Here is a 144,179-nt window from a genome sequence, read left to right as displayed (position 1 = left end):
TCCTGGCCACCCATGGGGTCCTGCAGTAGCATCCCTGCTCCCATAAAGGGGAGTTTCCCATGCCCAAGCCCTGGATGGCAAATGCTAAGAAACTCTGAGCTGGAAAGAACAACAGGCCGGGGAATTGTTACAGGTTTTTCTTGATCTCATTAGCAAAGCCAAGGCCTGGGAAGCACAAGGATAGGACCCTCTACAGAAAATATAGTCTGAAGCAACAGTGTAAAACATGAGCCAGAAGATGCTCCCAACACTGGGCATATAACACAGCACAGCTCGGCAGAAATTTGAGTATTTTTATTATTGCTATTTGATTGTCAAGGGGCAACTAAAAAGGGCCTTACAGATTTTTAATTATTACTTTTAACTTTTTCAGAGAAATCTGAAGAAACATCTTTAGGCCATGCTTTACTACTGAGAATATCTTTTTCTCAAATTACTGTTTTTGACAGTTATTTTATATCCCTGTACTCCCAAGTGTCTCTCCTCACCTTCAGGGGAATGGCAATATTGACCTGCAAGAGGAACAAGAAGGGAACACAAAAAATTTGAACAATATTTTGCTTCTTGAATGGATGATTTATTTGCTAAAAAATGAAATAATTTCATGTTGATCAAAATAAACAGGTATCTTTTTAGGTAGGGATTTTAAATTAATTGTTTCATTGTCCCCTTAAAGCAAAATATTTTGATGTTCTCAATTTGAAAACTCTGAAATGAAAGGGAATTTTTATTTCAAGCTACATCAAAGTTGGCCTGACATAAAACCAGGGATGTCAAAGAGAGCTTCTGTTCTACTGGGAAAAAAATGAAAGTATCTCTGTAGTGGTACAGAAACTCAAATTTCTTTCAAATTATGAGCTTCTACTGAATCAAAAAAGAAAAAAAAAAGTAAGAATTTTGAGAGCACCATCTTATTTTATATAGAATAATGAAGGTAGAATGGCAATGGAACATTAGGTTTGTCTGGTTCTTTTGGTACAAATTATAGTTACACAAAATGTTTATTAATAATTTCAGTAGTGTTATAAAAAAACAGGCAAAAAATACAATCTTCTATACTTCCCCAATCTTTCCCCAGACATTTAAAGAACTGCTACACCACAACCTCCAAGTCAAAACCATACTTATTTATGGTCATTTTCCTATGCCATTTCCTATGACTGTAGATGTTGAGGTAGTCTACAACAGAATATTTTCCTTTCAAAAAATGAGAACTAGGAGGCCTCTGCTAAACAAAACTCTCTTCCTAAAATATTGTCTAATGACATGGGAGAAGGGGCTTTTTTTTCAAGTGGCCACTTTATAAAACCTAAAATTCCGAGGGAACAGAAAATAAAACCCAGTTCTAATTAGGGTCTAATGGCCCCTCGCTAGCTGTAGGAGAAATGGTTCAATTACACTGTGAACAGTGTCATTGCATATCAATAGCTGGAGCCTCTAATAATGCCAATACACTATTTCTTTTGTGTCCTTTGTTAAACTATTTGGTTTGAAGCTATAAACTGGGAGCAACAGCATCAAGTGTCATCCCATGTCTGAGAAATCATTATGGGACGCAGATCATTTTGGGGTTATAAACATCCATTTGTAGAAGGGGCCACTCCCCACAGTGGATTGGATCTCCTCACTTGCCTGTTGTTCTTGCTGTTCACACTCCAAGAAAGTGCAGAATTAAAAGATTACCAGCTTCAGATCCAAACAGAATATATTCCTTTTCTCCTGTCAATCTGACCAAATATAGTGCTTGGGTTTTAAACTGACCTTATACTGCAGTTTGTTCTTAAATAATCAGTTAATTAAAAGGTGACGTATCACAAACACCAAAACTTTAAATAACTCTAGCGCCCTAAAAAAAGAACTGATAGCTTTTCCTCTGGGGAAAAGTACTAGTAGCTTACTGAGAAAGCTTAACCTCCAGGGCCAGTCCAGCTAACTATGGCCTTAGGGACTAATCCTTGTAAAGTCCATCTGGAGAATGTCCTAATTCCACTGCCTGCTCTTCACAATCATCCTTCTGCTTTTTTTCCCCACTCTTGCATCCGTTTAGTGTCCTCATTTGCTTCCTAATGACTTTCTAGCATGAACTCAGATCTGATTTTTTTTCCCAGATGACCTTTAGCTGGTTTTCCTTTCCACGCTTCCCTACCTCATGGCAATATGATCTGTGATGCTCATATCCGTATGAGCATCGTATCAATACCATATGTTACAGACACAAGGCAGGCAATTAGCAACCATGCCAAAACACACCTGTAACTTCCCAAAAGAGTAGGTTGAGCTGGGTAGGCATCTGAACCACTTCTGCATTTTGAAACAAGTAAAGGTGATGAAAGACTTTAGTCCTGGTAGCCAGGATCAATGCTTCCAGTGTAGTTTCCTGTGGAGCTTGGTGCTTTTCTGAACTTCCGATAATTCAACTCGGCATTGTTAAAGACGAGGCAGTGACTCTGTTCTGGACAAGGTCACGTCTTGAAGCAACAGAGTTTCAAATATTTCTGCCAGTCTGATTCTCAAGTACTGCAAGTACTACGAAACCCTTGTTCTTCTTGGAATCAGCCATCAGAGCTGTCATGCAATTACCGCAAAACTACTTTCATTTGGAGAGAAATGTAGCAATAATAGCCTGATTTCTGGTATTGTGTTTATTATTTTGCCTTCAGAGTATGAGCTTAGTTTCTTAATTCCAGCCTCTCATTCAGGGGTTTTCATCCTTTTATGTGTCCCTAAATTTTACTCCTAAGAAAAACAATGGAGAAGGGGCAGAGTGGACCCTTGCATAGCACATGTAGAGCCCACTCGTCTTAGGCTATGTGCCTCATACCTCTCAGGAACCCCCACAAAAGAAGTCTGAGGATCTCTAGTGGTATGTGGGCCAACAGCTGAAAAGCAGGAAGCAAGAAGTCCTCACAGAAGGAAGTGAAAATACTGCAGTGTTGTAATCACTGTAACATTACACGTACCAGAACATAAAGGCAAATGAGACAGTTCATCCCTGCTGTAATTTCTTGTTACTTACATTCTAGTTTTCAAGTGCAAACTCTTTAAGCAATTAAGACTTGCAATTAAAAGAGCTTGTTGAAGGAGCCTTGTGGTAGCATTAATTCTCTCATGTCCTGACACACTGACCTGAAATGCTCAATTCCTTTTACAGCATCAGGCTTCTTAGTAACAGGGAAATCTTTGATAGTGAGGACTTGACAACCTGACAATATCACAGAAGTGAAAAACTCCTTGGGTAAAAATAAGTTAGGTTAAACAGATACACCTATGCTAACAGCTAAGTACCTGTTTACACTTATTAGTCACCTCATTAAAAGTATTACTCTAAATAACTTGCCATATATATTTGTTAAACCCACTTCACAGGAAGCTTAACTAAAAAGGAAAGAGGTTAAGGGCCAGATTTTAACCTTTGCATAAGTAGGTGGCTAATCACGGCTTCAGACATGCGTGGTGGAGGGGGAGGCCCTGAATCAGGGCAGATCTAAAAGGTACATGCATGCGTAATCGGTTGTACAACGCTTGAGCTTCAGGCATGTTGCGGAAGAAACAGGCACTAGCAAAACTGGGAATACCTTTTGCTGCTTTGGGAATAATGCTTTTCTCTTTATGGGGAGGCTTTTAAATTATCTCTCCATATAGCATATTAACAACCTTGTTTTTTTCTGAGTGCTGGTCCACATATGTGGTGCGCCTGCAGATGCCGCGTGAGTTGTTCCAGCTCCCCTCAGCCCTGCCAGGTCTCTTCAGTCCTGACTTTCACACTGTCCTGCTCTGCTTCTTTCCACAGCAGAGGTTACCAGCTGTGGGACGTGCTCTTATATTCCAGGAACTATGATGTTATTACCAAATTTATTTTTCCATGTAACTTGAGAGAGGAATAAAGAGCAAATTCTCAGCTAGCACAGATCATCACGACCCATTTGTGATGGGGAAGGTTCACCATACTGTGCAGAACAATGTCGATGGCTATCAGACAGGAATTTGACTCTCAAAACCCAGGCACTGGTGGAGACACCACCAGCCCTCCCCAAGCCCTGGTCCCCAGAAGGGCTAGACAGGAGGATAATTCCAGATTAAATGCCTCAGGTGCTATGTGGGTTGGACCCTCATTCCATTGTCAATGGGTGTTTGTTTTTTTGGGAGGGGGGTCGTTGGAGGGAGAAATTCTTGAACCAAATTCAAAAAGGCTCTTAATGGGCAGCAGGGGAAGGGAATGGGACTGAGGTGGCTTTTCTTGCCATTTCCCCAGCTGCAAGCCAAGCTGTCAGCCAGCATCCTCACATGGGCCAAAGCTCAACACACTCTCATACCTCTCTTCTTTCTCCTCTGGTAGGCTGCCTGCTCCTGACCCATCCAGCTCTTTTTTTGCATTTGCAAGGTCAAATTTCTGTAAGGCTATAAACTGCATTGTTTCAGAAACTCTGACAAATGGCACAAAATAAGATGAAGGAGCATACTGGTGGAGATGGGAAGCAGTGGGCATGAGGAGCGCCAAAGTGAGACTTTCCCTGTTATGTCAACTCTCACCCCTCCAGTAGGCACATTCACATCCATGACACTGAAAGCCCTTGTTCAGCTGCAATCAAAACCTCAGAAGGTCTTTACTGGCCAAAAGTTTATGTGGTGTTTAGCTCCAGGCCTGTATGCAATGACAGGGTTGTCCTGACAAAGAAAGCTGAGTAACCTTGTGCCTACCCCACAGAGAAAGTGAGCCAAGTTGGCTTCCTGAATAGGAAGGAACATGGCGGGGTCAGGAAGGAAGAGCTCCAGGTTCTTGACCCTGGTCTCAGGACTACTTCATGCCCACTAGTGGAGAAGTATATTAGGAAGACATTGAGGTGAGGGCCCTTAAAGTTACCCACAGCATTGAAGTGGGGTAGTTCATTCCTCTGGCAGAGTTTTAAAAGAGCAATTCTTGGCCAGGTGGGTCATCGTAGGATGGTTTACATTTTGCACAGTGACAGATCCAGAGCAAGGGAAGCCAGACACCTCCAAGTTAGATGCTGGAGGACCAGAAACCATGATGTCCCCTTGGCTAACTCCAGGGTAGTTATGGGCAGGGTATCAGCACAAGGTGAAACCTACTCTGAAGTGCCAAATTCTCCTCAAGGACTCAATAGGCATCACAGAGCCCTCACACAGGGTTTGGGGCTCTGTTTGAGAAGTCAGGCATCGGCAGCTGTTGTGCCATTTAACCTAGAGACAATCATGCTCTTTTTTGGATTGGGCCTGTCAAATCAGATCTGGAAAGTTATTTGTGTTTGTGCTTTGCTCAGCAGTGTGTGCAAGAGAGCAGAAATGTGAGCTACGTAGATATCCATCCTCTGTCGGTGCCTAAGCACAGTCAAAATAATTACCAGATGGTGATGAAAGTGACCCATGAGAGAATCACAGAACTCCATCCAAACAAGCAAGATAAAATTATTGCCACAGAGGTAAAGGGATGATAACAACAGACTTCGTAAAATGGAAAGAAGATTTCTAATCTTCTGTACAGGGACTAGTTTCTCTTGCTGCAGATAATACCTGTAGGAATAGAAGAATCCTAATGTTCCCATGTTCCTTTCTGAAGTACTTCAAAATGTGTTATTGGAAACTTACTTTGAATACGTATCAAGACTACTTATAAGGAGTATAAATCACTCTGATTTACCAGAACAAAGAAAAGAGGTTTGTTCCTTTTTTTTTATAGTGCTTTTTTTTAATGTTTCTACAGAATTTAGCTTATCTACCTCAGAGCTGGATTATAGACATACCAAAAACTGACTGAAAGCTTAATTTAAGCTGAAACATTATTATGCAATAAAGAGTCCAAGTTAGCAATGTAAGATCTAAATTATTTCAGGAGGTTTTTTAGAGGGAGAAAGATATTCAAATAACTGTAAATTTACAGGTATACCATACTGCTTTCAATCACCTGTTTAAACTTCTGAAATATCTTAAGTATATGTGAGATGAGATGGCGACTTCCTAATTTTCTGAGATCTTCCTGCGTGATGTTGCCTAGCTGGAGCTTTGTGGATGCCAGAAGACAGGTAGAGCCTGGGCGGCACTGGGGGAAGAGGAGGTGATGCAAGCCACAGCTACAGTGCAGTGTGTGTCCAGAGGACGTCAGATGAGTGAGTCCAGAGATTGCCTCTTCAGGATACACAGCAATACCTCTGTTTTTAAAAATGTCTTCTCACCAGAAAAAAATAACTTGGACCAGATACCTTCCCATATTCTATTAATCCGCCTTTACTCTCCAAAATATGAGAGGAAAAAACAAGAAAATTTACTAGTGAAGTCATGGGAAGATGAAAACCACTTTGCATTTTGACTCCAAAGAGGAAGAATTTAGCAGAGACTTCACTGTTGCTGCTGATTTTATGCAGAGCATACTCAGGTACTAACAAGATTATAAAACCTAGATAGGTGCCTAGATAATCAGACAGACAGACTGAGCTTATTTGTTTGCTTGGTTTTTTTCTTTTTGTTGATTTGAAGACAAAGATCCTCACAAAGGCACATCAGTCTGCAAATGGTATTTTCTCATACGAAATTGTCTGAGAGGCTGAGCAAGACGAAGAGAACTTGAACCAGTACTTTTAATGCTTTTTTATTAAAGGACTATTTGGACTACATTCTCCACTCAATGTACATGCAGATCAGCCTTAATAATAACATATGTTCTATTTATAAATTTCAAAGAAGAAAATACTTCAGAGAAAGGATTAGGTAAGTCTGAGGAGCCTTAAACAAACATTTTTACACCACCTCGCTTTTGTCCAAAAGTTTCTTGGAAAAAACACTGAATTTTATCATTTAAATCACACTTACAGAAGTTGACAGATTTAAATTCCAATGTGGTTCTGTTTCTTAGTCCAGGGGCACATACACCCATGTGTCACACAAGCATCTGTTTAGTTACTGAATCTCAACTGTGCAGATTGGGCTAAGTTTCAGACTTCTGTCTAAATTTCCCTGTAAGAAATAGGTCAGTTCTAATCTTCACATTTTAATAACTTCTTTTTCAACTGAGATTTAAATTGCTGAGAGGTTTTGTAGGGGAGGGGGAAATTCCCATAATTGCCTCATTTAAATAATCTGAGAAAAACAACATGAGTATCACTCAGTGCAGGTAAGCAGGATGCAGATGAGCAGCCACAGCTGAGTGAGTGGTCTCATGTCATCCCACCAGGCTAAATCTGACTTGTCTTGGATCTAAGGTTAGGATTAGTAGGACTGTTGATACTGAGTAATTCAGATCATCCCTGTGCTAGGCATGGGCATGGACAGTGCACTCCAGTGAGGTATCTGTGAGGAACCTCCACTTGACAGAGAGAGATGGGTGGAGAGTTGGCTACCCCTGTGGCTCTGGGTACAAGTGCACTGCCTGTGCAAGAGATAGAAGGACAGAAGAATTCCCAAAAGCAATGTAGTAAGTGCATTCTGATAATTACTGGGACCTATAGCACAGGCTGTGAGTCATTCATTTCCTCAAGGAAAATGCTACATGAAAAGACACTGGCAACACATTATATATGGTTCAGTGTGGGAATTTCACTCTTGCAGGATATCAGACCCCTCAGTCAGCCCAGGGTGGGGGATGGCAAGAGCAAAGACATTCCTCCTTCAAGGGGAGCTGTAGTTCAGTTCCTCCCAAACTGGTTCTCTGAGATCTTTCTGAAGCAACAAACCTGTCAAAGAAACTAAGCCCATCTAACTCTTATCTCACTGTAAGGAACCGTACACCCAGTGCTTGAGGAAGTTGAGAGGTGGACACAGCAGAGGACAGAAGAAGCAGTAGAGAAGGGAGGAAGGTGGACTCACCCCAACTTTCAATCTAACAGTCGCCTGCCATTAGGTTGGCAGCTCATGGTCTGTAACTGTCCATCATTTCACTAGCCTTTCCTCCTGTCAATATAGACCTTCCACTACCTCAACTGTAATGAAAGACATCTTGAGGGGTGCAGGGTCCTCTCCCATATGGAGTTGCAACAGAAAACGAAGCAGCTACAGCAGCTTGCATCTAAGGAAGGTTGCCATCATCCTTGTCCCACCCTTGACTAAGGAGAAGCCCCACTAAAACTGATAATTAAACCTTGGCAGGCAGACAGACAGTGTGGGTGAATCAGCACTTCTTTTCATAAAAAACATGTCTTTGTTTTCAAAAATGCTAAGTAAATTTCACAAATTACTTAGTCAAAGCTATATTAAAGAGACCTCTAATACCGTGAAAGCCACTTTTAGGCTCAAAAGTGATATGTGAGCTTTCTTACTGCAGAGTGTGTTTATTTTTTTCCCAGGAAGTTGATGCTGAGAATAAGTTTCCTGCACAAGATACAGCGTTTCAAAGTCCAAATGGTATGGATCAGAAAGGGCATCCAGTGTCTAACCCACTCTCTGAGTCCATCATTCAGCCACGATGGCCAATGCACCCCCAGATCAGCTCCATTTGGTTTTGCCTTTCCCTAGACCTTCCATGGTTCAAAAACAGAGAATTTTGGATGTTTGGAAACAGAGTGGTCTAATCTGCTCTACTAAGATCTGTAGTGGCAGCATAAAGGCACTGGAAACACAACTAATCACTGCCTCAGAGTGATGTTAAACTGCTTTAGAGACAGGACTGCAGCACATTAGAGCTATGAGTCTTGTACTTCGACAGTCTATGCTGTTGGCAGCCTCAGCCCTTTCAAACTATTCCCATCTACCACTGGCTTGCTCTACCTTATGTGACTCCATTGCGGTTCCTAGAAACTGTCAGATAATCCGTTATGAATTATAAACCTCCCACATACCTTCCTTCCTTCCTTCCTTTCTTTCTTTCTTGCTTGCTTGCTTGCTTTCTTTCCCTTTCTCTTTCCAATCTCATTCATGTGTCAGAAAACTCACAATTCACAGAAATTAATCTCAAGTTGCTCAGCAAATTAAAGTATATTAATAGAAGCAATTTAAAGTATATTAATTCAACAGTACAGGGCCAAAAGTCCATCACCCCCACTATCCCATCTCTGCAAGTGATAAATTGGACATGAAGAGCCTAGACATGCTGGCTGCAACAGCTCATAGGAATGAAGTTCCTTCCCAGCCTTCTCTTCATTTGCCAGGACCAAGAGAAGCAAAGCGGGAGCTGGAGAAAGATGACACCCCCTCCCAAACTGCCACCAGCAGCAAAGGTCCGACATGGCCAGTGCTGCACCCCATAACCATGCAGAGGTTCATCTGTGTGCAGGCTGGTCCCCATGTCATCTGGAGAGCTTACCTGCTCACTGCTCCTTCTCTCCTCTGCACCTTCTACCCAGAGGGAGTGGGGAGGAGGGGGTGGAATGGAAAGGGCAGAGTGGCCCTTTTAGCCTGTCCCAGATGCTCCACTGTCCCTGTTCTGCCATTCACCTCCCCTGTCTCTGCAGCTGAATCTTTACAGGCCTTCTGCCATGCTGGCCCTACGATCCCCTGAGCTGAACGAGCTCAGATCTCATAGCTATCTGGGTGAGTGCTTTGGGAGCAGGGTGCCCTCCTTTCTGTGCATGAGGGCCACAAGAACCTCTGGTAAAAGAAGGACCACTGACACCTGGGAAACCTGCACCCAGAGATGCTGTCCAGCACAGATGACAAACGAAGACCATCTTGCTGCAACCTGAGTCTGTGCTGAGGAACATGATCTATCTAGAAAAGACCAAGACAGAGTGATATCACATGTCCAGATCACAGTGATCCATCTACAACACAAGTTCAGTTTGGAGCAGGATGCTATATGCCCTCTCCCACCACCTTCAATGGCTCCAACAGTTAGCAACTTTTCACTGTCAGCCTGAGATGCTTTATCGTACAGCTCTCTGACCTGTCAGGATTTCCTCACAACCTGGGAGCTCTTCAGAGTCAGCAGATCTCTGTGGTCAGCAATGCCAGGTGGATGCCATGCTGCTTGCCCAGCTCACAGAATGTCCGTTCCATTCTGTCCCTGCCCCATCTGCTCCAGAGCTGCAGGGTATGCTTAAGTCCCCCTCTTAAATCCTGCAGTCTTCTCTTGGTTAAGCTTATGAGCCTTGCCAGGTGCCCCCTGGCATGCTGCTCTACAAGACAACATGATGTCCAGAGAGACTGCCTTTGCATACATCTTTATGACTGTTTTATGAGCCCTTACTCTACTGCTTCACCAACCAATCCCACCCAGAAATAACATGCTAAGAGCTCTCCTCACCAAGAGAAGGCAAGGAGCACCAGTGGGCTATCACACACTCTGAGCTAATTCTGTGTCCCTGGGAAATTTGGCAGTTGTAGACTGTAGGACCTGTTTCCAATGCCTGGTCCTGCCATGTCTCCTTGCAGGGTAGCCCTGGTCAGCATCTGGCAGCTATTTGGGTGCCTCAAGGGATTGGGTGCCTCAAGGGAGGAGTGGGTGCAGCTGGGGCACCCTGCCAAGTGTCGCCTGATCTGTTTCCCTGTTTTCAACCCACTGTCCATATGTCTCTTATCATTTTTGCCACTTGTGATTACTTAACTTTTTTTTCCTCTTCTGTGTCTTCCCTTTTCCTCTCCTCCCTCTATGGACATTTTTGGGATTTTTGGGGGGGTTTTTTTAGCTTTTCTTAGGGATGGACTGCCTCCCATACCTAAAGCAAAAAAAAAAATATCCTGGGGGCAGGGGCCAAAAGCAGATAACTTCAGATGGGTACAAGAGAGGGGAAAATACAACAATGTTTTCCTGGTGCACTTTCCCAACCATCACACTCTCCTAGCCTCCAGTAAATTGCAGGTCAGAGATGTAAGCAAACACTTTCTTCAGAAACATTGTTCATCAGAACTCTCCTTCTTTAGTAACCCACAATGGAGTTTGTTGTATTATCTACCCTAAATAAATTAATATTAAAGGTTATGACTGGCTATGGCAAACATCACTGGGTGAACAAGGCATGCTACACCATGCCCATAAAAGAGAGACTCATGATGTCCTTGGAGAGAGAACAGAACTTTTATAAAGCCATGGAGTTTCTTGTAACAAGCTTCATTACAAATGCAGACCGTCTGCCCATAAACCAAAAGTTAGTGCCTGCCAATTTCCTTGTACACCTCTAGTTCCTGGTACCTTATGAACTGGGGCTGGGTTTCTTTCCAGTAATGAAATGGAAAATGAAAGAGCATGAAGGGGCAGCAGTGGCATGCTCTAACAGAGAGATACAGATGAAGAGTCAAAATCTTAACCTTCTTGAAGTTAGCACAATGCTAACACTGACTTCATGGGGCCAGAGTTTCACTCTGAAGCTGACAGGCAATCTCATCAGTCTTTGGAAAGTGCTGCTACGCTTGTTATTTGTAGTATTTTCAGCAATTTTAATGACGTTAAGCCCTAGGGGGTGAAGCCCCAGGAAACAGAAGGATGCAGATAGCCTGAGTGATAATATCATGAGCCCTGCTAACTCTCCTTGCTTAAATCAATACCCTCAACTGCTCCATGCAGAGCTGCAACAAAAGGAATAACACAAAGCTAGCCTGAAAGTTTTTCAGGGAAAACAAGCAGAGATCAGCCACAAACAGAATGTTCTGACCAGACCACTTTTTTTTCTCTATCTTGAGAAGTGCTGAAAATTCACCACTCATCTTCCACTCACTCTCTCAATCAGTCATATGGTAATTTACGTTTTTACTATTTCCATAATACCTACTCCAATCACAGCTTGTTAAAGAATTGTGGGCACACTATATGCAGGTGCCTAACTCCAGCATAAATATTTACAACAGTGTTGCCACTTAAGAGTTTTCACATGTGGCCTTTTTAGGGAGTAATTTATGTGTGTTTTAACTCTTCTGATGAATTAGACCATGCAGGTGAAATTTCTCTTTAAAAGTGCAAACAGTGACACCAAGTATTGCCTGATAGCTAGAACATGCTTCATGTAATACTCATGCTGTTTTGGGATCAAATCCTTCAAGTATTCTACACCTTGTCCTAATAATGTCTTCTTTAGATTTTCATGGTCTAACACATGGGCTGATTTCTTTTACAGTCTATTTTTTTAAAAAGTCCTCCCACTTGTTCCACTTCATTCATTGGCAAAAGACCCAACTGAACCAAATGGCAAAGGAAGCAAGAGGAAGCCTGCAAGGAAAACTTATAAAAGCACTCTAATCTTTTAAAAAAACAGTATCAAAAAATGCACACAGCATTTTTTGAGTGAATAGAGGTTTGTGAAGGACCTTTATTAACCAAATTCAAGTAAGAATTCAACAAAAGCACTCCTGAAATTTAAAGAAGTGAAGCTGGTGACGACAGAGACTAATGTTCAGATTCTGGGAATCCACCTATTAATTTTGTCAGGCTGAAAACAACGGTTAACAGTTTCCAAAATAGCTGAACAATGTCAGCAAACATTTGCTTTGACTGAACTGAGACCTTCCCTTGCCCTAAAATCAGCTCCGGGACATTTTCAGAAAGGCTTTCTTTATCTCTTGACAGTGTGAAAAAAACTTTACCTGCAAATTGACTTGTGTGTAGAAGGAAGCTATCATTCATGCTAATGGAGCCCATCAGCTTGCTTTCGCTGTACCATGATACCCCCGAGCAAAAAATGTGAAGCCTGTTAAGCCCTAGGCTTAGCAATAGGATTTAACAACTCTAAAATGCCTACCTTCCTCTGTACACATATTGTGGACCACTATCCCACACATTTCTCTGTTTCTGTGACAGCTGGTCAATGTAAAGTAGCTCTTAAAAGATTTTATGTTGATTTTTATGCTCTGAAAGCTGTTTCCTTAAAATAAACGCTACAAATTTTAAAAAGCAAGGAGACAATGAGAAACTGCAGCAGAAAACAGAGCAGAAAATTGTACAGAAAATTGTTTACAAAGCTCCCGTTAATTTGGTAACATGAAGCATCTTCCTTACTCGCTGCACTCCTCAAATAAAAAGTTGGAGGGCACATTTTGAAAGCATTAGAGATCATGACTCCTGCAAAAATATCACTTTTCTAAAATGTGAAGGCATGAGAAGAGTTAATCCCAGACCACGAAGTCAGACAATAAAAGCATGAAGAAGCTGGCCCCAACTGTGGAAAGGCTTTGACTGGGACACTCAAATAGGTTAAGATGCACCAGATGTGCCGAAGTGGTGGGCAGCAACTTTGTTAGACATAGTTTACCAGTTAATAGTATCAAAATGCTAACACGCAAAGTGTTCAGTATGGGGAAGAAATGGCTCTAAGCCATAATCAGCAAATGGGGAACATCAAACTATTCCCAGTCTGGCCTCCTGAGATCTGGAGTCATGCCAGCCCTGGGATCTGACATGCCCCATCTCAGGCAAAATAAGAAGGATTGAGACAAAGGGCTCATTGACAGTCCCTGCATCTCAGGTCTCTTCTCTCACCCATAAAAGTTGATCACAATCCTCCAAAGCTGGTGCCATTGGCCCCTACCCTCCACTGGACCCTGTCCAAAACAATGAAAGCACTACACTCCTTGTAATCCAACCAACACTACGTACTGCTGGGCAAAAGTTTTTTTTAAAAATTAAGTCATTGATGATGGGACAAAAACTCTCAAGGATATGACAGAAGCCAAAAGAGAAGCTGCAAGACTAAAGAGAGCAAGGGTGGGGCAGAAGAGTAGTCCTCACAGATGGCACCAAGCACATACCCTTCAACTTCAGGTGAAACAACCCTACACTGTGGTTAGGTGGCAAAATGAGACTGGTCAAGAGCAGGGAACAAGGAAGCAAACCATCCTGAAAGAAAGGTTTTATGAAAGCCTGTAGTGAAATGTAATGTTCAGTCTTTGAGGCATGAGACCAACCAAGAGTGCTGCCTGCTTAATGGAGGCATTCTTGGAGCCAACCTGACCACTAGTGCCCTACCAGGACACGTGGGAATCTGGAAGAACAGCAGAGAGGGCTAAGAGTTCCCCTTCCCTGCCTGTTTTCAGAGGATAAAAAGGGCTGAGGTAAAGAAAGACTTCTTCTCTGGAAGTATCTTAAAAAGTCCCAAAGATACGGTAAGTTAAAGGGCAATACTTGTAGACGGGTGAAAGAGGATGAACCAAGATTTTCAGTAAACAAACACGGTTTGGTGTCTATATGGGGCATGTATTCAATGTGTTTTCAGCACTCTAGCCCAGGCCCACCTTGGCCAGTCTCACTGTGCTACTCTGTGCACATGTAGCCATGAACCAATTCATTTTGATCTCATAAAGTCTTTTTCCCTAATATTCAGTCCTCCTTCCAAGTACAGCCAGGACTTCCATTCTCCATCTGACAGCCTTAGTCTTGGTCCACTGCCCATCTCTCAGCGGGTATGGCACCAAAGGACTCTGAGGATAGACAGGAGTTTCAAAGGCAGATTCATAGTGCTTGATGAAGACTACAGAAGTCCTACTAGAAGGATAATAACTCTTTCGAAAAATTATTCCTTTGCGTCCTGTCATACCATAAAAAAACATTACAGACCATAGATTGTCTGGACTCACAAATGAATTCCCAATGTTTAATCTATCTGAATGTCTTTCTTGTGGTTTTTTACTTCAGTGTAATCCTTCACTAAACATTTTTCAGCCATTAGCTCAGGACAATACATTTTTCATTGTTAAACTGCCTCATGTTTTCATTATATCTGCATGTCAGATTTTACTTAGTGATATATCAGTGGGATCACCTCTCTTATTACTGCACTTTAATTTCTCTTCTGAGAAAAATACAGTTATTTCAGATGAAAAGGGGCTTCTCAAATCTGAATGGCCATGAAGCATACTGTCAAAGAAGCTACTCAGAGAAGAGAAGGCTTTGGGGTGATCTAATTGCTACCTTCCAATACCTGAAGAGAGCCTACCAAAAAGATGGGGAGAGACTTTTTACAAGAGCATAAAGGGATGGGACAAGGGGGAATGGCTTTAAACTGGAAGAGAGTAGGCTTAGATTAGATATCAGAAAGAAATTCTTTACTGTAAGGGTGATGAGGCACTGGAACAGGTTGCCCAGAGAAGTTGTGGATGCCCCAACCCTGGATCAATCCTGATGGGGCTCTGAGCAACCTGGTCTAGTGGAAGATGTCTCTGACTATGGCAGAGGAGTTGGAACTAGATGATCTTTAAGGTCCCTTGCAACCCAAACCGTTTTATAATTCTATGATTATTCTTGCCAGATTCATGACAATTTGTATGAACTGAAGTAGTAGCGAAGTAATATCATTTATGAGAAGGGAACCAAACTAAAAATTATCTCTTTGGAGAAAGGTGCTATGTGTAGCTGGAGGAAATACCTGCCCCATGGAAGAGCTGCCCAAACAGACAAGACAGACAAAAGGTGTGAGAAAAGAAGTGTTGTCGCCCCATATTACAAACTGGGACTTGAGTCATAGGATGAGTAAGTGATCCGGAGAAGGTCACACAGGAAATCTATGTCATGGTTGGTTATTAAACCCAGATTTCCTGATTTGCCACTGAATCCCATAATTACAAGACCATCCTTCCTGTCCTTTCCAACTCTATTCATAAAGTACCTCATTAATTGGGCAATGCTTTACAAGAAGAAAAAGCCTTCCGTGCATTCTGCAGCATGATCTCGGGTGACTCCCACCATTGGATTAGAACCCATGTCCCAAGAGCCTGGCTGAGAAATTGCACTTCCTCATCCACACCAGGCTGCCGCCCACTCCTGTGCACGTGTCCTCCCACTCAGCTTGACTTGACACCCACCTTGCTCCACTCCCTCACACCATCCTCCTCTGCTCCTTGGCCGCTGCTCTTCTCACAGCCCTCCATCTGAACCAACCCTGCTGCTCCCTTCTAGTTTGGTGGGATTTCCTCATTTCGTTGATTGGGGTCTGGCTAGTGGGGTCTGACTAGAGAGGAGGCCTTGGAGATCTTCAGGGCTGATGCTGTGGTACATTTAGTGACCCTACCTAAAAAAAATAAAATGAGGTCACAGCATGTACCCACTAGATAAATCTTATCCATCGCACTTTAAACAACAGGAGGAAAAAAGATGGCTGTATCAAGTGGAGAATGACCTACACAGAAGATTTCTACCAGCAGAGGGAGGAGCCCTGGGGCTCCAGGAATATCAGATATTCTGGGAATTTATGGAACTTCTGGAAATCAGAAGACAAAGGAAATTGGGCTGGGACTCCTATGAATAAGAGGTGTGAGGATATGAAGTGGACACAACTCAGTCTACCTAAGAAAGCAAAAAACTGAAAGCAAACAGCAAATGTCTGAAATACCAAGTTAAACAAGAAGATAATGATACAATCTCATAGATTTTTATAATTTGCTGAAGAAGACTCATTAGATTTACAGATGAGAAAAAGAATTTGGGTCCCTTCTTATTGGTCTTCTGAGAGGTTTACAATCTGGTTTTGGAAGTGTTAAAGAAGTCGGTAGCAGAAATAACAAGATAGAGACAGGCGGCCCTCCCTAAGGAAGAGGCAGCAAACTCATTTTCAAGTTTAAAAAAACAGAGCCATATGGCTGGATGGTAATGCAGGGCTGAACCCTATTTAATATCAGCATTAACACTATAGAAGCTGTTGCTATAGTAGTGACATCTGGAAGAAACCTTCAAATAGATTATTCTCTAACCTGGATGAAGGATTCTGCCAGTCTGTCTGTCAAAGAAAGCCTTCAGAGCAAATCAATAACAAAGATCTTGTTACCTGAATGCAATGTAATTTAGCAGCTAATCAGTTTGACAACATTAGAAACACAAGGAGAGAAGAAAAGAAGAATGGAAACCAGGGGATGTAATTAACAGCCAAGGCAGAGGTGTCTCCAGGAACACACGGAGAAACATCAAACTTTTATATGCCACTATCCAATGAACTTGATCAGTAAAATCACACCTTCAGTCTAAACTGTTCCCAGTCTAAGCTAATACTTGCTGTTCATAGGCTCCACTTAAAAACCATAACATTACCAATGAATAGTATTATTAGTGAAGATGAGAGATGCATGCACAAAATACTGCTAATTGTCACACCAGTGACAGATACAATGGCCCATCTTTTTTTAATGTTGGTCTGAATACCTGTTTTGCTTTGGCCAAGTGAAAAGATTCCTCTTGACTAATTAAAATGACTCTGCTGAGCACAGACATTTGGCAGCCTCTGGAAATTCAATTGCTCCTCGTAGCTGGCCTCTCTTGCTGAAACAATATGTGAAATTGTTGCTAGAGAGAGGGGTTTGTTGATCTGTTTGTTGATTTGTATTAGATTTACACAAAAGCATTTTGGACCTGATTTACTTCTCCTGACACTGAAGAGATCAGCTGTACTTGACAGGAGCAATTCTCAGCACCCACCCCTTGCATATTATGCGGTCATTGAAATCGTAAAGTGTAAGAAAGTTAACAGTGTCATTTCCATTCACTTGCACAATGTATAAAACAACTCCATGTCAAACGCTCTGATGTGAAATCATGATCATGACCATATGTTTTTTGGAAGGTAACAGACTGTATGTGGGGATGCAGAATTAAAGTCTACAGTTATTTTTGAAAAAATCTTGGAAATAGTAATTGACATTTTTCACACTTGTTTTCAAAAAATACTGTCCTATGCATTCCTTAATGTAATAAACCTATTTGTTTCCTGGAGGGATTAAACTATTTATTCCTTGAATAAACATTGATATTCATTAGGGGTCTTACCCCAATCCCTTCGAATTCAGGTCCAACTCTATATGTCTTCACCACACAGTAGAGCAGACCTTAAAGAGAGCAAAGGCATGACACGATTCTTGACTCGCAGCCTATGGGCTTCCCAGGTGAACACACAAGTGAATCCTTGCTTCTCAAGAACAGGTGTGGGCCTACACTTCATAGGCTGTGTGTATTTACCCCATGAAGGCAACAGAAATTTTGTCATAGAGTCTGGTGGGAGCAGAGTCTTGCAGAATTCTCTTAAACATCATCTAACATGCCATATGCAGATGTCTCAGAAAATGAGTGTTTTTAGAGTTCTCACTCTCCTGGTTGTTCATGGACATATGTGAGTGAGAACTAGATACATGATTCATATAATTCATAGCATTTAATACCAATATTACCTAGATGTTAATACAAAATGTGCTATTTCAGAATGCCGTATTTTTCACACCAACAGCAATTCTGGACTTTCTTTTTCACGAAGCAGAGGCAGAATGTACAAGGGTCAGCACTATTCAAAGGTGAAAATAGATACAACCTCTAGGACAAAAAGCCCATGTTCATTACAAATTTTGTTTTATTAAATATATAAAGGTGATTTAAATTATTTAATAACAGAATTCATACAGTCTAAGCAGGAGTAATTGTAAGAGAGGAAGAAAAGTAGATGGAGCACGAGAAAAAAAGTAGAGATTTTGTTCCAGTTCTGAGAAAGTGGTTAAGAAGTCCCTGGATGGCTATTCATGCAGTTCTTACTCTGGCAAAACTGCCACTGACTTTAATTGCTGTTCACTCAGTTGGATCAGCCTGCTAATCAACTAAGCACTTTTCATTTCATTGCAATGAGAAGGTGTGCTGAAAATGCCATCATATCTCTAACCATCTTCAAAGCCTAGAACGTCTTCACACCATTTCATGAGTTTCCCCTTTCCAGTACTAAAAAAGGATGCTATAAAAGTCATGACTTAAATGATATATTGCAATTTTATGGACTTGGAAGCTAATTTTGCTTAGAAGCATTTTTATGGACTTTGGAAGCTGAGAGTGGGGGGAAACAGAGCTCCTAAGATCAAAAACTTTCCTTCTGTAGGAAAGGTTTCAGCAGGGAGCAATTTCTACCTCCTCTGGATAGGACTCAATTGCTTCTTGAGTCTCCAATATTAAAAGGTTTTCGCTGGAAAGTACGCGTAAAGAGGGAATTCATTTTATCTACCCTACAAACAACAGAGATTATTTTCGGTTTCTGGTATGAGAGTGAGAAGGGGAGGAGTTCTTTCCAGGGAAAAGCTAGAAGATGTTTTCCTTAATTAGTTTAATTACAAAATGTACTAAGACTATTAGATAAACATTAGGCTGTTTTCGGGTTGAAAACAGGCAGATGTTAGCAGGATTAAATCAAAATACTTTATATGCCTTTGAAGATTTTTTTTTACTCAAAGACCTCAGCTCTTTTTTGTTTTCTTTTTAGGCTCTGTAACAGCTGATATTATTAGAATTCTTTTTCCTTTTGGTTAAAATTATGTTCATCTAACTCATGCAAGTCAGCTTTCATTAGCAAAGCAAGTGGGATTTGGCCTATGGTATCACATTTCTGGAATCTGATGATTTCTTTTGTATTCATCCATTCTCCCTGCACTGATCAGATTCTAATTATAGCCAAATTACAGCTATTGTCTCAAAGACTGAGTAACATATTTGTGGTATTGGGGGGAGGAGGGGGCAGAAGATGGTTGATTTAAAAATAGGAATTATACAAAGTAATAAGAATTGTTTATAATAATTTTTAAAGGGAAAATGGAAATGGTGGAGAAGGGGAAGAGGAAGGCATCTTTACATCCAAGTAGGAGAAAATTACACTTTGCTGAATTGAAAGTGTCTTTCTACAGCTTCCCTCAATATTAGCCCTTTATCAGCTGCTATGAGGCACTGAAGAGCTACGTAACTGAAGAGCAGGGTAAGAGGTATGAAACATGCTGCTTTGGAGCCTAATGGAGAGTTCATTGAATATATGAATAGTTAAAGTATCACCGGAGAAATAAATGTAAAACATATAAAGAAAGTTTCATAGTCATGAGCAAATCTTCTATAAACTTAAAATAATGTCACCATTACATACATACTAGGAGAAGAAATAATACTATATTAAGCAAATGTATAAAGAACTGAACTCAATGTTTGTGCATCCTTAAGAGCAGTAATGATGCTTCTCTGAAAACACCAAAATTATTTCTGAATTGAATTTCAGGCACAGGTATCCTTAACTATTCTCACTGAGTGACAACCTGACAACTATTTTTAAAGGCGTGAATGTCATCAAACATAAATGAGAACTCAAAGTAAAAAGAGTAATAAACTATTTTGGTCAGAAATGCAGTTTTCAGTGCTAATATATTTACAAAGTATTTTTACTTTATCACCTTTAAAATCTATTGCTAAAGACTACCTCTAAAATTGCTTATTATCCACCTGCAAATTACCCCAAGATACATGCAAAGTCAAACGAAAGGCTTCTCAAACATTCTTGCACATCAATAGAAGTGGTTTTACAAGAACAATGCAGTATATTTTATTACATTACCCTGCTGGTAACCTCAACAAGATGAAAATGTACAAAGCTTTTTTAAGCTTTTGGTTTTCAAAAGGCACTTTGTATACTTGGCAGCCTTCAGTCTCCACAACTAAAAGTTTAAATGTTTTATCAGTTTCTCAGAGACTATCTTCACCAGCATCTACCAGGTAGACAATAACAACAAAACCCACCAGGGCAGGCTGATGATGAACAGACAGTTTTCCAAAAAAGTCCATAAAACAGAGAAAACCAGTATATGGACAACGCCATGAAGACAGTGATATATTCAGTAAAAAAGTGTGCATTGTGAATATTGCTCTTGCATGTGCATGCATAGCTCAGTGGCCTACCTTTCAAACTCAGTAATCCCATTTAAGGCCTTCAGTGAAAAAATAGAGGCTAAAATCCCTGAAATGTTCTTCCTGCACACAAACTGAGATGTGCAGTTCCTCCTCAGAAAGAACTGTATAAATGTCATCAGGTGTTAGTGTAACGCAATGACCATCAGATTTTATTCAATTACTAAATCTATTAAATGATTAAATTCTTGATTACACCAATTCATGTCAAGTGTAAACATACGGTGAAACACTTTTAAATCAATTACCTGATGATAAAGGAATAATCTTCTTACTTAAATGAAAGCAATTAATGTATGTCAGGGCTATGCATTTAAGAGGTTTCCAGGATCAGAACCATTCATTTGATAGTACCTAAACTCACACTTTCAGAAGTTAAATTAAATATTGCTAGCAGATGTCGAGTAGTACTAAAGCACATGGAAAACTAAATAGTGTTTCTTTTTTTCTTTTTCCAGTGCATTTCATTCCACGGGATCTCATAACGTTGTACTTCACACAACACTGAAATGCAGCCACTGATATTCCTCCTGCCGTTTGTTTCAGTATCTGTAAGCATGACATCAGGAGAAGAGCAGAAGTCTCATACTGCTAAAAGGTGGCATTGCGGAGTTCTTAATAGCAAGGGTGACATGAATAGCATGTGAAAGAGAAGAGGAGGTGCAATAGGGCCAGATGATGTGCCCTGCAGCAGTGTCTCAGATGCTCAAGGTGATTATGGCTGTAAGGCCAGGCACAGTATCTCTTTATTGTAGCAGGTACATAATCTGCTTGTTCTGGGACCCCTGGACCACAAAAACTGAGACTTTTGAGAGGCCACAACATACACCAGGCCAACTGACAAAGAGGAAATATAACAACTAGTTTAACTAAGAGCCTTTACAGAAATTGCGTACAGAACCTACCACATTTTCATAGAATCATAGAATCATTGAAGTTGAAAAAGACCTCTAAGACCATCAAGTCCAGCTGTTAACACAACACTGCCAAATTTTTACTGTCTTGCTAGCTAAGCCTGTCTCCTGTTCTTGGTAGAACTATGGCCATTGGTCTTGCTTTTGGCAATGTCAACCTAAGGATAAATGAAAAATTGTAACTGCCTCCCTTTTCACACTCTCTCTCAGTCTCCTTTACTACTTTCAGACAACTTTTTTTAAACATTATATTCACAGTATTATGGCATTGATGGGGAGGTGGGTGTTACCCCTCAGATCCACATATCCTACCTCAACTCTTGGTCCATTCACCTCAACATGGGACTCACCAACACCAGAGATACTATGCACCACCATGGAGGCAGAACTAGGAGTCACTGTGTACGTCACCACTGCGAGGTTTGTGTTCTAAGCAGAACAATGACGGTGAACACCAAGCATGAGCCTGGGAGTCTGACCACAGGCCCTAGCTGAAGAGGAGTCTTCAGTGTGCATTATGTTGGATACTTCGAACACGCTGTAAAGGTCTCATAGTGTTGTGCTGTGGATATGCCGAGTGATGTGCAGTGTTAAGTGATACCCATGTGTAGCGTGACCATGGCCATATAATGCACAGTGAAACTGCATTACACATGGCTTGTGTAAGAAGTCCAGTCTTGTTGAATATGCAATATACAGTCATTCTGTGGCAGGGCCTTAAGGCAGCCCAGTTAAGTGGCAGCGACAACTGTGGGCGTTGGTGGAGCATGCTGACACCCACCCTGCTAAGAAATAGTAGCATGTTCCTGAAGCTGACATAGCAGTTCCTCCAGCACAAGTTCAGCATTCTCCAACACTGCAGGGTATTGTGTGGGCTAGATATGCCCCAGGTTGCAGAAGGGTGGCTAACCTCTCCCTTCTCAGTGCCCCTTTCCAGCTTTCACCTTAATTTTGTGAGGGAGGGAGGGAGCAGTTGCACTTCCCAGTACACGTGGAAGGGAGAAATTCCAGCCTGCTGCCAGCCTAGGGCTCAGAAACTTAAGTTGTTGGATGCAGACTGAGTTACCCAGATAAGCAGACTGTTGTGCATAGAGTACAGATAGAGATGGAGACGTCATGAGACTTTGAACTCTCTTTTCCTTTAGCTGACTGGCCTTTGGCAGCAGACCTTTCCTAAAGTTTCACTAGTTGTATCCTTAATTCACCCAGTCAATCTACTGTGTAGGGTCCTGGCAATTTTCTCCTCCCTGCCCTTTCCTTTGTTCCCTTCTCCCACATCTGTATTTTTGGGTTTTTTAGCTAGGGTTTCACTGTATCCTGCCGTGCAATGTGTTTAATACCTATGTCTATGTGGCAAACAAAAAATCAGAGGTAGAAAAAACAGTCACATTCAGAAACATTTCCAGGATCCCTATGTCCAGCTGTAAAATGTTTGGACCTGTGTGTCTTTACTCTGATCCCATTTTGAGAAGTGATGCACAAGACCCTTAGACGTAGAGAGGTCCTGGGATTATGGAGTCCCATCTTTGGCTGACCACATCATGAATGATGGCAAAATTAATTTCCCTCCACAACTTATTACATTGTTTGGCTGGGTTTGCCACCACATCCTGCATCCCAGGTTTCACTGAGAAATTTAACAGACTTCCCATCTATACAGGATGATACAGGACTAGATCCTTGGGAACATCATATGCAGTATAGATGCATCACACTGAAGTTTTTATCTCATCATAACTTTTCACTCGCACTGCCCTTATATCCCCAAATTGATTTCTGGAACTTCAGCTATGTTTTATCTACAGCGTATGGTTCATATACCACATATAACTGTCAGGAAAGACTCTGAGCTCTCTCCCATTTCTGCTGAACTTGATCACAAATTCCCCTTAACCTTTAATGTGTCGATTCAAGCACTTTCTCAAATAACTGAAGATCACTCTTAAAAGACAGACCACTTCTAAGTATTAAAACCTGGGAAATAAATTTAAAATACCCTCTTCTACTGTTTCCAAACCCAAAAAAATTGACCAAATTGCTTAATTTCAAAATCTTACAGAGTGGAAAAAAATGTCCTGTCTGAGACTCTCCATACCAAACTTAACCCACAAATACGTTCTTTACTGTGACCATTTACAACTGGGAAATCTGTGATTTATAGTGGAATGATTGTAGACATTTAGCTTGGGATGTCACAGGCCTTCTGGTAAGGTAAGTGAGAATGGAGCCAGTTCTGAACCTTCATGTTAGACACAACTATTGTAATAAAGCTGCTCCCTGGCCCTTTGCACACAGTTTTACCAGTTCTGAGTTTTGTGGAGTTTTCTTTTTAATAAAGTATATGGTGTAAGGCCCAGCTTGAAACAAAAATGCTCGTTCCTTGCTGAGTTGTATGAACTTTGGAAATATGGCAACAAAATGGACACATATGTTCTATTGTTGTTGTTATTATTATTATTATTATTATTATTATTATTATTATTATTATTATTATGCTTAAGGGCTACAAAAATAAATCATTTGCAAAGCTCACATGGACAAAATGAGCACTGCCTTCTGCAAGAGTCTGTACTTACATGTATCTGTTTACTTAGAGGCATCTGTTCTTGATATCTCATGGAAAAATCAAATATTGTATCTTATGAAAAACCATTGCTGAAGCATTGTTCAGAAAATCAATCCTAAACCAGAAGTCCATTAAAAAAACCTGAATACTTGGGTCTCTTTGCATGGATCTGTCTTTTATTGTTATTAATAGATCATTTATCTTCAATATGGTTGGAGATAAAAATTCCTTTTTGAAGTGATGAAATGAAGAGATTTGCAAGTGCTGAAACCCCCTGATCTCCCCCTCTCTCTCATCACCTGATACAGGCTTAAGGTTTCACAGTTTGTAAAAATCAATGGGAAGTTCTCCCCTTGCTAGCAGACTGGGCCAATTTAATAAGTACCTGAACAGAGAGGTGGCCTGTCGAAGGGGCAGTCACCTTTCGCCTGGCAGCAGGAGCTGAGAGGGCCAGGACACTGGAGTGCATTGTGTCCCCACACGAAGGCCTTAATCAGCAGTGATGAGATTCTTCTCTCTAGCTTTCCCTCACCAGCCTGACTGTAACCCAGAGGGGAACATGCAAGGGGACAGCCAGCTTCTGCCACAGGATGCAGTTCCCGGTGGTGATGGGACTTCACGTTTCTCGTAAAGGGCTTTCTCCTGTCTAGGGCAAGCACATAGTAGGGAAACTCCAAGCAGCTGTCAAGCAATTTCCTTTCAACTCTGTCCCAAAATCACTGCCTAAAAAAACAGTTTTATGAAGGCAGCTCTGGCTGCCTCTTCTCCTCCTCTCCCTCCCACTTGTTCAAGTTTGTCGATACCCGATCCATGAACATTTGTTTCCTCCTTCCCTGGAGGAGTTTTGCACTCCACTGACCTCAAGTTCAGCCCCAATGAGGCTGGCAGGAGGGCTCAGCTGGCTCTTGTTTTCCCACTTGCTGCAGTCCCTTTTGTTGGACTAGCAAAATCAGTGTAATTCAAGCAGGGGCAACCCTTCCCTTGCTAGCTCCTCACGCTGCCCAGGGCTCTGCTGTAGGGAGAAAGTTCACCCACCCTGGTCCCAGCCTACGGAGGTGAACCCCCTACACTCAATCCATGGAGGCTATTGGTGCTGGGGACATACAGGCAGGTCAAGACCCTCGTCTCTGCTCTGGCTGCCCTTAGCTCTTCTCCCTGGTCTGCACTGCTCCTCGCTGTTCCGTACTGCACACCATACACCTGTGGCTAAGCTGCACCGTCCCCAGGTGGGTCCCCACTTCACAACACTGCTGTGAGTGCACAGGGGTGAAGCACCAGGGGATGGCAATGGAATGGTTGGAGGGATGGATAGATGGACAGATGGGCGTTTAACTCCCCTCGCAGCTTGATCTCCAGGTGATTCTCCTCCCACCCTGTATCAACACTCCTCTGACCTCTCTTTCCTTCCCCCCTCCCCTCCCCACTTCTTCTCCCTCTTTTCAGCAGTGACAAAGCCTTTTTCTTTAACCCGTTGGGGCTGTCCGCTGCCTTCCCACAAAGATGGATTGAGGAGAGATAGGGAGATCGAGGCTTTCCGTCTCTCAACAGCTGCGCGGGCCGTGCCTAGTCCTCGTCGCCCGGCTCCCCGGAGCGGGGAGCCGCTGGGGTGCACAGAGCTGCAGGGGGGCCACTCGCGGCGGGGACGGACGGGAGCCTCGCGGGGGAGAGAAAGGGTGCGCGGACGGGTGGGCAGCGGCGAAACCCAGAGTATGGGTGGGGAGGGTTCCCCCGCAGATAAATCAGCGCGGCTGTCCCACCAGCTCCCGCGGCGCTGCGCGGAGAGTGCGCGCAGGCAGCGAGCGGGCGGCGGGCAGGGCTCGCTGCCCGCGTCGCGACTCCGCAGCCCGGCGGGGAGAACCGCGCTAATTCCCGTCCCGCGGAGCCGTTTCGGCGCTGGTCCCACGGCACTCGGAAACCGCCGCCCCTCTGGTGGCTCCTTCTGCGCCATCGGCCACCCAAATAATTATTAAATGCCGGCATTCGTTGCTTTCTAATTAGCGGCGCCCGAAATAAATCTGTTTTGTCTTATTCAAGGCGTTGCTGTTACGCGAGCAACATACATCAAATAAATAAAGAAAAAACCCTATATTTTAATTAAATTTTCCCCTCGAGCAGGGCTAGGTAAAAGAAACCAAAATGCAACACACATCCTGGGAGATAATCTCTACTTTTTACTCTCATCTGTCCTCTTTGCCCAGGGTTATTCATTCCGATTGCCGCGCTGTTATTTATTTCCGTGTATTTATGTTTCCCGAAAGTTACACAGTGAAGCTGTTTACGCAAATTTCAGCGAGGGAAACATGGCAAAAAATTTGGAAAGGATGTGAAAATGAACGTGGTTTGATAGTGCCAGGATTGCGACGGAGTTCACGTTTAAATCACGCTCTTCGTCCGAGCGCTTTGGGTGCGCGTGAACAAAAAAATCAAAAAAAAAAAACGGAGGAAAAAAAAAAAGGAAGGAAAAGGGCACACGCTAGGAATAACGTACTTTTCTCGGTGCTGCCGAGAGGCGGGTGGTGGAAAGCCGCCCGTGTTTGCTACGTGCCGGCCCGGGGAAAGACCCCGCGACGGGCATGCAGAGCCGGCTGCCGCTCAGGTGCGCGGAGCTGCAGGTGGGCCAGGCCGGTCGGGTCTCGTCTCCCGCGGGTTGGGGCCACGGAGAAGACTGCTGGAAGGAGAGCAGTGCGAAAGCCGAGGGATCATTAACGCGGCGCTAATTGATCCTCCCCTCCGCGCCCATGCCCTGCCTCCGTCGCTGCGGCGCGGCAGCACCGGGGCACACCTCGCAGGTGGGGCGCGGGGACTTGGGGAGCGCCCACGCTCCCGCCCCGGCAACTCCTGCCTCCTGCGGCCGCTCCAGGCCCGCTGCCCACCGGCCGCCGCGGAGCCCTTGCCTGGCGCTGCAGCGAGAGGAGCGGTCGCCGGCGCAGTTTAGCCAGCGCAGTTTTGCCACTGCTATTTTTCTTTCCCCTTACACCAGTCTCCGGCGGGATTACCGTGCGGCCAGCTGGCACGGCCTTGGGCTTTGACCCCTCTGCAGCTCGTACCGCAAATAGAGAACTGCTCGGTGGTTCCTGCGCTGAAGGGTGAATCAGCCACCGGCGGGATAAGCCCTGATGCTCGGGAAACGCACTCGGGCGGATGTCGGGAAGGAGAGCGGGCATCTTTTTTTTCTTGTCTTTCCCGAGGGTTTACGTGAAAGAAAAAATGTCCCTTATTGTGAAGCGCACGATTTTATGAGAAAGCACGAAGTCCCTCGGCACAGGATTTAGGTTCGCTCCGAGGAGTTAACTCGTTCCTCGGCGTCACGGTGCCGTAGGCGGGAGGGGCGGGAGGTGACCGAGCCGAGCCCTGCAGCTTCTCACCGGCTCCGTGGCACTGGGGAGCCACTCGCCGGGGCTGCTTCAAGTGTGTCCCTTCATACACGATTTGTAAAAACCGATTCCCATCAGCAAGCAGCTCCGAAGCTAAACGTCTTTTTATCGGCTGAGTTTACCACCATTGGGGTAAAGCAAAGGTAACTTTCTAACAATAAACTTACCCCCGGGGGTGGAAATGAGATTCCGAGACGCTGTTGAAGTCTTCCTTGGATTGTCCAAAATGTAACGTTTTGCATGGTCTCTAGTGGCTTCCTGGTCATTAAAACGCCACGTAATTATTCGTGGGTGTTCAAAGAAAAGGGCTCCCATGCTTGCAGGAGGAGAGATATACATGCTGGATTTGGGGAGTGGGAAACGGAGACCTTCCTTCAAGCAAGCACTTATGTTCCTCCTAAATGACTTTTCAAACCCAGTTCACCTAATCTAGGTACCTCTTCCTCACTAGTACAAAAAAATTGTGTTGTTAGGGCTCTGGGAGGGTTGGCAAGCTATTGATTTCCTAGTTATTGAGAAGGCAGACTGGATGTAATTCAGCAGATGCAGACAGATCCTGGCTGAGAGATTGTTTTCCTCCAGAAAGCAACCTTGCAAGATGCTGAGGTTATTGACTTTGGAGTGGGGAAGGAGGTGTCTGATAATCAGCTCACTTTCTATCTCCCTTAGATTTATAGACCAGGGCCTCCCTGTCACTCCTGAAAATATAATCATATTGGCAATAAACCTTGAGGGAAGAATAAGACAGTGAGTGTTTTTTCTCAGAGGTAACGCAGTGACTTTTGAGTTACATACTTAAACGAGCCATGATCTCATAGCAAGCTCAGTGCTGGTCGACTTGATTGCCCTGTCTTGGTTAAGGTGCCATAGCTGCAGCAGATGCAGGGCTGGTAGTGCATCCCACAGCCACAGTGCAGAGGGGCCCAGGGCACAGTGCCCTGCTCTGGCTCTGAAACTGCTGCCACAAGGCACAGGGTTCATTTTGAGATACATAGTTCACAAGGGGGGAGATATCTGTCTCCCTGCCTCACTTTGTTTCTCCAGATGGGAAAACTGCACCAGAGGGGCTACTTTTTTTCTTTTTTTTTTCCCCTTTTTTTTTTTGCCTTTTTTTTTTTTTACAGAAACATTTCCTGTCTTCTTTGCAAAATGTATTTTATGACCACTTTGCTGTGCAGATTTCTCCCTCTCTGGACATTGCACAGAGTAATACAACACCTTCAATCTATGGAGTAGATATCTCTTGATTTCTTTATCTCAGAACATGCATTTGTCTCTCTTCAACCTGTTCTTGCTCTTCAGCAAAAACTCACCTTTTTACAAGCTGTCAAACGTAACACTAACAGCTGAGCATTCCTTTGGGAAAAAAAAAACCACACATATTTACTTAAAAATCACTTAGTATTTATGGTTCCTTGATTTTTTATTAGCCCTTTAACCATGTCTCTCACTTTAACACTAATCCAGAGGGAAGGGGCTCTCTCCTGTGCCTGTAGCAGATATATCCAAACAGAGAAGGGGAAAAGAGCTGTTTAATCACTTCTAGTATTTCTGATATTTAAGGCCATTTTTGAACAAGTAAAAAACCCCGCTTCTGGCTTCTGTGTGCCCCTCTGCTAAAAAAGTATTGTTTCCAAATACCATGGTCTATCTGGTGATAAGCAGGATTCAAACAAACAGCACAAAAGGCTGCAAATGCAACTGCTTCTACAATCCCATTCTGCAGGGCAGGCACTGTTTCCCAAGGGACCTTTGTTTAATGAGGAAGAACATAATCAGGAGATGAAAGTTTGGCCCTTTGACACAAAGATGGTCCAAGCATCGCAACTCTCCTTCACTTTCTTTCCTAAACTCAGTTGAGTAACTCCAGCCTGTCCACAGTCTGGCAGGCGAAAGGAGGATAAGTGCAACTAAGTGGTATCCATCTTAAATGGCAAAAGTGGTTACTTTGGCCAAAAGCTTGACAGACTGAGAGGAATTTCAAAGAGGCCCAAGGCAGCCACGAGAATGGGTAACAGCTTGGGAAATGTTAAACAACAGACACAAGATTTGAAAAACACATTCACTGATTTGCCTCTCAATTTGCTCTAGTGACTCAGGATGGAAATCTGGACATCACTGTGGATAACACAGTGAAAACCTCTGGTCAAAGGGCAGCAACAGTAAAGGAAGCTAATTAAATATTGGATAGCAAAGGAAAGGGAAGGCAAGCGTGGGAGAAAGATTTACATAAGCTTTGTCATCATGTAGATCAGCGGGAAGCCCCTGCCAGGAATAGGATCTCAAAAAGAAAAGAGTAGAAACAAAATGGCTCAAGGAAAAGCAACAGGAATTGTCAGTGATCTAGACAGCAATGACGTTTGAAAAGACTACGGTTGCTTTGGGGAGTATGGGATAATCAGGGGGTAAGAGGAATAACACAGATGTGTAAAAGAAAATGGGTGCAATAGAAGATAGATTAGGAACTTCTTGGCCCTTGTGACTTGCATGAGTAATACATAAACAAGACAAGAGGAAATGGAAAAGAGATCTTAGGAATTTTCTGTGCAAGGGAGTGTTAACTTGTGGAACACTGTCATCAGATGCCATTAAAAGCAAGGTCTTGATGGAATTTAAAGAAAAATATAGATGGATAGTGAGAGTAATATTCCAAATGAAAATAATAATATTTTTATATTATCACCTTTGGAAGCAAAACAAATCTTCATCTCTAAGCCTAAGTAAACAAATGTTTAGGTAGAAACTTGATTAACCTAGAAATGTTATTTTTGGCATTCTTTGTGTCTTCCCCAGAAGTAGCCATTAGTAGTCATAATTTGAGGTTGAATGCTGGATATACCTTGGACTGAGCTAGTATGACCACTCCCATGTTTTTAAATCTCTCTGAAGCAGCTTTCTTTCCTGGAGAGCTTTTAGTCCTGATTGCTAGTAGCAAGCCTTGAACAGAATTCACAGAATAGAGGTACTGCATATGACACTGAAATATTAAAAGTAGAACAAATCAAATAATGTTCTATCCTTTTCTCCATGCTATTATGGCATCTATGTGAATTAGGATGTCTCATTTAGTGTCAGAAAAATATTAAGTCTCCAGATTTTTGAAGATGGAACTGGGAAACTTTTGAAAATATTACCCACTGCCTAAATAATAATGTGTAGTGTCTAAACTGTTACCTCTTCGACCTATTCAAAATAAGAATCATGAACATTTCTCTGGGTCTTCATATGTGGCAGAGTCAGTTTAATTTTCACTTCCAATTCCAGTAATCTCTATCTTTATATTTGTGTTCTAATTTTGGGACTTAGATTTGTTTTTAGTGGAAGTAGAAAAGAGTGCAAGCATGAAACATAAAATTTCTTTTAAACTACAAAGAGAAAAGTTCTATCCTTACTTTTGTTCTTTGACTTTTAGTAAGAATAATTTTAATTTACCACATCTGGCAGCTTGCACACTATCAGATAGTACTTGCATATCTGGTTTTCTAAGTACTCTGGAGAAATACAATGACTTAACAAATTAAAAAAAACCAAAAAACAAAAAACAAAAACCACAAAAAAACCCCAACAAAAGCTCAAATTAAATAAACACAAGAGCAACCACTGACACTCTTCAAGAGCCCTTACAGACCTGCAACACTATTTCTTTACCCTTCCTAACAGCCACCTATTCTACTCAACAGAGAAGAAGAGTAGGGAGTTTGTACCCTGAAAGAAAATACCATCAGTAAATTCAAGCTATTCGAAGCTTAGAAGAAAAATAAGCAGCAAATTTCCAGGACTCTAATACAGTAATTTCTCCCTCATGAGCTTCGATCTCAATTCCTGTGTTACCTGAAATTTCTTAACTAAATTCTATCACTTTGAAACACATACTTTCAATGTGGGATTGCTGAAACAGGTTATAAACCTGGGACACAGAGAAATATTATTTACCTTGTGCAGAAAAAGCAAGGCACAATATCCTGCCCGAGCTTCTAGGAAGTCTGTCTGGTTCAGGAAGAGAAAGCTCTTTTCTAATTCCCATTGGGAAAACCACCTTTCCACACTGTATTTAATCCAGCCTGCCCACCTCACATAGCACCACACTTTTGTCACATTTTGTCCATATCAGTTGACATTATAGCCGAAGGTCAAAAAAGGGTGTAGACTGCCCCAAAGCACTTTTCCTTCAGCTCTTTTTTTTTCAGAACAGGATGCCATTTAGACTCATGCATACCATTAACATAAATAACCTCAGAACTATTTAAATCCCAAAGAGAGTTTTCAAGTGTTTGGAAACAAAAATGTGTGCCAGGTACACATTTTAATTTATCCTTTCCTCCTGTTTTTAACTTAAAACGTTGATAAATTAGATTATTGTGAAAACTACATTAAAGGGATAGCTTTGAGTTTGCTCATCCATCCTTTCACTGCTCAGCATCCTGATAGACGTTCTCTTCCTACCTTGACATGCAAACACAGGTTGGTTGCCTCAGATTATTCTACTAGTGATTATTAGAGTAATTTTCATGTTAGGCAGCAGTCCTCCCTGTAATTTTGAAGATGGAAGGCCATTTAGCCAGTTGATTTTAAAACTGTGTTTCACTTGTTTGACACCATTTCTTTGATGTTAGAAAAAGCCAGCAAACACTCACCCAATTTATTTAAAACATCATGGACGCTTGATGGACACTTAACCTGATATTCCTTTAGTTCTAGCCTTTTGTCTGTACAACTGATGTTCATTTAAGTGCACATATGTAAATTAAAAAGTCCTGTGATGAAAATGTGCCAACAAATAAATAGATTCGTGCCTCTTTTTAAACTAAAAAAGAAAAAGTAAGGTTCTTTCCTCTCATTTTCTGTATTTTCTGCCCGTTTAATTTTGTTTTCCAAGCATCCAAAGGTAAAAGAGCTTGATAAAAACTTAGCGGTGGGGGCAGGGAGCAGGGGAAGAGAGGTAAGATAACATTATTCCAGGCCCTTGCTCTGTTTTGTTAGGACAGATTTAACCTTTGGGCTGCATCAAAAGATAGGCCTGAATGACTGCCTGATCATCTCTTCACTCTCTCTTCTTTTATCTGGATTACTCTTGACTGTTTTCAGGGATGATATCTCCCTGTTCTTATTTGGTAAAGTAGGCTACTGTTTCCTTGTATTTCACTTATTGTAAAACATTTTCTTTCTTAACTTCAGGCCATTGTTCCTGGGTAGTGAGCATGCTGCTACTGGAGAGGGGGTTTGAGGAGGGAACTATGTAACTCGGGACAGATTCTGCCATATTTTACCAGTTAACAGTAGCTTGTTGTTGAGTGCTCTTGATTTCATGGCGGTTTTTAGCAGAAAAAAACATTTTAAAAAGAGATCAAAATCGGCCTTGTAATTGAAGGGGAAAATGAGGAAAGATAATTAAGATTATGGAATATGAAATAGTCTCAAATGGCAATTTAATTTTCAAGTTAGCAAATACTCAGAATAACAGGCCGTGAACTGGGTGTTTTTTTGAGAGAGCATTTATTCATAGTCTGATTTATTAGTACTTCTTGTTGCCTTATGATAAACACTAAAAAAAAGGAAGAAACACAAACAGAAGTGTCGCAGTCATTTTTGTTCCATTTTACAGTGAGTTTTAAAGCCAACAGTTGTAGTTCAGAAACAGAAACCTCAGGACAGAATACTAAAATGTGTGGTGCTGGACTTCGTTTGTTGTCACTGAAATGTATATTGTGTGGTAAATTTTTATCTAGTAGTGCTTTGAAAATAAAAAACCAAAACAAACCCCATTGTAATCATATTTTGTCTATTCACACTGAGTAAAACATGCCAGACATTTGGGGAGAGCAGGCTGAGGTGCAGAGGAACCAAGCACAAGCATGTGCCAGTGCTTCACAGTGTGTGCAGCCTGATTGCTGCCACTGGCATCAGCCAAGCTTCAAGAAAACCCAAGGGATTGCTAGTGTGCTTGTCACAAGGGCTTGCATGAAGGTGGTTATGGGCCAGCTCATTAAAGATGATGAACATGTGTTATACCATGTTTGATGACTGTTGAGAGAAGGCCAGAATGAAAGAGCTTACATAAAAACAAGGACATAATGCCAGTTGACTCACTCAACACAAGGTTGTCTCCACATGGAGCGTGTGTAGCCATAATTAGTGAAAAAAGTGCTGCTGTGTCTTTCAGGAACTGTTGGGAGCTACAAGTTTCATTAGGTGGTTAATGACCACCTGCCCACAAGCATCACATGCGTATTTTACAGGATACACATGGAGAGCTTCTTTAGAGTAGGTTACTGCTCTTTTCTGGTTCTCTTCCCTCCAGATTGAACTGCATCAACATTTAGACCAGAGGTACTCATGAAAAATCTCATACTTCATAAAGGAGGGTCATGTCCATGAGGGTAGGGTGCCTACAATAGAATTTCCAAGTGCCGCAGTAAGACAAGTAACTCCCTTTTCCTTTTCCTTTTTAATTCCTCTTTCAAAATGAAGCAGGGAGGCAATGGCATTTGATATACTTGTATCAAGCATGCCTCCAACCCTGGAAGTGTTTATTCTGAGCTCAAAAATAATGCTGCTGGGTCAGATCCATCCCTGGTGTCATTGTGGGACACTGGATTTGCTGTTTGTCAGGTATGGAGCAGTCTCTTATGTGTGGTTGCAGAGTGTTTTGGTGGGAAGTGGAAAGGCCCCGCGGAGGCACCACCGTGTCCCGGCACCAGACTCTGGCCATTGCCCGAGGAGACCTTCCCTGTGCAAGGCATGGTGCCGACTCTTCAGTGGGATTTTCACCAACCCCTTTAGATACACTGACAGAAGGGATCAAGTAGGTCGAGGGGGGACGGGACGCACACTGGGCCAATCCCACAGGAAACCAGAGAAAGCATCCCTCTCTGCGGCTCTCAAAAGCCCTACTCCTACCAGTCCCCCCGACACACCCCTCTGCTGCGGCGCTGCATCCCCTTCCCCAGACCGGAGCTCCCACGGAGCCGGCTATATTCATATTATTCTCCCTTTTTTCCTACTTAAAACGCCAAAGGAAGGCTGACGCGAGCGGAGCCGCTCCTAACGACCCTGTTCCGCAGAGAGGTCAGGGGTGGCCCCGCTCCATGACAAGGGATGCGGAGGGGGCTGAGTTCTGCCCTTCAGCCCTCTCCGAAGCCGGGGCAGGCGTGGGCGAGGCCTCCTGTCAGGCGCCGTGCCCCCCCAGGAGAGCCCCTTGGCGGGGCCAAAGTGAAAGCGAAGTGACTCCCGAAACCCTTTGGGGGTGGCGGCAGGAGCCATGTGACAGTCGGGAAGCAGCCCGGCCGCACGGAGGCCGAATAACGGGAGGCGGGGGTGTGCGTGTATAATTTCTAAGGGCTGCGGTGCCCCCTCCCCGCCCGCCACGGCAGGGGCGCCCAGGAGCCCCGCGCCGCTTCCCCACCCCGCTCCGCTCCCTCCCCTCTCGCAGTCCCGCACCGCCGGCATCTCCCTCCGCGGCCGCACTCGCGCCTGTCCCTGGAGGCTGGGCCGGGCAGGACAGGGCGGGCAGCTCCCCCTCCCTTCCTCCCCTCCCCTCCGCCGCGTCCCCCTCAGGCAGGGCAGGAGCGCGCCCCGCAGCGCTAACCCCGGGAGGAGGGACTCCCCTCCCCGGCATGGTCACGGTGGCTTATTAGTGTGGCCGTCTCTCCCCTTCTTTTTTTTTCTTTTAATTATTATTTTCAATTTTGCCCCTCCTCGCCGCCTCCGTGGCTGTCACTGCTCTCACCGTTACTTTTACCACCGCTCTTCCTGGGGCTCCCGGTGCGGCCCTGCCCCGCCGCCTCTTTGTGCCCGGCGCGATGCTGCGAGGGGCCGGCGGCCGGCGGGCGCGGCCGGCCCTTGGCGCCCGGGGGCAGCGGCAGGTAAGCGGGGAGGCGGTGAAGGCCGGGCGGGGGGCGGGCGAGGCGGCCGCTGCCCGCACCGGGGCCGGGCGGGCGGGAGGGAGAGCGAGGTGCCGGCTCGGAGCCGCCCGCCCCCGCAGCAGCCCCGCTCCTCACCCACGCCGCCGCGGCCGGCCGGGTTTGTGCCTTCCTTTGTTTTATTTAGGCTGTCTGTAAAAACTTGTTATCACCATCACCCGAAGGGATACCCGCTCTCTTCCCCCTATCCCCAGTCGAGACCTCTGGGGTCTCAGACCCTTCCCGCATTGCCCCTTGCTTTGAGTCTTGCCGTTCCTGCCCGGTATTAAACCTGTCTCCCGCTGCGTATCATCCCTCTCTCCAGCCTTCTTACTCCGCTGCCCTCCGGAGTCCCCCATTCCAGCCTTTCTGCCTGTTTTGATTTTATTTCCTCCCCCCGCCTCTCCTTGGTTTCTAAGGGACTCCCCTGCAACCTGTCTGTAGGTATGTTTGTGTAACCAGACACTGAGAGTAGCTGTCTGCCGAGGAATTAACTCGGCAACCCCCAAAGCTTAGTTTGCATTCAATAGAGGTGTTTGTTTTTCAGGTTTAAACCTCCAGACGGGTTGAAGAAATCGCCCGAAAAGAACCACTTGGCAAATTTTGTTTCCTCCCTTGAAATCCCAGTGGACGTGGAGCAGGTGGGGGATCGGGAGGGGAGAATTTTGGGGGGTGGGAGGGGGTGATGGGATGGAGAGTGACCAGGGGCTGAGTGGTGTGGGAGGGAGGTGAAAAGGGCTTTAAAGTTGGGGGAGTGGAGCCGTGCTTTCACCCTTCCCCTCCTCTGAGAAGGATAGCTCAAGGCTCTCGCTCTCTTTCGTTAAAAATAAATACTACAGAAGTTGGCAAATTTTGTAGTTTTAGAGAAGTGAATTCTCTCCAGGATTAACGTAAAAAATGTTGATGTTTGAGGAACTGCTCTTGCTCAACCCGTAAATAAAGAGATGTTGACAGTTTGTCTAGCCTCTGGTAAACGAGAACAAAAAAATATTTCATTTCTTGAAGGGCATCAATACTTGCGGGGGGGGGGAGTAAGGAGTTTAACTATTAACCTTTATCTGGGATCGTAAATGAGTTGAAACTCATGTTTCTGAAGCTTCTTTTATGCATTTGCTTTTCTGTTTTTCCCCCTCTTCTTTCCTTCACTGGAGATGGTGAAAGGTAAATGAAAATGATGCTCTCATTAATTGGACAAGCAGGCGATTTTATGGCTCACCAGTAAAAAATAAATGCCACGGGAAAGTTGCTGTTTGTAGTGCAAGTGGTGGGAAACTGGTCTGGAGGGTGGGGGGGGCGGCAAAGCAGCGTGACTTGCTGCGAGTTGCGCTCTTAGTTTAGGGGCGTTTGATTTTGTGTTTCCAGATCATTCACTTGAAGACGCCGAAGGACAGTTTGCGGAAGGTAAGAGAGCCTCTTCCCCAACACTTATATCCTGCCACGTGTGCTGTGCGTACCTGTATATTTGCCTATCCCTCAGGCCTTCAGTGCCAGCATATTCATGCTGGGAAGTGATAAATAGGAAATGTCGAGCTATTGCTGGCCACGGTGTGGATATTGTAAAGCACAGCATTTTTTAGCAAACAGATAAGATGCTTGTACACACTGAGATGCTTGGTAAACTGATGAATTCCTCTCTTCTAAAAAATGATGTCTTTTCTTTACTTAATTAGGACATAGCTTAGGAAAACAAGGTGAAGGGTATAATGAAAAAGTTTCTGTTCTGACTGTTTTCTACACGTGGAAGTAATATGCCTAATTTAACATGTAGGTTGTTTCCAACAAAGATGTTGGTATTAATTTTTATATGAATTGGGGAGAAAAATTATCCTTGCACCTTCTTAATTTCATCTTTCCCAAAAGTGGTGTTATGTTATTTTGTGGCACAGTTCTTGCCAGAAGTGAAATAAAATGACTCTTTCTACTTTTGAAAATAAACTATCTCCAGCCACCAGAACTTTTGTCCTTCCCACAGGTTTAAAGAAGTGAAAGCAGGAGATCCTGGGGAGAAGGCAAGGGTGGAAGAGATATGGGATCATAAAATTTGGCAGAGCAAGTGACTGAGGAGGTTGTCTTTGTTAGTTCGTCAGCATCACAGTTACAAGTAAAATATGCTTGTAAAATGCAAATTCAAGTAATTTCAAATGAAAATTTAAAAAATGCTTTCCCATTATTTTTTTTCCTTAGGAATCTTTCACTTGTTTGTCGTTATTTTGTCACTCTCTTGTCCAGGAATCAAAAATACAAAGACTGAGTAATACTGCTTGTTCTCATAAATTACTGTAAAAATCTGTACAGCACACTCAGTTTAGAGGGAGTTCCTCTTCTCCCCCTTTAAATGAGTCCCTGCCAGCAGCAAGTGTGTTGATATACTGATCTGATGGACTCAGGCATGATGCCAACTAAAGCAATTTAAATGACATGGTTAATAGTGTCTCTACTGTCCTTATCACACAGTAGTTGTCTTTAATAAACTCAGTGACTTCCAAGTGATAATCGTGGATGACAAACTAACTGTAGTCCTAGCTCTCATGTTCAGATGAACTCCCTTTTGCTCTGATTGATAAATATGAAATGCTAATTACAGAGGGACAGTAAGAATTTGCAAAATATACTTCCCTCCTCTAAGTTCGTGATCTCTTTCAGACAAATAAGACCTAAATAGATTATCTGAAAAAAATTCTAAAGTTGAAGTGTTCCCATGGATTGCATTGCTATCAGTGTAATTTTTAAAAGTTTTTCTATAGTAATAATTGTATGTGGGACACTGCATCCTTCAAATGAATCCTTATCAAACACTTTAGAAGAGGAAATAATTTTACATAAATTAGGTAAGCCAGTATAATATGTCTAACAAATCAAAACACTCTGTAACTCTTGTAAAGCGTTTTGGATGGAAGTGAAGAAGATTGATCCATCAATTTCAATTTGACATAAGTAACTTTTAAAAACAGCAAATATAATTTCAGAAGCATGCACACTGATAAACAGCTGTTTCACAGTGGAAGTTTAAAATTTCTTTGAGTACCTCTGGTACTCATACTGACTTTTTCCTTTGTCACATATAAGGATTACAACATAATATATAACTACAGAAGAAGAGAGTAGTACAATTGGCAGGTTAACTGCAAATTGCATGTATAATTGCTTAGTTGTTTTTCTTTTTTTTTGAAAGGTTTGATCCTAAAATATCATTGCTAGATCTCATCTTCCTGATTTTCAAATCTGCTAAATTTTGCCAAAAGCTGTAGAAATGCTCATGTTCTCAGCAGCTGGGAAGAGCTTGCTAAAGCACCTAAGAATAATGTGTTTCATGTCTTGTGACTGTGATTGAAATACAGTGCTGTGTGCTTAACTGATAAGTTTGGAAATGCTCTTCTTAATGGTCAAGATCGTATTTTTGAAAATGAATACATGAATGCAGATTGTCATCACAGTTTTTATTTCTTGTGGCTTTGTTTGCAAAATTCATTCCTTTGAGACTAGTGAAAAATAACAAGATTCTACCTGTGTCTTAAAAGTAACAGTAGATAAGTAATAGTACTTTCCTAAAAGCCTTGTACAAATGAAGAAGTCTAACAGATTTTTTTTTTTTTACTTTGTGTCACCAATCATATTATAGTCATAATGAAAGTTAAACAATATAAGTGTTAGATTTTGTCAAAGTGAAAGACCCGACCTGTGATAGTACTGAAATGCTCCCATGAAATGCCTATGGTCCAGAAAATTGGGCAAAGAAGGGAATGTGGCTTTTATGTGTATATTCACTGTATAATAGGTATGTTAACTTCAGTCACTCCTTGGCACTATGGATCTACCCTATTAATTAAAACTAAATATTTGCTCATTCCAACTAACATTTGGAAAGCTATTTGATGATGTGAAGGCACAGTATTTCTAGAAATGCTTTTTAATAGGTAGTGGGTCACTCCTTTTTGGATGCTCTGACATTATGGTAGTGGCTTTGCGATACTCAGAATGTGAAGTTAAAAATGATCTCATTGTTAAGCATTATAATTTATGACTTTTTTTCCTGCAGCCTTCCTCAAACCTGATAGCTTTTTCAGTTCCACAGTTGGCCTCATGTTGCATTTTTCTCTTTGCTTTGAAGGCTGGGCAGAAGTCTTGTCAGGGTTTGCAGTTGTACTACTCCATGTGGGGCTGGGTCCCTATGCCTAAAACCACATGGGTGTTACTCTTCCAGAATTGTTGCCACCATGATTCCACTTTCTTATTAAACCCAATGCTAAGAATCACTCAATTTACAATGTATCACATTAAAAACCACATGCTAAGCATCATATACTTGAAAAATTACATTTTGAAAGATAAGGCCTCAAAGGCTTGGGGTTTTCTGGGTGTTTTTTGTTTGGGTTTTTTTTTGGGGGGGAGTTGCTGTTGTTGTTGTTTGTTTTGGGTTTTGGTTGGGGTTTTTTGATTGTTCTTTTTTGGTTGTTTTTTGTTTGTTTGTTTGGGGGTTTTGGTGAAAACTTGGCACATTAAATGCACAGAAAAAGTGTTCTTGTTTGGAAAGGTTTACAAATGTAGTATGTCGGAACCATTTCTCTCTAAAATATCTTTCTCATTTATCCTCCCTTGTTTGCCACATTCATCACTTATGCATGTTAGCAATTTCAGGTCTTAATAAGCACCATCTTATGACTGATGAATGCCACTGAAGTAATTGGAATAATTTTTAGTAAAGCAGTGCCCTGTATTTGCAGAGTGGACTAGCCCTTGTCTTTTAAGCTCTGCAGGGCAGGGACTTGTCTTTGAAGTATTTTCTGTAAAGTGCCTGGCATGTCTGTGTGTGCCAAAAATGATAAGTAATCACAAACAGTAGTTGACAATTTATGCAGACTTCCCTTTTTTTTTTTTAGTTATTATTATTATTTCAGAATTTGCCTATAGGGTGCTTTCTAGCAAAAAGAAAAATGCCAGAGTGTCTTCCAGCTGGGGCAAGATGTGCTCTGATGGCAAGAGAAAATTTTAATCGAAATAGAATGCACATTTAATTGATAATATCTTCTGTAAAGCCGTCAGACCAAAACATCAACTGGCATAAATCAGTGTATCTCCACTGAAGTCTGTAGAGTGTCTTACGCCAGATGATATGAGTGTCCTTTTTGGCTTAAACAGTTTTCCTTTAATCTTTTTGCTCCTTAAACTTTTACTATGATCTGCCTACATTCCAGAAGCATAGAAGGACAATGAAATAACGTTTCCTTACTTTCCTGCATCTTTTAAGCCTTTGGAGGCTTTTCTTTTGCCTGATGGTGTATGCTTTATTAGTTGTATATGCTCTAGTCTCCTCTTCGAGCCTGTGAAGGTAGCTGCCCTCCTCAAAATCACACCTGTCATTATGTTCAGAAAAACTCCAGTCTCATCTAGCTTGCCAGATGCAGGTGTATTGTAAATAGCTTCCTGATCATTCTATATGTGTAGTTAAAGGTTTCTAAACACTGTTATTAGTAACACTCTTATTAACAATATCTGCCATGAAGCAGTTTAGAAACACTGCTCCCCACATTTATTTCCCTGAATAATTTTATTGTGTCTGCCAAGGGTCCTAATATTTTAGTTACTAACTGCATAATTCATATCAAGTAATTGAAAATGCTGAGTGTGTACGTCTTGTGTGGTGGGATGACTCCAATGATATTCTGGCAGTAGAGAACGGAGAAATAGAAATTATTTTCTTTTTCTTCCAAGCCTCTAACAAACATTTTTGAAGGCAGTGTTAGTAAACTAATTCTTGTTAGATGTGGGAAAACTGTGTTTGAGCAGAGAGTCACTCATTTTCAAATGTTCAAGCTAAATTTTGTTGTTTCCCATTGAACTATAATGCAATTTTTAGAATTTCAGCATAAATATTTTTTACAAAACTTGCTTTGTTAAGTAATGTAGAAAAGTAATCAAGTTTCTTAGATGACTGCCCAAAATTGATGGTTTGGAAGAAAATGGGATACTTGTGAGTGTGTGTGAGATTTGAAAGCAACAGAGAAATCATAAATCCTCAAACACATAAGCACAGAGGCACACTCTGAGGAGAATGGTATTAACTGCCTAATCATACATTTTTGCTCAAACTTCTTCTCACTCTATGTCCAGTTTTTCCTGATCTTCCTAAACTAATAATATCTTCACTGAAAAAGAGAGTAATAAGATGAAAATGTTGTGCCCAGATGGTGTCCTGCAGAAGGTCACATTTGTAGTCTGCAGAGCCTGATAGAGAGTGGATTCTGCAAGTGGAAATGAATATACTCCATTCCCTTTGAATTGACTGGAAAGTTACTTTCCTCTTTCCAGCTTGCCAGTTCTTCCATAGCTATAAAGGATTATAGTAACCAAACCTTTCACCAACATTTTATTAAAGCAGGAAATATATGTAATTGCAACATTTCAAGTAACTCAATAAAGACAGAAAACCAATAATGTATGCAATAATTTTAGTTTTTACAGGTGCTTAGATGTCTATTTCCTTTTCATTTGTAGTTAGGAAAAATTTTGGATGGAAAAGGGCAAGAGTAGATGCCAAAAAAGTAAAACACGTTTGAGAGCCTCGCTTGATTTTATTTTATATTGGTAATACTGTCTCTGCAGAAAGTGAAAATACTCTAACAAAACTCTAAACTGGACCGTAAGGCTGTAAGAGTGAGCCATTTTCAAAAATGTGTGTCTCTTCAGTATACTTCCATCTTGTACAAGAAGGCATGTTTTCACTCTTGTTTTTGTACCTATTTTATTGTCAGAAACACTTTGCAGGTCTTAAATTAGTCCTAGTGAGACATCAGCTCCAGTTGAGCTTTGACAGTTAATAGCAGCTGAGTATCTGATATAATACTGACTTGAGAGCCTGGTCCTGCTAATATAAGATTGTTAGATTTCATAGATAGCATGTTATAGTAAGGAAAATTGAACTTCTAGATATTAATCCGAGAATTTCTTAAAAGTATAAATTTATAAGATGCTTTCATATGAGGGGGAAGTCCTGTTATTTCACTGGTTTTAGTGGTTTTCTTAAACTTCTGTATAGTATTTACAAACTGTAGCTAATGATGAAGAATTGAATGCCATAAACTTGCATCATAGATTCCTATGTCTAACGGTGTTTTTAGGGTTGCAAATACTTCGTTGGAATTTAATTTATAGCTAAAATAAAATAATTTCCCTGTTTAGATTTCTGTTACATATTTTCAGGTTGGGTTTTTCTCCTGCCTTTTCAATCAAATTGCAGGAGTATACAAAAGACAAGAGGTGAATGCTGGGAAGTGATTTAGAGAAAGTAAAAAACCCTGAAAATTATTTTCTAAGTGAAGATCAATAATACTAGAAGTTATTGGTTTTGTGTAAGCTTTGTCTCTAAAGAGAAAAACACCCCCAAAAGTTTTTTTTCTTTTAAAGTTTTATAAATATTGTAAAACAGTGGAAGAAACTATATATTGTATATTGCTTTTATCTTGCAGTGAGGATTTTTTAAGGCTAGATGTAAGAAAATTTTATATACCAACCTAAATGATTCTATAATTCTCTATTAAATACAGATGCCTCCCAGCCAGTCACAAAAACTCTGCATGATGCCGAATCATGTAAGGTTTTTGTTCATAAGCAATTTGAGTAATATATTGGACACACTACACTGAATAGCAGAACACAGAAAAGTTTGGCGGATAGGGAGTTTTATCCTTCCACCCTTGTTCTGCAGTGGTTTTGGGCAAGTTAAGTGTCCAGTTATATGAATCTGCAGCGGGAGGGGAACACATGGGACGGTTCAGACAGAAAGTTGTTCGCGTGGGAGTGTTTGCAAGATCAGAGCCTTGTACTGCAAATTGGCTCTCATGATTTCAAAATGAAAGCGTATTAACCTATAAGCTTAAAAATAGTTACTCTTAATTTAAATATAATTGACTGACTCCTAAAGTCTTCTAAGTGCTTTTCTGCTGTGACTTCCTATGCTGTTATCTGTTCAAGAATGAAATAAATCTATTCCAGCAAAATTTAAAAAAAAAAAAAATCCGATCAAAGCAATTGTTAGAAATTACACTATTTGATAAGATCAGCTGCTGAAAATAAAGGGGGAAATGAGATCTGACAGAGGTAAAACCAGGTAAATAGCTTTCAGCTCTGCTTTTGTTATTCAAGAAGAAAGAGAAACAATAGGTGCTGTTTAGAGTCAGGAGCTGCCCTTATAACCTCTGCTGCTCTTAAAATGCCTGAAGGTTATTGCGTGGTTCATGGTGGCTTTTATGCTTGCAGTTCAACTTTTAATTTTCTAACAAAAGGAGATGCGGTACCAGCCTGCTGATAAACACTCTGCAGAGCAATGAGAGAGAAAAATGGAAAAATTCCTCACACTTTTTTCCTCCTTTCCAATTACTGAAGTATAAGGTCATATTTTTAACAGAAGAGCACTTCCTCCTATGTTAAGCTGCCAAAGCTGGCGACTGATTTTTAAAAAGTAGGAACATTATTTCTGTGTGGATGGGATGTGCTTTTGCATTCAATAGCCCCAGCCCAAACAGATGATTTGTTGCATGCTGCTATGGGGAGTGATCCAAACATCCACAGGGGCTGTATCTATTTCAACAAGATTTTTAATTCTTGCTGCACTGGCAAAACTGATTTGACTTAGCCTTAAAACCAGCCTTCTCAGCATCAAGACTCCAGCTGCCTGGCCTAGAAGTGTTCCCACTGAGCGTGAGAAGCACCCTTTCTCTGCTAGCTGTAAAGCAATGTATAGCATAAGTAATACAGACGAACGTCATCCAACACTTTGGCTCTGTTCTTACATGTGCTGCTTGAATTTGTTGGAGTGATCATTGCCGGTGTTTGGAATACCGTGCTTGCTGTGATGCTTTGTACTTGGATACCAGTGCGATCAGAGAGAGAAGGGGTCAACTTCTGAAGGTATTGTTTTCAAGCACAGCTGAAAGTAATGGAATGTAACAGTTTTAGGAATGTACACCTGTGAGTATATAATAAGAGAGTATCTGTTTGTGTATTTTCACTGCTGACATTCAGATCAAAGGTCCCCTAGGCAGTGGTGGTGTAAGAAAAAGGGAAAGGGGCCACATGTCTCACCAACTCTGACCTGTTGTGCTGCTTGTTGTTTGCAAGTTTTCACTAGAAAATCAGCCATGAACCTGTTTCAATGAGGTAACTTACTGTTGGGGTTTCACTTACTATATATGAATATGCAGTTCAAAAGTGGTAGTGAATAAAAGAAAGAATACTGCCAGCAAGTGCTGCCACTTAAATATCAAAACTGATGCCCAGTCTTGCATTGGATGGTGCTGGGATATTGTCACAAGCACTTTAAAAAAAACTTTGTGTTTTGAGCATAGAGTGTCAACTCTGCATGACAGATGCCAAAAAAGCTGACAGGTAAACTGAGAAGCATCTTCAAGCCTTTACAAACACATACCAGCTTAAGCATCTTCGACCCCTTACAACTTTACAGCTAAAACAAAAAGCTGAGAAGGCATCTGTCTCTTGCCCTCCAGCTTGCTTAAAGCTAAAGGAAATGTATTCCAAATGGAGGAGGACCCCCCAGGCCCTGGAAGTTGTTTAATTAATCATCAGTTTCAGCCTTCTCATGAAATGGCTTTTATTTTCTCACATGGGCAAATTAAAAGGATGATTTCACGTGGGCAAAACAATGACACCTGTTAAATCTTCCTCTGTTGTTAAGCATGGTTAAAAAAATATTTAGATATAATTTTAGATATGCAGAATAAGTAGAGCTATACTTGCTTTCTTTTTATGCGGGTTATGTGGGATGTGTGCTGGCACATATTTGTGTCATAATAATGTATGCTTTTGCTCCTGGCAGTAATTCTCATCTCCTTTAACCAAATTTGCTTAAATCAGAAATACTAGCTTTTTTTTTTTAACTATTAAAGCAGAGAGACTTTTACCATCAATTTTTTGCTTGCTTCCATGACACATCTGACTTGATTTCTATAACAAAGGTGCTTTAGAGGAAACTCACGACTATAGATGCTATTTATCATGCTGCTTTAGCGTTGGGGCTTTTGTCAGCAACAGAGTATTTCAGGAAGAATTTTCCATTGACTCAAGGAAGCCAACAGCAGCACTGCGAGAATTTTACATGGAAATCTGAGTGTAGACATGGCCTAAGGGAAACTACTTATGATTCTGGGGGCATGTTTGGTAAGAAGTAGTAAGCCATGGGTGTTGGGTAACTGTGGTCATCAAGACCTTAGCCTGCTGTCCATGCTCAGTGTGCATAAGACTTCTTGCAATCTTTTTTCAACATATTGTGGAAAGTTACTAGCACTTTGATGATACACATTTTTCTCTTTCCCTGTGGGCCGTACAGCTCCAGTTTGCTCTGGATGAATTCCTGGGGCACATTGTTTGCTTTCTGTACTCAGTCCTGGGAAATCAGTACCTTACTAGGCGATAAAGACTGTTGTTTGGATAGTTTGACTTAAGATATTATTTCTGAGATAGAGAGTCAGATGGAGTCCTTATTTTGCTTTATCCAGATTTATTCCACAGAAAATCACAAGCTGGGTATAATTTGGAAATGTTTGCTTTAGTTGCACAGTTTTCACAGTGTGTTCTCCCAGTCAAAGGGTGGGGAAAACATGCAATAAGGCCTGTGGCAGCATGTCACACAACCCTTGGCCACATGGTTTTGTTTTATTTTTTTCCGTTGGCAGGCACTAAAGGGGGTGTTAATTCATGGCCTGCTAATTTTGCTTAGGAGGTCTATTCAGCCATCAGCGCAAAAAAAAAGGGTTACCAGCCTTGCTGTTGCCTATGGCAGCTGTGGTGCAACATAAGCACGTGCTGCTATGATCACGAGGCTGGAGTATTGTAATTCCCCCACAATAAATCCTTCAGCCTAGCTTCTCCTTCGCCTGCCCATTGCATCTTCGTAAAGCAGCAGCATGGTTGCTTGTCAGCTGGTGGTACTGCATGTTCACTGTGTCACCCCTTTGGGTTTTTTTGGGTTAGCAATCTATGAAGTAGTGACTTGAATTTATGGAGGCAGTGCTGCTATATGCATTTCAAAGCTACATGGTAGGACCTAGTTACCTTAAAGATTGCTTCCTGAAGCTTTGGCCTGAAGGATGTTTGCCTTCAGATGATAACCTGCCTAATTTTCCCACCATTACATTGACTATGAGCAGTGGTGGTGAAGTGTTTACCTACTGGACCCTGCCCCAGGCCTTCAGCTTTACCTTCAGTCCATCTTTGGTCATTTTTCCATAGCGGCATTGTTCCAGGAGGTGCAAGTCCACAAGAGCTTAAGCGCTCTTGCTCTAGAGCTGGCTCTTAGCTGATCCTGTATGACCCACAAAACAGCCCTCAACCTGCAGACCAAACTACAGAAAATCAAGAAGCTTTCTGCAGGGTTATCTCCGTAAACTGTCTTTTCACAGGAGACGACAGGTTCCACCACCAGTAGCAAAGATGTAGTGGGAGCAGACAGTTTGAACTATGGGGAATGATAGCCCAGCCCTAGCAGCAACACAATTTAGTTACCTTAAAAGTGTTGTAAAAATGCAGCTCTTTCCTAGCTGCATATTTCTAAGCAGGAAAGCATTTTCATTGTTTTATCATGCCTGGACACGAGAGAGCATGACAAAAGCTAGAGACATTGTTAGGCATCACTGTTAAAGAGACTGGGGACTGGGGAAAGTGTTTTAAATGCTATCAAAATCCTTGTGGTTGCCAGTGCTGAGAACTGGTCTGTATTGTCATATTATTTTTCTTTATATTTCAAAATAATTTATCAGCATAAGGATTCCCCAACTGAAAAACTATACCATTTTAACTTGAATCCAAGGAACAAGGGTGCAGTCTGTCCAGCAAAAAAACGTGGCAATACCGTAGCAGGCATTTTTGACTGAGGCAAGGGATCTATTTACTGTATTTATGTAAATATTTTTTTCTGGAGAAAATGCCAGTCACTGTACTTCATACTTTAGGTGATTAGCCAGTGGGAGAAAATTAGTTTGTTGCTGCTTATCTTGATAAAGATGATAAAGCACCTTCTGCTTATGGTTTTGCCTTTCAAACATCAGAGCTTTTTCTTCCCCCCCTAAAACAAGGCTAAAGAACTAAAATAGGAGCTGTTGGAGTCTGAAATCGGGAATGATAAATCTTATTAAATTTATTTTCATATTTTGGTAATAAGCCAAAGTTTTGAAAAATCAAAACACCAAAACATGAATGTGCAACATGCATAACTTAAAAAAACAACAAGAAAAGTTTTACTAAAATAGCTTGCCCTGCAATGGCTGAAGTTTTCATCTCTTGATGTACATGATGTTAAAAGCCAGCGAAAACACCTAGTGAGATGGAGAGTTCAAAGAGAGGTATAAAGGCAAAAAAAAAAAAAAGCTAAGCGAGAGAAAGGTGGATTGTAATACAAAAATAAAGGCAGCAACAAGTGAAATGCCTTCTGTTTTCAGGATAATGCTAAAATGAGTGTAAGTTTCATCCTCGGAGGGGCTTTGTGGTGTTATAATGATTCATAGGATAAAGTGATTTTTATGTCTTTTTCGCTCATATTTCAGTGGGATTTCTCTCAGATATACAAAGTAACTCTCAGGCAAAGACTCTTTCTGCCTCATTTAAACACCCCACCTTATCAAAACTCCACTTCCCTGAGTGATGGATCTTGGATCTGGATGGGAGAATGAAGTATTCAATTACCTTATTTTCATGTGCTAATGAAGCAGAATGTGGCTTTAGGGGTTTTCTTTTCAGCAAGGTAGCCTGTTTGGTTATGCACATGCCGTCTTCTTATGTTTCCTTCCCCGTCCCTGCCTACGCTCAAGCGGTGGTCTTAATGGGCAACAGGGGCTAATCTGTCTGCCTGACAGCAAGCCTTGGCCTTCTACAGCCCAGCGGGAGCAGCCCTGGCCTGTAATTAGCGGAGCCATCAAACCAAACTGTTAGGCTCGAAATTATTTCTTTTGGCACCTCTTGCAACAACTATATATGCTGAAAATCCGTGAAGGGTTTTTTGTTGGATTTTTTTCCTTCACATCGCTGAGTGTTGATGTGAGCTCAGAAATTCTCAACCTGCACGGCAACAGGTTTGTACTCTGCGAACTCCAGCTGTCCTTAAATGGGAAATGTACAGCTTTTAAGTGTTTGACATCGTTTGTTCAGCTCAGTTTAAAAATGCAGGTACATTTTTGATTGAGAGTCAGATGGTAAAGAGAAGTATTTTTTATGGCAAAGTCATGCTGCTGATGATGCAGGAAAAGCACGTATTCAGCTCACACACTTTTCGGTCCTGTCACACCCTCCTAAAACATCCTCAGCTTTATTTCCATAGAGGGGTACTGGTTTAATGGGTGGAATCATTCATACACTTGATGATAAGCTTTTACTTAGTGCTTGGCTGAAATAAGACCTACGTGTTCAATGCTTTACATAATAGCTCTTTAGCTCCAGTTGCATGTCCTTTTAGTACCCTATAATGAAAATTAACACATTTTGGGGGTTTTCCTAGCAACTGTATGCTAGGAATTACTGTGTCAACTTCACCACAATGGATGATGGAGGGAAATAACCATCCAGGAGTTACTCACTCCCAGTTATAAAGCTGAGGAATTGGAAAAAGGCAACAAATTTCCCTTTTTTTTTCTTCCCCCAAAGAATTAAATAAAGAAGCTTTACAAAGTACATTGAAACATACCCAAGTCTGGATAGTTTGTTTGTTTATTTATTGTGGAGACTTCTGAAGAAAAGAAAGAATTACTTAAGTGGCTGTGATAGGTGTAAGAATAGTCACCTTAAATTCTCCTAATAAGTAAAAGGAGGAAGTGTAATAGACACTGAGCAGTAGCATGGATTTTGTCAAGTGCACCATGCTGCTGGGCGTTCCGGTTTCTCTTGAAGGAAATGTAGGGGAAAAGAAATGTATGAAAACAAAAATTGGATATTTTTTTCATACAATCTTTCACAAAGGTACTAAAGTTAATGTAGTGGTGAAGTCCTGTCATGAATTACAACAGGTGAAAAAGTTAGGAGATGAGCAATAATAGTCCTCGGCTCTCGACTCCTGTATAAGGGAAGCTTTAAAAAATGGTATTCTGAGCAGTGTGAGGCAGAGAGGCATCAAGAAGCAGCCCTAATCAGTGAGGTTGCATGGCTAGTGGTTTGAAGTTATATATATTAAGGCTGCTGTGGGAAGATGCCTCAAGAAGTATGCAAGGAAATCAGGTAACTTAATAACACACATTGTGTCTGAAGTACATCTCACGGCAGGTTGGATCAATGCACTGACATTATCAGTTGCCTTTCATGGAAATAAGACCGATAACATTTTCTGCTGTAGCTGTTGAATACGGCTTTTGTGCAAATATCCTTGCCTGTGTTGCTCCCAGGAAATTCACCTCGTGTAAAGGAAATTCCCGGCATGCTTCCCCCCCCTCCAGCCTTCCTCCACTTGGAGGGGAATTTCCATGCTTCTCCCTTATCTCTTGCCTATCCTATCTCCAAAGTGTGCTGAGGAAAAACAAGGTGTATCTGGGGCTCTGCAGAGCAGCCTACTGTGATCTGAGCAAAGTCACAGCAGCTCTTTCATCCCTTAAATTTGGGGAAACAGCCCTGTGCTCTTAGAGTTGTGTAAAGGAAGATTTCATGACTAATAACTTCGTCAATATGTGCTGTTGTGGAAAGCAAAGCAATTAACTTGATTGGTTATGAATCTAGCTTGTTGTTCTGATTAAGAGTTGGAGAGTTTCCAGCTAAAACTTTTTTAAGATTTTAATTTCTTTAATCATTCTCAAAGCACAGCATCTCAGAGCATCTCTTTCAAAATAAGACAAGTATTTTTTTAAATTACTCGGACTTTCCTTGGGAACCCTTGAGATGTTTTTGTTTCACACTGCTTAACATTATTCATTCATCCCAATAAAAAGCTTTTTCACTGTGCAGAAAAAAACATCTCCTGCCTTCTTAACTGGTTTTAACACAATTCTCCTCCTTCTCCCCTCCACTTCCTTTTCGATGTCCCTTTCTTGGATCTCAGTAAGTACAGTGTCTGGTACCTCAGCCTGGCTTGAATTTACTGAAGCAAACTAGTCTAGAGTTTTGAAAATAAAATAAAGGGAAACAGTGTAGCAGAATGTTACTAGAAAAAGTAAACTTGTTAATAGTACTGTACTTGGCAAGAGCAGATACTTAACATTTGTTCAGAGCTGGTAGTAAATTAAAATTAATAATAAACTGCATATCTATTTTACAAAACTGTATTTCTTATAATCAAGTTTCTTACTTCTTTAGTTATTTCGGGTTTGAGCTTATTTCCCATGTGTTTCTCAGTCGAGAACATCTCACTAAAATGACTTTTTTTGGCTCCTGTCTCACTTTCTGGTTTTCACACACCAGCACCCTGCTGCACCATTAACGTTGTAAACATTGCAGAGGTCTTTGTTTCCATGAGCATGCTTACTGAAGTTTGTAAACTGGTATGTTTTGGAAAACTCCCCACAAAACCCCTAAATTTTTCAGTGCTTTTCGTTTTAGAAGTATGATGATAGAAAACAGAAAAAACATTTTATGGTGGTAGAGGTAATATCTTTTACATTATTTTATATGGGAAAAATGTTCAATTCACTTTACAGTGAATTGAACTGTAAAGTTTAATTGTACTAGGAGTGTCTTGTACTTGGATATATAGCTTTGTATATTTAAATATGCATAATTCCTAGGCATGAATTTTGTGTGAGAAGCAGTTATCTTGTTGAATTGCATCTCACTCTAGAGGGAACTGTGAAAGCTGTATGATCATACAGTATAACTTTTGTATATAATAGGTGTATATATATATAACAGCATACATATTCAGAGTATTGAACTGCATTATTCAGTGCCTAACAGTTTATAAGACTACGTGTATTATTACTTCAGAGATGCACAGACTAGCAGTCCTCCTCCTGTCTGGTTATATTTAGTATAAAATTTATCTCTACTAAGAAATATAAAGCCAGCAGTGTCAATAGCCAGGCAAAACCAGGAGGAATTGAGAGAAGAGTAGAAAAAGAGCAAAAGTCATCTCAAGAAGAGAAGTCTCCTCAGTGAATTGATTACAAATCAAAGATTAGCATTTAGATAATGTTGCCTCTTGCATATCAATAAACTTATGCAGATGTATAGTGCTATTGAGTTACATTGTGGCAGTGTAAGCAGACACAGGTCTTGGGGAAACTGAAAGCACTTACAGTTAAACCCATATCACTGCATTATATCCAACATGCTGTCATGCATAAGCAATCATAAAGCCACACTTTAGGCTGTAGTGTGTCGGATTTCACTTCAGCTTCTGCTTAATCTTAAGGACCTGAACAAGTAAAGCCATGGCAGTAGCCTGTTCTTGAGGTGACCAGAATATGGTAAATGTCATAAATCCACATCTGAAATAAGAGGTCACACACTCTTTACCAAGCACAGACACAGAAAAAAGGCTCTTTGATGTGGCTCTAGTGTAGTATCAGCTTTGTCTGTAACAAGACCTTTGTGCTTCAACCTTGCTTTGTGTATAAAAGGCTGTACTGTTGGGTGGAAGGGCTGATACAGGCTTATCCTTCCTGTCCTCTCCACCCCCACGTACCTTCTACACCTCTTGGTGATCTCTGTTTTGGCTGGCTGGAGTCTCAGCCTGCTAGTTCTCATGCCAGCCCAATCACCTAAAAACCCTGGATAATCCCATCCCAGTGCATAAACCAGAGCAGCCATAACAGCGATAAACAATTGCATAGCAGCTGCCTATTGCAGACATACCCCTCCTGGGTAGGCCAATGGACCTCAAATGCTGCTGCCCAGAGAGCAGTACCTCAGGTGGCAAAAAATGGCTTGGTGTCTCCCTCTGCTTCCCAGCACACCTAACAGTTTCTACACACATAGCAACTAATCCTTTGCTGAATACCCCTTCTTAATATTAGCATTGCTTTTCACCCCACTACTGCTCATACCCGTTTCTGTGCCCAGGACAAGACCCACATAATACATAAGGGTACCTCTGTCATACTTTCCTCTTACATGGTTCTCCTTTGCCCTGGCATTTTGTCACTGTAAAGGAGCTTGTTTTGATATACCTGATCTGATGTCATCTGACAATGACCCTCTTTGAAGCATATTTATTTACAAATTAGACTACTATCCGCGGATATGTGAAGATGATAAACCTTCTAAATATGGTATCGTAGAAAATAGATGTGGTAGGAAAATGGTAAAGGATGAAATAACTAAGAGCCTCTAGTGGGGCATCTTACCTGCCCTTCTGCTATACTGTTTTTACACTACGACTGCCTTTTAAGTGGCTTTATGTTTTGTAAAAAATAGATTAGGTATTCTGAGAGGTAAGAAATGTCCTTCCAGTCACATTGCTGTAATTAAGCTGTTACATGGATCATTGGTCTTCGTACTTCAGCCATGAAATGGTGTTGGCTCGTTTGAGAAGAAATCCTCAGGTCCTGTATAGGTACTGCACATGTTCAGGGGAGCCAATCAGGGATGGTTATGATGAGAGGGTTTTTACTTCCTTCAGAATTCAGGCTGTCCATGAAGATGGCGGAAGATGGGATTTAGCAGTTAGTTAAGGACATGTTCAACTCGATTATTGAAAGTTAAAGAGGTCCCACACATTATAACAGCAGAATAGTCACTATTGTAGCACATGCATTGGCATGCTTTCTCAGTGCAGTGACTTGGGGTGCTGCGGGACAGAAGGGTTGCCCTGTGTGCCCTGCCTTACCTGATCCCTGCTGCACCCAGAATCAGAATAGACCACAGTGGGGTATCAGGTTTCCACTGGAAAAGCACTTTCAAGGTCTGGGCTTCCAGTAAGGTTGTAATGGTGTTTCAGCTGCCAAGTTGCTAATGCGTGGCACAGGTGGTAATAACCGTTTCTGCTGTCCCGCTTCTTACCTCTCCGTCCCAGAAAGTACTGATATTTCCAGCTCTGCCAATACAGTGCTGGCTGCACTGGTGTATAAAAATCGTTAATGGGTGGCTATGCAGTGTAACTGCTAGCATGACTGTGGTTGGGGGAAATGGATATATTTGGACAGGAAAGAGCTTGAGCACCGAGTAGCCTGTCATGCTTTTGCCATGGGGAGTATGAGAAGTGATGGGTAAGGTGTGCCTTGGGTCCCCTTCTCCCATCCCATGAACTCATGGGGCAGAGCTAGCATACCAGGTAGGGCACTCTGCTGGAATGTTGACACCTTTTATTAACCTTCTCTTATTTTTCAAAACATAAGCAGAGTATTTACCAGGTCATAAACAATACACTGTGAAGAGTTATCATATGTAATTGCAGCTGCCAGAATGAAAGAAGTTGTCTTTGTGAGGCTGATGACAGTATATTTAGAAGGGAGTGAGTTGGTTTGGGTTTTGACGTTGTGATGTTTACGTGCTACCTTACAAAACTCAGTGCAGTGCTTGAGCTCCCAGTGTAAGTGAATGAAAATTCAGCTCTCCTAGGGATGTCATCATACAGGGGTGTGTAAGTCAGAACTGACAACTTGAGATACCTGTGTTGCCCAGATTCCCATCACTCCGCATGGCTGTGAGCAGAGTAACACAGGCCTCCCCTGTGCCATTTGCTCAGCAAATGGAGAGAGAAGAAACCAGTGGAAAAGGTGACCCACGTGGTTCCTGCATTGGCATGGGGCAGCAGGTGCGCTCCTAGTGACTGCCTGCCCACAGCTGGGGCTGTGAGCTGTTACAGATATCAAAACAGGACAGGTGGAGGGATTTCAGAAAGCAGTCTCCTGATTTGTGTCCCCCAGACTCCTACCCCTGATGAGGTCTGCATTAAGGAAAACAGGATTGTTTATCAGGTCTCAGGTTGTACTTGTCAGCCAACCAGTTGGTTTTTCACAAATATTCCTCAGAGAGCAATATGTAATATATGGTGAAGCAGTGTTTATTGCTTGTTTGTTTTTAAATAACCCCATTAAGGTCATTATTAATTGTAAAGAGGGTATTAATCAAAGCAGATTCATATCTCCTGGCAAATTAATCCACCCTGTAATCTATTACTTTTAGTTAGATGGTTTAATATCTTATTGTGTCAGAACATTAGCTGCATCACATGTTCATGTCACAAATTGGTTTGTTGAGTTCTAGATTTGTTGTATAGGCACTTCAGCTCACAGCTCACATGTAGGACTGCTCCTTTAGGTATTGTCCCGGGAATTGCTCCTTCATGCATCAGAAATGCGGCTTTTCTCTTACCTAGGTAAGGAACGAAAGAGGAGCTGATAAAATTCGCTCATCACTGTCAGCCATGAGACAGCCATGACCTTGTTAGTTTTGAGCTAATTTTCGGATGAAGAAAGCATTGACGTTTCTTTCCCCTTCTTTTAGATTGATGGGTTGAAGCAGTCCTTCGGATTTGGCTATTTTCAAAACAAAATATTTGACCTGAAAGGTAATATTTATAGCAGGCAGCTAATAGAAAACATACTTGCCCTCTCTCTATGTCTCTTCTGTGTATGTGTGTATGCGCACTTTGGGTTCCCTTCTGGGTCTGACCTCTGCTGCACGCAGTGCAGCTTCATTGACTTCACCTTCCATTCCCTTCTCCTGATAAATGAATCACTGGAAACAGCGGGGCTCGGTATGCGGGGAAGCAGGGTGCAGGAAGTTCACGGCAGTCCCTTGCCATTCTGATCCTCTGCAAATGTCCTTCCTGCTGGAGTGATGGATGGTGTGGGGCTTCTGCATCAGTCACTTGTGAACTCTGAAGGTCACCGGGGACAGTGTATTCTCCCTTTGGAAAGAGACCTGCAGGGATGTTGATTTAGTGACATCTAGCAAGGACTGACCCTGTCAGTCAGTGCAGTAATGTTGGGAGTGGGGAATGGTGTTAGCATTGGGTCACTGGATCTAAAGCAGGAGGAAACGATAGTTGGACTCCATAAAAGCCCTCCTCTGGGCTGCTGATTGGACCTGGCAGGTGGGAAGGGGCTATTTTGGAAGAGGTATCTGGCTGAAGGAGCAACTGCACTCGCAGCTCTCTTGCTGCAGCAAGTGCTTTGCATTTAAGTGAGGACTAGGAGAGTCCTCCTCTGCTTACAAACAGGCGCTCTTCATTTTTTTTCCTCGAGGTAAAATTATCAGCAGGACAGTAGGTCTCTAGGGAGCTTAAAAATGCCCATGTAATTAGAAATGGTGCCTGCAGTTTTTTGGGCTCCAGATTCTCTTGGATTTGAACAAATCTGATTTTCTCATGTTTGGACCCCTGTGCATGTCAATAAATCTGTTATTGTTCAGTGAGGATTTGCTGTGGTGGGGGGTGGCTCAGTGGGGTTCAAGGTGGGCATAGAAAAGGCAGGTGCCTATGCCATTAAAATGCATACATATGGACAGAAGCAAACCAGTTGCAAAAGTAGCATTTGGAGTGAGGTGGGAAGAATGTGGGCTGAAACAAATACAGTTCTATCTCCCTTGTCAGCCTCTACCTGAGATACAGCGCTGATGGGCCTACGTACCACTGAGGCATTTGTAATACTGTAGTCTGGCCATAGCTGCAGATTTAACTGTGTATTTGAAAACACATTCTATTTTTTCCAGCCAAAATTGCTGATACACCAAACAGCAGTGACTTCACAACAGTCCTAAAGCTAGAGACTCAACATGAAAATCCTGCATTCCACTATCATCATGAAGTTCCAGATTTTGGTTCAGCCATTATGCGTTCAGAAATAGAGATCATACTCTAAGCAAGTTGGAATTTGAGTGAATTTAAGCTGAGTATTTATTAAAGCTCTATTTAGACTGGGCTGTGACGAGGCTGGATTGCAGAGCTACAGGCTGCAATCAACACTCAGCAGGAGGTTATTCAGATTAAATACCAACTGTCTTGGAATGGTGGGAAAAGTTTCAGACAAAAGTTTTATTTACTGTTTCTTGGACAAAGTTGTGGGCTTGCAGTAATATTTCAGGAATTCTGCTGTACAGATAGCTTTCCTCCTTGAAGAAATGTTCTTTTTGAATTGCAGTGTTCTGGAATTCAGCTACTGCCTTACATATCCTCTGATGAATACGGTTCCTATCCAATTTGCTCCCCTCCTTTATCTCCTTACTGTGAGACTGTAATCATCCTTTTGCTTTCTTTCAGTCTGCTTTTTTTTCCAAGAGAAAAACAAGACAAGGAAGAATTTTTTTTGGGGGGAGGGGGTGGGTAGCTTCACAGGTTTCTCTCTTTTTTGAGGTTTTTCTCCCTTTTCCCTCTTTCCTTTTCCATTTTTCATGTTGACTTTCCTTCTCGCCTTTCCTTTTCCTGTGTCCTATCTAAAGGCTGGGTTTGCTCCTCCCTTCTCATCTACTCTTTTATTTTTGAAAATAAGAATCATGACTGGTTGTTTTTTCACCTCATCATTTATCTACTTGTCCACACCTGTTTCTTTCACTTTGATTTCCTTCAAGTTTCGGCATGCATTTTCTCTTGTTCTGCCTTTTGCTTTTCATTTATCCTCTGTCATTATGCCAGATCCCCTGGTCCCCACTCTCCTCCTTTCCAAGCTGCTGGCCCTGGGCTTGCTTTCTCCTGCCCAGCCCTTGCAGAGGACTTTGCAGCCTGGCTAAAAGTACCCCCCACTGCTGTTACAGTGGTATAGGTGGACTCGTACCTTTCCATTTCTCCCAGCACAGTGGCATTTGGTTTCAGCGCTAATATGTTTCGCGTTGTTTTATTTTGGGGTCAGCCCTTTCAATAATTAATCCACATGGGAAGCATTGCAATGACTATGGTGCAGTATTAAGCTTGAACTGCATAAAGCAGGGTCCACTGACTTACTTTCAGAATGAGTGCATAGTGTATAAAAATCACAGAGAGGAAAAATTATACTCATGTAGTTAATGTCCCTGTAAACAGAATGAGTGATTCTGTAAAAAATGTGGCAAGCACCTCCCTGAAATTAACAAAAGCGCATGTTTCCTGTAATACTGCTTCATGTTTATATGGGGTCTCTTGTCTTTTTCTGGCTCCATCAAGTGAGCAATACAAAATACTGGAAATTATAGTTAGACTATTAAAGGTCTACAGCCTTTCTCACTTAGTCAAGTAAGTGAGATTTCCTGTTTCTCATTGTCACTTGACTGCCATGGTGAAGGTATTCGGTACAATTGCTAATTTTATCTAGAAGTTATTTCGTCTTTTTTTTTTTCCTGAGGCATTCTCAATTGCCACAAAACTTTCCTGAAATTGGTTTTATTAAGTGGGTATTTCTTTTGCCTCAGTTACTTTTTTTTGTCTGTATTGAAGCTTGGAGGTTCCAGATGAAACTATGCCTACCAAAGGAGTCAGTGGAGCTACACACTCCTTGTCACACAGTAGTGGGAAATACATCACTGCATAAAGGGCCTTGGCCATGATGGACTAGAAGCAGCTGCCCTCCAAAAACCCCAGCCACAGTTGTGCACTGTACATCAGAGAGGAACTGATTGGAAGGTGGAGGTCTTGGAGGCACTAGCTAATCAAAAAGAATCAAATGCTAGAGCAAAATAAACTGGCCCCATTGCCAGTGCTTAGCAGATTGATAGAAAGGAGATATGAAGATCAAAGTATTTTGTCTGTAGAGGTGCAGTCTGAAAAGCTGATGTGTGAAGGGTGGTCCTGCTCACCATTATCTGAGGAAGCCCAGGTGACCTCAACTGCCAAGCAAATGAACCCTACATGGGAGCCATGCAGGACAGGCTTGGCAGGTGGCATCCACTCACTGTGTTAGGCAAAGAAAGTGCCACAGACTTTGTACAATAGAGGCACTTTACATTACTAATTTAAACAAAATTCAGCGATACAAAAATTATAAACCTTGTTAAAATAAAACTGAAAATACTGAGAGCCTTTGATCAGAATTTACTCAAGCTCAAACTGAAACTACCTTGATTTTCCAGTGTCGCAGTGAAACCAATATTCATTAAATCACTGTAACAGTATTTAACATCCTCGTCTTTTTAAGTAGTCTACAGAAGTTTTTGTTTTCAGCAAAATAATTTCACCAAAGTCACATTTGTCATCTGAACCTTGCTAAGTAGGTTAATTAAGTTGTAATTTAGTATCTGAACCACAAACACTGTGTCAATTGTGCAAAGCTCTCTGGGTGCGCTTTGGGGTCTTACATACTAGTTACTCCATTTCCATCCCACCCAGCACAGAAATGCTGTAATACTTCAAAGGTTACAGCTCTTAACCAGAAACCATAGGTGAAAAATCTCAAGACACGTAGAACGCTTTTTACTAGTGTCTTCTGCAGACCTTTGCAGTGCTTAGACTGGGACTATTTCTTCCTGCATCTTTCTCGTACAAGCTTTTGGGGAGGATCCCATATGTACGCATTTTCGTCTTCACATCCTGTCAACAAAGAAACTGGTATTTGCTATTTAGTTTAAAAATATGTCAACAGACATTGGAAAATTAATATTATTAAAAGGGACAAAATATGAGTAAAAGAAAAGCTTCACAGGTCCTCGTCTCATGCAGCACTCCAGTATCACAAGTAATGGAACTTGACATCTATTGACATCTATTGACAAAATAGATGTCAGCAAGCTTCTCTCATGAGTTGTTTTCTGCAGGGTAGAAAGAGTCACTGATTCTTGGCTGCTGTTCATTGACTTACACAACTTCCTCTTTCCAAGGTGCTTCTTGCAGAAGCTATGATCAAAATGGCAAACCATCTCAGACAGTGCTAGATTGCAGTGATTTAGGAACGATGCTTGGTGTTGACCAAGCAGTAGCCACCACAGGAATGTGTACCATGGCAGCTCTGGCTTCTAAGGAATTTGGTACACATTTTCAGGAGGTCCCTCCAGAAGTGCAGTTAGTGCACTTCTGTTTGAAAATGTTTAATAAAATTTTAAAGTAGTCTGGGATTTTGTGCTAGGGTCTGTGAGCATCCCTCTACATGCCCCATCAAAATTCCTGATGAGGAAGGTCACTTGAGGATATATGCCCTTCTGCTGTTGTAAAATCTTGACTTTCCAGAGAGTTCAGCATAAAACTGTAATTAGTATTGTTATTAAAGCAGACCAGCAGCATCTCAAAATTCAAGTACACAGCTTGGTTACTAAAATCATTGCACATCAGCAATAAAAAAAAATTCTTATCAGTGAATGTATTTCTCTTTTGCCAACCTAAAGAGAAACAGTCTTGTTTTTCATATAAACAAGGCAACTATAGTTACCTTCTTATTTTGGATTTCACCAGTACGTCACATAGTTTATTTTCCAAAATCTAATAAAACAGTTGGGAAAAATTCTTTGAAACTCATTAAATGAACCCTAATATATATAATTTAAAATGTGGTTTGTCTGATTCTACAAGCTGTTTGCATGCTATCCTATACTGATGGTCTAGCATCTCTTAGATGAGGAAAGAGTGATGAATAACAAAACTGCAGCTTTCACCAGTGTAGGGGTGACTGCCTGAGCAGAGATTTCTGCAGCTCAAAGAGAATTCCTTAAAAGGCATAAAGCATTATTGTGGTAGCCTGTAAGTTTAAATAATAACTCTGTAAGTTGAACGTAGGGGTCCCAAATCACTGGTTAATACCAATTCCCAGGAGGATATTTTACATCTCAGCTGAAAACAACACTCCAAAGTTTTCTGTGAGTTTCTGTAGATAACATATTGAGGTTGTGTCTGTTTCCTCTCTTACAAATTTGGTCCTATGTTCTGACTCTGAAGAAATGGCAAAATTGGAATTAGGAAAAGTAGCTTTACTTGGCCTTGTATTGAAACCAGGAATTTTATTTTCAATCATGAAATTTCAAGGCAAGATCATGAATTAATGCAAATTTTTAAGCTGTCAACATTTCACAGCAGGCACAAAAATCACAAAAAGGTGATTTATGGCTTGTCACTTGCAGTATCGTCAGGAAAGTTTTATGTGGACCTGAATTTGTTTCATGCACTCACAGTAGCTCTGAACGACACAGTCTCCAACTGTCATAAAAGTAAGAAAATACACATTTCTCTGTCACTGTTAATTTGATACTGAGCTGCAATAGATTTATGAAAGAAGCTATGTGTAAGAATCACTATTTCTATACAAGGTACTGCAGGAAATATCTGAGAAATGTTGTGAGGTTAACACACTTTGGATCAAAATACGGTTTCAATGTATTGCACATATAAAGCATTTTTTCTTTTTTTTTCCTCTTCTAGATTAGGGGGAATATAAGTAAGGCAAATATAACTACTCCAACCATTCAGTAGGATTGCCCATGGCAGCAAAGCAAAGTATACTCATTTGTCAGACAGGCAATTTAGAGAGATAGCAGGATTCATAACTGTTTTGTTTGCTTGCTTGCTCATAAATGGTTTATTTTGGGCTGATTTTAGGTTGGTTGTGTGCAAAGGGCATCAAGCCATGTTCGGAGGCAATTCTGCTTTGTTACATTTGGAAAAAAATGGTTTGGATTATAGTTTTCCCACAAATTATTAACAGGCACAAATGGTGTTTGATTTAACTTGCTTTTTATTTACATAATGATCAATGATAGGGCAATGCTTGAATTAGTTTGGAAATCATACAACTGTTTTTATTTGACCTGGTTTCTACATTTGGATGAGATTCCTTTTCCTGCATGTAAGTATCCATAAAAACATGTCAAAAATTTCAGGCCTCACCTAGTTATTCACTCTGTTGTGGCTACTGCTATCTTTATGAGTTTAATTCTCAAACACTTATGTACCAGTGTTCCACTTGATGGCTTGTTAACACACATTGTACAGATAAAACTCCCTTCGTTTCACCTGATTTAATGTAATAGTCTTCTTGAAGAATCACAGAAATAAGAGATAGAAAGGTAAACTTGTGCAGATTTCTCACTTGTGTTAAGATTGTTCTCTAGTTCCTGACTCTCGTCTAATGTTTATTACTTACCAGTTGTCTGTTAATAGATGGCCAGACATCACACGTTATTTGGGTAGAAGGCTTTCTTTGCCCCTGAAGCTCAAGCAGTTAGTCATGTTATTATTATCCACAGAACACTATTTTTCCTATGGAAAGACTGGTAGCCACACTGTTTATAAGCTGGCTACTAAGAAGGCGTAAAACCCCATACAGTTCTGACTGTTCCTCTATACATGGAAAGTACAAAATAATTTAAGAACTGTGTTTCTCTTTTTTACTCAGGCAATGTTCCGAGTAAGATTTCAGCAGAATTTCTTTTGTGATGCAGCAAAAAAAACCCAAACCTGTCCAAGGACTCCACTGTTTGTCCTCTTTCTCTTTCTCTTTTTCACATTTTGCAAACAGACATTGCCTTTACCCAAATTAACCTCTTCTGAGTTTTGCTTTTTTCCCCTGGTATTCGGATCAAGCTTCTCTCTGGGTGGGGCGAAAAGTGAATTCTCCCAACATACAGTACAAATTAGATCTTTTTAAAAACAAAGACTTCTCTTAAGAATAGCTGTATTTTATTTCTGACAAAAGAAGGGAAAACACAAGTGTGCTCAGTAAATCAAGAAGTCAAATGTGTGTAATCTGATGCCAAGTGTAAACATGTATGGACTTTACAAGGCTTGCTGACACTAGATACTCTGATTTTCTTTCATTTGAAAAAGTGCTTTTGAGTATTCACAGTAGTGCTTGAGAGAGGCAGTCAAAATTGCAAAGTGAATAAGAGCAGGTCTATGCAACAGCTTGTGTTGAATCAAGACACTTTTAGGTTTTTTATGAACACAGTATTTTCTGCCTGGAGTAGCCAATATAAATGTGGTAGATGTAGCTAGCTCCATATGCGCTGGGACTTTTTGGCCTGGCTTTTTGGCAGAAAGTTTGTTAAGTGAATACCATAAAAAGCTGCTAAAGAGTCAAAATACAGTCTCTCACATCCTAGCAAAACTGTTTGATTTCAATGGAGGTTAAACACATAACTACCTCAGGATATTGACCATAAAGACCACCTGAATACCCTTCCAGCACTGAAGGCCCTGAACATTTTTCTGAGTCCACTGAAGAAAAAATGTGAGTGCAGAAGTTAGTGATTTAATTAATAAAGATCTTGTCTTTACTTCATTACTATTCTGTCAGGCTGCTGCTGTAACAAATCATGGTATTACTCCATATGTGCAGAAGTACTGCTGTAAAACTGTAAATTTTCAGGCTGCTTAACATTTGTACTGAATAGTTCAAGCTGTGTTAATTATATATCTGTAAGCACTCTGGTACTAGTGTTGGTTGGGTAGATCCCAGAGGTCTGTCAAGAATTTTTTAACATAATTTTAATGTTAACAGTATTTTTGTAGCTGGGTATTTATTTTAAACATATCATATGGGTTTATAAGCACTAAAAAAATCATGTTTGCAGTTCGTGAGTGGGACTTCTGTTCTTCCGCCTTATCTCTAATTACACCCTGTGACTGTGAGAACGGGTGTTTCATTTTTGCTTGTTCATGCTTTAGAACAATTACCAGATTGGTTTATGGGAAGGCACATATAATGACTTTAGCCTTATACATTTCTTCTGAAGATGGTGAGTCGTGGGGTGGTCCTTATTTCTAGTAAAGAGAGAGAGATACCGATGAAAATGCAGTTATAGGAGGTTTTCAATGCTGAGAGACAGCATGCCCCACAGTGGATGCTCTGAGCCTCTGATGTTCCAGCAGGAAAGGAACATGAAAGATCAGGGAGATGCTACATCACCTTTCTTCCCCCCTCCCTCACTTGGTGTTGGCTGAGAACTGGTTCAGCCACCACGCAAGCTACAGCAGCCATAGGATCAATCCAGCCTAAACACTTGGCCCTTCTGAAAAACTGGGCACCAGAAGCCAACTGGAAGAATGCATTACTTGCAGTTCTGGAGAAGTACAGTGCCCAGGGAACTGCAGTGGTAGTTCATGATCACCATACTAAGCCAATGCCCCTAGTGCTGGACATTCTCTATATAGGCTTGTAGGCAGAAAGGACAGGAAGATGCTGAGTTCACACCACCCAGGAGACACCCCGTGGCAGGCAAACTCCCACCTGCCTCACTCCAGACACGTGAAGCAGCTGCAGTACTAGACAAGTCCCCAGCTCTAAAAATCTCTAGGGAGCGCAGTGGGACTAATTCCCTCTCCATAACCACCCCTGGGCACACCTGCTCCAGTAGGTTGTTGTTGCTCTACAGGAAAGACTGACAGGAAGGGATGGGATAGTGTGCTGCCGCCTGCCCTACTTGTGACATAAAATCTGAGGGACACCTTCTAAAGGGTCTAGAAAAGCCTAGATGGATTCATACAGTGCTTCTCTTTCCCTCCCGTCCTCCCCCAAGCTTTTTCCATGTAAAATAACAGAAAACTGACTCCTCAAAGTCACTTGGATGAATATAAATGCTTGAAAGTGTCACGTAGCCCTTGGAATAATTCCAGATAAACTCCAGCTTATTTGGAAAAGTTGCTCTTTGAAAGAAATGCACAAACATTGGTCTGGATCCAAAGCTGTGAAATCAGCAGGGACACTCTCATTACAGAGGGCTTTGGATACAGCCCATTGGTGGCTATGACCAGAATATGTCTGTTATAATAAATATGTCTGTTATAATAAATAATTTTTAGATTCATGTATTATTGATGCCTGCAAAGTTTTGGTGAGAGGAGAAAGGAAAGAACAACCTTCCAGTGAAATCTCCTTTTCTTTTCCAAACTCTTTGAAACTATAATTTATGACTCTTATTATTCTACTTCGAATGCAGCACCTTTTCTCTCTTTTTACAAAGATTAGAGATATATGTAACCAATTAGAGTGAAGAGTGAATTAGCTGTGCCAAGGACTTGCTTTTAATTTCCTTTTTTGTTTGTTTTCTTAACAGCTCAGGTTTTTTTATTATCCAAATCCATAGGTCATCCTAAGTAGTTTAAATACCCAGGACACAGAGAAAGAGTCAGAACGAACAGCAGAGACTGAAAGAAAAATTCAAAGTAGTCCTAATCATTGTGTTATATGTTGAGTTCTTCAATGTGCTTTTGCAGAACAGAAGCTTGAAACTGTGTGTTAGTATGATTTGCTTTGCATTCTTTTTTTTTATCATTTGGGTTTGGTGTTTTTTACTCAGAACAGCAGACACAGTGCACTCGCTGTGTCAGAAAACCACAGGCTTCACTAGAAGCGAGTTGCTAAATGTAGTTAAGAGCAAAGCATTTGTCTAGTGGTGGGATAAAGGAGTTTATTGTGACTTAGGCTATTAAGACAAAATTTTTTATCTACAGAAAAAGTGAAGAAAAAAATTTAGATCAGTTAAAGGAATATGGGTTTTTAGATTATCACTTGTAATAATATCAAACCCTAGCTTTCAAGAACTGTAAGTCAGGTCATGAAGTTGGCTTAAAAATCACAGATTATGAAAATAGTATTTTGAGTTCTGGGTTTGGTGCTAATAGATTTTGGTTTCAAGCTTCTGTTACCAAGATTAGACACTTAATTTCTTTCTTTCCTGAAGGCTGAGATTCACACAAAATCCCATGTTTTTTTTAATACAAGGCTTTAGGAAAAGCCTGTCTTGTAAGATTCACAGTAGAATTCTTAAGAGCCCACAGCACCGGTCTTGCATAAAATACAAGCTGACAGTAGATAAGCAGGTTTTCCCAACTAACTTTAAGAAATATAATCTGTTCCTCACCTCATCTGATAGATGTCGTCTTAACATCCTTAAATGTTTTGCTCATAAACACTTCAGGAGCACTTGCTATACTTAACTGGAGAAAGTAGGGGGCAAGAGGATACAAAGTAGCCCTGTCTGTCTCTCAGCAACTTTAAATAGTTGCCTTTTCCCAGAAGCCATGCAGAGGGTGAAGGGGTGACAGTAGTAATACGTTTCCCAAATGTCAAGTCCAGAAACTGAATAGAAATCAAATTTTTCACAGGCAATAGTGCATCTGAGAAACTGATGCACTGGCAGAGGAGCAGCACAGGATGCTCTAGTGGATTTCATTGACTGGCCTGCTGGGATTAAAAGCATGGCTGTATAGTGTTTAAGTATTTCAGGGTGATTAATCAACTTGCACTCTTCTGTTAGCTTACAGCAAAGACAGTAACATTCTGGAAACAGGACCAGATCTACAAATAAGCTCTACAATCCTCTATCTTAGTCCAAATTGTGGGACTGCAGGATCTCACACATGGGCTCTGGTTGCTCATTCCAGAGGAAGTAAAAAGGCAGAAGAGAAAACGTGATCCATATTTCTGCCCTTAATTTTGAAAAGGGATAACTGTTTCAATTAGAAAATAGTTATAGATGGGGTTGGGATACCTTGAATAAGATGAGGTTGTCTTCAGTCCCAAGTCAAGGAGGTTTGGCAGTCCTGAAGAAGACACACAGAAGTGATCTAAATGGCTGGGCCGTGCACTTCCTCATCCATCAGTTTTTGTAGCTCATGCAGGAGAATAGCACAACACTGTGCAAAGGGGACATACTAATTCCTGATGTATGGGAAGTAAAAAGCCTCTTAGGTCCCCTTTGACTGAGAAAATCCATACTTGGCCCCACTTGTGCAAGTTACTGCCTCTGGTTTGAAAAAAAAATGTTTGAAGCACTGTGCTTTGCATTTGTTTGGTTGGGTTTTGGCTTTTTTTTTTTTTTTTGGTGAGCGTGTGTTTACACTTTTGAGAAGGCCTTTTTAATGCTGAATGCCCAGAGTCTACATGTTGTCATATACAAAGGTTTATGTGGTTTCTTTAATACTCTCCATTTTCTGAAACAGAATTACTTGCTTTCCAACTTCGTAATGGAACAGTAGTATGTATATATATATATGGAACAGTAGTATGTATATATATAGATGTGTTCACTTACAGTAAATATTGAAATAGGGGAGACCTGGGAAGGATAAAGGAAGAGTCAAAATGAATCTCAGAGAAAGATAAGTGGTGAAAATGGGTAAACAGAAAATTCCACGTCTGTGGGAAAACATGGAAGAACTAAACCACAAACAGGAGAGGACACAGCCAAATCTAAACAACAAACTGCAGCAGCAAGCTGCACAAAATGCGATTTTAAAGAACAGTGTTCACAACAGATACATGTCACTGCTGAAGATGAAGTAGGTGAGCCTCGCTTTCCTGCTTCCCCATCCCCAGTACCTCCATGGAAAACTCGGCCTCTCCTGTCCACCTTATTTGTTCAGTAGTGGACTTCATACGACTGATTCAGTTCTCATTAAACTGATTTACTGAGCTCACTGGCTCTGCTCAGCTTCAGTTTATTCCTACTTTGTTTAAAATTCGGGAAGTGTTGGGGGAGGGGACAGGACACTAATGGCTGTTCTCGTGTAAGCGGAGTGGTAGCTGATTTATTGCAAAGGTTATAAAGGAAAAGAATTAAGTGTGTTCCATTCTATTTGGCAAATCCATCCTGCACAATGTCCAACAAAACCCTGAGAGCACTGGTTTTTACTGAAAAAAAAAAGAAAAAAAAAAAGAAAAAAAAAAGGGAGGAGGGCTGTGCATGTGTGTGGAGGGGGGATGCTCCAACAAGATATGCTCTTCTTCTTTTGAGCATTAATTAAGACTGTAAATCACAAGCAACATGAAACAACTGTATTTGATGGAACGTGGACAGTTCTGGAGTTCTGCTGTGCTTGCGCCATCAGTTTGAATACCTACACTGAAACACTAATGGGAGAGCAAACTTCAAAGAGAAATTCTGGCATGAAGAAGCAGTCTGCAGGACCATTACATGGATAAAGTTGTAAAATAGACTCTTCCGTGCAAACTGGGAAGGAGGTGGAATGAAAGTTTGAAAGGTTTATAGGTACCCAGGCTTCTTTTCTTTTCATGCACAAACTCAGTCCCACATTAATTTGGTCTCATCTTAAAATAGGCTTGTGTACTTGTGTTTCGAATAAAAGAGGGGATAGTAGGGTGAGGGCAAAAAAAATTGTACCTGAATAATAAAAAACTCAGTTAATAGTCTTTAAAATTAATTTTCCTTTTCTGATAAATAGTTGAGGGAGTTCCTTTGTTAACATCATAAGTAGTGGTGGGTCACCCTTCCCATTTTTATAAAATTTAATGCCTAAGTCTGTTCCAATCAAATAGTTTTATCTTCAGCAGTATATCAGTTATAGCAACTCACCCAGTAATTCCTGCACAGTTGTCACATCCTAAATGAATGTGCTAAAGCTTGTTTTTAGGAAGCCATCTAATCTTGTTTTAAAGGCATTAAGTAATGCGGACAACCCCCATGTCAGGTTACTCAGTTATTATTTATTTAAAATAAAACTTAATCTTTAAAATTCTGCTTTTATTTCTCTTTGACTTCATCTAGTTACAGTTTCTTGATATTGTGTCTGTACTGGGCTGAAGTGGTGCTGCTCTAGTGTAGTTGAGATGATTTTCACCCACTGTGGAATACAGTGTATTTGTTTTTCATTTTCCTTTGGTGTAAAGCAACTAGATGCAAGGAACATTTTGATGAAAAATGGTCTATTCTTAAGAGTTAACTCACAAGCAACTTATTTCCCAGCACAACATTTTTACATAATTATAAGTAGACTGCTGTCCAACTACTTGTCCGGGATTCCTCAAAGCATTTTTGGTTTGCCAAATGTGGTTTTAGATGTAATTAATAACATAGGGGATTCCAGAGTTGCTGAAGAGGTTAATTTTCCTTCTTGTAGAATATGATATTGTAATAGACATGCTTGCTTTAGACATGCAAGATGGAAAAAATAATTGTAAGGAATAACTTTGAAAAAAAATTGTCTGGAGTTATTTATATTTAGTATATAGCAGTTGGGAGCCCTGTTTGCAGCAATAGTTCACATCCTTACCATAAAGCTGCTTCTTCCACTGACCCTAATAATTTTATGCCATCAAAGGATAACCATCTGACGTCATGATACTGCTCTGAAGACTATTCATTAATATAAATACATTATTTCTATATTTAAATATAGTATGAATGTCCATGCAATAAGCAGGGAAAAAGAATTTGTTGTATTACAGGAATGTGCATGCTAGAGGGTTTATGGAATGAGAATTTGAGTGCCTTAAACCAAAGGTACGGTTCAGAGTAATTGGACTTGTCGTAACGTGCAGAAAGAGACAAATTATCTGTATGCTACTTATGTTGACACTGCAAGAGAAGTGTAGGGAACAGAACAACGGTCTCTATGTAACATTTGTCAACCTCACCAAGGCTTTCGATACTGTGAGCAGAAAAGGTCTTTGGCAGATTTTGGAACGTTTAGGTTGTCCCCCCAAGTTCCTTAAAATGATCATCTCTCTTCATGAGGATCAGCATGGCCAAGTCAGATATGGCAACACACTTTCTGAGCCCTTTCTAATAAAGAATGGTGTGAAACAAGGCTGCGTTCTCGCTCCTACCCTATTCACAGTCTTTTTCAGCATGATGCTCCAAAGGGCCACGGCAGACCTCGATGATCAGGACGGTATCTACATACGATATCATACTGATGGAAGCCTATTCAACCTAAGGCGACTGAAGGCCCACACCAAGACCTTAAACCATCTTGTCCGGGAGCTGCTCTATGCTGATGACGCTGCCCTTGTTGCACATACAGAAGCAGCCCTGCAACGTCTAACATCCTGCTTTGCAGATGCCGCTGAGCTCTTTGGGCTGGAAGTCAGCTTAAAGAAGACTGAAGTTCTCCATCAACCTGCACCTCAGGAAGTCCTCCATCATCCCCACATCACCATCGGCCAGTCAGAACTCAAATCAGTCCAACAGTTTAATTACCTAGGCAGCCTCATCTCCTCGGATGGTAAGATTGACGGGGAGATAGACAATAGGTTAGCGAAGGCATATAGTGCTTTTGGAAAACTCCATAAAAGAGTATGGCATAATAAACACTTGAAGAAAAGTACCAAGATCAGTGTTTACAGGGCCATAGTGCTGTCTACTCTTTTATATGGTTCCGAATCATGGGTCATCTACCGCCACCACCTGCGTCTCCTAGAACGCTTCCATCAACGCTGCCTCCGTACAATCCTAAACATCCATTGGTCAGATTATGTGACCAATACATCTGTTCTCGAACAGGCAGCAATCACAAGTATTGAGGCCATGCTACTGAGAACACAACTGCGCTGGGCAGGGCACGTCTCCAGGATGAAGGACCACCGCCTCCCTAAGATCCTGCTTTATGGTGAACTTGCCACCGGCTGCCGCAAGAGAGGAGCTCCAAAGAAAAGATACAAGGACTCCCTGAAGCAACAACTCAGCCTCGGGCATATTGATCACCATAACTGGTCCACTCTGGCCTCTAATCGGGAGGCCTGGAGACAGATCATTTATAACGCTGCTGATGCTTTTGAGAAAGCATGCAGCATCACTCTTGAGGAGAAAAGACAACGCAGAAAGAATCGAGCCTTGCAGAATATACTATCTAAGGAGTCCTTCTGCTGTGTCTTTTGCAACTGGACTTGCCTTTCTCGTATTGGCCTTTTTAGCCACCAACGCGCTTGCAAGAAAAGTGGGTAGAGCCCTTCCCAAATCTTCGTTCACGAAGCCTAGCCATGATGATGATGATGATGACTTATGTTGACAAGGAAAGTACTTGATGTAAAGCACAGTGTGTCCACAACTTTGCGACTGTACTAGTACTTCAAAACAGTACCTCTCCTTTCCTTAATGACAGAAAAAAAACACACTGACTTTCTGTGACATTTAAGACAGCATCTTTTTTCTTAATTGGGAACCAGGATTGTGCTGCCTTAGCCTGCAGTGCCTTTCAGAGGTATTCAGATGGTCTTGAACAAGAATAAATGCATGTTGTTAAAAAGGGTTGCACCATAGCATAGTCATGTGTGGCTTACACTTGCATGTAAGGCTTATGCTTGTATGTCCAGGTGTAAATAAAGGGTGCACAGTCTTGAACTATGCCTATGTTGGAAAAAAAGTCTCGTCACAAAGTCTGAGATAACAGTGAACACCTCTGTTACTTCCCCACTGTTCTCTCTCTACCAAAAAAAAAAAAAAAGACAGCATAAATGAGAACTGTGTTAATAATTCTTTTTTAAGAAAGATATTTCAGTGTTATTACACAAGTTCATCTAAAAGGCACATTCTCGACTTGCCACTGATTTCCATGGACCTAAACCAATGTTTCTTACACCCAACCAGAGTGGCTGCATTCAGCTGCTAAGGATATCATGTGCAGCCACCACAGAAAAGCATACTTTCCTTATTCAGTTGCCTTTCTGGCAGTGCTGTGGCTGGTTTAGATTGGCTATGACTAAATAGGTGGTCCAAGGAAATCCATGCGTGAAAACTTCTGACCTGAAATGACTGGCAGATGTGAAGGATCTGTCCCAGGCTCTTTAAAACAAGCATACTATAACTTTGGTTCCCTACTTGCCCTAGTGTATGTATTCCTGTCAATTTTTGGATCATCTGGGAAGAATACCTATCCACGGCCCAGGGTTTCATTTTAATTCACAGCTAATTTCTATGTATGGAAAACAGTCAAACATTTCTGAATGAGAGGTGATAAAGGGAAACAAGAACCAAGGGAGCTTGTCCATTTCTTGTTGACTTCAGATCAAGATCCAGTGTGTTCCTGGGAAATACACTCCACGCAAATTAAGTCCAAGGAGTTACCAGCCAAGTGAAATACATAGGCTGGTGTTACGTAAATGAACAAGCTTTCTGCCCATGCTGGCTGAATCTCTGATAGCAGAACAGCTGAGCAAATGCCCTTCAACACCATTTGTTATCAAAGTGATTGCTGTTCCACAGTGATTGTCTGTACACCCAGGTAAATGTTCTTTGGGTCTCATCTTGTGGCAAGCACATCGACTTGGAAGAGAGAACATCCAAACAGAATTTCCTGGCCTCCCATTTTCTCCAGTATGATTCTGGGCATAGAACTGGGGTGGCATATTTTTCACCCAGCTTCACACGCCCGCATTTGAGTCAGTTCTCTCAGAGCTTCCTGTACTGTATGTGGACAAAAACCAGCCAACATTTACAACACATTTATCAACCTCTTTCAGACATCAGCAACGGGGAAGTTTACATTTAGTCAGATGAAACTGACACTTAGCACCAGACTTTAAAGTGTGTTAAGATGTCTGATGATGCAGACAAATACACACTGAATATGTGAAAACTAGGTGTAGATCAATCTAGGCTGTTCTCTTTTCCCTGAGGAGAAAAAATACCTTTAACAATCAGTCTCTGGGCTAGTGATGCTAGCCTACTGGGCATAGAAGCCTTAGGTGCTTAGTATCTACACTTCTAACTGGTGTGGATGGTTGCTAGCAGTTTTGGCCTGACTCAACCAGCATTCTTTTGACAATTCCTGGGCACAGTTGGGGTGTTAAAGATAGACCAGGGGTCGTTGCTGGTAGGTGACTTAGATGCAGCCCTGTGACAGAGGCTCAGAGATGCTGGTACGTGTGACACAGCCCCTTCTGTGTGAGAAGTCTTCAGTGCTGTAGAATGGTTGCAGCCATGTCTGTAGCCTGTGTGTCCCTGCTCCTTGTTTATTAAATAACGGCCATAGTGTTCCCTGCCTCGAAGTTGTTTATAAGTGTAAGTTAAAGGTTGTGGAAGAGCTCCCAGCCAGGGTAGTTTACAGCCAGAGCAGTTCCTTGGTCTGTTTCGCACATAGCTATACAAATGCTTGCGTCTTTATCGCTGGGGAAGACTGGGGCGGGGGAAGGTAAATGTGTCAGCCGGTAGAAAGAGGGGCGTGGCAGCAACTGCTTTAAACCAGCTTTGCTGCCAGAAACTTGTTCTTCAAATGACCCCCTGTCGACTTCACCTGCCAATCCATGATCGTTTGCATAGTTCGGTATATTGGCTTCAGGGAGCCCCAGAACAAAGGCTTCCCTTAAAAAAACTCAGACCTTACTCAGATAAAACTCCCACTCATGCCCCAGGGAGTTTTGCATGACGAAGGATTACAGGATGGTGTCTCAGCTTTGCAGTGTATACTGCCTGTAGCTGCTTTTTAGTTTTGTGGATGAGTAAAGGCTGTGCCCATTTAGTAGGAAACTTGTTTTCCATTTGCTCACACTCAGTTTGCTGAAAACATTTTTTATCATCCTCTTTGTAGGTTAGAGGTGGGGCTTTTGAGGAACCTACAGGTGAGGAGAAAGGGTGCCCACCAGACGTAGGTGCCTTGGGAGAATGTGGGGAAGGAGACGGCTTTGAAGATCTCAGCAGGCGACTGGTGGCATTTGAGATTCATAAGTTGCCCACACTCCTCCCCACGTGGGCCCCAAGGTTTCAGAAGTGAGGAGCTGCTCAGCCCTGGCAGGACTGCTGTTAAGCCCGAGCTCATCTTGTGAGTCTGTTCAGTGTTTGGGGATCCTGAGGTGCTTTTCCCCCCTCCTCCTGTGTGGCAAGTATGCTGTATCATGCCTTTAGTTTCTCTGATTCTGCAATTACTCATTGTTATTTTGTGTGAGCAAAGCCGGCAGATGTTACAATACCTTCCCCGTCAGCATGTTCTGCAGTTTCTGTTTCATTGGATGAAGCAGTAAAGCAGTCACTTCAGGGCCAGAGAACTGGGCCTCGTTTCGTCAGCTGGAGGGTGACTAGTTAAAATCTAACCAGCAGTCTCACACCCAGTGCTTGACAGGAACAGTCTTTGAAGACTATTAATAAAAATTCCCTGCTCTGTCATATAATGGAAATGAGTATGCTTCAACAGCCATCCGCTCTAATCTGTTAGCCAGCCCTTAGCAGCTTACCAAGTCTGTATTTAACCTATTTCCCTAATGGCAATTAAGAAATGTTTTCATTTCCCAGGGAGAGGATTGCCAATGAAATCCCCCTCTTCCCCCCCAATCCCCGTCCTGTGGCTCCGTTCTCTCCCTCCTCTTCCCCACACCCCGGCTCCTTCTTCCTTAGCCCAAGGCATCCAAAGCATTCCCGTGTGTTTGGGTAGCATGCAGTGAGGAAGAAATGATTAAGCAGCTGAATGTTTGAAATCCAGCTAAATGCACCGATTATTATCTGCTTAGGGCTTTCTTATCTTGAACTGTGTGGTGCTTAATGGTAGGCCCATTGTTTTCAGCTCAAAGGTATTAATGAAGGAATCAGGGCAGCAGGCTGATGTCATAGGTGGCTGAAAGGTGACTTGAGCACTGATTTCCCTTACTCCACCCCTTCACAAGTCCCTTCGAACTAGTTCAGAAGAAGGGTTAGTATTTTTAGAGTGGAGGGGAAAAAAAAAGAAGCAAACAGCAAGGTTGCATTTATATGTCTGGCAAAGGGATTGCAGAGGCTCCTAAATATCCTGCTTAAAAGATGTACTCTCTGAGCTTCTGCTCTACTTTCTCACTTCATAAAGACTCCGAACTGTTGGCACAGGTCTCAACGTGAAAGCGGTCAGCCGGCCCTTGTTCACACCTGCCCTAGGCACTGGCCGGCAGACTACACTTGATATCCTGACCTATATCCAAGGTGAGGTTTCCACTTAGTGTTTTCGATTCGAAGAAAAGAAAGAGCTGTGTGTAAGATGCTGCCACCAAGGGTGGCTTCTTGAGGTGGGTCAGCCCCTAAGATATGATGCAAGATTGAAGGAAGTGCTTTTCTGGTCAAGTTAGCAGCTGTACTTTTTGTCACTCTTCCGAGTCATCTTTTCTTTTTCTCAAATGTACATAATTATTAGATGCAAAGTGGTGTATGTTGTCTGAAGAGAGACTCTTGTCTCTGGGGTGGGATATTGGGAGTGTATTCAGTGTTCTATTACACAACACAAGCAGCGAAAGAGGTAGCTTCAGAATAGATTAGATTTCATTGTCATTGCTTGTACTTTAATCATATACTATTATTTCTGCAATTCTTTTTGTGACTGATTTAATCTGTCGTGCCTTCCCTTTTTGTCACAGACATGAAAAACACACTTCTTTCTTTGACTTAAAGTGTTACTCTACACAGTAGAACTTTGGCAATATGCTGCCTGCAAAAATGGTAAACACAAATAACATTTTATCAAGGTTTTTTTTTTTTATGGACCCAGTCAAGAATTTGAAGAAAGATGTGTTACCAGGAGCTGACTTGTGGAGCTTTTGTGATTTATGAAACAATAAAAGAATAACAGCTTTTAACCAGTGGTGTCATAAGGCAGCAGGTAAAGAGTTCCTCTGTGCACACATATCCAAGCAGGTCTCAGACAAGAGTGAAAAATAATGCCTGTTTTTTTTATTTGAATGAGGCAATATTTTTGTATAATATGTAATTTAAACAGAGTCTTTGTTGGCTACAGTTATAATGTCTTTGCTGATACGTGATTTGTAATATAGGATTTCTGTCAACTTAAATGAGTGAAGAGTTTACTCCTCTTTCTTATTTTTGATTGTTTATTTTTCTCAATTTCGGTTTAGTTTTGGTCTGATGAACAGGTAGTAGCTTTCACTGTTCAACGGAATATTTTGTGCCTGTTGAAGGAGCTGTCTAAATAGTCCTCTAGCAAAGGCTAGACGTCAGAGGAGAAAGCAGAGGCAGAAGAAGAGTGGCACTGAATACCCATGCATGCATCAAAGCCAGCTGCTGTCTTAAGATTTGCTTAACAACAAATCATCAAACACAAAAATGCTCCCCTCAATTCTTTTTTTTCTTGAGGGAAAAAGAACTGCATAGCACTAGATTGATTTCCTATTTTGATTTTTTTTTTCCTTTTTGATTTACTAGCTCATGGTTGGATTTGCTTTTTTTTTGTTTTGGGTTTTTTGTTAGTGGAAATTAAATCAGCTACCGTTCTGAGTGGAAAAAAGGAGAACTTTTAAAAGATGTTAGCTGATGCACCAAAAGGGTTGAGCGAACTGACCAGCACTTCTAGTCCCGTCCTCTCCCATCCCCTTCCATCCCCCTTCCCGTTTCTGTAAGTTCAGCAGTAAAAACCTATTGAAATGTGAGATTACCAAACTGAAGCAATCAGTCTGAAATGATTAAAGAAGATGACTATTCTTTTCTTCAGATGACCAAAAGTCATCTTGTTCAGAGTTCCTTATCTTCGAGGTGCTCTTTCACAACTGTTTCTTTCTAAGTGTGTATTTCCTGTTAAAATTTGAGGGGTTTACATTTTAGGTAAGCTTGTATGCAGAAACCATCATGAGTAGTTATAAGAATTGGGGTCTGTCTTCCTCTTAAAATTATGTTGAATTTTTTAAAGGAAAAAGCGTTTGTTTATTTCTTTAGAAATTTAGCAGATTATGTGTCAGGGTGAAATTTTGTTTGCTGAACTTATCTTAAACCTCGGGAGGAGAGGAAGGTTCCATTTAAAGGTCAAAGCATTTCAAGATTTCAGTTCGGTATATTTTTTACCTTTAAAGTTTTCCCTTACCCCACCCAGACTCAGACCTTAGAAACTTTCAGATGCCTTATGTGTTCATCTTGTATTGAAAGTTTTGAAACAGCTCTACATTAAATGCCAGAATAGTTAAATATTCACGTACATATTGTTATCATCCACTGTGCACAAGAAATTCGGTGTTTGAGGTTAGGGGAGAATGCTGGAGCTGACAAAATTCAGATGCTAATGATAATTAATTTATGTGGTGGCAAAGATAGGTGCACTGCCAGGTGCTTTACAGGCAGATAAGATCTGGTTTCTGCTTCAATGAGTTTACAATCTGAGGCCCCAGTTTTGCAAATAGTTATGCACATGAGTTATGCCACTGAGTGCAGTGACACTACTCATGCATGTGAAGTTACTCACCTGTAGTGAGCATATCTGCGTACAGTTTCACTTGCATTAGCTTTTCAATTGATTGTGTGGTGAGTCAGTAATTGTTCAGGATAATAATTGAAGTTATTTAATAAGCTCTGCGAGCCAGAAATTAAACAAAAAATACAAGAGTCACTTTTTCTTAAGGGAATGGAAAACCAAGATTTTTCTGTGAAGTTTTTCAAGATGCAAACAATCCACGTTAGATCTGGCACTTTCGTGTCACACTGGCCTAAATTATGTTTATTTGATTACAAATCACAGAGGAGAAATCACGTGATAATTGGAAGGGAAAAGTGTTATTCCCCTTCTTCATTTGTCGTGATGCTGATCTTGGGGCCATGTTAAGAGTGTTTCCAGTGAAATTACTTTCAAGTCTGGGAAAATGTAATCAGCAGAGGCCTTGGTAGCTGTAAATTTGTGGCAGCAGTCCCTAATTCATCTTGTAGTTCTGTGACAGGCTCTGAATTGCCCATATTTGGCCAGGGATCACCTCAGTGGACCGTTAATGAAAGAGCAGAGGGAACTTTAAGGTCAGTCACACTGAATTCTTTTTTCTTCCTGGATGTGTCTTTTTTATTCTTTTTATGAAAGAAAACCCCTATTTTGTTTCTGGCAAAGGCAAATCTGATGCTTCTTTCCTTGAAGAATTTATAAAATAACCCAAAATGTCTCAGAATAGGTGTTTCTGTTGAAACTGCTGCACACAATTACACTCTAGCCAATTTCTATTTCTTGTCTGAGTGTGGTTGTGAGAACAAAACAGCAACAGATGCTGCAGCCAGGTATGTTTTTGAGAATGGAATTTGTAAATTGACATGTAAATCTAATCTCAGTACAATAAGAAGACTTTAGTTGGCTCAAGCTCACAATAAATGAATTTGAACTTCAGAAAGCCCTGAGACTCTAATCAAAATAACACCAGCAAATGCATTTGGGTCTGCTGGATTCAGACTAACCAGCAGATAAGCTGCAATAGCATTTGTTTGTTGAAACACTGTAGTAAATGGGGGTGACTTGGCAAAACACAAGATTTTCTTGTGACATGTAGAGCATAAGAGACGTTGAAAGAAATAAAAAAAATAAAAACAAAGAGGGGTCATGGAATAAAAATTATTCTTCTTTTTCTTTCTTCATTAGTAAAGTAAGTGCCCGTTAACACTATTTTCTCTTTTTCAGGATCTTTTCTTTCTTTGAAGAACATCAGCTTTACCTCTTGTTCTATCTCATTCAACCTGTCTCTCAGAGTACCTTGTGTCTGAATCTTCTCCCTCTAGCTTATGCCTCCAAACTTTTTACCTCCTTTTTCTGTCCTTTTTATATTGCTTTTTTCTCCCCTCTCCTTTATTTTGACTTCCATTCCAAATACATTATCTTGCCATCTCAGAATTCCCTTTGCCTGTTCAGCCAGTGTCAGAAAAAAAATGTAGAGGGCTCACCATCATTTGACACTTCAAAATCAAGTATTTTGAATGACCACTCTGGCTCCAGGCAAAAAAGAAGTGTTGGTAGAGGAAGCAGTGTTTCTTCAGCACCTGAGCTCCTTTCAGTCACAAGATGATCACTGCTAATTCCTCTCAGGTTGAATTCAAAATTCTTTGCAAATCTTGGGAAGATTCATTTGCTATTAAACTCAACCTACAAAGTAGGGAGAAACAGGAGATAGGAAAAATGAGTAGAGAAGTTCACTTTCTGCCTGGTATACAAGGGAAAATTAAAAAAATATTTAGAGGTGAGTTTATTTTTCAAAGTGCATTCAGTTTAAACTAGCTGTAAGAATTAACTCCACTTTAATGGTTACCATCTACTCAAGTAAGTCGTTACTATAAGTAGAGTACAATGAGCTTTTCTATTTGTGAACTTGGGATTCCATGTCACTTTTTAATAGGCTTCTAAAGCACGTGTCCTTTTGACTAGCTCTGATACAGCAGTGGTCATCACTAGCTGCAGGACCTGCTGCTTCACATGGACTACCTGTACCTGTCTCGGCGCTGGGACATCTCTTGTGGACATTGTGACTGTGACCACTTGTCATTTACCAGCACCAAGGGATTTCCAGCTCCAGCTGGTGCTAGGGAAAGCAAGGTGATGCCTTCTAACTCCATTGTGCTGTGTCTGTACAGATAAAAGGGGGGTTTGCCCAATAGAACCCTTTGAAACGGATGCCAATACAATCTTAGTCAAGTCTCATGGAACAGCAATGGTTATTGGTTCTTGCACAAACCAATGTGGGGAACAATGTGGCCTCTCTTACTGTTAGCAACACCACATTTCTACATGTGCTGAGTTTCCAATATTTGTAAAGAAGCCACTCTGAGAAGGTTGATTGGAAGTGATCAGGATTGCTTCGCATCTCAATTTTGCGTATTTCTGTTGAAATCGGGATAAGTGGTCATATATTAAATGCTGAATTTGGTAGTAACAAAATTCCTTGAAGGAGGACATGAAAATCTTCTGTTTGTTTGTAGAAGAGTATTGTTAATTTAATGTAATTGGGTGTCAAAAGCCATCATATGCTATGGATTTATAAAGTACTTTTATCAATGGTGTAGAAAATCCAATAACAACCCAAGAAACTTCTCATTATGAGAGGAGACAAATATTAGTGCTTTTCCTGACACTGTTTCTTTCCATGAGGGATTCCTCTGTGGAACACTAATCAAGTCCATTCAGAAAGGTCTTAATCAATTTAATTAAAATCTGTCAGATCAAACTGATTAGCCTGACATCCAGCCTGGCGGGAGGAAGGAGGCTGGTACATGCATTGTAACTGTGTTGAGGTGGCCTTGACTGCAATCAGAGATGTGTGGCTGCTGCAGTGATCAAAGCCATCTTTCACTGTCCTCAGGATAAATGTTAGGGCTCCTCCAGGCAAGTGAACTGGTTTCTTTTTGTTAAAAAATATTTTATACCTCCACAGCCCTGGCACCTCAGAAGGGGACAGCAGGTACCTGGCTCTGCGTGTGATTGAAGGGGAGTGCCAGGTGACGTTTTCTACTCTTCTGACAGTGGGCATACAGATTAAACATTTCTCATCCCTTCACCATCCTCTGTTTTAGCTGTTGGCCTTGACTACTGCTGCATGGGTAGGAGTGAGACAGAGGCCCTGTTGACAGGGTGACTGTGCATGTTGATGCTGTGGGTGTTGCTACAGCAGAGCCTTCCACGGAGTGGTGTGTCCACATGGGGTGTCTTCCTTTTGAGGACTGAACTGAGGTGGGAGATGAAAAACTACACCCTCTGCTATCTGGCTGTGCTTATCCAACATGAGGAACTACCTCAACCATGTAGGCTTCTTAATCCTGCAGCTGTGAATAATGATGTGTAGTTTCTATGGCAATCATCAGGGCAGCCAATGCAATCTGTGCCTCTCACCCTTTCCACTTCCCCTACCCCACACATGTACTTACAGAGTACCTCTCATCTTCAAAGATTTTAATAAACATTTTTATCCATCGTTATAGTTAGTGGGATGGATCCATCAAAAGGGTAGTAGCTAGTAAATACTCAATTTTTGGGCCCCAATCCTGCAGAACCTTAGGCATATGTTTTAACTTTATCTGCCATAATTCAGGCTTCAGTGGAACCATTCACAGTGCATGAAGCTAAGCGTATGTGTGAGACAGAAATTACAAAGATTAAATAGTATTCCCGTTAGCTAGAAGGCAAAAACTAGATGAAAACAGTGACTCCAGCTACAGAGGAAATGCAGTTCCTGAAGGAAGAGCAGCAGCAGCAGCTGACATGAAAGACTTGCCAACAGAAACCTGTCAGTGACATGTGTTTGGTCTTTTTATTTGTGAGAAGGACTCTTCTCCTGGCAAAATGTCAACAGGCCAGTTTCTCTGAGGGTGGAATTCATCTGGGGCATCCAGTTCCACTTGCGTGGGAACACACCTAGTGAAAGCATCTTTCTACATCATCTGGAGATGCTTTTCCTGACTCTTACCTTCCCAATACTTTCTGGCCATGTCAGTTGAATTGATACCAATACCCTTGAAATGGGCAAGATAGTTTTAGTTTGAACAGTGAGCCTGCAGTAAAAAGGTTATGTTTCATCAGTTTAAGATCTTAAAGTTGGAGAAAGATGCTTCAGGGAATGATTTAGGGTGATAAGGGTAGGGCAGACAAATAGATGAGAAAATAAGCCACTAGCCAATATATTTGTCTTTTTTTTTTTTTCTGAAATAATGTAATATTTTTCTTTTTCTGCTATCTAAGCCCAAGCTTAGATGTGTAGACAAATTTTCCCCTACTTGCCAAAGACTTCTTTGATCCTGATCTTGTATTATCTCCACACTGACCAAAGGAACCACCCATGATGAGACCTTTTGGCAAAAGAATGTATTACACAGCGTATGCATGGTCTCATCTGTTGATGATGACCAAACTCAAGCAGTTCTTCCTAGTGGAGTACCAGAGCCTATCTTGTTTTTCCTCCATGCATTTATTATGGAGTCCCTCCCCTGACATCTTCCAATTTCTCCATTAATTTTCTCTTAGGTAATGCAAAACTGAATTCTCTTCAACTGTGTTCATTCTGCTCTAAATTTTTTTTTTGGTAATCATCAGGTACGTAGCTTGAAGAACTTAAAGATTCCTGTCATGGAACTGAGACCAAGCAATAGGTTCAACTCATTGCTATAATGCATGTTGTAGATATAAACAGGTAATAAGAATGAATTTTTGAAAATATATTTTTAGTAAGATACTGTAAAATTTGTCTCTTCCAATGAAACAACAGTACTAGGTGTACGTATTACTTGAATCAAAGTGATCTTTATTTTTTACTTCATCTTTTGCATTCAGCTAACCTAATATTTTCAACGACTGGACATTATTGATCTATTTTTTTTCTTTTCTTCCTGGCTCCTAGGTCACAGTTTAGGCCCTAGTTCAGCAAAGTACTTAAGAAGAGGCTTATCTTTAAGCACATGTTCAAGTCTCAGCGGAGTAAATGAGAATTAAGCAAATACTTAAGTACTTTACTGAATAGGGATAGAATTAAGCATGTAGTTGAATGTTTTGCTGAATCAGGGCCTTAAAATTAAAAATTAATCTTATTTGTGCTACGAAGATTGAAAAGCTACGCACTAGATTTGGATCCTGAATTAATATAACCCAGGAAAAGGGTAGCACCAACTGTCACAAGAAGAGAGGTGTATAGGTGCAAAAATGGGGTAAAGCTGGGGTTGTTAAAATAGTGGGTAGTTCTTGGGGAGATGTGCACTCAGTTCCTATGTCTGTTTCAGGCTAAATTACTGGAGATCGACATTCCTTTGTGTTTTAGTGCTGACACTGGTGAGCCCTGGCATGCATAAAACGTTCTATAATGTTAATAGCTGCCACGCTAAGTCTGAAGTTGCAGGAGAAGAGTCTTAATCTTTCTAAGCCTCCACACATACACTATTTGTCCTGTGAAGTGAAGGTAATGCCAATTCCCATCTTTCACTTTGTGTCTCCCTTCTCTATCTGATTGCAAATTCTTTGAGCTGGTGAGGTTTCTTTCTGGCATGTACATGATGCCTGGCACAGTGCTCTTGCTTGTGGCTTCTAGATGGTTTTGTAATTAAAGTCCATAATAATAAATCTTGCCCTTTGGGTTTGACAAAATAATCTGTGTGATGTGACAAAGTATCATAGCAGCTGCAGTTTTTTTCAACATTTAGGTTAATAGAAAATAATGGCAGCACTAAGTAGTTTTCTGACCTGCATAAGTAACTTGTGAAACTCTATTTAAAAAAAGATTTGAAAAGTATGGTAACTTTCCACTATTTTTTAGGAAGACAGCTGCTGTTTTCAGCCTCTAGAGTTGAGCAGCTTATGGATGGATGTATGGGAATGTTTGCATGGACTGGGTTTAGGGATGTCTGTTAAATCTACGAACATCTAGTATGAATTTTTAGTGCCTGTGAATTCCTTCTGAGCAGTTTTTGGTATCAGTAATAAGCATTTGAGTTGTTTAAGTGAGATATTTGACAACTATTATTTCTACAAACATAGAGCTTTTGCCCAGGGCTGACTCAGTGTGCATCATGATGTTCTGTGTTGGGACAGTTGGTGTTACCCTGTAGCGATGCTTAGAGGAGACTGATTGACCCAAGTGCTTCTCTTAAACTAAATTTCATATAAGGATACCTTAACAAGTGTACATAGTGAGTGTAATACGATCTGTATGGGTGCTAGCTAATGGTTAACTGGCTCTGTTGAACCTGTGTTCCTTAAACAAATGCTATCAGCGTGGGATGAGTTGTCTTATTTCTGCAGACAGGCTAGTTCAGGTTGGAGACTAAACCTTTCTTCTTAGGAGTGGAAGACAGCAGGAGGGCTTTCACTGCCTGCTCAAGCAGGGAAGGGAAGGAAGGCACCACGTTACTAGAACTGCTGTTTTCAAATAAAGACAGGAGGGAGGAGGGTAGTAGGGTCTCTCAGTATGTTCTGAAGTTTGTAGAGTGGCTGACCTCAACTCAGCTGTTATTTTGATTTTTTAACTGACTGCGGTCTGAACCAGGTGCTTGACGCAGTGTAGAGCTTCTCAGGATAGTTGACGTAGCTTTGTTTTAATGCTTTGAGAAAGGGGAGAGAAATAGGCAAGATCATGCTTTATGCAGGAGGTTACAGTGTGGAGATACTCTGTACGGAGTATGAAGGGGCAAGATAGTGCTGAAACTTTGAGCTTTCTGTACAAGGCAAAAACCTAATAGATCAGGTGAGTCAAAACTGTGGAACTTGCTTGCATGCTGGGGGCTTTGAAAACATTGTGGAAATTGCTTGTTATAAGGCATATGGAATAACAGTCTTCTTTTCTGAACTTTTATGAAGGCAAAAATTTACATTTTCTATATGTGAGAGACCTCTCACCCAAGCACAGTTCTTGCAATGATCATCTTCATTAGTCATCTTGACTTATAAAATGGGTTGTGTTAGTATCTTAAATCTGAGCAGTTATCGAACTGTTTAAAAAACACTGGTTCTGGATGAGTTGTAATTGGGGTATTTTTTGATTGGTTGGTTGGTTTGATTTGGGTTTTTTTAATGGCAAACACAAATGCCCTCTATGCATTTAAAATAAGAAACGTAAGCTTCAGTTGAGCATAAGCAAATTATTTATTCCTACAGGTAGAAACCCAGAACTCAGCATTGATAGCTTTAAAAGCATATCTAGAGCAAAACCAGTGTTTTGCTTTTTCACAGTTATGGGTGGAGTAAGTTGGTATTTCATTTTTTTGATCCTGACTAGTAGGAGATATATTCATTATATCAGAAATTGTCTCTTTGTGGTTATTTTTTCAGACTAACTTTTCCTCCCTTGATGAATGAAGTGATCCACCTCTACAGACAAATAAGATTGCTAGCTTTGAATAAAGTAATAGATTTTTTAACTGTATAGCATCTCCTGCTCACAATAGAAGCCTCTGTTCAGTACAGAAGTTTAGAACTTGATGCATTTAAGGTATTTTTATTGACCAGATAAAAATTCTTTGTTAAAGTATTGTTGGGCATTCAGTTCCTTCTTCATTTAAGTTATTCTTGCACTGGTGTAAGTATGTTTAATTCAATTGAGTTCTCTGTGACTTAGACTATTAAACACGTGACAAGAAACAAACTGATGAAAGAATTCAAAGATAACTCTCTTTTAGTTTATGTTGTTTATTAACAGTGTACTTCGTTTGACTTTGGTTGCAAAAAAGCTCTGGCAAGTTAATAGTAAATGACACTTCCTAGTTAACATGACATGAAAGTCTCTGGAATACGTAATGATTATTTTAAGAACCTTTAATTCACAGAAAAAATACATACTTCTAATTTTTTTATTTAGTCTTTTTAAAATTACTATCAAAGAACAAAACCTTAATTTGTAGCTTAAGTTTTTTTGTTTAAATAATTTTCTCATGACAGAGGATGGTTTCATATGATAACTGAGTTGATTTACAATAGAGAATGAAAGAAAGGTTAACATATTTTAAACAGATCAATGAAACAATGGCAGGCCTGGAACACAGATGATATTGTTTTGTAAATTCTCCAGTAATTTTTTTCTTACGTAGAAAAATCACACTTGTGCCATTTCTATGATTTATTCTATAAACTCAAAAAAGTTTAAGATTATAAATCAAAAGTTTTGAAGCGAATCAGAAATTAGGAATCTGGAATGAGAGGCTAGTTTCTGTTTGTTAAATGCTTTAGCTATTTTTCTGGAAAACACCTCTTTTAAGAACAGCAAAGTTATAAATTTTTATCTCCTTAATACCTTTCTGGATTAAAGTTATAAAGTCTAAAATTACTTTATGAATGCAAGTTTTGGGGAGTTTGGGGGGGGTTTTTTGTGTGGTTTTTTTTGTTGTTTGTTTGTTGGGTTTTTTTGTTTTGGTTTGGTTTGGTTTGGTTGGTTTTGGGGGTTTTGTTTGTTTGTTTTTTGTTTTGGTTTTTGTTTTGTTGGGGTTTTTTTTGTTTTTGTTTTTGTTTTCCACGAACATCCATTTCATGGAGACTTCATGAGTTCCAGCGCATCTTCCAAATATTGACAGTGTCGGGGCTGGATGGAAAGTTCAGGTCAAATCTTGAACCTCCTCTTGTTGGTTCTACAGACTGTCTGGAGTCCAAAGGTTACGAACTGCTTGTAAACTATCTCCAGAATAAAAGCCTGTGTGCCAGGACATCAGTGCTGGTATTGTGTCCTCTATTCTTTTCCTAATTTGCAGTTTCTCCCCACCCTGCCCCCGTGGATTGTCAATGGCCTGAATTGCTTCAGTCTGTTTAATTCAGTGAGGCTGTGCTAATCGGTGTCGCCTGAAAGCCTATCCTGAGACCCTGAGACTTCAGAGATGTTAATTCGCTTAGTACTACAAAACTAAAAGAAAAAAAAAAAAGAAAACAAAAAGAGAGTAGTCCTACATTGTCCGCTCCAGTGGATTCAGTAGCAGCCAACACAACAGTCAGTACACAGCTTTTAATGGTACCGATTTAACAGCACTATTTTCTTTAACATTGAGCACCACGCACAAACGTGAGGTAACTGATGTCATTTATTAGCCTAAAGGGTCTCTCTGCAGTATTTTTTTCTTTGTGGGATCTGGCAACATAAAGATTAAAATTTGCATTAGAATTGTTTTGTATAAGATTGACCCAGTTATTAGAGTCAACAGAAATCTTCCCGCGAACCCGATTTTAAAGAGTTTGCTTTGCTTAGCTGTGCAAGACGTGCATGTTAAATCAAATAAGACTATTTATATCCTTAAATCTGAAGCAGTTACACGACGCTGAATATACAGGTTTCCCATAGCGGATGTAGACCCGTCTGGTACGTACCTGGGGGAGAATCTTCAAGCTTGAGTTAGGTGTGAGGCTCTCCAGGTAGCTCAGTGGGAGAACACAGTACTCGGGAGAAGAATCCCAGGAGCCAGTAAGCTCAGCCAGGGGCGTCCTGAATTTAGTTCAGTGATTTGTGCATTTTTGCAAAGTGGAGGATAGGGCATAGTCCAGCACAATCCTTCCCCAATAAATGGAATTGCCTGTCTGTTCTTTGGATATCCTTTGAGGATCCAGGCTTGACCTCTCAGGCAGAAGTACAAAATGGTAGATTTCTTCAATGTTATTTAAAAATTGGTTCTAAATGAACATTTCTGCCTAAAGCTCTTTTCCAAAGGAATACTTTTGCTAGAGAGACAGGGAACGATCACTTACAGCTTTCCACAGGCAAATTGTATGTATTTTATTCCCAACTGTGATAAATCTAGCTTAGTTTTAGTTCATGAAGAAAACTTCAGCAGGGAAATGTAATTTCTCCTCATTGTCTAAAGATAACAAATAGTACTTATCTCCTTTGACTAGTTGTTTTTCAGACATGAAATTCCTGGTAAATGGATCTAATTAATATAAACATTTTTAAAACTCACACATTTTTCCCCTGCATCATTGTGTGTTTTTAGTTAGTATCAGAATATGTAGTATCGGTGGTTCATCAAAGGTCCAATGAAGGCAACCTATGTGAGTCTCAAACTATTAATTTATCCTCACTGATCAAGTTAAACTTGCTGCTTTATTCAGGAGAAATAAGTGGTTGTGGATTTTTGGTTTGTTTGTTTTTTGTAAAATAGCTTTTACCAAAACTTTTTTTCTATCAGAATTTTTTAATGCTTTAGTGGCATATACCTGATGAGTATACTCTAAATACCCTTTGTGGCCAGGAGTAATCTTAATAATAAATAATTTTACAATGTTTCAAATGTTCTTAACTATTGGTGAGATAATTCCAAATTTTGTGTGTTAAATATTTTCAAGAAATAGGCTTGCTGACTTTTAATCTGCAGGTCTGTTTCATACAGCATGCAGTTTCCAGGTACTCGGTATCTCTTGTGCTACGTAACCCATCTCATGTGAACAGCTATCTAATCTTGTGGTAGGTGAGAAGCTGTAATTTGTGGGGCTTCTTATCGAAATACAGAAAACTGATGTGGAAAGAATGGCGATTAAGATGTATTTTGCCCGCACAATATTAATCTTGTTTTTAAAAATAGGTGGCACTGAACGAATAATCTCCAGAGCTGTTAAAACATTGCAGGTTGCACGGTTCAAAGGCAAGCTCTGCTAAGGGGAGCTCCACGGGGCAGCAGCGCCCCTCACTCCCTGGGAGCCGTGTCCCTGTTGTGCTCACCAAGATCAGATCGTCCAGTGATGCAAGAGTTTGCTAATTAAACAGTTCACAGAGGTGTTTGGGGCAGAACCTGTGGACATTTAACCAATTGAACAATTTATTGCTGTAATTGAAGGGGTTAGCTGGTGTTTATTAACTAGCCTTCCTGTCACGTTCCAATGGCTGGACTAACCCTTGGTCCCTGACTTGTTTTCAAGTGTCCCACCGTAGTGTTGGCTCTGCAGTCTCACTCTTCAGGCTGCCACTTCAAGGCCAGAACTTCATTTATCCGCCTTTTGCAAATTCAGCAACATGACTGGGCATTTTTTTCCTTGCTGTAGCAAGTGTTTTATTACAAACAAAAAACTGTCCCTTTAGAGCAAAAAGGAGATTTTATCTTAGACAAAAAATAAGTTTGGATTATTAGGAAATTTCAGCAAACTGCTTCTGGTTTGAACAGGGTTTCTGGTTTTGTAATCTCAGCATAGGGATTGTTTTCCTTTTACGATCATGGTCACCTCTGCTGTCTCTATCATCATTGGAGTGGGTTCGGGGCTGGGATAAAGGCATCATTGCAGTAGCGTGCAGCAGGTCTTCCAGTCAAACCGCTGAGGCACGCGCAGTTTGGGACACAAATCTATTCAGGGAAACAATGAGTCCTGATGGTGATTACAGGCTGCTTCTCCCCCTTACCCATGAAAGCTTCTATAACTAGAACTAATTGGCCGTTCTTAAAGTGCAATTAGCAGGGATATTAATCTAGGCCTGACAGGTGTGAAAATGTGTTTCTTTGAGTCTATTCAAAAGACACTCTATCTGATCACCCGTAGGAGAAGCCTGAAGCAATTGTGCCTATAAACTTGCAAGGCTTTAGTTTGTTGGAACAGAATAGCCCACATTTAATAATCTCATTTGAGTCAGACGACATTAACTCCACAGAAATGGATGGAAGGAAGTTCACTTAATACTGACATAATAGTTGGTATCACTTCCATCATCGGGAAGGGAAATGCCTGCTTCCGCCTTCATTTGGGTACACGAAGAAAAGGGAAGACCTTAAAAAAAGATGTTTTAATGAGAAAGCTAGGACTGAATTATTTTGCATTAAGGATCATTAGGTGTTCCCCCCCCAGTTTACCTCTAGTGCAGTTTGATAATCTCCATTTGTAATCCTTGTTGCTTTTCTCATTTAGTTGTTTTTCATCCAATTAGGCACAGCATAGAGCAGAGACTTTAAAAAGTGTTGCCAACAAGGGTGGCTCATTTCATCAGCTATGCAGGTTTTAAACAGTACTAATGTAACAATTGGTGATGGAGTTTCAGGAGTCAGGACGGATACATCACTACTAGTTCAGCTTTTTTACAGCTCGTGTAAACAGGCACAGCTCAGCAGAGCTGCACGGGTATATCCGTGTCCGAAGACACTTAATTTAACCAGCAGACTTATTGTGGGATGCTGAAAGGGTTCTAGCTGAACCTGCAGATGGCTGCTTGTGCTAGTGGGCTTCAGGCTTGGAACTAAATGAGGAAATTTGTATTTCCCATTTTAATTAAAAGGGGTATTCACTATCTAAGACTGAAAGACAAACCCTAACCTGAGACATGCATCTGTTTTACATAAGATAAATGCGTTATAAGAGTGAGAAATTGCTTGAAGATGGGTCTTGATACTGAAAGGAGCATGATTTCATGGGCATGCACATACATGTATACTCCTCAGTCAGCTAGAATTTTTTCCAAAGGTGGAAAATTTATGATATAGGTTCTGCTCTGAAAAAATGTCTGCATAATGCTTTACTAGCTCACTGTTCTGAAAGTATCCGAATGCCTAGACCACAGTGATATTTCTTAGAAATGCCTTAGAAGACTTTGAAAAGATGAGTCTAGAAGAGGTCTCCTCAGTTGCTCAGCCTAGTCTTCTGATGGGAAAGGCAACTTTGTTAAAAAAAAAGTTGTTCTACTAATGAATGAGGCCCGTCTTACCGAGGCTGGGATTTCTTTGCCTCACTGCTCTGAGGGAAAAGCCTCTATCAGATTAAAGTAGTTTTGGCCTGAACTTGCTTGGGGCAGTTCTGTTGTTCTAAGAAAATCTTTAGCTGAAAAAGCTCAAGAAATAGCTCCTTGCTGTTTACCCCACAACACGTTTATAGAGCACAACCATATCATTTCCCAACATTGGCAAAGCAGGAAAGTGAGAAAGATCATACTTGCATAATGGAACAAGGTTCAGCAGCCTTCAAGAGTAGGAGCAGTGGTTGAGGTAGCCTTAGAAACAGTGTATGTCCCTGGACTTAAATTTGTGTGCCTTTCTGAGCTGTAGAGCTTATTAACTTAGCTGCTAATGTATCTGTATTGCTCTCTTGATACTGCGATGCCCCTCAGGACACTACGCTTTTCCACAGCCAGCAGGCTTGGAGCTGGCTCTGCAGGCTTTGCAACAGAGCATGCTGCATAGTGTAGACATGCTCTTTTGCATCTTTTCTAAGAACAGCTCTGCATTTTCTAACCTGATGCCATCAAAATTGATCTTGATTCAACACAGATGATCAACATAGCAAAGTTTGTAATTTCTTTGGAACCCATTGCCCTTCTATCAAGACATCTTAATTTTCCAGGTGATTTATAGGTTTAGTATTCAATTCCTGGTTTAGAAGGGCAAGGCAGTCTTTTTCTTGATTACCCCACATAGTGCAAAACATCCAAGAGGAAGAAGGGTCTTGTGATTGAGACAAAAGGCTGTGATTCAGGACTTGTGGGTTCAGCTCCCATCCCTGCTCTCTGCTTTCAGTTAAACTTTGGGGAAGTCATTAGATCTCTTCCTCTTACATGAAATCTCTGATTCTTTCTGTCTTTTCTATTGAGCTGAGAGGTTCTTGTCACCAGCTGCCACATTTGTTTGCCTTCCTCACCATTGTTATCCACTAATGCAAACTAGACAGCCAGCCTTCTGAAATTTGGGGAGGAAGGTTGAGGTATTAGAGTTTTGGGGTCTGTTCTTAGAATGGAGAACATGATCCCATGCCCAAATCTGCAACCAGGACTCCTGCTGACTTTTTCATCTTCTCCCCTAATTCTCTCCCCCCAACAGCTTCATTTCTCCCCGCCTCTCCTGTACCCTCAGAAGCAGAGAGGAAGATAAGGGCTAGCTTTCCCCCTCCCTACTGTGAAACCAAAATATATCAGTCCTCTCTTAACCAGACGTGGGAACAAGATTACTCAAATTGATGTCAACTGAATATGAGTTACGCAGTTTTGCAAGTTGATGACTAAAACTATTGGAATTACCCAGAGCTAAATGATTTGTTTTAGCTGGAAATTGCAGAACCTCTTGTTGTTTACACCACTGTTCATAGTGGAAGGGATAAGTCCCACTGCTTCACATCTTCACCCTTTTTATAGACAAAAAGAGTGCACAATGAGGAGGTTTGTTCATACTTGCTTAACCTCAAATGGTTTGGATAATTACATTCTTTATACCTCAGTTGTATTTTCATTCCTATTCAGAGTTTTCATTACCAAGTTATTTTGTGGCTACCCAGAGTGACATTTAGTAATTGCATTGAGATGTTTCTCTTTTAGATTTCTAAACTATAATGATGCAGTAAACCCTGCTTTTACTCAAGAGTTACCTGAGCAAAAAATGCAGCAATTAAAATAATGGCTAAATAAGCACTGATGTGGTATTTATTGATGGAAAATTGCAGCTCTTTGCTGCACAGCTGGTAGGAAACAAGAGGATGAATAATAGCTACCACTGTCCCAAGTCTGAAAAGTCAGAGGAAATGGCAACAAGAAAAAGCAAATGAAGATGGATGAAATCCCAGGAGGGTGAAGGGAGACATCCTCCATGCTGGACAGGGCTGGGCGGCTGACTTCTGGGTCACCTCAGCTGTTGCTTTTCGAAGTGGTGTTTTGAAAGGGCGCTGTTTGGGAGAAGAGCTTCCTGGCCACCACTGCCACACACCACTTGCGGACGCTGCCTGTGGGTCAGTAGGAGGTCACCACCAGTTAACTCAACACCTCCGGCAAGGAGAAAGCTCTTGGGGAGTAACTTTTTTACTATCAGTGTCTAACCTGTGCTGAGAGAACTTGCAGATGCTTAACTTGCCCCTTTGCTTTGTCCTGAAGTACGTTTTCGTGGCATCATTGGCACTGCCAACTGACATCTCTAGCCTTGTCTAGTGCAGCAGGTTCAGCATTGGTTTCTGCAGCCTGGTGGTTGGGTTTTCTCCTGGCAAGTCCCTCTCTCTGTGCTGTGGCCAGGGCCAAGCTGCCCTTCAGTACCTCACCAGCACCTTGGCAAAGCTGCCATGGACCAAGAGAGACCTCAAAGTCTGCAGAGGCAACAGCATCACATGCAGGCTTGCATCCCCCCAGAGCATGCATGAGTGCCTCCTGGACTTGTTATGTGCTCGGGGCACACCTCATGGGCCAGCAAAACCTAAACCAAAGTCAGGCCCACTGCCTGACATGGTTAAACGCCAAAGAGAGCCCAAAGGCAGCTCTTACATCTCTCCCTGTAGCCTGAATGTTGTCAGTGATGGCATCAAGGGTGAACATTAAAAGAGGATAAACTGAATGTGAAAGTGGATGGTGTTTGCTTATGAAATGTGAAGTCTGAATATGTTCACCAAACTGCCTCAAGTCTGTAGCTCCAGAAGCAGAGCAGTTGCATTTAAATCATTGTGTTTTGAAAAAGATCAAACATGTAAGTAAATGGCACAAGTAATGCAGGAGCCCTTTTTTTATTATATACATAGAGGTACATGAGAAATCAATGTATTTTACATTGCTCTCATGTTTTTACTTCTGGCAGGAGTTACAGAGCCCTGCTCACAGGTGCAGGCGTTCCCTGGCTGTTAGTTCCCTGGTGGGGCTTTCCCAAGTGTCCATGCAGACTTTGGGCAAAAGTCTGGAAAAGGTAAAATGCTGAGGGAAGAGGATCGAACTCTGCAAACCCTCTGCAGGTTTCAGGCTGTTCTGTTCTTGTCCATAAAAGAATTTCTTAGGCGTATATTTTATGTGTGTAGGTACATCAGTAAATGCATAAAAATACATACATCTGTTTTCAATAAAAGTGTTTCATGTTCTAAACATCTTCCAGATCTTAAAAATCTTAGGCTTCACATTTTCTCGAACAGGCTTGTTCAGGGAAACGAAAGAGAGTGCTTGACAAGATTATGGTGTTGCTTCTATACGTTTCCTTTATTCTTGTGGCTAAAAGGAAATTACAATGTGTTGTTAAGTCAAAACGTGGTCTGTGGAGCTGAACCAAAAAACTTTTAAATGGAATAAAATTCCCTTCCTGATAAAAGGGAAAACTACACAGCAGAGAGACAGGATATCTTTAATTTAAATAGTGGGTTTAGGTATATTAATTTGAGTTCAAAGCATCTTTCAAAGGGTATGATGCCCACATTTTTAATTTTACCTAATACTGAGCATCTGGTGTGGACTGGTTTGTGGTACTGAGAGCAAAAGGAAATACATTACTCATAGATGAAAGGAGTGAGGGGGAATCACTGTCCTAACTAAAAATAGCCTTTTTTCCACCAGTTAATATCAGCTGGAGGTTTGATTAAATAGTAATTGTCTAGAAAAGACAATAATTGAGTGTGACTGTTTCCTTCCAGGGGCCAGGCCCAGGTGGTGAAAGTTAAGTATTGTCCTTCAGATAAGGTCCTGAAAGCAGTTTTCCTGAATGTCCACGGAGCCCTTCTGCAAAATGTCCTTTCTGGGTGCTGAGCTGCAGACAGACAAAATCCAGGCCTTTTCTCAGGGCAGCAGCAGTTTTCAGGGATGTAGCACTGGAGGATTTTATGGCTGCACTGCAGATACAAGCTGGCTCACCTCTTTGGCTGGAACTCTAACCCAGAGGTGCAGAGATCACAAGAGACAAATGTCTTGAATTAAGAAATGGGGTTGACATCTATAAACGTCAGAGCACATCTAGTAGGCAACACGTGTAATAAGACTATAACATTATAACTGATAGGGAGATTGGAAAGCTGTCTGAAAAATAATGCAGCTTCTGTTCAGATCTGCACATTCAAAACCAAAATACACCAGATTAATGGGTTTTTTTGTTCCTCCCCTCCCCCTTTATTTATTGATCTGAATCCCAATGGTCTTTTCCTAAAAATCAGTCTGTTTTTTTCAGTAAGAGGTTAGTAACAACTTGGCCTAGCTTTATTTGAGTCTGTAGTGAAGAAATGTATGTTTCTGTGAGGTTAACAATATTTCCCTCTAGATTTCTAGGTTATTCTCTCTGAATGACCCTTTTATGCTTCGTAATGTTAACACTTACCATTTGTCTAGGACTTTATGTACCACGAATATCTAAGCATTATTTAATTAACCTTTGCAAGTGTCCAGTGAGCCAGAGAGCCATGAGATACAGCCAGACAGGAAATACTTTTTCTGCCCTTCAAAAGTTTTCAAATTGCTACTTATTCCAAGCTGAATGGACTCAAAACTTTGGCGAACTTTTCATGGAGGAAAAGTGGAGGAGGAGAGAGCGTGAGAGACACAGTAGTTTGCTGCAAAATAGCCAAAAGTTACAGAGTGCTCCCTGGGGAAGGGGAAAGCTATAATTTCAGCCTTTTATCCTGCTTGGTGAGGTTTTGGGACTTCAGCCTTCTGCCTCCATATGCTGAATTAGGACTATAATGGCTGAGCCAGCCATGAGTCAGGACAGCTCTGCTGGGTAGTCTGGGGACAAACACTTGGAGACAAGGCCACCATGGCCTTCTAGTGAGAGCAGCTCCAAAAGCTTTGCTGGCTGTAGCTCGAACTGTCTTTTCTTTTGCGCTTCGCGTAAATGGTCTCACTGCAAGGTGAGGCTGAACTCTCATCCAGACAGAAAAACCACTTGAAAAATAGCCCAGGTGTTCTACCAGGAAGCCTGGATTTTGGCCATGCATCATTTTCCAGGGGAAGCTGACCCCTTGGGTTGGTAAGGGTAGTTGCTTCAAAGATACAGCAGAAATTGATACTGTATTAGGTCTGAGAATTCTTTATTCTATGGTTTAAACCACTAGACCACACTTTTTCTGAAATAAGTAAGGATATTCACATTTTTATATAGGGAAACAGAGTCACAGAAAGGGTACAAGGCATGCTTGAAGCCACATAAGAGGCCTGTGGAAGAGCTAAGAACAGAACCCAGGTTTCCTGATACTAGCACCTGTGATTCAGCCACAGCACACTGTGAGGGCAGGACAGGAAGGGGCAAAGAGATAAAAAATTAATTTCTTCTGAAAGTGAAAACTCTTCTTGCTTCAATTAGTGTTTTCTATTATATGCAGATCATTGCTACATCCCTATAATCTAATTTTTCTTTACCAGTTGGGTTTAACAATGAATGTTGCATTGGCACCTACCCCTGGAAACTCTTGTCCTTCTGCTAACCACAGATTGGTAGGCTAAAATGAGAGATTGCCCATTGAGAATATAATCCTGGTCTGCAGGGGGCACAGATTTCTTCCCCTCTGGGAAGAATCCAGTGGTTTACAGTAGCAGGAGCCTGAAACTCCACATTTAGTACTGCATACCATGCTGAAAGTTAAATGAACTTTAAAGAGGGGAAGAGTGGTCTTTAACTGATGAGAAGAGTGACGAGTTTGCTTGTGGCAACTTTAAACATGTAGAAAATACATCTGAAATTTTAAAGGGTATGTTAACTCTGAGTTCAGGAAAGCAGATATTTTCCTGTCTTCCTTCCTTGCAAATATAGTGGAAAACCAACATAATTCTGTTCACATTTATTAATGTGTTTTAATAGAAAAAAAAAGAGTCAATAAGTCCTCTGAAAACAGGCTAAAATGAAGGAAGATGAGAGTTCATGGCTTCCATATTTTGAGCCTGTGACTTCCAAAATCAAAAGCCTAGTAATCCTAATGGATTGACTTCCAAATTTCCTTGGATTTGTATTGCTGGACTTGTCTCTCTCTAGGGCTTAGCTGGATCCCTGCAGATAGATTTTTAGGTTTATATGCTGTAATTCCACTTAGTACAGCTGTAAACTTGTGGTGGCTGAATTAATATAATATAGGGGGGGAAAAAAGAAAAAAAAAAACAGTATACCTACAAACCCTCTAGTTTGTATATCAAATCCTGAGGGGGAAAAACTGAACATTTCAATTAGTTGGTTGTGTGGCCTGATTGAAGAACAGCCCCGTGGCTAACAAAGCTTTGTCTGTAGTATCAGCTTGCTCCTCATCCACCAGGACAAATAGAGTGGTTGGTCATTAACGGGCTAGCCATCGGGTAGGGGTTTTGTTCTTAAATGGGGGCTTTGTCTTATCCCTGCTGTTTAAGCCCTCTCCAAGCACTCCTCACCTGTCATATCTGTCATACATTTAATTCATCACGCTCTCTGGTCAAAAGCTACACTGATAGTATCAAAAGAAGAGGAGGGGGATTCTTATAACTTTAGCGATCAAAGGAGATTACCAAGCAAATAAGATTTTAATGAAGATGGCAGGTTGGGAAAGGAGAATTTACTGCATTGCAAATCACTAACACATAAACGTTCATTTTATCTGTACAGTATTTGAAAGTGGAATCCCAAACTATTACAGAAGGAAGGATGGATATATGTGTTGGTGCCTGGTTTTAATTAAAAACACAGAGGGAGGAGGTGTAGGGGGGAAAAAAGAGCTCTTTTATTTCACTTTAAAGGTCATATTTTTATTCTGTAAATATGATAAGCAGACTGTATTTAAACACAAGTTTGTTTTAATGATGACAAATACATCAAGCAATTTGCCACTGAACTGATATTGTCAGGCCAATGTTCTCTGTTATTTGACCAAAGTTTCAAAACGTCAATCACAATACTGAAATACACTTGGCCTCACTGTATCTATTCAAGAGGCAAAGTAGGCAGGCTGTTCCAGTCAGACTCACTGAAATCCACATGTTCCTGGGATGGTACATGATGGAGGCCAGAGCTAACAGAAATGCATCTTCTGTGTCACTGAGTGTTCTACGGGAAGGCAGCCCTGTGCCAGGTGAGTGGAGAAAACTAAACACCTTCCCTTACACGTTCACATGGAGAAGAATGTGCTGCCCTGTGGTGCTTTGTCATGGAATGCGAGCCTGCAGCATCTGCATCTTAATTCACTATTACCTTCTATTAAACCCACAGTCTTTCCGCAGAGGAATTTTTCCTTTGGGACTGTCAGTCCAGAACACGTACTCTATTTTCTGATAATGTGGTAACAACTGATAGGAAATTATCTGTTGCAGTTCCTAATGCTACTGGCATGCAGTACTCAAATGCTGCACAGCCAGCCATTTGGAGATTAATTTAGCAGCAAAGACGCTCTACTGGAAACATAAAGGTTATGGAGCAGATCATCTTGAGTACCATCAAGTGACATGTACAAGAGAACTAGGGGATCAGGCCCACCCAGCATGGATTTATTGCTTGACTAATCTGGTCTCCTTATGGCAAGGTGACCTGCTTGGTGGATGAAGGAAAGGCTCTGGATGTTGTCTACCTGGACTTCAGTAAAGCCTTTGTTACTGTCTTCCACAGCAATCTTCTGGAGAAACTGGCTGCTTATGGCTTGGACAGGTGCACTTTTTTCTGGGTAAAAACCTGCCTGGATGGCCAGGCCCAGAGAGTGGTGGTGAAGGGAGTTACATACATCTGGTGGCCAGTCAGTGGAGTTCCCCAGTTCAGTACTGGGGGCAGTTCTGTTTAAATTCTTTACTGACAACCTGGACACGAGGTTCAAGTTCACCCATTGTCAGTTCACAGACAACACTGAGTTGGGCAGGAGTTGATCTGCTGGAGAGTAGGAAGGCTCTGCAGAGGGATAGGGACAGGACAGGCTGGGTCAATGGACCAGGGCCAATTGTATGAGGTTCAACAAGGTGAAGTGCCTGGTCCTGCACGTGGGTCACAACAACACCCTGCAGCACTACAGGCTGGGGGAAGAATGACTGGAAAGATGCGTGGTAGAGAAGGACCTCAGAGTGCTGGTCAACAGTGGCTGAACGTGAGCCAGCAGTGTGCCCAGGTGGCCAAGAAGGCCAGTGGCATCCTGGCTTGTATCAGCAACAGTGTTGCCAGCAGTGATCATCCCCCTGTATTCAGTACTCAGGAGTCCACAGCTCAAGTCCTGTGTTCAGTTCTGGACACCTTACTGCAAGAAAGACATTGAGGTGTGGAGCAAGTACAGAGAAGAGCATCAAGCTGGTGAAGGGTCTGGAGCACAAGTCTTATGAGGAGGAGCTGAGGGAGCTTAGGTGGTTTAGCCTGGAGAAAAGGAGGCTCAGGAAGGACTTTCGACTAGAGGAAAAAGCCTCAAGTTGCACAAAGGGAGGTTCTGATTGGATATATTAGAAAAAATTTCTTCTCTGAAAGAGTTGTCAAGCAGTGGAACAGGTTGCCCAGGGAAGTGGTACAGTGCCCATTTCTGGAGGAGGTATTTAAAAGCCATGTAGATGGTGGCACTTAGGAACATGGTTTAGTGGTGGACTTGGCAGTGCTGGGCCTAATGATCTTTAAGGCCTATGATCTTAAAGGTCTTTTGCAACTGAAACAATTTATGAATTTATAAATCAATGCTTCAGGCACTGGTGGGCATCTGCGCAGTGTCTAGAGCCAAATCTGCCCTGTTGGCAGCTTTATTTTTGCAGTTTTTCATTGTGGTGGAAAGAAAGTCTTTGCAGTTGCTGAAACCTTTGATAAAAGAAGGGGTAGTTTGTATTATTAGCACGGATGTTAACATCTTTACTTCAAAGACATAGGGGAAGTGGCTGCCTAGCTTTCTTTAAATTGAATTTAAAATGTGGAGTCCAGGAAGGAGCTCACAAAACCATGTCTGAACTTGTCAGCCTCTATGGGTTTGGGTGGAAAACTCCAGTTCTCACTTTCCACTGAGTAATACTGAGAGCTCATTATTTGTGTGGTTTTCAACCTGGCTATGAATTATGAATGATTTATTTAAGAAGTGATAAACTATCAGTCTGCCCTTAAGCTAAGAGGAGGTCCCTGCAGCTTTGGTGTTTTACATTCAGCAAGGAGATGGTCTTCAGCACTCTTCTGACAGCAGAGTCAATATCTTGTATTTTCATTTGAGGGCCAGTATCCACCCCTTAAGTTGCTTTTCTGTAGCCCGCAGGATCTCCTGATTAGCAAGGCCCAATAAACTAGTTTCACTGAAAGAGAGATGGAAATGCCCATGAAGTCTGTCATCTGGTGGCATGAATTTAGCTGAACCACAGTCAGACCCAGATTTATTTGCAAGCAGAGATGGGATAAAGATACAGCCAGGACTACTTCAGAAACTCTGCTTGAATCTTGCTTTGAGTAAACATGTCAACAAGTAGCTTCTAAACTGATTTGCATTAATCAATAGTGATAAAAACTGTGTGTGAATAGGATCTGTATTTATTTGATACTGTGATGAGATGGTAGCAGCAGGGTTCTCCCAGTGCTCCCACCAGCTCAGTGGATGGGTGTTAGTGGCAGTGCGAGTTGTTCTGCAAAACTCTGCCCTGTAAATAGGGTTCGCATGTGTTCCAGACACAAACATTTGCTTTACTGTTGGTTTAAGGACCTCCACACTTTTATTCATCTGGAAACTGTGGGGGTTTTCTCTTTTCTTTTTTTTCCTCTCCTTAAGTTAAGGTGGCAGAGGCTAACTTAAAATATAGTCTTTCCTTTCACAAATTAGAAATTCTGAGAAGGTGCTCGAGTTACTTGAGGTGTAGACCTACCACCTCTACTAACATGTTCTGGTCATAGATTTTAATAGGTATTTGCAAGACTAAAGTACTTAGGTAAAGAAGTGTTTTTTAAAATAAGTCCACATGACAGCATATAAAAGTCAAATGACAGAGAGAGCCATTCATGGGTTATTGTTGCAAAACTAACCTTTCAAATGAGCTCCTAAAATACTCCGTGATTGAAGTTTCACTTAAGGAATTTACTTTTAAGCTGCTTACTTCAAGTTGTCTGCAGAAAACTTCAAAAACTTTTTGTTGTTGTTGTCCAGAAAAGAAAGAAAAAGAGCATGGGGATTTTTTTCTGTGTTAAAGCAAACACTTTTAAAACATATCACCCTATACCTGACTGGAATTAAAAAAAAAAATTACCTTCAGAAGCTGGGCATCAGTTTTCTTCGACAGCGCAGAAGCCACCATGCTAACACTTAGAACTGCAACACATCAACTGCTCTTATAGCTCATACTTATTCTCTGCATCAAAGCTCTGGTGAGGGGGAGTAAAAACAGAGAGTGAGAGAGCAAAGGAGTCAAGCTCTTCAGAGCCTCTAATGACGCGTGCCAAACACGTGGAAGGTAAATCCCCTAATTCAGTCTATTCTTTCAGCATTCCCTGGCGGGCGGCCAAGCTAAATATTTCTGCTGGATAAAAATGCACCCTCCTATGCGGCACTTTCCTAACAGGATGGCTCTCCAGCTTTAGCGGAGGGGGCTTCTCTGGGGGAAAGCCAACATGTGTGTTCTCTTATCTATTTATTTATTTTATTAAAAAGGGGCTTTATGGGCTGTGATTGGATTAACTTAGTGAACCCTGGAGGAAGAGGAAAAACAAATTGGGAAGCTGGTTTAGCACCCCCACCTTTTTGTCATCTTCTTTTGGGATTTCCTGGCTGGCTGCCACCTTGAGCCTGTTGAATGTTCTTTAGATCAATCAATTAAAAAGGCTTTAATATTTGGGTGATTGGAACGCAACATATGGGCTGCTGGTGCGGATGTCATGTGGTGCGTGGAGTTAATTGAAATGATTAATAGAGGTGTTAGTTTCTTCAAGACTAATTGAAGAAAATATAATTGGAAGCATGGACTAACCATTATTGTTGATTTTTTTTAACATATTGCATCCCTTAAACATTTGTACATGTTTATAAGCATGAAGATGGACTTTGTTTAGATTTCTTCAATGTGGTGATTTGCAAAATCACATCAACTGTACAAAAGTCAAATCTATTTTTATGTAAATTAATCAGAAAAAAATATTTCCCTGTGTCTTGCCTGTTTTCAGTAACCAGTACATACACTGAATTTCTGGCACCTGTTTGTCTTTACATCCTTGCTAGATTTAAATCAATCGATTCATTCTCACTGTTATCTGTGGGGTTACAGCACCCATCCACAGAAACTGATCATGAGCCTTTGAAGGTCTGTTAGTGCCCTCTTCTCTCTGTGCAGTGAGTTATGATAGCACTGTGCATTTGTGCCAGGTATTTCAGAGAAACAGCATCTCGATCATACTGCCCTACACTTTGTCAGCTTGACCATATTTCAAAGGAATCCAGTTATCTATATAAAGGACTGGCAGAAGTTTCAATTTGAGAGTCAGAAAGAAATGTGAAATGAAAGAAATTCTGAGGATTTAACTGAGACCAGTTCTTTTGGCATCTCCACCTTCTTTAGGAATAACACGTACTTCTTTCAGGACTAGTAGCCTGGGAGTTTTTATCAAAATTGTTAACCTATTGTGAAATACAAAAATGTAAGCCATGAACTAGCTGGAGAGGACATCTGGCAGCAAGGAGAGGGTATGAAGGATGTGTCCCTGAAAGTCATCCTGCTGCACAGTGGGGCTCTCAGGTTAGAAATGGGGAAACAGAGAAAACACGACGATCTCTCATCTGCAGTCAGTCAGTATGGGCTGGCTGCCTGAGCGCTGCGCGAGGAGAAGCAGTGTTGCATCCTGCTTGCTGCTGGGCTGTGGTTATGAGTGCCGTAGCAAACTTTTACTTGGGGATTTCTTAAAACTGAAGATCATGGCTTAAATAACTTGTGAATCTGCTAGAGGGCAAGTGGTGAGCTGTGGGAGAAGAAAATCAGGCAAGATGACAATGAAGTGTTGATCCAAAAGGTAAGTCAGTTTAGATAGATAAGCTACTTTTTGAAGTGCCTTTTTTTTGACACCAGCCTTCTTTTTGCCTGCTTTTTGGTAATACAGGAAAAGCTTATGCATAATTTTAACATTCTGGAAAAGAACTGTCTTCCTGGAAGGAACATACACATTGTCTCTATTTGTTTTGCTTCGCACATGTGGTGTGCATATAGCTTATGCATTTGTGCATCTTTTTCAGTAGTCAGAAAGGTTATTCTGCAACCCAGAATAAACTGAACAGAGAAGTGGTAGATAAGTTTAGAGAGGGTTTGTTGTTGGCTTAGAAGAAAAGAGTATAGGATGGTTTTAATATTTTAGAGTCTTCCCACACAGATTTCCAGTGATGCTTTGAAGGCAACTGTGTGTCTGCAAAGACTTTGAGCCTCCCCGGAAGATGTGGCCTGACTTGTGTACAGATCTGAGCAAAGCATTTGTAGAGAGGAAGTGGCTGTCCTGTACTGGGGGCTGAGAGGAAGGGAAGACTTTAGGTCTGATTGCAAGCTTCCCTTACTCCTTGTTGCCTGATTTGTGTGCACATAGTTCTAATAGTTTTAGATGAGAGGGGTATGGTGGGACAGACTGGTGCAAATTAATATTTCAAAAAAAATTCTTTTATTATAATTATTTGGTGATAAGATTAGTCATTTTATGATCAGGTTTTATTACAGTAAGCTACTGCAATTACACAGTCACTTGTTTATTTTTTTAATCTTAACAGTGATGAAAAATAGGAGTCTCAGCATTCCTCTGTCTCCATTGCCCATTAGGATTTAATATATTTAAAGGAGCAAATTATGTAAACTTGTCGGAACAGGAGCATCCTCTCTGCCTTTATCAAACCTTGCCATGTTGTATAATGAATATGATTCTGGTGCATTGGTCTGGGTCACTGAAAGAGGAACAGTGGTCCAAGGAAAAGGGTTTAAAGCCATGCACGTGCTTTGTATGGGACTTGTGTGTGATGGTAATACTCTCATTCTCATACAAAGGAGAATGTTCAGTAAAGGAGAATGTTCATCCCCCTAAAATTAAATCAGGAAACTGATATCTAGTACAAGCAATGCTGGTAGCATCACCTGTTGCTAAGACAGACAGACTATTTGCATTAGGAGATCCCACTTTTAGGTGCTCATAATTCTACCAAATTCTAAATGTGTGGTGCAAGTCTGTCTTGCATTTTCCTTTCTTCTGGCTAAATCTACTCTGTCATTTCCAAAAACTTGGCTATGACAAAAATTGTATTGCTAACAACAAGAATGTGACAACTTTTCTTTTGAAAAGTAATTTCCACCATGATAGCCCCCATTTTTTGGAGCAGAAGTTAGAATGACAGGTTCAGTGGCTCAGTGAAGGACAGCATATCTGGTAGGGGAGGGTGGTGACTGTCATTGTCTGGGATGCTCAAATACCATCCCCTCTGCCAGGAGCACTTCCCAGTTCATGGATCTCCACATGCGCTTCATTTGCACTGGGTCTCTGACAGAGGCTCAACACACTCCAGTCCTGTCCCCACCTCCATCTCTGATTCTCACACCCAGGAGAATTGCTTTTGAGCTAGAAGCCAAGATAGAGGATTGGCAGAGTAGCCTTCCCAGGAGCTGTAGGAGGGCATCAAGACTTGCTTCAATGAGCGAACGAAGTAGGGTTTGGAATGGAGCACCCAAACTGAGAGCAGAGGAGTGCATGTTTGGTGGGTGCCTACTGCAAACCATCCTGGGGCCAGAGAGTTATCAAAAGGAACTGTCTATGGACCAGAGCTGAACCTGGAGGGGATTATGAAGGAGGAGAGACTATGCCCGGAGATCAGGGAAACTGAGAGTAAGGTTGGTACAGGACCGAGGGATTTATCTTTATGGGTTATTGTAGACAAAGACGAGCAAGCTCAGTGTTAAAAGCGGGTGGGATGTAAGCCAGCTCTGATCCAAAAGCTGCCTGACTGCATTAGCACGGTGCTAAGCCCAAGCTAATATATCCGGCTTCTCACCAGGGCTTATTAGCTCGGGCTCAGTGCCATACTAACATAGTCACAGGAGTTCCAGTAGGCTTGACACCATGTCTGCTCTACCTATGAACTGGGCTCACTGCTACGCGCCTGCAGAGGAGCACCAGGAGATGCCTGGAGACTTGACTACACCACACTGCTGTGGAGGCCAGGCCTGCTGGTCAGCAGGAAAGGGCACAGGGGGATGGAGAGCATGCCATGTTTGCTTAGATGAGGACAGGAAAAAAGTGCAGTGCAGATGAGGAACCAGGAGGGACTGAAACTGGCTTGATGAGAAGACTTGGCACACAAGAGCCTGGGTGTGGGAGTGGAAGATGGGAGTGACTGGAAAGGGAAGCTACAAGAGGGGTCAGGAGGAAAAAGCTGAGGACTTGCTGGGCAAGGAAACCAATAAGAAGTCTGAGACGAGGTCTGGGAGAAGGAAGAACAAACTCCACATCAAACCTAGCATGAAATCAAGATGCCTGAAAGCAGTCATTCCTCTGCTTCCAGCAGGTCTCCCGGGGAAATTCACCAACAGAAGTGTCCTATCCCTTACAATGCTTGTGCTGACCTTGCCAAAAACAACCATATGGTTGCTCTGAGCCAGGTCTGTCAGCTTCCCTGCAGAAGTCTGCTTGTGGCAGATCATAATATCCTAGCTCTGTTGCTGATCTGTTAGGGCATCAGTGTAGTGCCAGATCATGCCATGTCTGCTTTTTCTATTTACAGTTTCAAAAATCAGCATAAAAACTGTAGAAAAACATTACTAAAATTGCAAACTCAAGTTCTCCAGACTTAAGGTTGTTTGCCTAACCCCAATTTGATCCTCTTATGCATTATGATACAGTCTTTAATTACTCCTTTAATTACTGTTAACTGGTTACTTGCCTCATTCAGGCATAAGACAAGCTTGCTAGGGGAGATGAATTGGGGTGGTGTAATGTTATCTTTAGGACACCTCTTCCCCCCATCTCATTTGCTGCAGCATAAGGAAGTAAGATGACCATGGTAGAAAAAAATGCTGCTCTTCTCAGAGCAGGTGAGCTCTGCTCTGAAGCACTAGGTATTATTTCTTCCGTAATTCTGTGTAATATTCATGCCAATTCACCTCAGCAAAGTCTTTCACAGGTGGGCAATAATTTTTATATTTTCCTGGGTGCCTGATGTGAAGTCCTGCAAAATATACAGCGATCACAGATGCCAGGAAGAGAAATGCTTTGAACATAGAAAGTAATGTGCTGTGCTGAGTAAATTGGCTGTTCCACATCCCAAAATTAATGTATGCTTTTGATGTTAATGTCATTGTGTCTCCATACCCCTTCTGCAGAGAGAGAATAGCAATAATACCTTCATCAACATATGGGGGAGGTATTGTGAAAATCAGATTAGTCATTATTTGATGTTTGTGAGGCGTTCTAGTGCTGCTGTTCTGATGAGCAAAGCGGAAAAATACAAGACAAAATTGGTTGTCTTCATTTGAATGGTCTGTGGTTAAAGTAAGGCACTGGGCCTTTCAAGGAGAAAGGAGAGAAAAAAAAACTGGAAAAACGACTCCTTTAATCATCATCCTTCTTTCTGAACACCAAATGAAGTGGAAAAAAAGATAGTGCATCATATGCCAGGAGTGCAGAACTGAGTTTCTTAACGCAATCCTAGATCTCCTGGCATCTCCTACCAATTGAAAGAGTGCCTGAGTTTGCACCATAATAGGTCTTCATTTACTGACATTTTGGAGCGTTTGTCTCACTGCAAAGCTTGGAGGTTTTTATGTGATACTGTTGTCTTGCAAATCTGATGGTTCGCTGTAGGTTTTTACAGAACTTTGACTCAGTTTCAGGGAAGAAGGAATGAAGAAGCAGAAGAGTGAACTTCTGGAAGTTGAAACCCTCCTTTCCCTGGGTTTGAGCAATCTGTGCTCTTATGAAACCTTTTGAAATCTCATTTGCTGATGTCTTTCTGACCCCCAAAATTATTCTTGTGCAAATGTTAACACCCAGCAGAGATGAAATCATTGACTTGGGAAAACATATCAAGCTTATCAGAAACTGCAGGATTTCAACAATACACTAGCAACATCAGCCTTTCTTTTTTTTTTTCTTATATTTTTTAAAAATTGTTTAAAAAAAATATACTGAGGGAGCAGAATGTTTTTTCAGTTCATATGAACCAAAATCCATGTCACCTATCAAACTGGTTTTATTTTCTGGTCTTCTGTGTGCTTGATATGTTTACTAATTTTGACTGTTTTCATTACACACTCACAGAGTGTATAAGCAGATCAAGAACTAGATATGTTTCTCAATTGAATTCAGGCTGTCTGTAAATTTTCTCTGTGTGTTTTACACATAGCTTACTGAAATTAAAGGACATCAAAATTTCTCCACTGACCACCTGAAATCGGTTAGTCCTCAATTGTTTTTCTGATGATTCTGACACTAAATTTTTGTGATTTGATTGCTGAAGGAAAGTGATTTAAAAGTGGATGGACAAACTATCAGAAAAATGTTGAGGCTTTGGTCTCCTGTATCATGCCATTAGACAACAGGCAGAACAAAAGGAACAATTACAATCTGTTTATTTGGACATCTGTAGAGCCAAAAGATGCATTAAAACTTGATTTCACATCTTGTATGTTTAGGGTCACAAAGTAATTCCACAAAGAAAACTGCTTCTAAGGAGTTTGCGTAGGAGAAGGGAGCTGCCCTATAATAAACTTGCAAAAAAATCAAAATAGTCTTGTTGGTTCAAAAGTGTCAATTTTGGGCTCTGCTGTTCAAAAGTGAATTTTGGTTTTTTATGTTTTAAATTAAAGGCGCGTCTGAATGTTCATTATCCCTACGATAAAAGGAGTAGAAATAGGTACAAAATGGCTCTTGTGAAATCTTGTAATTTACCTTTATTTTAAACTGGCTTACACATCTTAATATATTATGACAATCAGAATTATCAGGCCACCAGGAGGAGAGGAGTTTGTTTTGTTAATTGCTCTTGTTAAGCCTAATTACAGAACGGGGTGGAGTGGACGTGAGGGGAGGGAGGAATCTGCTAGCAAGAGGAGATTCTAAAATCCTCGGAGCAGTTCCAGACAGTGTGTGTTGAGGAGCGAGAGCGCGGGTGTGGTGTGGTGTGCATGAGCATGCGTGTGTGTGTGTAAGGGTGTGAGAGTGAATGACAGACTTTCCATATGGACTAAAATCCTGAGATGCATAAACTGGAGGTGGGGAACCTGTGCTGTGTGGACACGTGAAGGTACAGCTGAACAAAGAACTGTGCTGTAATTTTCTTTATAAACTAACTCTTTTTTTTTTTGAAAGGGAGGGCTGGGACATGATGCAGATTACTTACTTTGCTGTTAATTTTCGAGGTTTATATTAGATTGAGTGTTAAAATGGCTTGCTGATATGTTGCGCCATTCTTTGATATTACAGGTTGCCACACAGCTGTGGGTTGGTATCCTAAAGCCCTTTGAAACATTTTCCTTCTTCTCGGTGATCTTAGCAAAGATGTGCTGCTCACATACTGTGTTATTCGTTTATACTTCCCAATGGAAAGCAAAGAGCCCTTCTGCCCTGCATTATTCCAGTTTGTTTATGTGCCCCACATTACGCTGTTGGCGACTTACTGTGCCTGACCTGCATTTGTCAGCCCTCTCCGTTGCCTCGGGAGCCTCCGGCACAGAAGTTTCTGATAAGGCAGTTTCGAACAAGCCAGACGCAAAGTGAATGATTCTATAACAAATCTGTGCTCTTCTCCGGGGTATGTTACCTGACTTGTTTGCTGCCAAGGTGGTTTTATTGTTTTGGCTACTGGGTGGAGGGAGGAGACTAGAACAGCAGACGAGTCACGCTTTTGTTTTGTTTAATTATAACGTACACTTTAAATAAAACCTTTTAGTGCCATGAATTAAATGGCATTGCAATCCTGCACAAGAAGAAAAATGCTACTGCTGTTGTAGCTGACAGCTAAGTGGTTAGATGGCCAGCATGGGTCTGAGGCTCAGAAGCCTTTTCTTTGCTGGCTGGAGATACTGCTGGGTAAATGTGTTTACTTTTTCCTTAGTATTTATACTAGTTAATGTGTCGCACTAGATAAATCTACTTCCTGAGTCCATCTTTCAGCTTGCTCTCTTCCCTTCCAATTGACAAATGGTTTGAGTTTGACACCGTTTTATCAGTTGAGCCCCTGCTGGGTGCTGCATGCCTGCTTGTTTCTGCTTTATCATGAAAAGTGAATTATCTGCAATATTTTGCTACCATCTAACTAGCAGTTGGCAGACTTTTCTATGTGAACTGATTTAGCTTTCAGCAAGGGGAAGCTGTTGTCTTGCTCTGTAAAGCCCTGTTGTTGCTCTCCAGGAAAACAAAAGATCCCGGCGCTTTCTGCACCACAATCTGCTGCTGTCCCACTTTCAAGGAGGTGTTTTGTTTGTTGCGGCAGCTTCCTATCTTAAAATGATAAATTGATCGGACATGTGTGCTGTTTTAAACCACTCTCTCTAGGGTTTTGTGTTCACTTAGGATAAAATACATGATTTTGTGGTAGGCTCTGGTTTAAACTTAATTTAAATTTGGTTTAAAGATTACAGAGCAAAAGGGAAAGTATCAACATCTTCAGCAGTGGTAGTCTGAAGAGGAATAGCTGTCAGAAGAAGAACGTTACTGACTTAACCTCAAGTGGGTTGCAAATGCATTAGGGATTCATTAATATTAATAGTGGAATAGACATTTCCTGCATTTGTTTGACATCTTCCACGGTCATTTTTTTTTTTACGAGCAACTTGAAATGCAGTTTTAACACTTATTCAAGTTACTACAAGGATGATAAGCTAAAGTTAAACAGAAGGAGACCTCTGGGTGTGTGGGGTTGGTCTCTAGGAGTCCTGGAATTTGGTGCTGTGCCTTAGAGAAAAAGTATGGTAAACTCTTGGGTTAGGCTTTCAGGGCAGTTTGCAAAATGGACCTGCTAGGTACTACTGCCACCAGAATAAACTGTTGTCAAAACAAATTGTTCTGTGAGGGTGACAGGAAGGTCACTATCAAACTGGCACGTAAAGGTTATTAGCTGTGCAGATTTGTAAGGTGGAGACGGTACTGGCTTGTTCACAAGTTCAGGGGTGAAAAAAAAAAAAACCAAACCGTTCTTGAGTGTCCAAATATTTTTGATGTTGTCTGAACAAAAATAAATAGAAAAATAAATAGATCCAAGGTAATTTTTACTTGTTTTCCATCTTCTAAATCCTGTGCTGCACATTTTCATGCTTCTGTTCTGTCATCAGCAGGCTTCCAACATTTCTTCCAAGAAAATAAAAAGGAAATTTGAGAAAAACAACAAATATCTTTGAGACATAAAGTAAAACCAAGAACATTGTCAGCACCAAGAGGAAATATGTAATTGCAATGATCATTTTTCAGCATCACAATTTCACCCACTGAGCCCTTTAACTAAGAGAACTTGTGACAGTGAAATGAGGCAGGGGCTTGTTTTTTATAGAAAACACAGTTAGGAGTCTTAGTCCATAAAATGTCAAAAGAAAACAGGTAAGCCCCCCGCCAGACCTAGTCTGGCAGGTCTAGTGATGCAGCAGCTACAAATGCTGAAGTGCACGTGAGTTTTGCAGCTCTTACTGATAGGGCAATTTGAATTGTCAGTGTGCGTCTGCTCTACTTGTTGAGCCTAATGAAAAGTACTGTTTAATCACTGGTGTGCCAAATTGACCATGATTAGCTGTTATTGCAGATTAGCGCATTGTCTGGGGCTCCAGAATTATTGATCCGGGTGCTCTGCTCTGGTGTTTTCTGTGCCCTCTATCGTAACCTCTTCTTAATGCTTAGGGGAGAGAAGCAGGAAAGGAGAGTAGGAGGGAAGAAGTCCAGATGGGAAGAAAACAGGTCCTGAAAAGACCACATAGGAACTAGGTCAGGTACTCTGGAGATTAAAGAAGCATGCTTCATCCCTGGACGCAGGAGGCAGGGACAAGTAGCATACAATTACGAGGAATTAGAACGGCAACAAGTAGTGCAGATTTATCAGCTTTAATTGTCTATTGTCAGGACAGAGCCCTTCTTGTAGATCAGGCGCTGCCAATGCTTTAATACCTCTAATGGACTCTCTATTGTGGGATTATCTCTCCTAAAGACAATGTATTTCTTAAAACTAGTTGTTTGGGGAAAGGGAGAAAAAAAAAAGAAGAAAAAAAAGTAGCTGCAGCCCTCTTTTTTTTTTTTTTCCTTCTCTGGTTTGTCACATTCTGCAGGAAGTAGTTGAGAGCCAGTGTTGCTCTTCTGTCAGCAGCGCTATTCCTTCAGGGGAACTAATAGATACCTATTGAACATTAACCCTCTTTGCTCCACCTTCCCCAACGAGCTCCTCCAGAAACAATAGCTGGTTGATAAACAGCAGATAAGCAAGGACACCGGGCTTAAGAATCTCTCTGCTATCTTTATTTTAAAAGCTTTCCTGGGTTTTGCAAAGTAAACATTACAACATTTAAAGAAGGATAAGGTGTCAACTATTTAATGAGAAGTTGTGTTTAACAGCAGAGGAATTCTTCCCTCCCCCACCCAACACATAGGTATGAAAAGACTGTTATTTCACCACCCTGAGGTAGGAGAGGTGAAGAAATGACAACTGTACTCTTAGAAGATTAAAAAGTGGTCCTTCAGACCAACCCTACCAGATTCCCTAATTAGCTCTAAACATACACTATTTTGAATCCTTTGGTCCTAGATCCACGGTAGTCACATTGCTAGATCTGTGATAATCTGTGGGTAAATATTTTCATTTCCACCACATGCACTTTGTCATGGTGTGTAGCTGTTGTTTTTGTTAATCTGTTTTGAAACGCACTCTGTGGCCAGCTCTTTGTCTGAGAAAAGTGGCGTGGTTCCACCCATGGATCTCACCCTGCTTCTGCTGTGTTCGTCAGCTCCAGGAGATTGGTAAACCCAGAGAGTATCTGAAATGAAAACGGAATTGTGTAGGGGCAGAATCTGAAGTTTCACTATTGTTCATATCACTTCTGTCTTACCAGGCAGGTTTAACAGAGAATACCCCAAAAAGTGTCATGACTGCCAAGTAGGGAAGAGACATGAAAGTTGAAATAATGCAGTTAATTCTGAGGTGGCTTCATTATTTCAGCTTGTGAGCTTGTTGTGGGCCTGATACCTGAAATATTCACAGGAGTGAGCCTTCTAATGTATGTATACCTCCTTATCCCTCTTCTGTGACAATTTAGAAATCAGCCTGTTTTAAATGAAAGTTTTCCAAAGCACACCCTTTTTTTGTCCCCTTTCACCAGTAAGGTTGGAAAGTGGTTGAAATGGTTTGGCCTGTTATCATAAATTTTGCCTCAAACTCAGTTGCAATGGATAGAATATTCAAAAGTCCACATTTGGGATTTGAAAGGTTGATTTTTGTGCCCAGGTTTTCTTGTCCAATACAAACTTAGGTTCATAGAAACATGCAAAGACAATAAAAGTGTTGTTCTATGGGCCTCTGGTTGTCATTCTTACCTTTCCCAAGACCACCATTGCTCAGAAGTGTGATGGAAAGGCTGATGGTAGACAAGAAGGGAACATCTGTGGTCCACCTTCTCACAGAGTCTTCTTGCCCTCCTGATAGCAGGCCCATACAGCCTTGTCTCCTTCTCAAAGTCAAGCCTCAACAAGAGGAAATGGCTGAAGCTTAGTTCTTGCTTCTGTATGCTGGGAGAATGTTTTTATTCAATTGGAGGAGGATTGTTCTGGCTTATTTGTATGTCATCTGAGCAGTATTTTAATAAGGCCTAGCTGAAAACAAAAAGAGATATGGTATTTTAGTTTGACTCCTTTTTTCTCTTTTTAAGGAAAATTTCTTGAGAGGATAAAACAACAGAAACCAAAAGTGATGTTAAGGCTTGCACTAGACAGTAGCTGAGAGTGCAGCCTAAAGATCGGCTGTTGGTAGTGCTCAGCTGAGACAAAAATAAACATTTGGCATTTGGAAGTGCTACGAGGCAATGACCAGGGTGCTCTGTAATTAAAAGCAGTCTCTGAAAGCTGCATGTGTTAATTCAAAAGCCTCCTCGTTACACCACACACCACCCCAAATGCCCTTGCAAAAACCTTCATGTAGATTCAAGAGCAATTTTAATTTCTCTCCTTATAGGCAATAGCATGCTAAAGTTGTCTAGGGCATACAAAGCCTCTGAGATCATATCTGAAACCTATAGGCACTGTTTTGCAAAGGACAGGCCAGTCTGTGAGAAGACCGTGAGAGCTGTAACTTTTCCTGTTGCACAGTCACTAGAGTGTGCTGGGTCTCTCTCTCTTTCCCTTGAATCTGACAGCAACCACATTTTCAAAAATGTGGCCCCAAAACATAAGTGTATATCAGAACTTGAAAGCAAGTTCTTCTTAGAGTTTGATTTCTCAGTTGGCTTTTAAAAGATGTGCAGTCGTGCAACTACATGGTGTACCTTCTCCAAGTAATGACCACAACTGGTCCCCAAATGTTTACCAGCACAAGGATGCCTACATGCAGGAAGTGGGAAATGGGGGTGGGTCTAGTAGTTACCCTTGATGTGGTCAATCTGCCACTGACCTTGTTTGGGGAAGGGGAGGATGTGAAAATGCGACTCTTCTTTAATCTCTTGTGTGCATTTTATCTCCTCTCCAACTTTCTAAAGAAATTTCATCTATTAGAGCCAGCTCCCTTCCCTCCTTCTTCCCCTTACAGCAGGCAGGGAGAACAGCAGCAGTGGCAGCTGAGGCTGAGTTGCGGAAGGCTTGTTGAGCTGAAGTGGTGATAGCATCAAAGGAAATGGATGGGGATTTCTGAGATCAGAGCTGTTAGGGCCATTCATGATTTGTTGCCAGGCTGAAAGCTGCTGGAGAGAGAGCTGCCTGAGAAATGCTGATTAATACAGTAATTGAGGTTTTCTCTAAGCGAGAAGGAAAAAAAATAAAATATGACTAAAAATGATCTTTTTGAAATGAACAACATTTTGAGATTGCGCATTCCAGACAATAGCAGCTACTGGTACAAACGATTTCTATAAAAGAGCAGCAAACTTCTGGTTGAACAGGGCGTCTTTTTATGTTTCTCTCTTAAGGAGGAAGGTCAGAAGGTCAGTCTATATATTTCTTTAATGGCAGAGTTTCCTTTGTGTTTCTTACTTTAGTACGCATTCTTAACAATTTGTTTCTGTCTCTTTTTCTTGATAAACTTAGTTTTATTCCAGATCAGGCACTATTAGGCTAGACCTGCACAGCAGTGAAATCCCTTCTCCTGCACTATGGTAGTTCAAGGCTCAGCTTCACTGAGGCACCTGGAGTTAATTTCAGGATAGCCCCGGAGTGTGCCTCAGAGTTATCTGAAGTCCATAGGCTTCACAGGCTGTACTTGCCTTCTCAGGCTCCAGGGAAAGAGCTGCACTGACCTGGCATAGTGGCATCCTCCTGTCCCGAGGAACATTTTACTTCATCTGATCTGATCTAATCTCTGCTTCCTCTTGTTTTCCAGCCCAAAAGCATTCTCAGTTCCTTGAAAAGCAGATTTGCTTTTTTCTCTGCTCTTCTTCACATTAAGAAGATCAGTCCCTGAAGGAAACACATCAACCCTTTCTTCTTGCCCCCCCTCCCCTTTTTGTTTTTCTTTCAAGCTAACAGGGAAGTGAAAAGCTCTGAAACAGCTGCCTCTCGGAGTGAGACTTTTTTTTGGTAAAATAATCACCTTCAGTATGACTACATTGTTTTTCTGTTCTGTGCGGTGTGACTCAGCATCAGTTAATTAACCCAATCAAGTAGGCCGGATTTCTCTCCTTTAATGAATGGTTCTTCCTACTTCAGAGCCTTCCTAGACCTCATTTTGGATGTGCCTTCGTTTTACTGGGTATATCCAATTACACTTATATCCTTCAGCCCAGTGCTCAGGCCACCTCTCTTGTGGAATTACGCTGTGGTGGCAGTTAAGCCAGGACACTGACTTGCCAGCAGTTGTCCTACTTATGTCTGCTGCCACGAGCCCTCCCGTGCTAGTGCATACGGAAGGTCTTTACACAGATATGCTATTCTCAGCATTGCAGGCCGAAAACGGCAAGTAATCCTTTCCACACGTCTTTTTATCAGTGGGAGGAGGATCAGGTTAAGGGAAAGGGGTTTGTATATGCCTGTCAGAGAGACAGACAGGCACCCGATTGCATAAAACCTGCTTCGCCCCCCCCCCACCGCCGCTGTTTCTTCCTTTTTCCTGTGAAGAAATAAATAACACCCAGATCACCCTAAAATATAAGTGATGTATGTTTAGAAGAAGATGTGAAATTGGTTGACATGTAAAGTGCCTGGAAAGTGATGAGAAATAAGCTTGCAGACATGTGAGAAGAAGGAAAAGTAGTAGAGTTGCCTCACAGTGCAACAGCTAGTGTTTCGCACTGGGCTGTGGATGGCTATAAATGGAATTGTGCATCACTGTTGCTCTGAGCCTGAGGATGCCTCACTAAAGAGACAGGACCACTGAAGGAAGTAAGGCATCTGGTTGTTTTGTAATGAGAAGCAGGAATGCTCTTAATAATAAACAAACAGGACATTGTATGCCATCATCACAGGATGTCCTTCCTTCAGCCAGCATGCTGACTTGGATCAGAGGAAAAAAAATTGGGTGCAGGGATCTGGTGATTGTTCTACCAATCCTCCTTCCATCACTAGCTTGTTCCTGGATGGTCACTTACACATTGCACTGTGCAAGATCTGTGCTCATTTTCTTACCACACTGGGAAGGAGGCAACGGGTTTGGAAATGCTGCCTGCCGTGCCCTGCTGTTGTGAACTTCCCTGCTGTTATCTAGGGAGACGGGGAAGGTTTTCTTTAAGGGAAGAAACAGAAATGTTTTTCCCAGTTCCTTTTACAGGCATTGATTAGAAGGAGGCTCAGGAAAGGGATAAAATCAAAACTCTGAAACTCCCAAATGCAACATCTAAAGTGAAATACTATGATTGTTAAGGTTTGGGAGCAAGCACTTCGAATCGAGTTTTAAATCAATATTCCTTGGGAACTTCGGAGTAATTTTAATTGTTATTTTTTGTAATGTTCTATCAAGTCAAACTGCGGAAGAATGAAAGTGGGCATGTGTTGAACTCCGGAGCTTAAAAAGAGCACGAGAAACAGATTTCTAGTAAAAGCTGCCTCAGGTGCGCTCTCCGCGAAACGCCCGCCCGGCAGACCGCGGCGGCGGGGCAGCGCCGCGGCTCTCCCTGCTGACGTCTGGGTCGAAAGGGAGGGGAAAAAAAATAGTGATGTAAAAACCCAACGCGGGTGGGCTGGGCGGGGGCAGGGGCTGCAGGTAGGGTCCCACCTCCCGCTCTGTGGGGAGAGGGGCCGAGGGAAGGAGGGAGGGGCCGGTGCGAGAGCGCGGGCGGGCGGGCGGGCGGGCGAGCGGCAGGCGGGCCGGGGCGAGCGGAGCGCGCGGCTGTGGCAGGCGGCCCCCCAGCGTTCCCCAGCAGCAAGAGCAGCAGCACCTGTCTGACAGCGGGGGAGGGAGGAGCGGGAGAGGAGCGGCGGCTGGAGGTGTGAGTCAGTCTCCCGGGGACCCGGCCGCTGGAAGGAAGGAGAAATGTTTACTCTGTAGAGATGAGCCAGGTTTGCCGCCGCCGGTGGGCTTCGGTGTGGAAACGCGCGCGGACTCTGCCCCGGTAAGGAGCGCGATGCCGTTCCCCCTTCGCACCCGTCTCCACCTCCCCGGCTCCTGCTTCTCGCCCGCCCCGGCGCCCGCGGGACGGAGCAAAAGTTTCCTCGTCGCCTCTCCCGGAGCGAGAGCGCTTCTCTGATCGGCATTAACCCTTTCGCTCCGCCGCGCAGCTGTCGCCACCTCCCCCCCCCTTCCCCCGCGGCCTGAGTTTCGCTGTTAGTCCCCTCTCCCTATACCACGCCGAGGGTCCGTCGCTGTCGCACCGCTCGCCCCGACCGCACTCGGGACGGGGCGCGGGTCTAGTCCCGCGGCGGCCGCGGGGGGGCTGCGTGCCGCGACCCCTGCCCCAGCCTCTCCGGGCGGCCCGGCCGTGCCTCCCGGCAGGGGCGGTCCCAAGGGAGCTCCGGGGGTCTCCCCCGAGCGCAAGTAAGTCAGACCTTACCCTCTTTCTGGGAAGATCGTGCACTTTCAGTATTCGCGTTTCGTTTTTCCCGGAGGAGGGGTGTGAATTTCGTAGTAGCTGCGTATTCGAAAAGGAAAAATTAAGAGATTTTACACTGGATTGAACATCATTCCCAGCTACAGACGTAGGCACAGATTTTGGTGAACCTTATGGAAAGAGCCTGACCCTAATACCAGTTCGAGGATAGCTTTGATAACAGTGCTTCTGTCCTGAACAGACCGAGGGGCTGAAGGACTTGCTGGAATTGTCCTGCTAGGCTCATATCTAGTGCTTTGAGGTAGTAATTCTAGTAGGTACCATCAAAATCAAAAGGAATAGAACAGCTTTTTAAAAAATATTTATTTTATTGTTTCCCCTGCTCCTTTTCTGTTTTGACCCCCCAAAATGTGTTGTAGTGCTTTGTGCAGGGCTGTTGCTGCTACAGTGATGCTGGCAGGATGTCGGCTTTCTCAGCCTTCCATGCCAAAGGATAAGGGGACGTCAGGAGGAGGCGGGGGGGCCAGGTTGTTTTGAAAGTTGTTTGTGTGTTGAAAGCCGGTGGGAAAGTTCAGGCTTCCCCATTTGGAAGAGGCAAGGCTGGGTTCCGCTCTTCCAACATGCGCTTTCCATTTTTAGCTTCATTCAGACGCAGACAGCGGCTCCTTTCCTCTTCCTCTCCTTGTTTGTGACACTTTTCTGAGGCAGCTTTTCCACAGGCAACTAAGTGGTCTCGCAGCCATGACCCCACGTTTTCTTCAGCACGGAATATTTTTTCTCTGAAGCATTAAGGAAAGGGTCTGAAAGAGGTAAAGCAGTTGTCAGCCTAGGGATTTTTTCCTCTGTTTTTGTTCCCTCATTATTACCAAGGCTGGCATTTTAAGGCGCTGCTTCAGTCAGAGCAGCTTCGTTTACACTGCTTTTTGGCTATTACTCAACTGTACCAAGTATCCTGCATACGCTTTTAAAGTGTCACAGACAACTGTATTAGTCACGCTGTATCAACGGAAACCACAACACTGAAGGACAATGAGGATTAAAGGCTGTTTTCTTTTTTTCCAGGCTGCTACACAGTGTAGCTCAAACACTGTGAGTTTCAAGAATCTGGTGAAAGGGAGAGAGCGGACAATGAAAATGGACATGGAGGATGCTGACATGACTCTGTGGACAGAAGCTGATTTTGAAGAGAAGTGCACATACATTGTAAATGATCACCCGTTGGATCCCAGTGCCGATGGAGGCACCCTAACTCAGGCAGAGGCTTCCTTGCCAAGGAACTTGACTTTCAAATATGCATCTAACTGCAAAGAGGTAAGCGGCAATGCTCTGGGGAAGGCTGGAGTCAGACAAGGCAAATCACAGCGCTTTGGAAAGCGTGTGCCTGTCTTTGATTCTTTAACATAGACAAACACACGCCCCACCACCACCACCAAAAACTACCCACTAGGTTTTAATATGGGACCCTAATAACTCTTTTAAGAAACTGTGAGCTGGTCATCTGTTGTGTAATATTTTCACTGAAAATTGCAACCAACCTATCCCTGAAACTGGTTCTGTACCAATTCGCAAACAGTTAAATTTTCACACAATTTGAACAGCATCTGAATAAGCATATTTAAACTGTGGGGTAGTTCTCTGTGCCAATTTCTAGACTGCTGTTTGCCAGGACCATTCATTGCCTCTGGCTCAGAGATTAAAGTGCCTCGGTTGTCCAATAAATAGCTTTAAAAAACATAGAGGGGGGAAAAAACCCCAAATTCCTGGAAATGTGTTTAATTATTTCTTTTTGTTTTCCCTTTGGTTATGAAATTGCTTTATTCTTTTCGTGAGCTTGTTGTATTCCTGACTTCCTAAATTCTTAAAAACTCCAGCGCTCTGGTTAAGGAAGTAATGGTAGGACTGTAGGAAGCTCGACAGAAGGGTGGCCGTAGCTTAAATTAACTTTTGTTTATCTGGGACAGTATCTTCACTGGTAGCTAGCTAGCTGCGTGAGTCTGTCCTATCCTTGTCCCTGGAGTGGGTACATTCTTTGTTGTTGTTTCAGAAGGGCTGGAAAGAAATGAGCCCGGATGAGCAATTTGGTTTTGTGTTTACTCCTTCATATAGAGTAGCTATTATAGCTAGGTGTGATGTTCGGTAGGGTAATAACCCAAAGGACAACCCTTCATTTCTCCTTGTGCTGAGACTTGTGGTATAGCAACTATTACCTGTGCTTCTGCTTTGGCTAAACATACTGACCACAGAGCTGAAAAGAAGAGGTACACTCATCTGTGCCTATCAAATATTTCCTTCCAGAGCAGGTACTTGTTTAATCCTGCGTACAGAAATAGGGCCAGACTCCCAGCTGAAGGGTGTTGACACCGTGGAATTTAGCTTGGCAGTGCCTAATACAGTGCCTAGTAGGTTTGGTAAGAGGTAAAAGCTAAATTCTCTGTAAAATCACTCTTCTCTTCCCATCTGCCCTGCCCTGCCCTGCAGAACTTTGGCAGAGAAAGGTCATGCTCCAGAAAAAAAGTGTGAAACCTTGCTTTGTGTTATGGCATTGTTAGATAGGTCTTACTTTGGCAAGAGGAGGGAAATAAAGCTGTGACTGTTGTATGATATGAGAGGATTTCTTGGTTGAAGGATGAGCTTGCAGTGCGACAGCTCGGGACGATCCTTGGCAGCCAGCTGGTCGCTGAGGCTGCTTGCTCTCTCTGCCCTTGTTGAGTCGTCCTGTTGCAGCTGCAGACATCTGAAGAGCTTTCAAAATTCCCAGCACTGTGTTTGGAAACACCGGGGTGTAATTTCCTTACTCTCTAGCTTAGATCAGTGAATCAGGGTAGGAGGATTGCTGCCATCTCTGTATAAGAGATGGGGGGAGAGAGAAGTTGTTGAAAGATTGTTGGTTCTTCCTTGTAAAATGTGACCTGTGCAGCTCCCTGCTAGTGGGAGTCTGAATATAGGACATCCTCCTTTTGTTCTCCTAAGCTCCCCCCCGGTCTTTTATTTGTGCTGAATTGCACCTACCGTAAGGAGTAATAGGAACTTTCAAACCCTGACTATGTCTAAGGTAGCTCTGGAAGAAAAGGCCGATATGATGCTTTTTTTACCCACCTTCCGTGAAAGCTACTGTCCCCACTGAATGTACGGACAGGTGACTCATTTGCTACTCATCTGAAGGGTGAAGTAGTTGTAGTTGGCATAATCTGCTTGCATTCTAGCAACTTCTGACATGAAACATTGTTTTTCTTTCTGTCTGCCTTCCAAGTTTGATTTTGTTTTGGGAGGTCAAGACTGGGTGTGTGTATTGCTCTTGCACATCAATGTTTATGGGGTCAGTGAGGGAGCCTGATTCTGGTTTTGACCTCGTGGAAAACCACTGGAGTCCTGACAGCTCAGTAGGGTGGGTTTTTTCACTTGCGAAAGTATGAGGTAAGACTTTGGGGGATGTGTGCATGCGTGTTTGCCAGTGGGTTTCAAATGTGAGCTGTCTTCATTGTTAACTTTGGGGAGAGCTGTGGCTTCATCTGGCCTAGAGTTTTAAATGCTGAGTCAGTTTATTGTCAAAAAACATATATAATACATCGCTTGTGAAATGCTAATACTGTCATGATTAGATCATGAAAATCCTAGTGTTGTCATGATTAGTATTGTGTCTCCGGTTGGATCAGGAAAAGTACTGCGTGCCTTCTTAGGAGGGAGGAAGTACAACCGCTGTTGTTTGGGGAGGGTTACTTTTTCTGTTTCTTCTCTTTGCATGCTTTGTGGAGCGAGTAGCTCTTCTTTAAGGGTTTATGCAATTTGTGAGGGAGCCCATGACACGTCATCATACTCTTGTTTATTCTTGGATCTTGATCAGGGACTTTTCTGAAGGACACATTTTTTGTTATGAATTCACAGAATGTGTCAGCATTTTAAAAAATGAATTACTACTGCTCGTAACATTTTAGGCTGTTAGATTGGCATGAAGTCATTTATTTATTTCTGTGCATGAATTATTTATCCTTTCCTCCAGTTTTGGCAATTGTCAAAAAATGAAGAAATGCGGTGTTAGGCTCATGTTCTAGAAGGCCATATGTGAATGATCTTTTCATGGAGACATTTAAAAACATTGTTTTTCAATAATTTTTCCTTTGGTCCCGGTGCTTAAAGCCCCAACAGCCTTTGATATAAAGTGCCAGTTACTCTGCTGTCTTGAGTATTACTAGTGCCTCATCCTGGTCTGTGAGCTTAGGCAGAGCAAAACATGTCCCAGCAAACCACCCACTACAGTTGCTTTTCTCTAATAAGGCCATTTCTTAGAGATAGACCCTGAATCAGTGCTTTTGGTGAAAGCAGTGATTTTGAGCTGTTGCAAAGTGTGACCTTAAACACTTGCTCCCCTCTATTGCTTTTATTCATTTTATATGTTGTCACTGAGGAAGCCATCTGAAAGCATTTTATTTTGTGGCATCACTTTTAGAAAACTGGTCACTGAACAAAGGGGTAAAAATTATGTAACTGTAGGACTAGTAGTTAAAAAAAAATAAAATCGGTGTTATTCCAGGACACATGATGGCCTGTCCTGTTTGCATGTGGAGAATACTGCTGTTCTAATGAAGCCAGTAAGAGTTTGTTCGGTGTTTTGGATTTTTTTAAGCAGCTCAGTTGTCCCATTGCAGAATACCCTCCCCTTGCAGAGTTAGCAGGAGTCGTTGTTTACTTCAGTACCCTCTCCCCAGACAAGGATGTAGGAGCGTTGATCTTCCGAAGCGCCATCTCAGATCAGATTTGGAACCAGAGCCCGTCCGGCTCATGGCCGGGAGCCGCGGGCAGGCCAGGATGTGCTAACTGGGCCAGGCGGGCCCCGGGCGTGTCTGGCCCCCGGCGCCGCATTAGGACCCTGGTCAGTTCCAGGGCCGCCGGCCCGGGCTCCCGCCGGCCCCGGGCTCCTCGTGCCGGGCCGCCCCGCAGGCGGCCGCGCTGGCCCCGCCGGCCCCGCTCGCAGTCAGCCCCGCTCGCAGGCGGCTCCGCGGGCGCGCCCCGGCCCGCTCGGGCAGCGGCGAGCGCAGCCTGGCCGCAGCAGCGCCGTGCGGGCTCGGGCTGCCGCCGGGCTGCGCCTTCCTGCTGGAAATGCTGCTGTACTGAGAGGAGGGATGCGGCGCAGTGCTGGAAGCTCTGAAGGGAGAGGAGCTGAACGACTCTGCAGAGGACCTTGTGGGCTAAGTCGCGCGTGTCTGCCGTGCGGCGCGGTCCGGGCTCCGCAGGCAGCGCCGGGGCACTGTGTTTGGGCAGCGCCCGCGGCTCCCGTCAAGGGCTCCCCGCCGAGGGGACACCTGGCGGACAGAGCTCCGAAGTGCCGCTCTGGCACAGCCCTCCAGCAGCCCGGGAACGGCTCACCCTGGGCTTCGGACCTGGAGTTCCGCCGCTGTCCTGCCTCCTGGCCCTCAGAAGCTCCCTGCTTCCTGACCTCTTATTAAGCCGTCCCCGCTAAGCTGCGGCGGGGTAGGAGTCCCTTTTGGCTGCGGCAGGGGGGTTGCCGGCAGTGTGGAGCCAGCCTGCCTTGGCACTGCTGGCACTCTTCTCCTGGAGGGTGCCCCTCATCGGCTTCTGCAGCTGAGCTTGTGGGGGCACGGTGAAGAATTGCTGACCAGAAAGCCACCCTCAGTTAAAAGTCATCTGGGCAGCTTTAGTCTGGGTTAGCAAAATTTCAGTGTTGGCACACACAGCTGTGCAAGAACATCCTCTGCCAAAACAACTTTCTAATGGGTACAGGCTGAGAAATCAGCTTTGTGTTCAGCTACACCGGGGAAGAGGCAAACACTGTCTGTAAGGTGGATATCAAACAGTATCTGCTGTGTCAGAGACTGTTTCAAGTTGACTAGTTCAAGGAGTGATTTCTAGAAATTCTGAGAATTTCATTAAAGTCGTTTTAATTAAGGCCAAGATATTTTTAAAACCATGAAAAAACTCAACCTATCATGTAGTAAAACTGGTAGGGTGTGCTGTAGCTTGGTTGTGAACTTTTCTTGAGAGAGCAGATGGATGTAAATGAAGATATATAGGGAAAATGAGAAGAACATCTGCCTTTTTCAGCTCTTTATGAGACAAGTACAAGCAAGACAAAAATAAAACTGAACCACTGAGCTTGTTTCAGCATATGGTAGGTGTAGGAAAATTTCTGGAAGTCCATTTTCTCTCCCTTCAGTCCAGATGCACAGATCAATGGAGCATTTAACTACCTCTGCTGTTGATGTTTAAATTTTTTGGTAGTGTGCTGAAACACATGTTGAAATGCAAACGAGTACAAACAGCCACAGCATACACCCAGCAATCTGTTTCCAGGTGATTACTTGATTCCATGGCTGTCATTTGTCCCCTTTATTTCGACATTTAACATGAAATTATGCTAGATGCTAGTTGTTTACTGGAATTTTTAATCTTGACCAGTACCCAGGCAAGGATTTCTCTGTCTGTCTCTTTCTTATACTTTAAGGGTTATACAACAGAAGAAAATGTAGCATGAGAAAATCAGAAGGCTTAGCTAACTTGTGAAGGGCTGTCTCCATACAGCCTGGGATTTCTACCACCCTTTGCTGAGAAGGACTGTTAAAAGAAAAAGAAAAGCTCACTGAATTGAGCTGTCTGTGCGGTCTGATGAGTGCTGATGATGTGTCTGATTTGGTAAGGACATCGATTCCTTGTGGGGTACAGACAGCAGTAATCACAACTCTCAGTCTTCATCAACAACTTCTGGTGTTCTTGTCTTGTTCTGAAATCCTAGTGAGCAAAAAGACAAGTGGCAAGATGTGTGAAAGGGATATGTTTAATTCATTTTGCCATGAAAGTTTGTATACTGCAAAATTAATGAGCTTTTTACCTTCCCTTTTTTCCACTATCTGAGCAGTAGGATCAATCTTGCAAGGGCTTGGGGGTCTTGGTTTACAAAATTATTGGGTTTTTAACATCATTTGGATACATTAAATTTAAGAAGATTAGTGAGAAACAGAGAGACAAAACCAGTAACTCAGCAGTGTTTTGCAAAGGGTTACTCCAAGGCACGTTCTTCTGAATAATGATGAATTGCTTCCTGATTTGTGGTCAGTGACTTTTTTTGGTATAATTACTGTCAAGAAGGAAGCTGAACAACCAGAGTACATTTCTTAGACCTACCATAGTGGGGCATTTTCTTCAAAACCCTTATGGCTTTTTGACCAAACCCACTTGATATATGTTACTGGAACTGCTGATTTCTTTTTATAAAAGAAGGTGACCTGTGAGTACATGTCCCAAACCTATTTCATATTCTGTTTTGTATGCCACTGTATGCTGGTAAGAGAACTGTAGGTTGTCTTTTTTTTTTGTTTTGTTCTCTATTTAGCTATCAGGGTGGGTGTAGAGCGAAGAATGGAGGAGGGTGGAGGGTGGTTTCATTTTGATTTGGAGGAGCAGTCATTCCAGTTCCTAACTTATTAGAAAAGTGAGTTCTGTAGCAGTGAAGTGATTGCTAGATACTGAATATTTTTGTTTGCTGAAACTAGACTTTTGGGGGTTGCCTTTGATAGAAGAAATAACTTCTGAAGATATTTGGTAGTCTCTGCACATTTCACTTACTGTTTCTTCTTGTGAATATATTTCCACAAAATCAATTTTTAAGGTGGTATTCATCATTGGTTTCCATATGTCTTGGTAAAATGCTAATATCTTACAAAGCTCTTTGTATTGTATCCAACATGACTGTTCATTTATTTCTGTTTTGCTGACCTGTCACTAAAAATTTCTTGTTTTGTCTGCTTTACTTTGTTCAGGGGGACAGGGCAAAAGAGGAAGGCTTCTCAGTTTCTGTTGGCAATTAACTGATCCTGTGTTGCTCTTCTTGTAGGTCACTGGAGTTATAAGCAAAGAGTACATCCCAAAAGGAACACGCTTTGGACCCCTGGTAGGAGAGATCTATACCAGCGATACGGTTCCCAAGAATGCGAACAGAAAATACTTTTGGCGGGTAAGCAGGAAAAAATAGCACCATGTTGTTGCAGTAAGCAGATCACTAAATGAGTAGGGCTGAGAAGCTGGGTCACTTCCTGCTGCAGACCCATCTGATGCAGGGGACAACCTCTGTACACTGCCAGGCATGAGCAGAGCCAGTGGATGAATTAAGCTGAGTAAAAGCCTGGCTGTCTTGGATGTAGGGACTGGGTGGGTGGAGAGAGCAGTGGAGATGCACAGCCCTTTTCTCTGTCACTTTGGCTCTCTCTTCCAATACGGATCGGTGCTCGGTTCTGTAAAGAAATAGTTCTGCTGCTTGCTGTAATGGTAGGCTATTTTGCATTTCTTCACAGTGGAAGGTCAGTCTAGTTTATGCGAGTATCACATCCTTGATTTTTCCCACTGTGAAGAAGCTGTGAAAGTAGTGCATAAACTTTTACTCTGCAATTATGATACATTTTGTTACATTTTTTCATGGGTTTTGAATAGAACTGCTATAACACAGTGGTGGTGGTGGTCTTCAGTGTATATCATTCAAGTCATACATTTTTCTAGTCCACCTCAGGATTGTTAGAAGAGCAACCCAAGGATCTTAGTGAGGGAAAAAGAGACAAACACTAGAGGTGGTGCCTAAGTTGTACTCCACAGCATAAGCTGGAAGGGAGCACTAGCCAATTTGTTTTTCCTTGAGCAGTCTGTGCAAGGGAATGTGCTTCCAGTTTATCAGTTGACATAATTCTCAGTTTCCTTACAGACCCATTATTACTTGTTAGGGAATATTCCTTAGCCCCGTGTCCTTCCATGGATTTGTTTTGCTGCCTTCTAGCCACTTTGTTTGTGTCTAAATCCATGGATTTGGGACTGTGTCCAAACCCCTGTGCTCAGGTGCCTGCCTGTCTTAGTAATATCCCAACCTCATATCCAGGTGAAACCCAGGCCAAGCACCAGCGTTCCCCATACCCCTTTCTTCCTACCTAATTGAATCATTTTGGTTTTCTCAGATCATCTTTGTGCAATGTCATAAAGCACTGCACAGGCAGTTATTTGTATGACCATTTTTACAAAGCAGGCAACTCTTTTCACATTCATAAGGCCACAAAAAGTTTCTTTTTGATGAATTTTTTTGGGAGCTTTTGTGCAGTATAGGAAGAATCTGGTACGCTGACCCTAGTCCTGCCAGTTGTTAATAAGACAAGCAGACACAGAGAAGAGGGACTGCTAAACATCTTGCAGGACTTCATTCGTATATTGCAGCAAGAAAGATGACATCATTCTCATGATGTGTTTTTAAGCCTTCATGTGGAAGGATCCTCAGAAAAACTATCCTAGGAGCCATCTAAGCATCATTAAATTCCCTGTTATAATCTCTTGATTCGTTCAAGACAGACTGCTGCACTGAAAATTAATTCCTTCCTAGGGGTCTGACACAGGCTTGCATATGCAAAGGAAATTGTGGGAGATAACTTTCCACATGTTATTAAAGGCATCCTGGGCTTGCTGGCAGAAGCAGGAACATCTGCTCTGTGCACGGGGGATGCTTGCCTGTGTCTTGCCCGCGTGAGGGGAGCAGGGCTGCCCAGGGCCCACGTCATTTCTGGGAACCGCGCCGTGACTCAGCACATCTGGTCTTGCCTTCCCCAGAATAAGTGGGAGCCTGGTGGGTGCCTTTGCCAGGGGAGCCGGATCTGCGGCCCTGACGTGGGAGTGGTGGAAGGCTGGTTTGGGAAGTGGCAGCAGGCGTCAAGCACCGGAGCCCCACGTTCCTGGAAGTTTGTGAGCCGGGGTGAGCAGAGAAACCCGAAGGCTCCTCTTGATGCAGCATAACTCACCCAGCTCCCTTCCATTTTCTCATAACAAACACACCGCAAAATCTCTCGCAAGCTGCTTTGATGAGGCCACATGTATTTCCCCCTTCTCAGTTTACAGGAAGTTACTCTTAAAGAAAGTGATTCTGGTGTTTGCGGCCGGCGTTAAAGGGCCAGGCTGCCTCGCCCCTCTGTGACTGTGGCTCTTGGGGAATAGAGGAGGGGTCCTGGCTGGCCGGCCAGTGGGTGCTCGCGGGGCCTGCTGCCTGGCCAGGTAGGTGTGAAAGACAGTAATGTGAGCACAAAGGCAGAAACACCCTGTGGAGTGTTTTCCCCATAAGATAAGCTCTGTCTCCCCTTTGGAAAGGCATTTCCTGCTCAGCGAGGTTCATCTCTGGTGCTGGCTGCTCTCGCTTCAAGATCTGGCTTTTGCCTAGTCATCTGTTTTGTGAAACCCAGGAACCCAATTTCATCCAGCACAGAGCTAGTTCCCTCCAAAAGTAAGCAATGTATCTTTAACAAACATGTCTGCTGGATTTTCCTTGATTTTTTTCTTCAAAGTAGTTCTCTTATTCTTACAATTTCAAGAAACAGTAGCTTCTGTCAGTGATTGGGACTTCGTTCCCCTAAAGCCGCTAAGCAGTTTTTAGATTCATGTTTTCTTTCCCCTCTGTGGACAAGTCAGAGCATGTCCCTTGATAAGAAAAGTGACTTCTCATGGGCTAGCCCCTCTCTAGATCTTCGCTAAGTTATGGCCTGTGAATTTCATCTTTGCCTCGCCCAGCCGTTCTACAAAAGGGTTACAGTTCAACTATGAGCAAGTGTTGCTTTAGGACTCTGGTGGGGGGTGGAGAATGTTTGCATAGTTTAAACCTTTGGGTGGAGGTGGTAGGAAACTGCAAGTACAGAGGCCATAGAAAAAGGCGAGAAAGACTGACGTAGCACAGCCAGTCAGTCTTATACACAGGTGACTCAAAGCATTAATGCAACACGCACTCAGACCTGCAGTCATCAGCATCACCCACTTGTTGATCATAGCACCAGGAAAAGGACTCTAAGGTAGACTGTTCACACAGGGAGAGTACTCTGCATTTCAGATTTTGTGTCTTGTTTTCCCATACTACCAGAGACACAGGCTAAGCTGAAATGGAAAAGGTGACTGTGTACTTATGTTTGAATACCTTTGTAACTCTCAGGATGTCATAGTTGGAAAGGTGAGAACTCAACTTGGACTCATATTCCAGTGATATCTGCTCATTAAAAAAAAGCTTATTGTTTTCCCCCTGGACTCTGTACGTACATGTTGCATATAGCGCAGATATATATATTCATAAGCACTTCCTCTCTATTCCAGATCTATTCAAGTGGTGAGCTTCACCACTTCATTGATGGATTTAACGAGGATAAGAGCAACTGGATGCGTTATGTAAACCCTGGCTACTCTGTTCAGGAACAGAACTTGGCTGCTTGTCAGAATGGAATGAACATCTACTTCTATACCATCAAGCCCATCCCTGCCAACCAAGAGCTGCTTGTGTGGTATTGCCGAGACTTTGCAGAAAGGCTGCACTATCCCTCCTCCAGAGAGCTGACAATGATGAACCTCAGTAAGTGGATTACAGTATGAGCAAGGAATGCTAGTAATGTCTCTTCTGCCTATACGATCTAATAATAAGTTGTATAATTACACAGCTGCATCACCTGTTGTGTCACAGTAGGTAGCTTGGAGTAGGAAAGGGGAATTAAAAAACCCAACACAACAGAAGGAGTTCCCTGTGCCTGTTCAAATGTAAATAGATATAAAAAATCTGAGCAGTTGCTGGTTTACAATCTGAGTCTGATCTGATGAAATTCTGGATGGACAACCTGAATATACCCTTTGCCTTCAGAATCACAGCTGTTGGTTCACTCTGACTTTTCAAGTCCAGATCTCACAGTATGTTGAGCAAAAGTCTGTTTTGATAGCATATACTAAAGGTTGTCCAGTCATACTCCCAAAGGGCTGCCCTCACTGTACCAGGAAGTGGCGATGTGCCATGACTCTGTCTAGGTGTCTGACAAAATACGTGTTTACTGCATAATGCACTTTGAGCCTTGCATCTACACTTATTTATCTTATGGGAGCAAACCTCCTGTGGTCTTCGCATCGGGTTACTTGTTTTTTAAGCTTAGTGCACTTTGTCCCCATTTCTTGGCTTTATATCACAGCTTTCGTTTTCTGTTCAAAAATGATAGCACTGGTAGCAGAGGGAAGAGGTGTTTCCAGGAGTTTATCTCTGTGTTTCTCTGTGGTTTCTGACCATTTCCAGTCTTGGTGCTTTACTCATAGCTTAGTCACTGCCTAGCACCTCACCGAGAGCCCCTTGAAGAGAGGGAAAGATTCTTGCTGACTTCTCAATGGACTCTTAGGTCGCCTGCCCCACTGCCAGCTGCTCTGAGATAGAGCAGAGCATTCTTTTGTCCTTCTGCCAGTGCCTACACTGAAATTTGAAGGAAAAACCAAGCAGTTTTTTTTTATAAAAAGAACTTTTTGCAGTTATTTGGCAACAAGTAAGGGGTTATAAAATATCAGTGTTGCTTTGGGGATCATTAGAGCTAAAATGTCATCCTGTATCATAAAAATGATGTCAAAAGTACATTTGTCCTCTGTGGATGTCATTCTTTCATCAGTTTTTTGTCTTTCCTTACAAATTAATAGAAGAAAACTTCTTGTCTTTTAATGGCAGGTGGAAGAGAGGGAGGGAATGTCCTATGCAGCTATATTCTCTATTCAAAAACTGTCTCAGTGATTCTCTAATCTTTGCACATATGTCATTTCACCACTCTCTGTGCAGTTTTATTTCCTGATATGATGAACCGTTGGCTTTTCAGTGGGACCTGCAGGTGGGATGAGACAACAGCATTTAGAGTTCCTGTGGATGAGGAATCTGCAAAGATCTAGCTAGGAGGATACAAAAATGCAGGATCAGTTTCCCGCGTCTGCTGGTACCTTAGGTTTCCTTGCAGAAGTAGCAAGGAATGTATTTATAAAGTGTTAAAGTGTTTCTTGCTGTGTCCAGTTACTCTTATTCAAATGTGGTCAAAATGTGGTGTGTCTGGACACAGCAGGGTAAACCATTTTAGTAAAAGTAGGCTCAATATGTGGATTTAAAGAAATGGGATCGTGAGCCACAGTTGTGTAGTTCAGCCTTAACATTCGCAGTATTTCCAGGTGCTGAAATTGAAATAACCATTCTTCTCTTTTAAGATAACTACATTTAAACCATTTCAAAACTTTATGTTAGCTTCCTTTGCTTAAAGAAAATAGCAGTTCAGCAAAATAAGGAAAAGTTTTCACTTTTTTTTATTTTTCCCCTCATTATTATGATAGACATATTCAGGCCTAAAGCCTGCATTTGGGCCAAAACCCCTGCAGGTACCATAAAGATTGAGGTTTTCTAAAGTTTTGGTGCCCTTTTTTGAAAAGTACAGAAAAAAATCTAGAAGTTTCGCCAAGATGCTTATTTGCAAAAGGCCCTGTAGCAACAGTGCAATCGGGGTGGTTTTTCCAGCGTTAGTATTGGAACTAGATGAGTTTAAAGTGAATGCCAGCACTGTTTAGTTTTCTTCTGCCCCTTCCCTCCCAGGCCAGTTAAATTTAAATTAGTGAGCATTATGCCGCCTCTCCAGCCTCTCTCTCTATCACAAAGCGTGACCAAGGTACTATGAGTAAAGTGCAGAGGGCTTGTCCCCAGATCATTAGCACATTGCACCTACTGCAGACGTGGGGCTTTGGCCCACCAAAACAATCTTAACGCAGTCTTGTTTGAGGAGACCCTCATACCAGCACCTGCTAGGAAGTCACTTCAGATAAAAGGATTGCTAGTAATTTGGTGTTTAAAGTGGCATGGCTTCTCTCAAAGGAGCAGGTGAGCATCCCCGCCCCTCCCAGCTCCTGGCTGCTGGTTTTGGCACCCCCTGAGAAAGAGGGAGGGAAAGTTGGGATCCAGGTCTCACAGCAGGCTGAAACCAGGGCCCCCTCCCACGGGACATGCGCTGGTGCAAACATGAGGCAGCCAGTTGCTGTGGTGTGTTGCACTCAGATCTCTCCCTCTGCCCTGTCTAGGGTGTGCAGAGCACACTGGTGCCTGCAGGAGGCTTTGGAATAGCCACACCTTGGTTGGCTGCCCAGCCCAGGACAGGTGAGGCCACCTGGGACACACACCTACAGAGACCTTCCAGTCTTACCAACTTAAAATACAGGCAGCTGCTTTAAGTGCCTCAGGGGTTTGAGGATCATGATCTTGGAGTTCAGCATCTCAGTTCCTCTGTAAGCACCAGAGCAGGATGGGCCTCTGGGGAAAAATGTATCAGGGAATTTCTCTGGCTTTATTTCCTGTAATTAGTGGCCTCAAAAATGAGAGAACTACCACTTTAGAGCATAAATATATTTACACATCCACATATAACATCTACTTGCCTCTGTAACAGCAAACTTTCAAATTAAAGGTAACTTCCCCAGCATTAGTTCATTTGTGCCCTGTAGAAGGAAAGCATCCAGATTCAAGACAGCAATTAGGCATGTACTTAGTTGTGGGTTTAACCCTGTCCTCTGTGTTTTCTTGAATTGGGGCCTTTGACCCAGTCCTTCAGACGCTGGAGCACACACCTACCTTCACAGCCATGATTAGCTCCAAGTGGAGCTACGTAACTTCGAGTGGATGTTGAAGTGCCTGCAAGGAATTGCACAATAGTGGTAGAGGAAAGACTCCACATTATCCCAGCGGTAGAAATTCAGTCTCATTTTAATCAATCCCCTTCCCTTTCTTGCCTGTTTTGAGGCTCCTGATGTTTTCTGTCAGGATTTAAGATGTCACCTTCAGATGGTGCCGTTGTCCAGGAAATAGTTTTGAGTATGGGGGCACAAGATTTCTATGTTCTGCTGGCAAAAAAATAAATTTTTGGTAATTTGTTAAATGGGCCTAAACTTCATTCAACTGCTCCTTCAGATTGTCTTTTAGTCTATGATATTTTATATTTGGACTATTTAGCAAACAGACTGAGGAAATTTGCTTCCGGATTCCCACATAGTTTACATTTCATTCTTACCTCATCATGGGAGGACTATTTTTTGGCATGGACGGTGGAGAGGGTAACAGTTAAAAAAACCTAACAAAAAACCCCCAACAAAAATGCAACAAAATCCAAACAATTGCATTGACTCGGGACGTGACTATTTGATAATAATGTTCATATATTGCAATCGTATGATGCAACTTCCTGCTGCTCTGTCATGTTTGTCTCCTCAGTCAAGTGCAGGCAGGTGACATCTTTTGGTCAAGCTTCAGAAAAAAAAGTTCCAGTTGGGGAAAGAAAATTTGCATATTTACAAAATATTTGGCAATCTTTTTGTTTCATTAACAGGTTTAATGAGGCATTATTTTAAATGTTTCAGATTCTATAAAAATTAACTTTTTAATACTTTTTTCTTAAATGCAATTTTTTCTTTTCTTCTTTCTACTGACCCTGACATGCTGGCCGTTAGCTCAGCCCTGCCGTTCGCTTTCCCTTTTGTTTATGGGCAGTTTCACTTTCTGGTTTTGAAGCTTTTCTGTTTGGGTTGAGAGGAAACATCTGCACTTGCTTAAAAAAATGCCTCCTGGAATGTTCAAAAGGGCTCAGGAAAAATTATTTTTAAATTATATGAAGGGTTTTCTTCACAAAACCAGAATATGGGGACTAAAGTTGGACTTAATATGGAGGATTATTTGAAGGCTCCCTTAAAGACCTTCTCTGAGCAAAAAGTTTTCAAAGGCATGCCACCCTGACTTGGACACATTCAGAAAACAGATGATCAAATTATGTACTTCTGAATGTTGGTCTCCATTCTCATTTTGAGTGCAAACAGTCTTTGTTTTGCCCGCTTCACAACTTCGAGGTTCTCTTACTACTAGCAAAAGAAGTGCTTAATTTAGATCGAAAATGTGAATCGGCACAATTAAGCTTCACCACTCGAAGTGTTCAGTACCATCTCACTCCTGAAATTACTATTGAAATTACTGTCTGCCTACAACCGTTTTTCAAGTTTTTAGAAAAAAACAGATCATTGTTTTTATGAAATCTTTCTCAGGCTACAGCTCAGAGCGCAAGAACCGAGAGCAAAGCCTACAGCTCTGCAGCAGTCTGTAGCTGGAACACCCACACTGGAGTGACTTCAGGCAACCCCTCCACTCAAGTTTTGTTAATGCTTAAAAGTAACAGCAGTTTTGTCCTTTTTCTCCTTGCACGCACTCACTAATCTCAGATCTAACTAAATAATCTGTTGGCCTCAGAAGTGGATCAGGCTCCTCAAGAGGCATGTCTGGAGTTTTTTTTCTTTTTTTCCCCTCTCCCCTCAGATCAGTAACTTAAAAATGCAGCTACACTGTTCTTGTTTTGTCATGAATCTCTTTTCCGTGTCTCTCTGACCACAGAAACTAGACAGATATTGGAAGAGTATGTGCCTATATTTAGTGTGTAGTGTGTGTGTGTGTATATATGTATGTGTGTATATGGGGGCGGGGGGGAGAAATGCATTTCAAGAGTGAGAGGGAGACATTCTGATTGGTAAAAACTTAAATCTAAGATCACAAGTTTCAAAAAAAATCCATTTATAAAAAATATGTCTCTGAAGTGTGGCTCCTATAAGAGCAACAAGAAAGATTGCGAACCTCTCAATCAGTTTCAGCCCTGGTTTAAATCCACCTTCAGTATAACACCTAGGAACCTCTCCTTGGCCCACGACATTACCTTCTCTTATTTTACACAGTGCTGACACACTTGTTTATGTTTTGATCTCTCTGGTGTTCCCAAGTGTCCCTTGTGCTCAGGTAATAAGGGAAAAAGCCAAGAGGGGATTTATGGACCAAAAATAGCTTTCAAACTAAAGAGACTTGTCACAGTTAGACTAGAAAAATAATCTTTAAATATCACAACTTCTGTCTTCACATGGAAATTAGTAGGAAGGAAGGCTTTACTGGAAAAATTCAGAAGGGAAGAAAAGAGCAATTATCTTTAGTGAGTCAAGTGGGAGCATGGGCTTGTTGCACAAAGAAAGTTTCGCTTTCTGCTTGAGCTTCCTTTCTGTCACTCATGGGCTTGCTCCTGTGTGTAAGGCACGTATGTCCACCCCATTGTGTTTAACCTTGTGACAGTAGGAGCTGTTCCTCCAGCTAAAGCCGCCCCAGTTTCTCTATCGCTTTTCCAGCAGCACCAGCCACTTCTCCTTCCTCTTCCCCTCCCCCTGGATTTCTTTTCTTTAGAAGAAAAAACTGTCAGTTTGAACTTCCTGCTTGACAGACCCCACTGAGAAACTGATACAGGCCTGATAAGGTGGTATTTATTTACTTTTCCTGCTGCGAGGCTTCACAAGTCCCACTTCCCACCCCCCTCTGCAGCTTTCAATACTGCCTCGTCTTGATACTTCCCAATGCTGATAGTGTCACTGGAAATGTTTGCTCTTGGACACTGGTGTGGTGAAAGGCAGCTGATAAGAAGACACAGATAATATCCCCAGTGCCATTGTGGAGCTTCTTGAACCTAGTAGGACCTCAGTGTTATGCCCCAAAATCTGGTGGACCTTGAGAAAATCAGTTACCAGTCCACAAGCGCAGACAAAATGACCAAAGAAAGTAGATGATTTTTAAAGCTAGACAACATAAATAATATGCTATTATTTAATTTTTTATACAGCTCTGTATTAAACTTTCAACATTGAGAGAAGTAATCTGTGCATTTATGTGTGCACATGCTTGCTGTACAACACCTCTGAGTTTTATCATAAATATTTTAATTGAATATTCGATTGCATTTCATCGCAGCTTGAAAATACAAAAACTGCTCACATATCTCAAACTAAATTTGCTTGCTAATGCCATTTGAAAAAGGATGCTACTGTAAGTGGATTGCTGTGAGTAGGAGCATGCTTTGAAAGCAGCTGTTTTGTTGGATACGTTTAATAAATGGCTGTTTCTTTGCCTTATAGGGTAATGTTGCCAAATGATAGATTCCTTCAGGGTAGTGAATAATGAAGCTAAGAATCCATGTTGAAAGCAGCATGGGCATTGCCTGTTGTCATGTTACTTGTTGGGTTCAGATGATCCTGCAGAAATAACTGTTTCTCACCTCAGATAGTGAAGTAAGAGCAGTCAGTCATGGAAGGAGAAAAGTGTCTAAAGGACTTGAGTTACATACATACCGGTGTTGATTTGTAACTCCTGATGGAAAGCCGTGCACATAACTAAGCATGATTATGAAACCTTCTTGTAGTTTTTCCTCATAATAAAATACCTTACAAGTAATCAAGATTTTTTAATTATTAACTTAGATAAAAGCAGACTTCTTTTTCTACTGAAGACACCTTTCAGTGTACTGTCTGCATTGTAGTATGTCCAGATAGCAAGGTCTTTGAATACAAATAAATGGAGTATGTGCTGAACTGAGATGAATGGATGCTAGCTTCTACTTCCTTCTAAATATATATTTCTTTTTCCTTTTTTTTCTTATTTTTTTTGCTAAAGTACATTTCAACTTAAGCTGGAGCCAACCAGTCTTGCTTTCTTTTGCTTTGCTTCAGCATTTTTTTTATAAAGTACAGCTGTAAGCAGAGGAGCTTTGCATAGACTGAATGCCACAGAAATCTGCAGTAAATAGTCTGCTTTGTTGTAGATGTTCCTAAGCAGTATATTTAATGAGTAATGATCTGTTTACTGATGGAGAATACCTTCGCTTTGAAGAAGGCTTTCATCCTAGCCAGCCATGGTTTTTTTGGTACTGTAAGTAATTGAACTGGCTGGTGAAGTGACTGCTGTGGTTTGGCAAAAGCTGATTTGTCATGCCTTGTTATTTTACTGAGGAACGTTTCTGGGAGCTTATGTTCTGCAAAGTCCTTCTGTTAAACCTGTATTATGAACAAATGCTTGTTACCACATTTATTAGAAATAATGCTTAAAGACACATTCAACAGCAAAGCTAGTCAAATTTAAGGGGAAAGAAAGGTGAAATCAATTTGCAGAGTGGAGACTAACACTCTGCAAATGCGTCATCATCCAGATCTGTATGTACTGTCTGGTATCCCTTAAATTAACAATGCTTTTTATTAACACTTAATACCAGCAGGTATTTCTTCACACAAAAATTAGTCTTTTGGCAAGTTAAATGATTGCTCATCTCTGAGAGTAGCCCTTCCTTCCCACTAAACTTGTAGGAGTTAGATTGTGTTTTGAAAAGAGATAATACCAGTGACATATCTAAGTAATCATTACCTTGTCTTTGTATTTCAGCACAAACCCACATTAATCCAAAGCAGCACAGTGCTGATAAAGATGAGCTTTATCAGAAGAGCATCCCAAAGAAGGAGCACAGTGTAAAAGAAATCCTGAAAATGGAATCCAACCCTCCAAAAGGAAAAGACTTCTTCCAGACCAACATTTCACCAGTTACTCCAGAAAAAGACTTGGATGATTTGCGTAAAAACTATAGCCCGGAGAGGTGTTTCTTCCCTCGAGTTGTCTACCCAATCCGACCTCACATTCCAGAAGACTATCTGAAAGCTTCCTTAGCATACGGGATGGACAGACCCAGCTACATTACTCACTCACCCATCCAGGCATCTACTACACCGAGTCCTTCTGGGAGGAGCAGCCCAGACCAAAGTTTAAAAAGTTCAAGCCCTCACAGCAGTCCAGGGGTCACGGTTTCACCTCTGGCACCTACTTCCCAAGAGCACAGAGAGCCATACTCTTACTTGAATGGATCGTATGGCTCAGAAGGATTAGGGTCTTACCCTGGATATGCACCCCCTGGCCACCTCCCACCTACCTTTCTACCATCCTATAACCCCCACTACCCCAAATTCCTGTTACCTCCATTCAATATGAGCTGTAATAACCTGAGTGCTTTGAACAATATCAATGGCATCAACAATTTCAATCTCTTCCCAAGGATGTATCCTCTTTATGGCAACCTGCTCAGCGGAGGTAGCCTTTCCCACCACATGCTGAACCCCACCACACTCCCCAGTTCATTGCCGAGTGAAGGAGGCCGTCGATTGCTGCAGCCTGATCATCCGAGAGACTTCCTCATACCAGCACCTAACAGTGCCTTCTCTATCACAGGCGCTGCTGCCAGCATGAAGGACAAGCCATGCAGCCCTACCAGTGGGTCACCCACTGCTGGTACAGCAGCCAGTTCGGAACACATAATGCAACCTAAACCTACCTCAGTGGTGTTGGCTGCCACCGGCGGTGAAGAAGCCATGAATCTCATTAAAAGTAAGAGGAATGTGACTGGTTACAAAACCCTCCCATACCCACTTAAGAAGCAAAATGGGAAGATCAAGTATGAATGCAATGTTTGCTCCAAGACCTTTGGCCAGCTCTCCAATCTGAAGGTAGGCAGTGGAGAATAAGACAGGAGTCTCCTGGGAAGGGCTCAGGTTTGTCCCTGTAGTTTTCAAGGAAAAGTGGAGACAGGCCTCCCTTACTTGTTTGGCTGTTTATCTGTCTGGGCTTAATACGGCATCCCCCACTCCCCACAAGAAATCATTGTTGTGTGTTTTAATGCTGACGCCACCCAATTAACTAGATGACATTGTATTTTGGCAATGGGACTCTTCTGCTGACTCTAGGAAACATCTGAAAGTACTTTTGTTATAGTACTGGAAACTGCAAATTGTTATTTGCTTTGTTTCTCCATAGGTGCACCTCAGAGTACACAGTGGAGAGAGACCATTTAAATGCCAGACTTGCAATAAAGGCTTTACACAGTTGGCTCACCTCCAGAAGCACTATCTGGTACACACGGGAGAAAAACCCCATGAGTGTCAGGTATGTAACACACACAGAGATGACTTCCCTTGGAGGCCGAAGGGACGGCAGAGCTTGTGCACATCCCGTACGGCGTTCAGGGAGGGCTGAGTGACAAACCCTTGGCTGCTCAGGGCTGGAGTCCACACCACAGCCATGCACAGCCCTGGTGCAGCAGCATCTGAGAGAGAGCAGGATTGCTTGTAACCTGCTAGAGCAACATCTGCCTGATACAGTTTTGCCATCAGCCACACTCAAAATGCCATTCACCATTATTTAAGTAAAAAAGGTGGGGTTTTTTTTTCCCTTTATGAGAAAGTGTGAAGATATAAAAAGCTGCTGCTTCATCCTGCTGTCTCCTCCTAGCTGTCTGTGATTTAAACCATAAAATCCCCTCCCACTCATTCACTGTTTCTCTGCCACCCCCCACATTAGGTTTGTCACAAGCGGTTCAGCAGCACCAGCAATCTCAAAACCCACCTGCGGCTCCACTCTGGAGAGAAGCCTTACCAGTGCAAGCTCTGCCCAGCCAAATTCACCCAGTTTGTGCACCTGAAGCTGCACAAGCGTCTCCACACCCGGGAACGTCCCCATAAATGCATCCACTGCCACAAGAGCTACATTCACCTCTGCAGCCTCCAGGTCCACCTGAAGGGCAACTGCCCCGTTGCTCCTGCCTCCGGCCTCTCCATGGAGGACCTGAATCGAATCAATGAGGAGATCGAGAAGTTTGACATCAGTGACAATGCTGACAAGTTGGAAGAAGTGGAGGACAATATCGACTTAACATCGATCGTGGAGAAGGATATACTGACCCTGCTCAGGAGGGAAATGGAAGGAGCTAATCTGAAAGTATCTCTACAGAGGAACCTAGGAAATGGGCTTATCTCGTCAGGATGCAACCTTTACGAGTCGTCAGATCTGTCAATTATGAAGTTGCCTCACAGTCACCCACTACCTCTGTTACCTGTAAAGGTCAAGCAAGAAACAGTTGAACCAATGGACCCTTAAGACTTTTTGGCAAAGTGATTTTTTTATTTATGACTTGGCAAGTCAGGGTGCCTGTAGCAGTTGCTTGTACATAGTTTCAATGCTGCAAAGCAATCTTGGCTTACAGTAGTTTCCCTACGCTCTCCAGCTGAAAGAAGGAACTCCAAAGTTACTGTTTTCTCAGGGCATAAAAAGGGGCAAAGGACTCTGCGTTGCCTCGCCAGTTACTAAAAGACAATCATTTATCCATAACTATTTTTTCAATGATAGTACTTCATAATTTATTATGCAATTAATCATTCTAAAAGCAATAATTAGGAAAATGTTTACAATGACTGGAAAATTCATTGTAATTTTTACTTTAAATGTTTTTATTTTTGTTTTATGGCCATTCTTTGTAGATATGTTTTTCTGCACATCTGTTTTAAGAACCTAAGATTGGGGTTTCAGTAAATGTGTTTTATGTACCAATGTCTTTTAAACAAATGCGGTTTTTCGTATTGCCAAAGTTGGACATGTGACATACAGAATCCTAGATCATGTTTGAAAAAAATGCCGTGTACTTTTATGTGCAAATCACCCCACTGGGAATAGAAAAGGAAAAAAAATAACCAATCAACAACCCAGAGTAGCAGCAAGCAGGGAAGAAACTGTTTCCTTGCCTCTCTGAGGAGAGGAGAAAGATTCTTCTACCTGCAGCTCTACCTGGAACAGATGTGGCACTGACCTGCCATGGACAGTACCACAGGTTTTAGAAAACAGCTCTAGCCCCACACATTGTCATGTAACTTAAAGACCAAAGGAATGCATGAGCTTAACGTGGTTTTTCAAAAATAAAATCTCACATTCTTTTATTTCCAAAAGCAGTTTAAAAGCAAAGAAACAATTATTCTTAATATTCTGCCTGAAATGAGGTTTTTGGCAGATTTCTTTCTTCTGTTTTTTGTTTTGTTTTGTTTTTTTGGCCAGAGCCTTCCAGGGATAAAAAAAAAAGACGGTCAGATTCCCTGAGAAAGAAGGGGTTCGGTTTTACTTGTATTTTCCTCTCCCACTTTGCCTGGGTAAAAGTGGGAAACAAAGTCCTTTCCTGGCACATAAATTTTTTTCTTCCTTCCTGTACGACTCAGATTTTTCTCAGTATTTGTGTTTGTACATTTTGTGGTTAATTTAATTAAAGAAGAAAAGGGCATTGCAAAGTTGTTGAACAACAATTACCTCAGTGCTTGTGTCCAGTGGTGCAGACAATGCTGTTTTAACTAAATGCTTTGCTACTTTAGAGAAGAAACCAAAATGTGCACAGGGAAAGATAGAATGCACGTCCTTATATCTTTTTGTTTTGCTAAGCCCAAAGATGATATGGTGACGTTTGAGGTGTAGCAAAGAATACATGTATATTTATAGATATATTTATACCACTATACTATATATGTATATGTATATATATTTATACCACTTAAGTTGTGAGCCAAACCATGTAATAAAACTTATTTTTCATCTAAGTGTGAAAATCAAATGTTACCTAGTTTTGCATATAACCAGTGACCTCAAAGCCAGAAGGTTGTACCAAGGCATTCATCACTTGCAAGTACACATGTGCAGTTGTCCAGGTGGAGCTGGAACTTGCAAACACCTTACATGAATAACATCACCCACACTGGCATCCCAGTGAATTCTATGGGAATGACCCTGTTTGCAGGACAGGGCTTGTCAGCTCCCTGCTCTCCCGGCAGTCTGCACTGGGGGGGAAGGAGGCTGGTGGTCAGTCAACAGACAGCCAGAAAATGTAACTGAAAGAACTTGGAAAGAAGCCGAACATGACCCATGTTTGATGTGGTCACAAATCACAGTAAGAGCAGGAGGGAAGTTAGTTGACACAAGCCCCTTGTCTCATTGTACCCTGCCATTAATGAGTTGAAGAGTTAACTCACATAAATATAAGTAGCATTAGTACACAACTCCCCTTCATGTATCTTTTTTTGTCTGGTTATTTTCTTACAAAATTTAAAATAGCCCACCTCAGCAATCCAAGACTCAGTGATCTTTTTCTTTTTTTTTCAGCAAACTTCATTTTAATGGCTTCTGTTAGAAAAACAAACAGTCCTGAAATACAAGTCTCTCAACACAGCTTTTGAAGGACTACAGTTCATTACATTTCCACTTCTGCAAATTGTGAGGCTGACATCTTTTAAATGTAGCAATAGTTCATAAATATAGTACTTAATTGTAGGAAAAACCAAAGTATCACTACTCTGTCACTGGACACACACTTTTCCTATTATTGCCTGTAGTGCTTTCTTGTATTTGATACAAATTTTACAAGAATTTATATGCATCAGCTTTAAGAATTGTTACTTCTCTTTACTGTTTCCCCCTTCCCTTAGACGTTTTACATGTGAATGTAGCAACAATCAACAGTGTTTTGGGGGTTTTTTTTTGTCTCTCTTGAGAAAGACTCTGACCAAAGTTAACAGGCTTTTTACTTTGCTAGAACAACAAACTATCATATGTTTACGTATTGGTTTACATCATTATTTATGTGCAAATTGTCAAATGTAAATTAAATATAAGTGTTCATTGCTTTACTGATGCTTCCCTTGTCTTCAGTCTCTCTACACTGAGTGGGTGCACAGCCTAGATGTGGGGCACCATCCCCTCCCGGCCCCAAATGCGTGCTATGGCGAGGGCAATGGTATCTCCAGCAATGCTGACTTTTGCCTTTGTGAGTTCTGATTTTCCCTGATTGAAAGTTGTAAACAGCAATGCCAGAGCCAAATACCCATGCCTTCATTATTTACAACTCTTTCCTCAGTTGCAGTACCTGTTAAAAAACCCCAACAAAACAAACAAAACCCACCACCACCACCAAAAACTACCAAAAAAAACCCCCCAAATTTTCAGTGTTTCAGTGGAAATATTTGAATGCTATCTGCCTTGCAGATATATGACCAGGGTTCTCATTTACATTTTTCCAAATGATTGTCATTTCTGGCCTGAAACCCTAACCACTGGGACCACAATGACACACTCAAAATGTCAGTGTGAGACCACTTAGTCCTGTCTCAGCATGGTGGGAACTGCATCCAAAACAAACGTGGATCTGTTGTAAGTGCTCACAAAGATCAGGAGAAGGTCAAGTGTCTGTCCCCTTCCCCACCTCAGCCCAAAAGTGACAGCAGGCCAGGATGCCCCCAAAAGCTAATTCAACATTTGCTACTTCCATCACTTACTAAGAGATCTAAACCAGAAAGGCCATGTGCTGCTCTGCCCTACCTGAATGTTAAAGAAATAATGTTCCTGTGCATATTGAGACACTCAGCACCGTATGATGTTTTAAAAGTATTTCACTGTCCTCTTAAAAAAATTCATTTAAACATCTGTCTCAAGAATTTGAAATACTGCCAACACTGAACTGTGGAGTTAAGAAAACCAGAGCACTATTGTCATAAACGTGCCAAATGCAGCATGTTATATTCCCATATTCGACAGAGCTATTGCTGTAATAATTTTTAAAAAAAACCATAGGATAACCATTACCACCATAAATCATACTTCATTACTTGGCAAAGCATTATGTTGTGCTGGAGAGTTATGTCCTGGGGACACTTGTAAGCTTTAGAAGATGTTTAATAAAACACATTACATAAAAAGACAATGCACGTTATAGATCACAGCCTCGCAAGGCCGAGCCCGGCAGCTGCTGCCTTGGTTTCTGGCAGCCCCCAAGCTGCTTGGAAGCTGCTGAAGGCGTGCGCTCCGACCAGTAATACAGCGGGTTTCAACCACGGCAACACCACCACCACCAGGTCGGCGAACCGCAACAGCGTTAGCAAGGTGCAGGGGGGAAAAGCTCATTGGCTTGGGTGCTGCCACAAAATGCAGTCCTGCGAGACCATGTGCCCCAGCACAGAGCCATTGGCTGCCTGTGGGCAGGCAGGATTGAAGCCCATCTTGCTGCCATCAGTGTGAAAATGTTGGGGGATAAAACATGTTGGGCAATGTGGCCTTGCCAGCTGAGCTGCTTTGCCACAGGATAGGACGAATTACAGCTGAGACAGACTAAAACACAGATGTAAGGAGGATCTTGTTCTTCTGGCTGGTTTATAAAGCCCAGTGTCTCTCAGCTGGGTACTGGGAGAGACACCGCAAATTCCCAGTGTGGGCAATTATGGCCTTGAGGTCGAAAATGAAAAACGTGACTCACTGAGGGGGTATGACCCTTTGGGTTCAAATCAGTGGCTGCCAGTGCACGGTTGTGTCTCAACACGTGCGCGTGGGACGCGGCCCAAAAGCTTTGCTGTCATTCAGAGGTGTTACGTTTGACTGAGGGAAATAGTTGTGGCTGTAATTAAAGGCAGCCAGGAAACACTTGGCTAATTACTGAATGAGCTGGAGCTGAGTGGATGCTGTACAGCTAAGGAATGTGCCTGTCATGGGGCAGGTATCTGCAAAACACTGGCTGACATGGTGGCTTAAGGAAAACTCACTGACAACGCCAAAGTTGCCACCCTCTCCATCCTCTGCGTGGTTTGGGAGAAGACCAGCAGAGAAAGGGCATCTGCCTAGCCTGGGAAGTGGAAGACACAGATTGACATTTTGGCAACTTCAGCACAAACCAGGCCTGCTGGAACAGCAGAAAAACAAGACTTCTTGTCAAAGATGTGACACTTCCCAAAATCACAAGGATTTAATTTTTCATTAGCTGCTAAAACATGCCCATCCTGCAACCAGTATGGCTGTTGCCCTTCCCGTTCTCATGAGCAGCATGTGGAAGAGGTGGTAAAGAGCACATTGGCACACTGATTGAGATCACCTTTGCACTAACTGTCATCAATGACAGAAGGCTCAAGAGTTTCCCACACCCTGCATGAACTTTCGATCATTTTTAAGAGGCTGGGGAACTTTTCCCAGTCATTCATAGTGGTGGCCAAAGGGGAGGGGAGCTACTAAGCCTTGACCTTGCCAAGCCCCTGCTGCCTTGGTACCTACTTCTGATGCAAAGTTGTATTCTTGTCCCATGATAGAGGGGTCAGATGTCTGCTTGGAGATGCATACAAGCAGACACTGCCTTCTGCTTCAAAGCCAAAGTCTCCTTACCTCCACCATGACAGCTTGCAACTTGGCATGAGTCAAATGGTGCTCTGTGCAGGAAAACACAGTCAAGGAAAGATGAGATGCTTTTCCACCTCCAGGCAGCACAAGCTCTACTTGCTCAGGCTGTTCAGTTTTGCAAACTTCAGCCTGCACAAGCTCACCTAGGAAAGGCCCCCACAGCCTGGGCTCCTGAAATGTCTTATCCTATGCTAATGTTGCCCCACCACTCAATATAAAATTACCTTCAGTACCCTCTTCTAGAGCAGGGCAATGCAGCCTCCTGTGCCAAAGTCTGGAGCCTGAACATCTGTCTCCTAGCACTTTAGAAGCGTCTGCCAGCCATCAGATTTAGCCAAAAACTGCTTTCTGGAGCTGGGGGCTAAGCAGACTGGCTGTCACAATAGTTAAGCCAGGGAGCAGAAGCCCTGGCAGTGGGGCAAGGAGCTGCAGTCACTGGGCTGGTGACACACACCCCTGGGACCTGCCCCTCCCTGGCAGGGACCTCTGCACCTGGCAGGGGGGAACTCTGGCACAGAGCTCTGCTCCTTTTTGACACCAGGGCTTTGGGGCAGAAACCTGTGGCTGAAGCATGGGATCAGGCAGCGCTGGTGTGGGCATTGGGCAGAGATCTCTGAAAAGAGGTTCCCAGCCCTCCAGGAAAGGGAGATGGTCACTCAGAGCTCTCTCTGCCCCATGAGCTGGCAGCCAGGCACCTTGGTGACATTCAGGCACAGTGGTCCTTCCTTCCTCCTCCCCAGCTGCACGCAGAGAGATGGTTGGGATGCCAAACGACTCAGGTAGGTGTGACCAAATAGCCTTATTGAAGGGAGCAAAACCAGTATGACTTCCTTATTGTGCAATGATTAATAAAGGCTTTCAGCTCTTTTTCTCCATTAATTGTGAATAAGCAAGTCCTTCATCATTTCCTTATCCAAGGACCAAGTGAGATTCCTTACAGCATTCCTGTCTCAGTGTGGCCACACTGTACTGGGAAGAGAAGTGATTCCTGTAATATTGAAACCACGCGCAGCAAAATCAGAAGCTGAAAACCTCTTTCCCAGTTCACCTGTGCTGAGGACTTGGGCATCACAATGTGATACTGGTCTTCAGGTTAGGGAGATCCCAGTGTTCCTGCCTTTACCAGTTGAGTTTTACATAGTAAATCCTAGCTTCAACGACCAAAGTGGAGAGCAGCTTTTGTGCAGGAAGAAGAGTGTGGCAGGCATAATTACATACATGATTTCTTATATATTATAGTGCCCGGCTTCCCTACAGCTTTCCTATGGCAAAACTTGTGTGAGGACTGTCCCTCTGTGAACACTTTTTTCCCCGCCACTTTCCTTAGTCTACCCTGTGCAATTCAGATGGCCTTTTGTTTTTAAAGGACAGGTTCTGTGCATCTTTACAGACAAGATCTGCTCTTCTTGTCAGCCTCACAGCCCCATGGAGAAATTCTTTACTAAGAGGGGAAAGTTTGGTTTCTTCTGGCTAAGCTGGAGTCATGTCCCTACATAGGGATAAAGTTAACCAGGCTGGGTGGTGTTCCAGAGAGGTCTCACTTGACTCACAACCAGTCATGAAAAAAACAGAAGTTAAAAATGTTGTAGAAACTGCAACCAGGTGCAAAGGGAGCAAGGATACACAAAAAGTGAAAATTTGCCTTTTTAATAAGCCGTTACAAGTTAGTTAGGTGTTTAGGAGGGAACATGCGCTGGTGCTTATAGTCATTCAGTGAAGATTCTGTGTGTGTGTGTTTTTAATAAGAGCAGAGGGTGCAGAATGGGGCTCTCTTTCTAACCTATATTGCAGCAATTTGTGCATGTCTGTAGCTGTGGGTGTTATGTGCTTTCTACTCTGAGTGGTAAGTTTCAGTTTGATTCTGCTCTTGAGAGCTGTGGGGACAGTTTGCACTTGCCTTATCAACACAGAATCCAAATTGCTTTATGGTGCAACCAGCCCCCTGACACTGCAAACTGAGAAAACATGCTTTAAGCACAGAGAAGCAAGAGAGGTGGCAACCATAGGGCTTTTTCTCAGCAGAGCATCCCAATCTGCCAAAACCCTCATGACATGATCAGAACAGCAATAAACCACCTTGAAAGCCACAACCTTGGTGCCACCCTGAGAGGCCCTGGCTGGAACCCCAGGGAGCAAAACCAGGATCCCAGGGCTGGGATTCTTTTCCTACATCCCCACTGCCCTAAAACCCTGCACCATCTCCATCCTCTTGCACTGATGCCACACCACTGGGGGCGCAGCCTGGCCATTGCAAACTGGGCAGCTTCAGGAAGTGTTTGCCCATCCCCATCCCTCTCTGGGCTGTCCCTGAGCAAGTCTGGCTGCAAGCCACTGACCAAAATTGTGGCCATGATTAGAGACAGCAGCAAGAGAAGGGCAAGGCAGGTACGTCCATGGTCCTTGGGAAGCATGGCTCTAGTTTGGCTACAGAGGCTTGTGGTCTCAAAAGTAATCCCTGTGCCCAGCCATGCAGTTGATTTCCAAATGAGCATTTTTATCTTTACATGTGTTTGCTGAAAACGCCTATCTTTTAGACTACACACCAAGATCCGTACTGGCTGTCCCACTGTCCTCACATGGGCTGTGACTGAGAGGTGCCCCACATCCTCCATCCTTGCTTCTCCAGCCTAGGGGTCCTGTGTTACCACCAGCCCCATGGCCCCGTATTACATCACCCTCGAGAAAGGCCTGTTCCCTGCGGAGAGGAACCCCACAGCAGCCTCAGCAGTTGCTGCTGAAATATGAAGGAAAATGGCCCCCTAAATTTGGAGCCATTCAGGAGTTCAGCGCAGCTCCCCTGGGATACCTTGGTTCCTCTCATCCTTCTTGGGTGCCACATGCCAAAAATCACTGGGAGCCTCGTTCATAAAATACTCAGGTGAAGTTATGACCTACATAGCAGCTAAGAAGGATGTGTAGATTTCCTTCCTCCCTCAGATCTGCTTGAGTTTGTAATACTCTCCAGATACAACA

At 42.1% G+C, this 144,179-nt stretch overlaps 1 protein-coding gene and 2 long non-coding RNA genes across 8 annotated transcripts; 2 read left to right on the top strand and 1 right to left on the bottom strand.

Annotated features, from left to right (window-relative positions):
* The first annotated feature begins 35,829 nt into the window (after positions 1-35,829).
* On the top strand, positions 35,830-37,345 carry LOC113967696. Its single transcript, XR_003534270.1, has 3 exons — positions 35,830-35,935; positions 36,657-36,695; positions 37,267-37,345. It is a non-coding gene; the product is annotated as an uncharacterized LOC113967696 (long non-coding RNA).
* A 44,859-nt stretch (positions 37,346-82,204) lies between these two features.
* On the top strand, positions 82,205-138,658 carry PRDM1 (PR/SET domain 1). Of its 6 annotated transcripts, none has more exons than XM_027694070.1 (7): positions 82,205-82,639; positions 115,595-115,843; positions 122,376-122,495; positions 125,639-125,891; positions 133,584-134,692; positions 135,000-135,128; positions 135,543-136,118. In XM_027694070.1, exons 2-7 carry the CDS (start codon positions 115,661-115,663, stop codon positions 136,116-136,118), a joined length of 2,370 nt encoding a protein of 789 aa, XP_027549871.1. In that variant the 5' UTR covers positions 82,205-82,639; positions 115,595-115,660. The 6 variants fall into 6 exon arrangements, with proteins under 6 accessions (XP_027549871.1, XP_027549896.1, XP_027549861.1 ...); XM_027694095.1 differs by lacking the exon at positions 82,205-82,639 and adding an exon at positions 113,949-114,097; XM_027694060.1 differs by lacking the exon at positions 82,205-82,639 and adding an exon at positions 115,018-115,341.
* On the bottom strand, positions 108,870-114,744 carry LOC113972735. Its single transcript, XR_003535983.1, has 3 exons — positions 114,536-114,744; positions 109,944-110,219; positions 108,870-109,387 (listed from the first exon to the last, which is right to left on the bottom strand). It is a non-coding gene; the product is annotated as an uncharacterized LOC113972735 (long non-coding RNA).
* Positions 138,659-144,179: the final 5,521 nt, after the last annotated feature.

The sequence above is a fragment of the Neopelma chrysocephalum genome, unplaced genomic scaffold (genome assembly GCF_003984885.1).
Source record: "Neopelma chrysocephalum unplaced genomic scaffold, ASM398488v2 Primary Assembly neopelma1_23, whole genome shotgun sequence".
Taxonomy (NCBI): domain Eukaryota; kingdom Metazoa; phylum Chordata; class Aves; order Passeriformes; family Pipridae; genus Neopelma; species Neopelma chrysocephalum.
This window is presented reverse-complemented; position numbering and strand designations above follow the sequence as displayed.

What these genes read in the sequence shown, in the direction of transcription:
- PRDM1 (XM_027694052.1), top strand. Translation starts at nt 115,562, where the DNA reads ATGAGGATTAAAGGCTGTTTTCTTTTTTTCCAGGCTGCTACACAGTGT. An exon ending in ACAGAAAATACTTTTGGCGG is followed by an intron (nt 122,496 to 125,638) that starts GTAAGCAGGAAA and finishes TCTCTATTCCAG; the next exon opens with ATCTATTCAAGTGGTGAGCT. An exon ending in AAAAACCCCATGAGTGTCAG is followed by an intron (nt 135,129 to 135,542) that starts GTATGTAACACA and finishes CCCCCACATTAG; the next exon opens with GTTTGTCACAAGCGGTTCAG.